Genomic DNA, 128,738 nt, shown 5'->3' on the forward strand with positions numbered 1-128,738 from the left:
TCATCCACGAGCTCTGTTGCCGGTAGCGGTTTGTCGGCGTGTGTCTTGGCGTCGCCAACAATGACTCACGTCGAACTGAAGTTTTTTGGTTCATCAGTTTGAGTTTTGACAGCGTTTTTGGAAACATAGCTACGGCAGTCTTTCGGCGACTTGATTACTGTGTGTCCCACTTCACGAGAGTCCTCGTTTGTGCCGGATCCCTGCATGATGCACATGGCGTAGTGATGGAGCTGTGCGGTGTGGCGCTCGCAATTCCAGCGCAGGTCTCTGGCATCAGGCGTCATCTTCTTGTGATGTTTGGTGGCATCGTGGACGCTTATAAGATACATGTACCTGGTTGAGTGTTGCTCGTAGTAGCGCTGCTGCTCACCGTACCAATAGTTTACTTGCTTGGGCTTGAAAGAAGATAGACCCACCAGGATCGGGCTTGAGGCACGTGTAGGACTAGAAGTAGGGCTTCGCTTGTTGTTCTCCATAAGGCACGTCCTGGGGGTACATGGTGCCACACGACGGATAGTACATGCGTTGGTCCTTTGGGTCTGGGAAGTAGCACTGCTTTCGCAAGCTGTGGTTCAGGCCGTGATTAAACGGGCCCTTGTAGTCACTGCGCTCGGTGAGTCCATGGTTTCCCTCGCCCATCGAGCTTTACACGGCATACCTTGCGGACGAGTCCGCCCACTGAAGCGTCGTGGATCGCGTGGAAAGCGGCGGGTTTTTCAGCGTGTGCTCGAAACTCGTTCTAGTTGTGGTTGACGCGTATAAGTAAGTCGTCGCTTGGTTCGACGCCGATGCGGGAGGAGTTCTGAGGTCCGTCAAAAGCGAAGTCGTGGCCTGTGGCGACGTTGAGGCAAAAGAAGTCGTAAGGCCGGTTGCAAGCGAAGTCGAGGCCTGCTGCGACGTCGTTACGAGAGGGGTCGAGAAGCCAGTCGAAAACGAAGTTCCGGCCTGGTGTGACGTCGGTACGAGAGGAGTCGTGAACCTGGTCGAAAGAGAAATCACGGGCCGAGAAGGAGTGGTGGTGGACCTGGGAGCCTTACGAGGCGACCATTCACATGCACCCCGATCTCACCGTCATCTAAAAGTTCAAGTACTTGAATACGTATACTTATCCAGCGCTGCGAAGCGGGCCATTGAAGGAATGTGCCTTACAGAAGCGAACTACAGCATCGCCGTCAAGGTGCTCACCGAAAGGTTTGGCCCAAAGGATGTCCTCATCTTGACAGCCTTCTAGCCATCGACCAATATAGAAATCATTTCAAGTATCAAGGCTGTGGAACTTGTACGAGCAGATACAGTTCCGGGCCAGCTGTTTGGAGAGCCTTGGTATGCCGCCTTCTGAATACGCGCTTAATTGTTCTGCAACTGGTTCTGATGCGCTTATTGTTAGAGGACCTGGCGATCCAGTACCGAATACGCATGAAAACCGAATCAGATGCCGCGAATTCTGTAGTCCAGTCGAGAGACAAGCAAGTGGAGGCAATCCTGAAACTCCTTCAAGTTGAAGTCGAAAGCAGAGAGGAGAGTCGCGCGCCATGCGAGAAACCCGCTTCAGCGAGCCCGTCACCGAACCGTAATAATACTACGAACACCATGACGCCACCTTATCTGCCGTCCGCATTAGCACTGACAGCACGGTCATCATCGGCAAGTTCAAATTCAAGGCCTGAACAGACGATATGTCTCCTCTGTGGCACCTAGGGACACATGACGCGTGATTGTCTGGTCACGCTATCAGCAGAGGAAAAGTGTCAACGTCTTTCCAGCAGCAGCTGCTTCAGATGCGGGAAGCAAGGACACATTGCTCGCAGTAGCCGAACCGCACCCTGGCTTAAGTGTGACCGATGCTCCAGACGCCATATTTCTGCTCTGTGCGAGATCTGGCGCCAACGATGGAGCTGACAGTCCACAGTTGACTGCAACTGAACCCCTAGAGGTGACCTCACAGCGAGAAAAGCGCGTAACAACGGCCCCTGCAAGCAGCACGCACTCGTCGTCTGTGTTGCTCCAAACAGCTACAGTTTGGGCATACGGAACTGGTGGGCGCGTACCAGTGTGACTGCTGCTTGACACCGGCAGCCAAGGAACGTTCATCCGTAAGGGCATATCACAGCAGCTTCGCCTATCTTACATTGGAACTGAAGAGGTGGACGTCTTTACGTCCGGTGAGTCAAATCATCCACGACATTACCAGTGCCGAAGGATAAACGTCACGCTCAGTGGACGTATGGGCCTATCGACGTCGATCTTGAAGCTCTGGAGGTGCCAGAGGTCTGCGCTGTAACTGGTCCCACGTTAAATCCGAGTGTTATCGCTATGATGCGTGACCGCAATCTGGCGTTTGCTGATGCACCTCAAGGAGACCAACCCCAAGACTCCATGATAAGCATTTTGATCGGCTCAGATCACTACTGGAGGGTAGTGACCGGGCGCGTCGTTATCGACTCTCTGTTCGCAGTTGAGACCATATTTAGCTTGGTCCTTCAGGGAGCGGCAGCTAACGTCAACTATCGCTTGTCGTCGCATAACATCAATGCCACTGCCTCGTTCCTAGCTTGTTCCGACAACTGGCGCACCAAAGTCCTACCTCGAGACCCATCAGCCATCTGGCGCTTAGACGCCATCAGCGTCACTCACGGACAAGACGACGTCAGCAAGCACCCAGTACTCATCCACTTTCATAGCACAGTACGCAAGAGAGCAGGACGCTACGAGGTACCACTGATGATCAAGACACCAGGTCTCATGTCGTGGACGAACCGAAGTGTGGCTGAAACCTGGCTCAAGCATCAGCTTCAGCGGTTCGAGCATCACCCAGAGGTCGCCGCACGTCGCGCGGGCCAGCCTTTGCCATAAGGTTCCAGTGCTATGACACTAAGTCCAGAAATTGACCTGGAAGTTTCCTGTATCTTGTCGCAGTTATAGTGGCGAATTTGGGAAGGACTGATAGTACTGGACCTTCAATGCTGCTCGTGCCAGAGAGTCGGCGATTTCATTTACTTCTAAGCCGCAATGACCAGGTACCCATACAAATTTCAGTAGCTGCAGCTGAGGAGGGACTAGCATAAGGAGTGTCTTTAAGGCATCAATTTTGTTGACGCAGTAATCAACGTACATACTGACAGGGAATCCGTGATTATGATCGTGTTATAGGCATTCAAAGGTAGCTTCCGCAGCGATAGAACTATTCCGATGCCTTAACATCATTCTTGTCTTGTCTTGTCGCCTAGGACATCATTCTCTTTATTCTCCGATCCCACGCGCTCATCCTCATCTTCTTTCCTATATACATCACTTCCATGCTCCGACGAGAAAGCAGCCACGTGTTTACTAGTTTAATACCATTGGCACTTATAATAACTTATTTGAGTACGGACCATATGTGAAGGAACATCATCGTTGTCTTGCGCTCACGTTACAGCGTTATTGGATATGTGAAAGAACTATCCTTTAACGTGGCCACGGTGAACGTGGTATTTGCCGCGTGCTCATTGAGAAATGTGGCGAAATTAGATCATGTTTAATAAAGACAAGAGCAGAGAAAACGAAATGGAGCAAGCACGAGATTTTGACATTACGGTGTCTAGCATCGATTCAATTTTTTCTGCGCAGTTGGAGAAATAAATCGCAAAACCGATTCGCACTGCTTTAGTTCTGAAATCACATAGGACCATATCAAACGAAAGCGCACTGTGAGCAGGTCAGAAAAAAAGATGCTACTGGCATAGCCTAGGAAGCTATGCTACTGGCAACAAGGGTTGATTGGATTCTTTTTTCTGCAAAACGACGCCAGACACCCAGTCAATCCAATCCAAATGAGTAATCTGCCGTCCTTACATTCTTTCCAAAGTGTTATCTCTATTAATTGGAACCGATTTGCCGTTCTGGAGCGATGGTCAACGGCGTGGTCTCTCTCATCGCTTAACAAGGTAACTGACAAAAAACCGTCTATTCAATTTCAAGCTGGACTTCGCTTTGAAAACACTGGCGTATCGCTAGATGGGCAACGTTTCGTTACTCGCGTTCCGAAACTGAGCTTTCGTGCTATGTACCGGCTCGCCCCGATGATCTTTACGCCCACATTTGCCGTTCCCACTGTGATATATCCTGCGATGCCTGACATAGGCTTAAAACGGCTCTTCGCACGCAGCTCCGCAAGGATATATCGATTGTGCGGTGAGTCAGCTTGCGTCAATGACACCCAAGTGAACGCGATCGAGATATTTGCTGCATAAATTGTCGAGCGTGTTTCCTCTGCCTTGCTTAAACTTCGGCGAGTAAGAACAGGTGCGCTCCAGCACGACGCATGTGTCTCTTAGCCGCAGCGGTTGCTAACGTTCTTTGCAACTACTGGAACCTACTTGTCTGAAGCGCCTGACAACTGCTGCTTCGACGGCCACATATGCATCGTATGCATGCGGTTTTCCTTTAGCTGTGTTTAGAAGTGTACGGGGTTTCGCTGGCGTACGCCGGTGTATGTTACTTTGGGTAGACGTATTTGTGCTCGTTTTGCGGGCTTACGTACTCGTGACAATCGCAGATCTTTTTTTTTTTTTTTTCTTGTTTTCCTGCTGGAAGAAACATCCCGATGCGGCACTCGCTGGGCGTGGTTCTGGGACGAGCCGCCTCGCACCGGTGAAGGTTGCATCGTTTTTGGCGTTTCAGTGTCGTGTGCCGTGGTTTGCGCGTGCTTCTATGCGTGCCGAGCGTACTACCCGCCGCGTTTGTGGGGCAAGAGCACCCCCGAAGCTGCCTTCCGAAACCGTGTCCTTGGCTCGCGCCACGTGAGGAGTTGGCGCGCGGGGGAAGCCCTTCGTCACGAGCTTAGACGACCGAGGAAATTGCGTGGCTTCCGCCTTCGCCGCATGAGCCGGCGGCTTGTCTCGGCCCACGCGCAGCTATCGGCGAGCGCGAGATAAGGCATACCACGCCGCACAGGGAGAACGAAAAGTAAGCTACCGCCGCGCGTGAGAGGTCTTCTCAGCATTTCCACGCAAAAGTTTTGACAGCGCCGCAGCTGGCCGGCAGGCGGTCTTGTTTACGTTTTCGCAGGGCTCGCCGTTTGTCTCTGCTGACCCGCGCGATATTAGTCACCGGTGGCATTCTTCGAGCGCGCTCGGAGTTTCTGGAGGTGTTTCATTGGAGACGGCGTTGCAAGAAAGCGCCTTCGTTCTTATCCAACGGCTGCGTGCGTGTGCCCTATCTGCGCCGGAGTCAATCTGCATTGCGACTTCCTTCCGGACCGAACTCGATCTCAAGGCTGCGAGTTCCTCGAAGTCCGCCGCGCATGCGACTTGACGGCCGGGGGAAGCCCTTTTGTCACGAGTCTGCTTTCGAGGATGTTGCGTGACTTTCCAACTTCCTCCTTTTCTGTGCTTCCTCTCTGTCGCGTTTGATTATATAATTGTAGAAGGAAGGAAAGTACAGAGAATCTGGCAGAGAGTCGGCACCTTCGAGGGATGCCGATCCGTCTCTCGGCTCGCCCTTTAAGAAGTCGGGGTTTTCTAGTTTTCAGCATCAGTAGTCGCACGTCCGCATGCCGATTAAGACGCCACACGTTGTGCATCTGTACACAAGACTCTGCATTTTTCGTAAGGCTTTGTTTTTTTTTTTTTATTGGACAGTTTGTCACATGTTGCCCGAATGTTTTAGGAGCGGTGGCTTTGCACTTAATGTCTTGAAGGGTGACATATATACGTGTGGACGACTACCCTTAAAGTCCATTTATGAAAAAGGTTCGACGTTAACCTTTGCACAACTGAGATGAAATACCGTAATGTTCATTAGCCTTGCAGGGAGCCAGATGCAGTGTTAAAAGCCCAGCAGTTCATTCGCATAGGGGTTATTGTTTCAGTTTTGGGGGTTTGTTATTGCACATTTTATGAGGGTATGTTTGTTCAACTGTCTGCATCATTTGAAATAACATAGCATCATATCCTGCTGTATGAAGCTTTGCTATTTCCTAGAGCCAGTGACTGACATGAACATCCTGATACAGAGCTTTTATCTTGTTTTCTTTAAACTAACAATTTGTTTTTATAAAGACTAACATACTGTGTGCTAAAGTTATGTGTACATGCAAGGCATCGATAAAATAGAGCATAACGTATTTGTGCCATTTGGATATTGTCACAGTTTTACGTTAATATGTGTGCACATTTTGCAAACAACATCGCTTATAGATGTCAGCTTCCGATGTCGAAGTAATCCCCATGGTGATAGTATTTCGTTGGCTTGTTATTACAAAAGAACGTATGAGCAACCTTTGCTGCGTTCTAGTAGATGACACCGTTCCAGATAAGTGAGCCAACCTATCGCTGAAATATCTTTTTCCTTTTATCATACCATTCATTGTCATTTTCATACCAGTACACATTTTGTTCTGCTTAACGAGCTTTTTTTGTCCCCAGTCATTAGCTCTCGGGATTAGCTGTATGGAGCTGGCATTCTACACAAAAAAATTACTAATGTTTCAGCTGTGCCACAGCTGAAACATTATCAGCAACACTGTCTATTTTGCAAGCATGAAAGAGAGAGAAGAGATGAGCATGTGGCAAGGTTCCCTTACCTTTCTCCTTCTATTTGCTTTGATATATGGTGTGGTATGTTTATGAATGAAAAAACGACAAGACGGCTTGCACTGTCTCTGTTGCACAAAGGTTAGGCTGCATCTGTCCCCCCTTGTGTCGGTCAGCATACTTCTTATCTTGCATGCCTTTCACCATGCGGAGATGCTAAGGGCCCGTAGTGGCGCACAGCCCGACTTTGTCTTGCGTACATGCAAGTTGTTATCAGTTTGGGGATCCTAGCTGTCGAAACATGCTGGCTGCGTAGCAGTTGTGCAGGTTTTTATACTTCCCTGGATTTGTTCAGTGTCAATTTTTTGGGGTGTGGGGGCACAGAACAATGCGTCAGTGAAGCATGAATCTACCCATCTGCTTTGTGCAGGACTGAGTGACACACAAATTCGGACTCGGTGGTGTGCTGAAGCGCAAACCCGGTGGCAGCGATGGCCGAGTCCAGGAAATTGGGCAGCTTGCTGCAAGAGATGAACCGTGACCTCAAATGTCGCAAAGGGTGCAGCTACTACGGGAACCCCGAATGGGACGGGTACTGCTCTCAGTGCTACAAAGAGCTCCGAGCGGCGCAGGCAGCAGCAGCAGCTCCAGCCAGCCCTCTAGGAACCCAACCGGCAAGACGGTAAGTGTGCATGCCTCATTGCAGTTGAAAGAACGGTTGTGTAATTTCCTAAATTGCCTCAGTGTGCCCTTGCAGCCATTGTTATGTGAAGTACCGCTGTCAGTTACGGCGTCATTTGATGACACATGCTCAGTGAATGCGTCAATAAAGAGGGAGAAGGGGGAATAGATAGTGCTGGACTAAGTCCTTCATATCTTGATCAATACGTGTGATTTAAGAACAGTAACAATATGGACGAAAAATTGTGGTTCCACACACTCTATGAAACCCGCAAGTTTTGATAAGTTTGCAGATTGCATACATTATGGAAGTCTAATTTAGCATGCAGAATTCACTGCATTACATGCATGAATGGCTTGAATGGTAAGGCCTTCAAGACAATTTATTCATGGAAGCTTATTCTGGAACGATCAATAGCGGACTGACAGATCACTTGCGTAGTCGCGGGACAGGTTGGAGCTCTTGAAACGACAACAGATTGCGTGCTACTGATTTCAGCATTATAAGCGGCTTGACCCTGTTCGGGCTTCACTTTTTGAAGCTCTTCCAACCCCTCCCCTGTTCTGGTGCACTCTAGCGTAACAGAATGCAATGTCATTTATAACTCAACACGTGACCCATAGGCACAGTGGGAACCAGGAAACACCCCAGCGTACAGTTCCTAGTTGGATGCATCATTCGCTTGGTAGGAAAAGGTATGCTTGACGTTGCTCACAAACACCTGTCATGACTGCTCACGCGGGTCCAGCGTAGTGACTGCATTCAATAAAAGAACGTCATGTTCAAGGTGTAATAAATCATCACAGGCGGAATGAGGAAACACTTGCATGGAACCTTGTGCTGCTCAAGTTGACAAAACAGCTGTCGAGTGCTGCATATGGGCCAGGACGGGCCAAATCTAAAAGTGGTGCACGGTCATATAGCAGTTGCTATGCAATGATGGAAAGACAAGGGGTGCACTTTTGCTTTTGTGAGTTAGCTGTTGCTATGCGGCACAACACGCACGTCAAGCATCTCGAAGCACCGGCTTTCGCAGGAGAACTGGTGTTGTCATCATGCTGTTGAGTCATGCTCGCATTTATTGAGCAGTGGGTACACCTCTGGGCTGCTGCACTGGGGGACGTGAAAATAAAATTCACTGTCAGTTACGTAACTCTAAGAATGACGCTTTCGGCTATGACCGAGGTTCTTCAACCATACGAGTTTCGAAACCCTCCGTGGGTTTCATGTGTGAAAATCTGGACACATCATTGTCCAATATTGTGGATGTCTACTGATGGTACTACCTTTCTTGCATGAGAAAACGAGCTGGTAAATAGCAATCATGTGCGTCGTGTTGCACAAGCCTGCAAGTGATGGCACATTAAAAGTAGCAAACAATGTTTGTGTTTGTGACTTATTTTTGTAGATGACATTGTGACTGTAGAACTCTTTGACATTACATGAAAGCAGTTCTAATTCTTGCTCCAGCAACTTGCACAGTTACAGCGATGACTGCAGCAATTGCGGCTATGCTGTTCACTTTCTAGTGCTGTTGCCAGGCGGTACGTCACTTAGCTATTCTCCACAAATTTGACCACATACTTCTCTGGATTTTTAAACAGGCTATTTCTTTCATTATTCTTCTTTGTGCAAAAAGTTTAGACCATGTGCCATTAGACCGTGCACCATGTGCTTTCCTTTAGGACAAACAAGCGATATGTCTCATCTGCATCTTCAGTGTCTGTTGTTTCATGATGGCGCTAAAATGCCTTGCATATCATCAAACAATTCCTTTGATGTAACTTGATAAAACCATTTTTTGTACTGAGAAAGGTGTGTTCAAACAATCATTCAAGGAGCTAACTTCGCTAGTCAAATTCACTGCAAATACATGTCTATAAGTACAATGTATATAAATTCCATAATTGTTCATTTGTAAAGAAAAAAAAGTAGGAGATCTTGCATACTGTGTGTTTGGTGGAAACTTCCTTTAAAATCCCAGTACGTGTTGAATGACATTGCTCTAAAAGCAACAAAAAAAGAAAAATGTATCTATCAGCCTTTTCTGCTGGCAGTTTTTGAACACCGCCAAGGTACCTTTGATTGTGCTGCATACAATTATACATTCTGTGAGATATTTATTTCATTGAATATATCAATTTTTTTAAGCACGTCACATTCATTTTGGGCCGTTTATAATGCGATATATTTTGAAAATTTGTAATAAAAAGGTTTATAGGCTTTACTGTGGCACCAGTATGTTACTACGGGGCAAGTTTTTACCTCCTTGGTTTTAGCAGTAATTAAATATCTTTGTGTCTTGCTTTTTTTGTTTTTACCTCGAGAGTAAGCCATGTAAGCTAAACTAGACCATTACTCTTTGCACTTTAAGTACTTTCGGAAGTTCAATTCAAGCTAAAAATCGGGATTTTTTTCTGCTGTTGCATGTTATAATGGTTTTAATGGTGCAACAAGGGTGTTAGACAAAAAATTTTTAACCCACTAAGCTGATCGTAAGTTGATATATTCAAGAAAGAAATAACTGAAGCATTCAGTGCTATTTTAGGTAAACCTTTCTGTCTAAGAATATTCGACTATTTTCCAGTGGTTGCATATCTATCACGAAATTAATTCACCTAAAGATCATGAAATATTGAATCATATGCTAAAATCAATAACAGGCTGATGTTATCACTAGCAAATGACTCTCAATGTTAGCAAATCAGCAGTCATGTGTCTAACTAGAAAACAAAAAGCCTCTCAATACTCATACACAGCCGACAGCAATTCGTCAAGAACTGTTAATCAATATACATATCTTTGTGGGGTAATATTTGCCAACCTCAGGAGGAACTCTGACGTTAATGTCATAACATTAAAAGTATTAAAAGAACTTTTATTCCTTCGAAGGCGACTACGACATACAACTCCAGAAATTAAATTGCTCACTTATACTATATTTGTGAGACTTGCTTTAGAATGTCATAATGTTGCTGGATATACATGTATCATTAAACTAGTAAAAAAGCACGAGAGAGTGCAGAGAAAGGCAATTCAGTTCATTTATAATGAATATAACCTAATTGCCTCACCATCTGAACTAATCAACAGAGCTGGACTACTAACCCCACAAAATTGTGCCAAACAAGCTCGTCTGAAAATAATTTACCAGCTGATATATAACTTGCTGTACATAGATAGCACTCGCTACCTGTCCAAATCTAAAACAAGACAGACCCGTTTTAAGCATACTCAAAGACTACAAAGTTGCAGCTTTAGTACTGAATGTGTCAGATTTTTTCTGCTTGAAACCTCAGAATGGAACAGCCTACCCTCTCAAATTATCTATTGTCCTACATTAGAAACTTTTCTACAGTCTGTTGAGTCTCACTTATTTGCCTCACAAGTATAACTCTCTGGCTTTACTTTACTATGTTGTAAATACCTTTATTCTTTAGTATTTGATGTTAGCAGTTTTTTTATATCATTTTCCTAGTTTACACCCCGCCACGGTTGTCTAGTGGCTAAAGTGCTCGGCTGCTGATCCGCAGGTTGTGGGATCAAATCCTGGCTGCGGCAGCTGCATTTCCGATGGAGGGGGAAATGCTGTAGGCCCGTGTGCTCAGATTTGGGTGCACATTAAAGAACCAAAGATGGTCAAAAATTTGCAAAGCTCTTCACTACAACGTCTGTCATTATCATATGATGGTTTTGGGACATTAAACCCCACATATCAATCGATCCTAGTTTGTGAAAAATGTATACATATATATATAAAAAACTGTAACCTACTATACATTTTTTCTACATCTTGTATCATGATTTTTAATTGTGTACCTTCGACAGTGTAGTGTTTGCCTGCTTTTCATAGTGTCACTTTTTCTTGCTGATTATATTATATATTGTATTTACTTACCCTCCCTGCTATTGTTCCGTTGTGCGATTGGCAGTATGAATAAGTAAAATAAATAAAAATAAATAAATCACAGAATATCCATGGAGTGCATGATGATGAGTGGGGCGATGCTTCCGTGCATACGTCCACGCGTTCAATCGCGTTCGAGAATATAGACAACGCGCGGGTAACACTGACAAGATGCGAGCCAAAGAAGCCGAGCGCAAGCGTCTTCAACGCGCCCGTCGCTCTGCTTCGTCCATGCCCCACCAATGATCCGCCACGTACAGCGACTATCCAAGAGACTGACAGAGGCACTCATTCTCTGTGTACCCAGGCACAGCCCGCGCAGTGGCCAATCAGAGAGTAGCGGTACAGCGCCATCTAGAATATCCTCAGTCAACTGCAATTTGTATGTACTTATATGAGACAGCGCCGTCTATTATACTGTTCAGGAGACAGTGCCTTATTTTCTTTCTCGTCTCTTCTTGTCTCGGTTACGCATGACGCAATACAAGGTTAGACTAATAGGAGCTTTGCCCCTAATAATGTATCGGGCTTTATCTTAAGAAATCCTAGATGCCATGAATTGTTATGCTGTTCATAAGAGTATTCATACAGCACCACATTTATTTAGCCTCCAGTACAATGAAGCATGCTTATCTGCAATTTCCCTGTATGAATGTTTCGCCACCGCCTGACAAAAAGTTCTGAAGCGTTTAATTGAAATCATCATCATAGGTGTGAGTAGTCAAATAATCATGTGCAGCTGCATACATATTTATATGTTGGACATTTTCAGCGAAAGAATATTTAGATGTAACACAGTATAGCGCAAATTTTCACAACTATCCTGTTTTAACTGAATTACGTGGTACTCTGAACAGAGAGCTTTTACTGCCACGAGTTTTCAGAGTACGGAGTTTATAGAAGGAATGAAGTGATCCTGCGGAGCCTGGTTGTACAGCATATCATCCATAGTCACAACCTGCACTATTACATTTCATCTTCACATCGTTGCATTCTCTGTAAGCCCACAGGGTTGCTTGCCATGCTGCTTATCCAAGATACTGGAAAGTTCAACTGCTCCACATTGCTTCTAAGCCTGATGCTATGTGCCTGCAATTAGTCGTTCTAGAAATTACCCATGCATCAGCGTTGTGATGACTCGGGATCACAACTATTTTGAATGACAATAAGTGTGCCTTCAAGGCGCGCATTGTAAGGGCTTGGCAATTGTCAGCGACCCTCTCTGGAATCCTTGACGTAGTTACGCATTATAGAGCTGACCTCGGAGCGTGTGCAGAGCTCGAACAGAAATGCATTCCCTGAAGTGTTGCATTACACTTGCCTTTGCTTTGGGAACCACGTGAGGGGATTGTGAGAGTGCGAGTGCTTTCACTAGAATGAAAACTGTTTGTCAGCCGCCATCCGGAATTTTCGTGCCTTTACTCGTACAACCGACCACACTTGTCATCAGCTTATTATTCATCTTCTTGAATCTATTAAAGATTAGTTTCAATTCTGATGCTCCAATGCTGCCCAGAAATGTGGATAGTTGGATAGGGATGGTATGCTAATGGGATGAAAAAAAGAAAAACTCATAAGACAAATGCGAAAGTCAAAAAACAAGACACCGTGCTAACTCTCAAATTAATGCTATTGAAGGGGGGGGGGGGGGGGGACACGCTCAGCATAGAAACTTTTTTTGCGCACCGCCTTGTGGGCAAAAAGCAGACTTGGGAGAGAATTTAAAGCTAAAGAAATCAAACCAAAGTGTAACACAAAATATTAGATGTCTTTTTTGTTTTTCTTTGCATGTAATTCGCAATGAGTTGTGCCTATAATAAGCGCACTTATATGACTAATAGAGCTTCTTCGATGGGGCCCTGGAAAAATGTGGACCCCATTTCAGTGACCAAAAATCTATTTAAAGGGCCACTCACCAGGCCTCACACCAAATTTTAGTAAGACAGTGGAAGTTGTACGGTGTCCGATGAGGGACATTTTGCCACAAACATTTTTTTAATCGGTTCATCACGAGCGGAGAAAATAGGTTTTTTGAAGCAGCGCGAAACAAGGATAATCGGGGGCAAGCTCGAAGCCCTTGCTGCTCCTCGGTGTAGCCTTCGCAAGCCAAATCTTTTCCGCACCTTCTCCGGCATCCGACCAAGAGGTTACGTGCGCATGACGTGCGCAAACGAGTCCAACCCCGAGCACGCGAGTGGTGTTGCTTTGTTGACCAGCGTTAATTTGTGGTCTTCTGCCTGTTTCTGTGGGATTGTTTGGAAACGCTATCTGAGACGCAGTAGAATAGATGAGCACAATAAGTGCGCGAACGCGTAGGAGTGTTCCACGACGGTCGTCTGCTTCATGCGCTGACCGCGTGGACACGAATGCACGCGAAAAGTCAACACATTAGCCCCGCATCTCGTTACGATTCGCGGGAGAAAAATGGAAAAAAGACGCTCGCATTCCCTTATTGCGTCTCTTTATCTAGAGCTTTATTGATCTCTTCAAGCAACGAACTACATAAGCTAGACATGGCGTGTTAAATCATTTTCGCCATGTCACGTGCCACTGTTTGCAACCTCAGAGCAAAGTCGTCTACGTAGAGGACCAACGTCACTGCATTGCCGTGTACGTAGGGCCATTCATACGCGCACGTCATGCCCTCATTCTCTGGGTGCGCGCTGGCAGAAGGGAGGGGGAGCAGCGTTTATATTGAAATTTGACCCATTTCCGGCGCGCGTAGCGTTGCAAATTTTGGCAGACGTGATCATGAACGCCTTGTCTGCGCAGTGCGCTTGTCAGCTCAAAACTGTCAAACCTGGTGAGTGGCCCTTTAAAACGAAATCTGCTGTTCAGAAAAATTGTGCATTGAAATTTTAAGGACCATGGCAGGCCAATGAAATTCAGAGTTATAAATTTCGTCTTGATTAACTTTTTACCATTCTTTGTTGATTGACAATTGCTTCTTGCATGGTCATAGCAAGAAGCAATTCATGTCTAGCGTCGCACTGAGAGAACTTAACATATTAGCTCATTGAACCTCATCAGCCACATTACAACTGCTCTCCCACAGTTTAAGTTGTTGATCTTCTGCTCCTTTTTGGGGCTACCTATTTCAATATTTTTCTGGAGATATGCTGTTGAGACCAGTATCTTCATTATGTATAATAAATTAATTGCGTAAAAAATCACGTGGGCACTACAGAAAGCAATGCAGTATTTGTCCATATCACTTCTTAGTTTCTTGTTACTACGCCAAGTTTGCAAGTCGGTATTTCTTTTCGTCTAATAGCTTGACCAGTATGAATCTGAAAACAAGTGGCTTTTAGTGAATTGACTTTCTTGCACAAGGTTGATCGACGCAGAAACTCGGTAAACCTTAAAAAATTTGTTATCTCAAGTGCCTGATAGTTGTAGGGGTAGGTTAAGAAGCTTTTCTTTTTGTCCTTTTTTTTTAATGAAAAGAAATTACGAAAAGACCTAATGATGGTTGAAGAGGGGGGGGTATTACCAATGCATGAAGTGTTTATTTCTCGGTCCTATTTTTTGCCTATACTGGAGCATAATTGTTTCCACTTTTGTTTGTGGAAATGCATAATTCATACAACTGTGATGTGCCCTCCAATCCTATATCTTGCACACAACACCATTGGAGACGTTGTAGGGCGTGACCCATTTCCATCCCTATTCAGCCGAAATCATGAAGAAATACACTGCTTGTGCCTTGAGAGTGCCTTGACCCTTTCGAAGTCCTATTTCTAATGGAGTTTTCATTCCCAGTGACATATTTGATTGATATGTGGGGTTTAACGTCCCAAGACTACCATATGATTATGAGAGGCACCCCAGTGACATCTTTAGTAGAGTTCTTTATTTAATGCTTTTGCACAGTCACTACAGTCCTTTGTACTGTAGATTTATTTGTGAGTCAATGTACATGTGGTCTGTCTCTTTGATTCCAGCCCATTTTCCTCACATAGGCAATGGTCCGTCTAAACAATGATGTGTCCGGCACTGCGTTAACATGTGCTGCGTGTAAAGTCAATCAAAAAACACTTTTGCATTGCCAAGAGGGAGTCAAAATTATTATTTCTTCATTTGTGGGCTGGTGTCATCAATACTGAACCATCACGATAGCTGTGCGGGAAACCTGATAGAGCCTAGTGGTTCTATAGTCATTTAAAGGAATTTCGCAGCACAAATGAAGAGGACAGTACTGTTACAAAGATGATGATTGCTAGCAGGAAGCTTTCATATGCAGAGCTACTGCGATCAAGAACGAAACACGGAAGTAAGCTGACAATAAGCGAGCACATACCGTCATGACTGCGAACTTGCCAGAGCCTCACAATCAGCAGCATACCCACATGCTGTTCTTGCTGTAAGAGGAGGGCCTGTTTAACCAATCTTCAGCTTCCCTTGGCTTGAGTCTCCTGCTCTATTATGTGTTTTCGGTACAAATTTTATAACAACATCGCAGTAGCTCAATCTTCACCCTCTTAGATTGCAAGGATCCTCCCTTGACAGTCATTTTATTACTCTTAAAGTACGGCTGGTTTGCGTGTGTGCTCCACCTGGTACATGACTAGCCCATCTTCAGTTCTCTTTTATGTCAGTTTGGGTGTAAACTAATTGCACAGCCACGTATGCCTGCACTCATCGGTAAAGATTGATGACACATAGTTTAAACTTCATGGGGTGCCAAAAACACTGTGCGAACACAGTTCTAACACAGTTCGAACGAGAAGATCGGGCCTTTTAATGTGAATGCAACACTTTGCGGTCAATGCACTGCTGTATGCGACAGTCTGTGTACATTTCAATTTTTGTCACTGTGGTCACTGTTGGAAGATGAAAGTGCCATTAATGAGTCTACCCGCTTCCATCCCCTTCAACACAAAAGCTATACACGTGTCGATAGCTATATGATCACATTCTGTCTTTTAACAATAGGTATTGTTCATTGGTTCTCTTGCGCAGCTTCCGCCCTTTTTGTTTAAGCTGTGAAGGTTGGAAAGAGAGCTACTTGAAGCGTGGCAATGTCTACAAACAAGCGAAATCCACAGAAGTTGTGCAAGATTTCCAGGCAAAGCTGGGTGTATGAAACTTTAATGACATCCTGTAAATGCACTTTTTTTTTCTATAAATTGGTGGCTTGGCCTCTGGCTTGGTTTGGGTGGAGTCATCTATAGCCAGATTAACTGGGCTTCTTTGCTCTTTTTGGGTGTCTCTGGCATTGTATTAAAATACTGCATTTTTTGCTGGACTGGGCCAACCTGGTGCATGTGTATCTACATCATAGTAAACGCTGTGGTCGTCTGATGAAGTTTCATTCCTAGCGCTCAAAATTCTGTTACATTATTATCATAGAGCACTGGCACTGTAGCAGTGCTCTCTAAAGGTTGATCACTCTCTCATTAATCAAGCACCGCTCTGTTCACATCCTGTTTTGCCGAGTCTACGTGCACGCAGTTCGGGTTAAGGTAAAAAGAAATTCAAGCTTTATAGATGAACACAGCTGCTACACTGGTGGGACATGTTCGAGAAGCATGTACATAAGCTGTGCGATCGAGGCTTGAAACCATACCTCGCTCTGAATAGAAGCCGATGACTTTAGATGCATACCTTTTTGAGCCGTCATTTCCTGTCCATTGACTCCAAGTGTGTGGCTGACAGAGTGTTGTGGCTGGCGTTCAATAACTTGCACATTCTGGAAGCATGCCAAGTAAAAACGTGTGGATTTGGTCAAAGCTGTTCTCATCCCCATTTCTTTCTTTTGCCAAGTTCTTCTATAAAAAGCGCATGCCGCAGCAACTATAACATCATCATCATAAGCCTAACTATGCCTACTATGAGGCAGAGGCTTCTCCCATTTGTTGGCGATCGCCCCTGTATGTACCACCTCAATTATTTAGTCTTCGTAAACTTTAAAACGGACGCTTGAAAATGGGGGCACTGTCCGAGTCTGACCGTTGGCAGCGTCACAAATCACTGTTTCGTTGATTATGATTAGCCGTCCTTCCAACGTCTGAATGGATGTGTAGCCTCAGAGACAATTAAGGGCAAAGTCTCGAGTCTGTGCCGTCACCCAAGTATACGTCCTTCCTCTTTTAATGGCTACTGCTTGCCGTTGAATGTGTCGCTGTAGCAGCTATCACTTCTTCAATGGAGTTGCAGTTGGTCACTGTCATTCTGTAGCTGCTTTCCATTTACGTTCGTTGGACAGAAAGGCAGTTCAAATTTACTGCCGTCTTTTTTCTACTGATATCTAACTTTATTAAGACTGATGTTTCTGTAATTGTTCCTGCAACATTTACCTTGAGGGCTCGAACAACCAACCTGTCTCAGCTAACGCTAACTTGTTTTTTGCAGTCATGGTTTACGGCACGCAAGTAATTTACTTGTGTGCAGCAGGTAAGATGGTAGGTTTAAAAACAGGAGCAGGATAGAGAGGTGCACTTGGGATTATTTTTGCACATTGAAACAAGTAGTCACACTAATGCCAACTTTAAGACAGGCTTGAGAAACGGGTGTCAATACTGATATGTAAACCTCATGCAGAGGCAGAAATTCCACGTTGTACAAGTTCAAAAGAGAGTTATTTTCTTGGCAAAGCATGTTAAGGCATGCTCATAGATGTATCGCTTACGCTTGCTATTCCTTGCCAATTCAGTAATATACCTAGAGGGTTCATCCGTGTTGCCTTGACATAATGAAGCATTCCCAAAACATTGGCTCACAACATTATATGCTTCACTGCAGAGGCAGCCAGCCACCTTGTTCACTGTTTACGTCGTTGCTGCGTACTTTAAATTTGTCTTTATTTATATTATTTATTTGAATTTGTCTTTAATTTGTCCAATTTGAAGAAAGCTTACAGGCTGCAGCAATTTCAAGGTTGAGTTTTTTTCTCCCTGCAATTAAATCTATGTAGAACCATTACGACTGCCACCAAAACGGGCATTGGCTGTGGCAAGCATCGCAGAGGACATTTAATTAAGTGCAGAAGTTGTGTTCTGTATCTGATGCCCCTTTCACACGGAATGTTGTACGTATGCCTGACAGGAGGCTGTCTAAAGTGCCTGATTAAGAGAATGCGCATCAACAATGTAAAGAAAGGGATTTGTGGCTGGCTTGAATTTGCATTTGCAGAACACGTTGTGTGCTATGAATGCAAAGTTTACTTGTCTTCTTTTGCCTACGTACTTTCCTAATTTGCCCTGTAAAAGTGGCTGCAATTTCGGAAATTCCTTGCTGTGTCATGACTGAGATGAGCCTGCTGGGCTGATTGTTAAAGTGGCTAAAGTAACTAGATAACATAGTACCTGGACCCATGCTTGCTGTGTCGAGGAAAGAATGGTCTTATTTGAACATGACAAGGTTGTTATTGGTTTCACGTGTGTGTGAGATGCATGCATTTCAGCTTGCCAACCTGGTTCATGATCAATGCATTTTTTTGAAGTTAGCGATTGCTTATGTCTACTTGATTTTTCTCGTTGTCAATGTACTGAAATATTCATGAATTTTTTCGACAAGGCCCGTCTAGTGAGATGTAAAATACAAGACACGAGCATTGTTGCGCGAGACTCTTAAATGAATGTTCAGTAATGTGCGTTTGTGCTTCCAAAAACATTGCGTGATAAAGGAGATGGTTCTTGCTCGTGAAATGCACCCTTGACATGCAGGGCTCCCAACTCGCAGTGCATACTTGAGTAACTGCCTCATACTGACCATGGTTGGATATGCATACGCAAACATTTTAGTGCCTGCAGTAGCTGTGGCTTTCCCACCTGCTCTCCTTGTAGAAGGTCACGCTCCAGGTCACTCGTCTTTTCATAATGACTGATGTGCTCTTTGTCCCAAATCATGTGACTTACTTGAAGTCCCCCCCCCCCCCTTTTTTTTTTTAAGGTCAGGTGGATAAGACGCATACTCAAGAGCTAGAGCTCCCTTAAGTCATTGTGCATTGTGCAACTTTTATTTTTTTTCCCTTTTGATATCTTCGTCTTATTTTTGTATCTTTTAATTCGTGAATGTTGATATCGAATGAAATGTCATTATTTGAATTGCTTGGAAGAGAGTGATATAAGAACGCAGTTGCTGCTAAACTTGGGGTAGACCCTTCATCACCTTCTGACATTTGGCACAAGTGTTATGCTCCAATCTGTGGGCTTGCAATCTGTGCAACCCCTTCGACATTTTCATGCCGTTCTGATCTTTGCCTTCACACGTTTTCGCCCAACATGCTGGTTCTCAGTCCGCGTGAAAGTGAGTGCTACCCAGATTGCCTGCTTGGCTTCATTCCTTCGCACGGAGCATGCGCTCTTAGAGCATTTTGAGGAGGCTCCGAACGAGAGGTGTGTAACAGCTGCCGTTTCAGTGACACAACAGCTGTGAGCAGGGTCGTCCTAGCAACAGCATGTTACAGCTGCTCCTCTCTTCCCTTTCTGTTTGCATTCTTTGTTTTCTCTCCCCCACTGTCTCATCTCTCTCCCCCACGTCACAGCTGTTGCTTTCCGTGCGTAAACGCTTTCGAGCCCAGTTGGGGGGGTTGGTCTCCTAGAATCGGCGGGCTCTGCCGCGACACGGGAGAATCGGTGCAGTTTTAGTGTAGAAAAGCCAGCGTCGCACCGCCTACGTTGTTGCAGCTTCCGGCATTGGTGTGGAGGATTTATACGGCCGCTGCAGAGAGGCATGCCGACAGGCTGATGAGAGACACGAGTGGGCGAGGCTGTGCTGTCGTCGTTCAAGTTGTTCGATGCGTGGCGCTTTGAGGAGTCTCGTCTCTCTTGTTGTGATTGACTGTGATGCCAAGCTGGCGTCGGTTGGGATAGTAGAAGAAAAGGCGGACGACCGGGGAGGCTACTCGCTGCCTTCTTGGTGAGTGCTTTCTGTGCTCGCACTTTGGAGACAAATGAAATTGCTTAGCTTCTATACATCCATGTCATCATAGACTACTGAAACAGTTGGTAAATTATTGCGCTTGTCCACGCTTCTCCAAGCAACACCAAAAGATTTGCTATGCGGTCTTTGTCTACAATATTGTTCATAGATGGTGGTGCAGCCAACTTTCTTTGCTTACCAATGGCTCTGCTGAACCAGTGATTCCTTGGCCTTTTATAGACCTTCAAAAATAATTTTTGCATTCATTCACCCAACAGCCACATGATGAAAATCCAAAGCCGCACAGGTGCCCCAAAAATAAAACGGAGCATGCGAGCTGTGGCCGAGCTAAGAATAGCAGCGTGCCTGGGAGCTCTATCAGAAAAGTGGTTCCTAATTTATATATGGAAATAATGGCACTATCTTCTGGCCCATCCTCGCTTTTCTGATAGTGTGCACTGGCATGCAGTTTTGCATAGTTTGGCCCCAGCTCATGTGCTCCGTTCTGCTTTTGGGGCATTTGTACACTGGACTTCTGAATGATGCTGTACTGTAAGCCTACAGATTAATTTAGCCTGCATTGATTTGTTTAGTGCATAAACCAGCCTGTCTAACTATAGTTTTTCATTTGCCATACTCTGTAAAATCCGCTTGATTCCAGCACTTCTCATGCATTTGATTATTCCACTGTTTTGTCTGCATTGTGAGTTCACAAACACTCAGCATATACATAGTACAGGGAAATATATATTTAACCATGAGTTGTTTTTGCAACTCTTTGTCTGTTCCAGTAATAGCTTTACGGGATACCTCGTCCAGTCTTTATGTTCTCGCCAGTTTGCAGATGCATTGGCTGAAAGCTAATATACCTGTGTGCACATTCGCAGCACTACAGATTCAGCACTTGTCATTTCAGACAATTAAAGTGTTGGTCTTTCGTTATTTTCATAGGTCTATTGTGCTGTCCCTTTGGAAAGGGAAGGAAAGCAGTTTATGCAGTCTTGTGATGTTATCGAATGCCTTATTTTTTTTAATGCAGTCTTGTGATGTTGTTGAATACCCTATTTTTTAACAGAAGGAGGTTTTTCTTTTCTTAATCTTTTCTGCAACGTAGGGGACACGCATTTTCGGACATTTGTGCCTGTTTTGTTTTGTAAATATATTTTAGAGCTCCTGACTCATTCCGACCAAGTTGCGGCTTTATGTATCTCATCGTTCTGCGTGTGAGTTTTGTTGAAAACAAACTGTCCTATGATTTTTCTCTCCTTGTGTGTATGTGCCTCTTCGCACGAATGAGCTGACCTCATTAATTCAGTTTGCATCATATATTTATGTTCTTTTGTGCTTGAGAATACATTCTTCAATTGCTACAATTACATTGATGCCTGTTGAGGTTATAATGCTCGAACCTCACATGCCAATGGAAGCCATCAGAAAAAATACTTGAAGTCAGCATTAGCATTACAGATACTAGACACGTGTAACACATTTTTAGAGCTCAGTATACCATGGAATGATTGACTGCAATTAAATAAACCTGAATGTGACACAGCTTGTGTGGGAAAAAATTCGGCTGTGTGACTGAAAAAAAAAATTCATTGGCTTATCTTTAAATCTGGTTATTTACATTCATGTGCTCTAAATATTGGGAGATAATGCATAGCCACCAACGCAGCGAAGATTGTGATGATGGATCTGTGGCTGAGTTCATGTGAAGGTGTTCTGGATTGCCAACAATAATCCTAGCACACATTATTTTCAGGAGGTTCATAGTTTATCTGGCATGCATTGTATGAATGTGCCTGTAAAAGGTGGTGGTATTGTAACTTTCATCCCAAATGGTAGTAGAGTTTTGATATGAATTTCTGTGCATACCTGTGCAGCACTTGTAATACAATTAAATTACTTCCCTTGCGGCAAGCTGCGTTTTCATTTGGCTTCCTCAACATCCATCAATTTCGTTTTGTTTTGTGATTGTTTATGCATATCTAAAGACTTCTGGCAGAAGCTTGTAATTTGCCAGCCAGATTGGAGAAACGGAAGTTAGGGGTGAAAGGAAGAAAAAAAAAAGGTTGAGGTACCATTCTTGCAATCCAAGTTTTCTTAAGAGCATGTACGCAAAACGAAGTACAGTGCACCGCGATGAAAATTCTTAGACTCGTGCTATGAACGACAGGGAAGCAAATTTGAGGCATGAAGATAAAAGCGGCAACTAGTATTTTGCTAAGCCAAACAAAGCTATAGTTTGAGTCAGTAATAAACAGACCTGTGCGGCACTTTTGTTCTCTCAGTAAAAATTTGTTCTCTTCATTTGTGCACCATTTCTTTTTTTTTTAAGTGTGCTGCTGATTTTCTGGTTAAATCAGGCATTTGTGCCTGCGCGTCCTGCGCAGCATGGGCTCATGGAGTGTAATGTGAAAACGGCTGCATGGTACGAGGTATTGTGGATGTATATATGTCATTTGGCACTTATGCTAATGATGAATCTCCTTCCTGTTGTTCGAGTTAGCGACATTTCTGTGATGCTGGTACCTTCCGCTCACTCATCACTTAAAGTTTGCTTAAGACACGACATCTGAATGCTCTTCAGAAAAGTGATCCATGTTAACTATATTTGCTTTATGTGTAGGAAAGGGGGTGACAAGCCGTTCATGCTGTGAGGAAGCCGCTTCGTTTGGTAGTGATTATCTCGCCATATAACTCCCAGTTATGGCTTTGTTCTCAGTTATTCATTAGATCTATTTGAGCACTTGTGTGCTGACAAACAGTGGTGTAGAACCTGTGGAGTCCGCCTTCCTGCTGTATACTTTGTGCCGGCCACCACTTGTGAGAAGTGACAAGTTTTGAACGCGCTTACAAAAGCATGGATGATTGCGCAGCCCGAAGATTCTCGCTATGGCCTTTGATGTATATTGCAAGTGCCTGCTGCACTTTTCACCACCCTTTTCAAAGATGTATATATTGTTACAAATTTTTATTGGTGTGGGGTATTACGTGCGCATTTAGTTATTGTGCTAGTGCACAACCTATTCTGAAATTCTTAACCTTATTGGAGAGCGCGAAGTAAAGTCTGGCATGTTTCGAAGGATCAAATAAAGTTTATCCATCCATCCATCGTGTATGTGTGGAGAATTCAGAAAACAATCGAGGCTGATGGCTCTGAAGTTGTCCCAAATCAGAATTTGGAGTGGGATGTAACAGCAGTGTTTCACACCCCAGTGATGAAGTCTAACACCTTCCAGAAAAAAAAGCTGCAGAGGCAGCATTGTTGGGCGTAAAAGACTTTAGGCAAAGTAAAAGCCTATATTGGCATCTTAGGTACATTAATGAAGGAAAAAGTGTTTTAATGGCTCGTTTCTTTGTTTGATATAACATTAACAGAAGCCAGAAGATAACGAAACCAAAGAAGGTATAGAGAATGTTAATTGTATCATTTTAAAGTGCGGTCCCTTCCAGCAGAAAATTGTCTTCTCATTCACTCTACTTTCTTCACATCTGTATCACAATTATTACAATACACTTAAAGTAGTAAAATTAATGTTCCTTACACCTTCCTTGGCTTCATTACCTGCTGGTTTTCATTAAAAGCAAAGTATGTGGATGTCATTCAGCAATGGTTTTGTAGGGTGTGTTGTAGCAGTGTCTCTGGTTGGTCTAGTGGCTAAGGTACCCGACTGCTAACCGGCAGGTCGCGGGATCGAATCCTGGCTGCCGCCGCTGCATTCTTGATGAAAGCGAAAATGCTGTAGGTCTGTGTGCTTAGATTTGGGTGCACACAATTAAGAACCCCAGGCGGTTGAAATTTCCGGAGCCCTCCACTACGGCGTCTCCCATAATCATATGGTGGTTTTGGGACATTAAACCCCACATATCAATCAATCAATCAAGTAGTGTCTCTGGTACTCATGGGACACTCATGAAATCGGTCTAGGGCAAGTACGAATCAGTGTACACATGAGTACGCCAGATTGAGAGTGAGGCCTTAATTCAAAGTGGTTTTCTTCTCCGTTTGGTTGCAGGCTGTCCCGCAGTGCCAGTGAGTCTCCAGAAGGCTACCCCAGTGCATCGCAGCCGGGCCTGATCGAACCATCGCCGTTCTCGCGATTTGCCGAGAAGAAGCGACAGCAAGCCGAGAAACGGACCAAGACGCTACGCAGCATCATCCGCAGGTCCAACACTGTTAAAGGTAGCTTGAGCCGATTGAATACTTTATTTCTTTCAAATGATGTTGGAGGTCATATGTGGGCACAACTAAAGAAGCTTAAATCACTGCTTGACACTGTGTTGCACTAACCCATTTGCGCTTTCTGCGGAGTCTGGTTGTATGTAGCCCAAAAAAAGGCAGACATGACGCTTTCCACGGCTTGCTTCTGTAGTTCTTCATGAACTTCTCTCTTTGATTGAGCAGCTTTTTCTTGTGTATATGGTCTCAAATAGACTACTGATCACTGGGCAGTTTCCCTTGCTGGCAGCAGCCAGCATAGCGAATATGACGTGACACCCCTGTGACACCTCTGTTTGCATTGTTGCACCTCTTTTATCACATTACCTCTTTATTGTGCCGGCATTCCTGTTGCTCTGTTTGCCTTGTTTCATTAAAATAAAGCCATTTATCATCCACCTCTGCATTCTATTGTGCCATCAGCTTTACATTACATCAAACTTTCATGCATCGCATCCTGTTTCTAGAAGCAGAGCGTCATATTCTGCATTACTTTCACTTTTACCAGCAAGAGTCTTGTGCAACATACCATTATCTTCACGGTACTAAAGAAACCAGCTCTGCACAAGGATGCAGTTTTGGGAAGTAGTGTCTGGAAAAAAGATAGCATTGACAACAACAAATCTGCAGCTTTACCCTTGAAAGAAGGCTCACATTGAAGTTGCATCTGTCGCACTTATACTGGAACGCATTGCAAGACCATGCTGCGGATCCTCCGTGTCCACAGTATGTCTGCTTTCAAATGGTACAGAGAATCGCAGCTTTAGTTTCCAGCCCACAAGGTTACCTTTGCTTCAAGCATTGCTTTTTTGTGGTTGATTGCTTTGCATGCCTGTATCAACGTGTGTTGCCTCACATTACGGAGTGTCTCTCCACGTGAGGTGTTGGCTTCTGCATTGCACTTGGTTATGAAAGTGTGACAGCATATCATAACACGGACAGCGGATATGGACACTCGCAGCACACATTGTAGTGTCAAAAAGTAAACGATACCGGAGAAATAGTTCGAGAGCAGGTAATGTACAGATGCTGTGACAAGCAAATCAGTGTGGCCTTTTGCCCTTGTCATGTAAGAGGTGCGAGTTCCTGTTGCAGAATACTTTCACACATTGGATTTTTTTTATCATTTTGTCTTGTTTCCCTCATTTGAAATGCACTTTGATAACCCCACTCAGAGAAAGGAAGCTTGGGTTGGTAGTTCTGTTTACTACTGTGAATGTTTGTTCCTGTTCTTGCTCCGATGCTTTGAAAAATCTTAGTAATGCAACACCAACTAAAGGTCACTTTTATTGCACCTGGTTTCTAAAATTTCTCTGATGTTAAGTAGCTCATTCAATGCCTTCACCTTTGTTGCATTTCGCCCTCTAGTAATTACGACCTTAAGCATAACATCTATGAATTGTGTAAGTGCAATTATTGTTTCATCAAAGAGCACTGGCATGTGCGACAGTGAAACGGGACAGGAACATAGAGTCGCCATCTGAAGAAATTGTCCAGATATTGTTTTATGCTATGTCACGTACTGGCAGTGTGCTTGAGGTCTCCCTCTTTTTTTTTCACAAGTACTGCGATGTTTTCATTGTAAAAAAGAAAAAAGAGCAGACTTTTTTTTAATTTTTAAGGCATTCTTATAGTTCGTAGGAACTGTATATGGCAGGCTACAAATGTAGGGTCATTTAGAGCTTCTTTTGTATATTCTTGCTCATTTTTGCTTTCAATATAATGTGTCATAATTGGTACAACAGAGATTAAACCAGCCGGCGCTTTTTGTCTCTAAAAAATGTAGTTAGCTATCATCAAAATTGGTGCTCCTGAGGTGAAAAAAGTGATTATACAACGATGTGGAAATTTTATTCAACGAGGTATCTGACCTCAATCGCAGCGTCTGTGTGAAATATCTGAAGAGGTGCACTTAATGTGCATATATAAAGCACACAACAAAGTTTCAGAGCTGTGTGTCTCATTAATGGTGAAACACATCATAATGTTGGAAGAGAGAATGGAGGCATTGGGATGCCTAGAGAAGTCAGCTAAGCTGTTTGTCTTGCCTCTTGTTTGTTGCAGAGTCTGTGAGCTCCAAGGACTTTCAGCTGAGCAGTTTGGAGAGCAATCCTGCCGCCAAGGAGCTCAAGGACTTCCTCCGCGACCTGAAGGAGTCGGCAGCTTGCGATCTCATCAAGCAGGCGAGTCCCGCTGCTCGCTTAGCTTGCGATAAAGCAAACTTGTGTCTGATTTCTAATGATATACACCTTTATATAGAGCGCCAGAAAGATGCCTGCATTACATGCATGAAACCCCATGCTTGGGTTTTCTGGTTACTTTCAACTTGTTTGCACGCTTCGTTGTGCTGTACTTGACCTCAGTTCAATTACTTGTTTTCAGGTCAGGGCAGCTGTGGATCGCATCCACAAAACGTCCCGGGACCAGTCAATCGATGATCTCTCAAACCAGGTGCAGGACTTCTATCAGAAGATGCACGAGCGCTTTGAGACACACGCCCACTATCAAGGTATGCCTTCTCTGTCACCTCACTTATTTTGTACTGCAATCAACAAGATGGTAGTTTAGGGATCGATACATATAGAGTGCTATGGAGTAAAAAAGAGACCAGGCTAGGTAATGCTATGAACTGTGTGTAGTGTAATACGTTGTAAGATGACAGAGAAGAGATTGCTGCTTCCTTGTAGAGTCTGCTCACTTAGAAATACTCTCATGTAGGTCTGGAGCCCGACCAGGTGGAGCGTCTCATGGACTTGATGGAGAACTACCTGATGAGTCTAACGTACAAGTCCATCTTCGAGTTCATCTCCACGGCCGACGAGGAGAAAGATTTGGCAATCCAACGCCGCATCCGGTCTTTGAGCTGGGTGGCGGCACGGCATCTTGAGCTTGAGTTGGACGATCGGCAGACGCCTGTGCGTGATGTGATTGACCGTGCCATTACACACATAATTGAGCTGGACTCGCGCCACAGCCCCCGTGAGAAGTTGGCCTGTGTTGTGCGTTGCAGTCAGCAGCTGTTCGAGGCATTGCAAATGGGACCCCAGGGCCCACAGCCGGCTTCGGCTGATGAGTTCCTGCCGGCAATGGTGTACGTTGTGTTGCGTGCCAACCCTCCCCTGCTTCACTCCAACATCAAGTATGTGACCCGGTTCAGTGCCCCCAGCCGGCTACTCAGTGGGGAGGCTGGCTACTACTTCACCAACCTGGTGAGTATCGTAGCAGTGCTTTGCGGTGTCTCTCCGCAGTTTGCTATGGATTGTCTGAGGTTGCTATATATATATTAAGGTGCATAATGCCTGTAATTACTGAGCCAACATATTTTAAGCTGTAGCGCCTTGATCTAAGTGCATGGGAGCTTTTTCTTGGCGCTGTCACCAGGTATTGAACCTACAGGCTCAAACAGCGCTCCACCTTCACCACTAAGCCATCATGGCTGGTTCCAGTATAGAATAACCAGTTAATATAATCATAGATATTGCAAAAGTTGTGAAAATGAATATGACATTAGCCAAGCATTTTAAGGACATTTATGCTCTCAAAGATGTTTACTCTGTGCTATGTGGTATTTACTAAATAGTAAAGACAGGGATTAAGATTGTTAGTCATACTTCCACTTATTCGTGTGGCATTTAACAGTAAAGGTTTTCAACTCGGATTCCCAGCAAGGCAAGCTAGGCTGCCTTTAAGGGCCACTCACCAGGCCACATACCGAATTTTAGTTAGACAGTGGAAGTTGTTGGGTGTCCGATGAGAAACGTTTTGCCACAAAAATTTTTCGAATCGGTTCACGACGAGTGAAGAAAACAGGTTTCTTGAAGCGGTACGAAAGGAGGGTGAGAGAAGGCGAGCTCGAAACCTTTGCCGCTTCTCCGCGCAGCCTTCGCAAGCCAAATCTCTTCCCTACCCTCTCCGGCATCCGACCAAGAGGTGACGTGCGCATGACGCGCCCTAACAAGCCCAGCTCCCGTGCACGCGAGCAGCGTTGCTTTGTTGACCAGGGTTATTTTGTGGTCTTCTGCCTTGTCTGCGGGATTGTTTGGAAACGCTATCTTAGACGCAGTAAAATAGATCAGCACAATAAGTGTGCAAATGCGTAGGAGCGTTCCACAGTGGTTGTCTGCTCAATGCGCTGACCGCGGGGACCCGAACGTAAGCGAAACACTGGCACATTAGCCCTGCATCTCGTAGCATTTCACGGGAAAAACGTGCACAATTTTTTATTGCGTCTCATTATTTATTTCAAGTTTTATTAATCTCTTAAAGCAACAAATACATAAACTACTCATGTTGTGTTAAATAATTTTAGCCATGTCACGTGGTATACTGTTGACAACGTCAGAGCAGAGTCGTCTACGTAGAGGACCAACGTCATTGCATTGCCATGTACGTAGGGCCATTCCTACGCCTACGTTATGCCCTCATTCTCTACGCGTGCGCCGGCAGAGGGGAGGGGAGCAGCTTTCATCTTGAAACTTGACCCATTTCCGCGGCGCGTAGCGTTGCAAATTTTGGCAGACGTGATCATGAACGCCTCATCTACGCATTGCGCTTGTCAGCTCAAAATTGTCAAACCAGGTGAATGGCCCTTTAAGAAGGAATTGGCTGCTAAAACATTTATAGTGCACAAGCCTTGCTGTAGTGTTTGCAGCATGTACGCAGAATGACTTATCCCAAGTTTGCTTTGATCCCACACATTGATACATTGCCATTGATCATCCCCCTGTTGTCTAACAAGCCACATCTGGGTAATTAAACACCAGTGCTGCAGTTTGTGCTTTGTTGTGCCCTATCTTCTTCGGCAAGAAATTTCAGCCAACGCTGAAAGGCGTGCTGTGTAAAACACCTTTGTGCTATCGCACAGCTAAGAGTATTGTCAGCCTGTCTGTGGTGTTCCATCGTTGAACTCTTTGTTGTGTTCATTCCTCGTTCTACCCTGGCCAGTGCTGTGCGGTGTCCTTCATCGAGAACCTGACGGCCGAATCCTTGAACCTGCCCGCAGAAGAGTTTGAGCGCTACGTGACCGGCGAGGCTGTTCCCCCGGGTGGCTACGACCAGGGGGCCAGCGAGGGCCTGCGCCTCATGTACTCCAATCTGGCGCTGCTCTCTGACATGCGGCAACGGCAGGAGCTTCTTGCCGAAGGCACCAAGTTGCTCCGCGGCCGCATAAACGAGTTTCGGGTGAGTGCTACTTGGTTGCCATTCAGAGGGGTCTACAATTGGACCCATCACTCTGGGGCCCGTTTGTGACACTGCTAGATGCCTACTGGCTGTATGGGCCTTATTAACCAAACGAGAAGAATTGAGGAGTCTAGTGGCAAGAATGTTGTGAAGGCATATTTTGATCCACTGTATATTTACTGTTGTACCATGCCTTGCACTCAGCTTTGCTTTTTCCTGTAATGTGTACCTGTAAAGTATCAGCTGACGTACCAGAAGGCAATGTGTAAAGACATTTTTATTGTGTTAAGTTGTCGAAGATGTGCACGTCCCCCCAGAACAGGTTAACTTGGGCAAGTGTTTCACGTGTGTGGTTATGCTGCACTCATATTTTGGTATAGTCAGCGAGTAATTTTCTGCGCAACAATGTACAAAGCGCTGCTACTTCGAAATGATATGAGCAGATTCACCAGCGTGCATGCTATTTATATTTGCGCTGCGCATATTAAAGTGTGTACCGCGACGGTACCGTGCAGGAGACAGTGTCTCGTGAGGTAGAACAGGCCCTCACGCAAGCACCCTTGGCTCCCTGCTCATACAAGGTGCCCGCCGACCTCGACGTGCGGTTTGTGCCTGCATTCCTTCGCGACGTCGTCCTCCGAGAGTTGGACGACGGCGACAGCCTGCTGCTACAGTTGGACACACCCCCTCCGGCACCGGTGGCTCCAGACGCATCAATCGACTCGTCATCCGCCGTTGCGCCCCTCAAGGTATGTGCTGGTCTTGTTTTCTGTTAAAGAAGTCTCAATAAGGGTTGTGCACAACATGAGCACTCGACCGTTCTAGTTGTGCTCACGGAACGTTTTTTTTTTCCCATGAGGCACCATGTTGCCTGTAGCCGTTACGTCTTTTCTGGTACAATTAGCTTCAAGGCAGCGAAGCCTTTAAACAACTGCCGACACCATCTGTGTTTCAGACTTTGCCTAAAGCATGCTGTGGGATAGTTAGGTTGATATGGAACAATTTATTTGCATCTTTGATGAACTTTGAAATGTCAGAAACTGACAAATCGTTTTCCTTTCAAACAACACTACATTAAGCCAGCGGCTACGACATTCTGCTCAATGACTGGGTCACAGCTGTAGCAGCTGCATTTCGACTCGAATATTTACTGGTTTTGAGCTGAAACTTTACTGATGTCTGGCTCCATGGTATTCGCTTTTAACATTCTCTTTGACATTGACTGTTCACGTTAAGACAGTTTATCAACCAACTCACCTCAGACTCACTCAAAATATATCTTGCGCTTAGGACTCAAGCTCACCAAAATACTTTCCACTCGGACTCACTCTGACTCACGGCTTGATCCGAGTGAGTCGACTCCTGAGCGAGTTTGCCGACCTATGCCCATAGGAGATAGGCTCACGTGTGACCATCGTTTTTCCCCCTCTTGTAAACAGGATGTTCAACGAGTCCTGCTGGCCTCTGGTGACCCCATGTCTCCCGACTCGATGGAGGCATGTCTGCCCCCACCCCTGCAACCAGTCATTGTCAGCTCAACAACAGAAACGCTGGTGCAGTCTTTGGAGTCAACCCTGCCATCAACGGGGGACATCTCCTGTACCATAACGGTCACAGAGGCAACGGAACAAGCATAAAACAGGTCCTGCCTGGTATGTGTGCTGGCAGTTGCAGTATATCTGTTCAAGTTAGTTTAAAAGAGGACTTGCACCGAGTTTAAATGAGCATTGACACAGTATTACCAACTAGGCATTATTTTTCATGAGAAAGGGCAATGACCTTGGAACCCTCTACAGTTATGTACGCAGATGACACAAGCTTGTTCTTCTCTGGGAGCTGTCTAAAAGGTCTAGAGAAGAAAGCGAATGAATGGCTAGTCTCTCTTACTGGCTAGATTCGAACCAAATGCAATTGAATGTTGGTAAGACTATATTTTTTTTACTTAAGAACAAAAACAAGTGTGAAGATGTATGCTACAAGATTTCTCTCTGGTTTAAAAATAATGAAATCCAACGAATCCCTTTTTAAAATTTTTAGGTGTACTTTTCGATGAGCACCTGAGTTGGACACCTCAAATAAATATAGTACACGCCAATATGTCTCGATCGATTTCTGTTTAAAGCAAACTTAGGTTCCTAGTTCCAAACTGGTTAAAGCTCCAGTTATATTATTCTTTAGTTCATTCCCATCTACATTACTGTCTTTTAATTTGGGGCACAACTTCAAAAACCAATCTAGACAGGCTGTTAGTTTCACAAAAAAGGTCTGCACGCTACATAGAAAATCTGCAACCTAGGGAACATATTCCTCCATTTTTGGGCAAGCTTCAGATACTTACTGTCTACCAATTATACAATCTTAAACTCAATTTATATGTCATTAATGAAATGGGAAACATCGTTGGCAGTTATATAGAGCATTGCTACTAAAGCGATACTCCGTATTATCTACGTTTTGATCATTTTTTATTCCTTATATTCAGAACAACTTACGGTAAGCAAACATTATCATATCAAATACCTTATCCACTCCACAAAAATTTCTATGAAGTTTTGGAAGAATGTAATACTAAAAACAGTGTGAAGAAAAAAAGTCAAGATTTACTTCTTTACTTGTAATGAGCCATAATTGTATTATCTATAGATATTTCTTATGTGTCTTTCGTACTTTCCTATATTTGATGAAAGTTGCTCATTTTCTTTTTTTAATGTATTTTTGTATAGTACTTAGTAATGCTGTCTAAAATCTCATGGTTTCATTTTTATATTCTTTATCTTGCTACCGCAAATTGGTGGTGAATGCAATGTGTTACTTTATAATGTATGTTTGGACATGTGTTATATTTCTTTAATTTGATTTTTATGTCCCCTCATTCAAAATAAGAATGAAATTTCTATATTTGTTCAACTTCAGCTGAACAAATGTATGCGTTGAGGGACCTTACTCAAGCAGAGGTAATCTGCCTTTAGTCCCTTCAACCTAGGCAAATCTTTGTTTTTGTCTAAATAAACAGTGGATGAATGAATGAAAATGAACCTTCCAGAAAAAAATTTGTAAGACGTCGAAGCACTCTAAATTAGTTGAGCCTTTTTGTGAGCAATTGGTATTTGGTTTGCCATGAGGTTGCCATCTTCAGGTGGCTGTTGCTGTTGTCATGTGGAAGCGAGTCGTTGTGACAATTCAACACTGACTTCAGTAAAAGGGTACATATTTGGGCTGTTTGGTTTATACCTGCTGGGGAAACTGCACGAAAGCATGACAAAGGAGAGAGGAGACAGACCACAAAGCTGATTAACAGCCAAGTCATTACTAACATAATGAGAGGGGGGGGGGGGGGGGGGCAAAAATAGAAACTGCACAATGTGCAAGAAATACCATGTAAAAGCATGCATAATCAAGCACATAGTTGTTAGTGCCGCAATTTACATTTTCTCTGCTTCGTCCCATCTCCCGTGCCATTCTCCTAATTGGCTCAAGCGTTGCAGCCTCTCGCTACGCCGATACTTTGACCTTGGTTGAAATAGCAGTGTAGCAGACAGAGGTGTGCCTGCTCATGCGCACAGAGTATTATCATTATGCTCCCACAGGACTGCCTTCTGAGTTGTGTCACTACAAAGCGGTTATCTTTGCGAAAACGAAACCAAAACTGGCCGTACACGAGCCTTAGAGTTTAAAGGTCTAGGACCTCCATTTAGCACAAGAAAATCGAGTCATAGATGCAAGAGTGCTGTTTTCCAAAAGTGTAATTTACTTATATACACCAATTAGATATATAGACGTCTTTTAAAAAGTTTCATTGTTGTTGAAAAAAAAATGAGCAGGCATCCCTTGACACCTACTTTCACCCTTGCCTTTCAGGTTCCACCTGGTTCAACAAGACAACCAGAGACCACTATTGATGCGGGAATGTGTTCGGATGTTGCGATGGAAAAATCTTCTTTGCTGTTTTGCGAAAGACTACTATAAGCGCTCCGGTGTCAGACGCACACATGCCACGACGTCACGCCGCTGGACTTGTTTGCGTGCTTGTGGTGAAATACTGCTATTTTTGCGAACAACCGCCTATGTCGAAGATGGAAGGGGGATGCTCGCTGACCCCGAAAATTGTAAAAAACTGTAGAGACAAATTTTTTCTTCAGTGTATATAATTACATATGTATATAATATATATATATATATATATATATATATATATGTCTACATAAATTTATTCCTCCACACTCATTCTGTCTTCGTTGCCTTGGTTGCGTATCTCCATACTCTAGTACCAGCCATCATGACTCTGCAACAAGGGATTGCGCCAGTACGCATGATGGCGAATTCCAGGTCACAACAGCCATGTTTCGACAGATGTCAAAATGCAAAAAAAAGCCGTTGTATGTGCATTACGGTGTACTTCAGAAGGTCAAAATTAATTGAACGGCCTCCACTATGGCGTACATTATAATCGTTTCAAGGTATTGCCACATAAAAGCTTAGAAATTTAGTTTTAAAATGTTGAGTTGTTGTCGGCACGGGTGGACAAACATAAAGGCGCATGCACCAGGACGGAACAATTTACAAGCTGGCAGCCCATGAGCTATTTTGAGTATTAGCAGTGCTGTTCCTGGCCCTGATGAACACACCATCAAGGATTACAAGCTTCCCGAGATGAAGTTAGTACAGTCGAGCACGATTATATCGAACCCGTTTATATCAAATTATCCCGTACATCGAAGAACAATTTCTAAACACGGTAAGCTTACATTGAGAATATATAGCAAGAGTTACTGTTTTATCAAATGAAAATAGCTACGACAACTGATATATCAAACTCTATGTGTCTCAAAAGTGCCCCAGCAAGTTGGCTTTCCCTCGCGGTGGCGGGGAAAACTGCCGGCACCACCCTAGAAAAAGTTTGTTAGACCCAGTTGTGTGCGGGAGAACACCCCCCTCCAAGAAATGATCCTGGCCCGCTCACAGCGCTTACAGCCAATGAGAGGCCGTCGTGCTTTCCCGGAGGCACAGAGGCCGTAGAAGTGAGCGCCATTTTTTCTTTTTTTATGCTTGTGTGCCTGCTGCTGCTGATTCAGCGTGGTCTGTGGTGTTGCCTGTTGGTGCTCTGTGAACTGTATTGGCGCGCTGTCATCATGGCTTGCGCAAAGACGCAAAATTTGCCGTTCGCTGCGAAACTCGAAATCATCAATTGGGTTGAGCGCGGTGAAAAAAAGTCCGACGTCGTCGCCGCGTACAAAATTCCAAGGAGCACCTTGAGTACTAACTGAAGAACAAAGCAGACATCAGGGCCAAGTCGGACAAAAGGACAGGTGCCCGTGGCGCCCGATGTGTGCGCGCTGCTGTGTACGAAGATGTTGAAGCGGCTGTTTACAAGCGGTTTGTGGACGTTCGGTCGCGAAACAACCCGGTGTCTAGCCCTATGATCGAGCAGAAAGCCAAGGACCTTGCTTTTCTGCTTGGCAGGTATGATTTCCAAGGTGGTTCAGGCTGACTTCAGCGGTTCAAAGAACGGCACGACATCATTGGAAAGGCTGTTACAGGTGAAAGCAGAGCGGCAGAACTGGACAGCGTAGAAAAATGGCTCGAGGAAAACTGGAGAGATATCGCAGCAAGATATAGAGCCCGAGATATTGTCGCAGTGCAACGCGAATAAAAGATGACAGCAGCTTACCGCAGCAAAAAGAGCGTGTTCAGGATCAGCTGTACAGCAAGACACTTGCTTCGTTGGAGTCCCGAAAACTGCCTGACCCACTAGCTGGAATCTACAAAACATTGCTATCATCGTTCTTTTTGATATAAACACGTGTCACTTGCCCCTCCTTATAGGAGTATCGCCCCGAAGCTGATTCAGACCCACTGTATTTTTTTTAACGTGCAGTCAGTGGCTCACATACGGCTTCATACGCACTACATGCACAAGTTCAGGCTGGTGTTGGCAACGCCTCAGGCATTGGGGACTGTCGGAGACGACCTCGTAAGTGACGTCACTTAGCTAGCGCGACACTCGGTATAGCCCGAAATATCGCCTTAGCAGCTTCTCGGACAGTCCACGTTTTCGTACGGGTGTCCAAACCCACACCGTCACCGATTTTGTACGTTACAGTTCTATGGCGAGCATTGTAGCGGCCTGCGTCGTAGTCTTGTTGCTGCCGGATCCGTAAGCGGGCGAGCTGCCTTGCTTCTTCCGCGCGTTCAGTGAACACGTCAGCGCCTGTGTTGGTAGCGTCCCATTCATGTGGCAACATCGCATCCAGCATAGTCCGTACCTCCCATCCGTGAACCAAGCTCAATGGACTCATGCGAGTTGTTTCTTGTTTAGCCGTATTGTATGCGAACGTGATATAGTGTAAAATTTCGTCCCAATTCCTATGTTGGACATCCACGTACATCGACAGCATGTCTTCATTCGTCTTGTTGAGGCGCTCCGTTAGTCCATTCGTTTGCGGGTGGTATGCAGTGGTCTTACGGTGAGTCGTTCCCCTAAGCATCAGGACGTCGTCTAAAAGAGCTGCCGTAAATGCTGTTCCGCGGTCTGTTATTACGATAGTCGGGGCACCGTGGCGTAGCACAATATTTTCTATGAAAAATCTCGCCACTTCTGCTGCGGTGCTCTTTTGGATAGCTTTTGTTTCGGCATACCTGGTTAGGTAGTCTGTTGCGACTATAACCCAGCGATTCCCTGCAGTAGAAGTAGGAAGGGGTCCCAAAATATCTATTCCTATCTGTTCAAACGGTTTACGTGGAACCTGAACTTGTTGCAGGTGACCGGCGGGTCTCTTTGGAGGTGACTTGTGTCGCTGGCGATCGAGGCAAGTGTTAATGTGGTGCTTGACGGCTGTTGTGAGTCGTGGCCAGTAGTATCCTTGCTGTACTCTTGCCAATATGCGAGTGTAGCCTAAATGGCCAGACGTCGGCTCGTTGTGACATGCTTGAAGCATTTCAGTTTGAAGGGGTGTAGGAATAACGAGCAAATAGGGAGCTCCGATGGATGAAAAGTTTCTTTTGTAGAGGACGCCATTGCGTAAACAAAATGACGATAATGCCCTTGCAAAGACTCTGGATGCCATCCAACAATGTCCGTCCACGTAATTAATCAAATCAAGCAATTCAGGGTCGCCTCGTTGTTGTTGGGCAATCGTGGACGCATCGAGAACACCAAGGAAGGCCATATCGTCGTCGTCAGAAAGAGAGGCTGACTGTACTGGTGATCGAGACAGGCAGTCGGCATCGGAAGCCCGGCTCGTAATCAGTTATAATCTCGTCATCATTGTTGCGGCGGCCGTCAAATGGGGGTTGAGGCGCCAGAGGTCCTTGAGAACTGACATCGCCATGGCGGGATACGAAGTCGTTTGCATGTCGACTGTCAAAACATGGCCTGAGAGGGTGAAACGGATCAGCGCGGTGCCAGCAATAGCGGGCTATGTGGCCTACACCTCCGCAGTTGAAACAAAGTGGACGCCTGTCGACAGCGCACCAAGTGTCTATTCGGCGAAGCTATGAATGCCGTGATGACTCCTCACGTAACAAAGGCCATCGCAGGCCAGAAGACAACCGGTCGTATGGGGGCTGGATGGGTGGGCGCCACGATGTCTCCCCCTGTGGTGGTGACCAAGGAACAGTTGCAGGTGGCAGGTAGTATGAAGGCGGAGTGTGTGGGGAACTTCTAAGGGCGGCGGCGTATGTCATGGGACGTTGCTCGGAGGCAGGATCAGCTGTCGAGAATGCTCGGCGAATTTCGTCGCGGACGACTTAAGCGACAGATGCCGTAGGTGTATCCACTACCAGAGTCCGCAACCTTTGCAGTTCTTCACGAACAATCTCTCTAATCATGTCACACAAGGAGCTATGACTGTCAAACGTCACAGCAGCGGCCTGAATTTGGGGGCTGCTGCGCAAGCGGTCATATTTTCGGCAGCATCGGTGACGTGCCCGCTCGATAGCCGACGCTTCTTTGATGAAGTTCTCTACCGTGCTTGGCGGGTTGCGCAGAACTCCGGCGAACAGCTGCTCTTTCACGCCACGCATGAGGTAGCGCAACTTCCTATCTTTGGTCATCTGCGGGTCAGCCCTCCGAAATAAACGTGTCATGTCTTCGGCAAACATGGCGACCGTTTCATTGGGTTTTTGGACCCTTAGGTCTAGTAGTTGGTGGGCGCGGTCACGTCTGTCGACATTGGCAAAAGTTTCAACCATCTGCTGGTGAAAGTTGGTCCATGTGGACAGGCTGCCTTCTCTGTTCTCGTACCAAGTACGAGCGCTGTCATCAAGATAGAAGTAGGCCTGGCCGAGCTTTTCCTGAGCAGACCACTGGTTGATCTTCGCAACACGATCATAGTGATCGAACCAGTCATCTACATCTTCGTGTGTGCCACCACCAAAGCGTTCAGGCTCCAGCGATTGAAAAAACGTTACCTGGGATGGAGCGGGAGGACTGGTGCCGAGAAGTACAGGCTGGGGGCTGGTGTTAGCCATTTCTAGATGTCTTGTAGAGGGCTTTTGCGAGGGGCTGAAGTTTGGAGGAAGACCTCGTAGCTGGCGACTGAATCGATGGACAGGGGTTGCAATAGGCACGTCCGGGCTGGATGAACGGCTTCCACTAGGGGTGTGAAGCATCGGGCAGCGTCGCGGCCCAGCTCCTCCTCCACCAGTGTTGCAGTGCAACGCAAACAAAAGATGACAGCAGCTTACGGCAGCGAAAAGAGCGTGTTCAGAATCAGCTGTACAGCAAGACACTTGCTTCGTTATGGTCCCAAAAACCGCCCACTAGCTGGAATCTACAAAACATTCCTATTATCGTTCTTTTTCATATAAACACGTGTCAATATCTTCAATGCGAATAAAACTGCTCTATTTTAGCAAATGTTGCCAAACAAGACACTTGCGTGTCGTGGCGACAAGACAAGCGGCGGCAAGGCAAGCAAAGCTCGTGTGTCCGTGCTGTTGGCAGCTAATTTAGACGGATCGAAAAAGCTTCGACCTCTGGTTATCGGGAAAAGCACGGCACCACGGTGTTTTCAAAATGCGGTCGCTTCCAGTTACCTACCGAGCAAACTCAAAAGCGTGGATGACCAGGGAGCTTTTCAGCAGATGGCTATCGTCGTGGAATGATTTGGTAGGCGAAAATCGCAAGGTGTGCCTGCTCGTGGACAATTGTTTATTGCACCACGGCAGTACGACCTTCAGCAACATCAAGCTGCGTTTTTTGCCCCCGAACACTACGTCTGTACTGCAACCACTGGATCAAGGCGTTGTACGCGCAATGAAAGCCGGCTATCGGAAGCGCCTGGTGGAGAGGCTACTGCAGAACCTTCGTGTCGGCAAGGAGCTTAAGATCGACTTGCTCGGAGCTATTTCTATGCTGAGTAGATTGTGGGCAGATGTCAAGAAGGAGACGATCCAGAACTGCTTTAGGCATGCCTGTTTCCGCTTGCCTGGTGATGACACCCCGAATTCTGACAGCACTGAAGACACCGCAGGTGTTTACGCCGAAGTTTGGAACGAGCTGGCAGAGTTTCCGGGTGCTCTCGACGAATCGACATTTGACGAGTTCGTCAGTGCGGACGATGATGTCCCCATCATGGGCCAATTACAGGATGAGGATTACATTACAGACGTCGTGCCGACCACAAACCAAAGCAACAGCAATATGGAAATCGACGACGCCCCATTGCCTACATCCTCCGAAGTGATTAGTGCACTTGCGTTGGTCCGGCGCTATTGCTTGAATGTGGAAAGTTGCGGTCTCAGCTGCTCCGACTCATTGGACAACGTGGAGGCGTGCGTGCTGTCGCAGGCGGCAAAGTCGTTGGCACAGAAAAAAATCCGGGACTAATTTGTTCCACAGTAGGGCATGCAAGTAGGCCACCAATTAATAAAGTACTTTTGTTCTAGTTTGTTATGTGCCTTTGTGTCAAAACCTATACCGGGCCTATATCAAATTATGCCATATATCGAACTAATAAACATTTTTTGGAAAGTTCGATATACCCGGGTTCGACTGTAACGTACTTTAACTTAGCTGGTGGATATGAATGTCATAACGAATTTCCACAACTTAAAGGATGGCAGCATGTAATAAGCTTCATGTGCATAGATTATCACATGTGGTCAGTTTTACATTAACATCTTTGAAACTGATCCTAACCCCTGCATGTTGAAGCTCTACAAAAAAGTGCGTTTGGCACTCCCTATGTGTGTTGAAGGGACCCTGAAATGATTATTATTGTGCATACACCAGGGACTGTTGCCTGATACGACACTGAAGTCTTTTGAATCATTGACAGACTAATGCAAGTGTTCAGGATGAAGTGCGTTTTATTACAATGTTATAACTACGCACATCTTGTGAATTGCAGCGCCACCACAATACTAGTTTTCAGCTGCCCCTGCATTTTATAGGTGGCAGTGTTTTGAAGTGTCAATTGCGCAATCAGTTTTATTAGCTTTATTTTATGGCATTTGCATCGGACGAGAAAATGCGACAATTTGGGTTCGCAGCGGCACCTGGTGGGCCAGAGATTGATTAAACAAATATTAAGCATAGTCTCTGCAATAGTTTGCATGCCAACTGATGATCGCAGAAGAATGGGGCTTAGTGGTAGAGGACTTTTTTTTTTCATAATTAAATGCTGGTTTGCACCTTTCTTCAAAACTTGGCAAGTAACTGTTTGTAGTGTTAGGTTCACAGATAATAAAATGCTCCGTGCTTATAGACGATATGTCTCAGAAACCTGTCACTCATAGTTCCTTCTTGAGAGACTGAAATTTCTGGGAAATCCTAAACTCACCACTTCTCTTGCATAACGTAGTTGGGTAACACGGCAAAAGAAATACGGGATCTTGCCCATTATCCAGGGCACTCTAGGGTTCCCTTTATTTGTACATGGTACAAAAACAATTTAACGCAAGCTTTTTCAATATTCTAAATGAATCTTACCGGTTCATTAACTATACATGAAACACCAAGTTCTTCAAACCTAGAGCAGTAATGAACTATTTCAATGATCAACTCATCAATAGCCTAAACAAAAAACTAAATGTGGAATGAATGAAATGCATGTGAATAATGCTTATCTAGATAGAAACACAGAATGCTTTGTAATGATATATGTCTTCACTTATTTCACACATGTAGCCACATTCAAAGTAATATGTTCACTGAGAAAAGGCTCACTGAAATACCTCCAGTATTGCATGGAAAGGTCACTAATTCCATGCATATGGAGGGTTCAAGATCAGAAACTAAAAAAAAAAAGTGACCATACACTTCCTGAGGTGTGAAATCTCCACTTGTTGAAATACACTCAAACCTCAATTTAATTAACAGAGATATAAAGAATGATTAGTTATAATGAAGTAAATGAATAATACTCTTGTCACAAATACAGTGTAGCAGATAAACATAACGAATTTTCAGATGTAACGAAGTTATTTTGGGAGCAGATGCGACTTTGTTACAATGAGATTTGAGTGAATACACTTGTTTGTTGAATTTGAATACTTCAAAGCTTTCAATAATTTGAATTCGTATCAAAGCAAGTTCGAACACTGGGATATTGGTACGAATATCAAAGTATTCGAAGCATTTGAATATACACACAAGCCTACTAACAAGCACCGCAAAAGGACGAAGTTTCGACTGTGTAGGCCACATGACAGCAGAACAACATGTACAATCGGCCAAATCTTTAGCTATCGTGCATGAGTGGCAGTTTTTTCTGTGTATCTTTGCCATACGACTACATTAGGTTTCAAAAAAAGGTGAGGACAAGTACGCCCACAGAGCACTTGTTAAAGTTTTGGCCGACTGTACATTCCTACACACAAAATATTTACAGTTCAGACCGGTATACAGCCAATGCTTACTGATGTCAATCCATGCAGATGACTTCCTTGTAGGATAGCCAACGGTCAAAAGGTACAAAGCATGAGCAGAGTTGCTTTCATCACGTGTAAGAGCGTGGTCATGAGTTCGCCTTGTCTCTCAAACTTTCACACTGTGGGGTCTCGCAATGGAACACCATGCTTTTGGAACACGGACACAATAGACGGGGTCGAAACAAACCAAACACCACACATTTATATAACTACTTTAAAAGAGCGATATCGCCAGCCAAAGTAATATACACAAATTGTGATCCACACGCTAAAGCAATCTTACACAATAATACACCACACTCAACAACATAACAAATACAGAACACTTGACTCACCACGAGGGCCCACGCCAGATGACTCGCGGTGCCGTGCACCGCGGACCCACCACAAGAGGCAATCGTTCACGCCAAAGAGAACCGCTCATCTCTCATGCGCCGCCCTCTCAGGCTTGCTGCTAGGCGTCACTGCCGGCGCCACCGCACTAACCATGACGATGGTAGTAAGAAACGCTCACAAGCACAATGCCACCTACCGCTCGTAGTTGTGAATTCAAAATGCGGCCTATGCGCGAAACACGTGCACCACGAGGCGCAAACAACTTTACAGAAGGTGCTAGCACCCTCGCAGCACACGAGTGAAGTTTATGCCATTTATGGCAGAGTTCATCAGAGTTCATCGCATTAATAAAAATGGCATGACAATTTCTTATAAAACATGCACAGGTTTATCTTGAAACATATTTTAAGGAACTAAAACACTAAAATTTAGCATCTCCAGTAGCAGCGAAAACTTCGTCAGCTATTGCACAAAAATGTTGAAGAGTAGACAAATCGTTTGACAGTGGCCACACTCGTTTGAAAGCAACCAAAAAAGTTTCAGCACTACAGTGTAAGTATATAAAATTCACTTGCGTGATACCATTTTGTCAACAAATGGCAATTACGTCGCTGTGGTGACTGGGACTAAAAATGAAGCTTGTTATCCTGATTGCAGAATGCTTCTTTTCAAGAAGCCCGTAATATCTTAATACATGGCAAGCTCAATGCACAGTTTTAAACCCTGCGAAACCATGTTGTGACAACAAATTAGAAGGCGAATACACGTCTGTGCGGACGTACACTCTGCACAACAAAGCTCAACCCCAGTCCCGCAATCGGATGCGGTTACTGCTGTGAGGGTGTCGTTCTACCAAGTTAGCATTGAGGAGCACTTGCACGTGTGGTGGCCAAAACTCCACGCCCAGTTCGATGTATCGCTCCTCCGGTCCATTGGCACTGGCCTCCAGTAGCCTGTCGAAAATCTCACTGAGTGTGAGATAGCTGCATGCACTCGAACGCGCAAGATGCTGTGGCAGAGGGTACAAAAGCTCGAGGTACTGCCCAATCTGTCTTTGCCGCGTGTTGGTCAGCCTGGACATTGTGACAGTAAGGGGGACAACAGTCAATCACAACATTCAACTCATCTGCCACCTTTATGCAAGATTTCGGGTTCCCTACAGGCAAACTACAAAGAACACAGTAAATTAGCTCTGAAACAAACTGAGCTACCTGCCGTAATTGTCTATTGGTTATGGTGTTCGGCCGAATCGCGGGACCAAATCCCGGCCGTGGCGGCTGCATTTCAATGGAGGCGAAATGCTAGAGCCGATGTGTTTAGGTTTAGGTGCATGTTAAAAAACCCCAGGTGGAAGAAATTTCCGGAGCCCTCCACTATCGCATCTCTCATAATCATATGACTGTTTTGGGATGTAAAACCCCAAGAGTCACTATTATTATTATTGTAGCGTCACAGTCAACGCAACAAAAGAAGAAGAGGGCCGCGTGGCTTGTGATGCGCGAGTCGCGTGGGGATTGGAACGTTCTGGCTCTTGGCCCCGCTGGACACATCAGCCGCAACCGCTTTGGTTTTCTCTCTTCGTCTGCGTACCAATAAAAGCTGCGACCCTGGCACGGCCTCATTACCGCCGTCTCATCTCTCGTTTTTCTACAAATGGTGAACTCGGATGCAAGAACCAGTGACCACCGCTACACTGCTGCTACCAAGTTCCATGGCCATGTACCAGCTAGCTGACAGTTGGAGGTCGCAATTCGACCCGCCATTACCACCGTTCCGCGCTGCCTGCATCGAAAGATGGTTCGTGGAATTCGAGGCGGCTCAGGAGCTCAACAGAATCTGGATTCAGAAATTTCTGTTTGAGGACAGTTTGGCTACTTCAGCTGGCGTACTCTTGCAGAGGTCGGCCACGCTGGTTACGCGGGGCCAGGCAACTCAAGGCGCTGTCCTCAGCGCACTGGATGACATTGCCTGCATGAGAAGTGGCACTTCCGATACTCAAGTGGTCATCCAGACGCTGGAAACGCGCCTGACAGTGGGGTTTTGCAATGTCTCCAACTGCCGTCTTCTCATGGCCTAGCCGGTACCGCTATACCCCCAGCTCTTCGTTCACAGTGAGACTCTAAGCCTCGACTACCCGAGGATTCCACTAGCCCGTTCAGCTGACCACGGACTATCTCTGGACCTTTCATCGGACATTATACAGATTGCCGCACACGTATATAGTATTTGTTCCTTTAGCTTCTCTTGCGTATCTACATTCTCTTTTATATTGCGAAATACGCTAGGAGGGGGCCCTATGTAGCGCCGCAGTAGACCCGACAAAAAAAGAAGAGAGCGGCGTGGCTCTTGATACGCAAGTCACGTGAGGATCGGAACGCTCTGGCTCTTGGCCTCGCTGGACGCATCAGCTGAAACCGCTTTGGTTTCCTCTCTTTGCCCGCGTACCAATAAAAGCTGCGACCATGGCACGGCCTCATCGCCGCCGTCTCGTCTCTTGTTCCTCTTACATTATTAACAAACACAGCTACACTTTTCACATTTGTTCTCTTTTTCCAAACAATGTTGTGTGATGCAGGGCCATCTTTGCAAAAGTTCCTTTGCATGTAACCTTCTATGTCCACAACGAGACTGGTAAACACAGATGGCAAACATGTTCTACATGAAATTCACAAACAGGTTGCTGAGCAGCTTTAAAGGTGGCTAGCTTGTTTACTAAGTTTGCACAAATGAAAGAAAGTCATGCTAAGTTTGCCCCAGGCAGCATGTCAGCCAATCAACAAGTGAAAATATTTGACATGGTGCTCAGAAGCTCAAATGTGTGTTCCTCCTCCAAATAAAAGCTACATGACTCATATTTTCCTCATTACTTCGACCTAAGTCTATGAAATACAATGATAATAATGTTTGCGTTTCACCTCCAGAAACCACAATATGATTATGAAAGACGCCGTAATAAAGGGCTCCAGAAATTTCGACCACGTAGGATACTAACGTGCTCTGACACCACTTAGCACACGGGCCTCTACCGTTTTGCCTCGCATCGAAATGTGACCGCCACGGCCCAGATCGAATCCGCAACATTCGGGTCAGCAGGCAACCACCCTAGCCACTGTTCCATCGAGGCGGAAAGGGCAGTAAAATATAAGGTTGTATACATGAGAGATATCACAAACCTGCAAATACCACATTATAACCAGACCATTATAGGTTATCTGCAATAGAAATGAGTTCAAGCATATAATCAAATGCGCATTGGGAGTCACTTTCATGTTACTAACAGTGGATAAATACAAGAAGCGCTTTCCCAAAACTGGCATTAAGGGGATAACTCGCTTCATCAAAAGACTATGTCAAAACCTATTGAGGCTTTCCTAGTTCAGGGATTCAGTGGTCTTCTTTGAATGCAAAGTGGAAAACTATCCTTCTTTTTTAACCATTCAGTCTGTCCCTACAGGGAAGCAGACATGCCAAGTGAAAATGGAAAGTTTATACTTATGCTGATGTGTTGTTGTCCTATTTACGTCTGGAAAGAGAGTATGACTATCAGAAACCAGCAAAGACATGTCTATAATGGACTACAAAAGGCAATGCAACACAGAGCTATTAGTTGACTAGCTTCGATCCATCTATCGTTTTTGTCATCATCATCATCAGCCTGACTACGCCCACTGCAGGGCAAAGGCCTCTCCCGTGATCCACCATTCAACCCGGTCGTGTGCTTTCCGTCGCCATGCTATACCTGCGAATTTTTTAATCTCATCGGCCCACCTAACTTTCCGTTTCCCCTTCATGTGTTTGCCTTCTCTGGAAATTCAGTCAGTTACCCTTAATGACCAGCGGTCATTATCCCTGCATGCTATGTGCCCTGCCTATGTCCATTTCTTCTTCTTGTCCATTTCTTCTTGATTTCAACTATGATATCCTTAACCCCCGTCTGTTCCCTGACCCACTCTGCTCTCTTCTTGTCTCTTAAGGTTACACCTACCATTTTCCTTTCCATCGCTCGCAGTGTCGTCCATGAATCGTTCTTGTAACGGGCAGCAACATTTCATACCGCATACACAACGTAAGTAATACTGTAATTTGGTAGGGTTCGGGCACCATACGATTCCTACAATATTTACTAGAGGCTCTGGTGCTGCAATTGTTCAGTCACCACATGAAATTATGAGCAGCACACGAATTTGCCAAAGTTTCGTGTTTGCAACTTGAAATGCAATTGTGACTTTGTTCATTGTTGTGTTTTGGCCTTTGTTTTGGATAAAAGAACGTACAGCAACTTTATGGGCCTAGTTGAATTGGTAAGCCTACACGGGTCATGGTTGTGAAGTGGAACTGCTGAACTTTGTCTTGCGACAAAGCGGCTGCAGACCGAAAGAACGAGGCTAGGAGAAATTCGTGTATTAGCGATAATTTTCATGCTGGCTGAAGCGCCATGCGTTGCAGCTACCGTAGAAACTAGCGCAATATTTTCCTCTAACGTATTATAACGAAACTCTATGTGGACCGGAACAACCAATATGACCAGAACGAAACCATGCATGATCACGGCATGTTTTGTCCCTTTCCCGCTAGGCGAAGGGCGCATGCGCCGTGACATCGTGAAAAAGAAAAAGGCGGATTCAACAAGAGGGGGGCTTACTTTTTCAAGGCATCGTAGTCGTTCGGCACTGGCGGCACCTCGTCCTTCGCGGCGGCGATAGCGTTGTTGCGGTCCTCCAAGACGGCGATCTCCGCCTCGGCCGCTTTCAGCTGGTCGGTGTAGTGAGCCAGCACGCGTTCCAGTCCTTCCCGTTCGTTTGTCAGAGTCTGCAAGAGCACGTCTCTCAGCGCCTGTTTCGGGATGGCGGTGGGAACCCTTCCAGCGGTCAGTTCGCGGTGCGCTTTCATAAAGCATCGGTCGTAATCGGCGTCCAGCGGTGCCGCCGTGGGAGCTTGTTGCAGTTCCCGCAGCTCGTCCTCCAGGGCGACTACTCTCGCCTCAAGAACGGAGTCTGCTTCGCTACTTTCCTCGGACATTGCGGCGTCGGAAGCCATTTAAGGCTGCCGCCACAGAAGCAACGAACTCCGCCACAACACAACACCACAGAACACCTACGCAACACCAAAAACACAACCAAGTCGCCGACTAACAATACGCCTCAAATACAAACAAGACAAAAACTTGATGGTTTTGGCCATTGAGTTTACCACCGCAACTCAAACTAGTTCACTCTTTAATATCTTCACTATATAAAAAAAAAACTCTGGTATTGTCATCTGACAGTTATTATATTTATATTTTTATCAGGTCATCGGCACCCAGCTGAACAATAATGTTTTCTTAAATTTATTAAACTTAATCAAAAAACTTCGTCAATTATAGCGTATGTTTAAATATTACAAATGCTCTATGCAGTAAAAATTTTAGGTTTGATAAATTCTGACAAATTATAAAGATAACAAGTATAAAGTTGCTAATCTTAGAGGATACGCTTTTGCGCTCCGCAGGCGCAGCCAAAAACACGTCACGGCCGGCATGTTTCAGCACGTTTCTTGTTTGTGCGTTTTTCCGCGTTGCCATGACAACAGCGGGTTATTTGGTTTGGAAACCGCTGGCCTGTCGTGGAACTCGGGTGGAAGTAGGGCAGGGCCAGTCAATCGGAGAATGCAGCTGCTGAAATACGTGGAAGTTTGACGCAGTTCTATCTGTTCTCGCGAAGAAGCGTTGCACGCGCATCCAGCGCGCAGCAACGCTGAACTTCTGAGGCGAAACACCTGCTACTCCCCGCGGAAACAGACAAGTCATCGCGGTAAGTTCACCTCGATGCGGCCTTGAATGTAAACAAATATCGATTAAAGCGCGTAAACGAAGAATACGCCGTTCCCATGCCCGTAATGTAGTGACATTAAGCTTTGGCGGCCTGCTGCTGCGAAATCAACCCTTTGATACGGCTAGACCTGTTGCGCTGTTTGGTGCAATTCGCACCCGTTGCTGATCTACTGGTAGTATTTCCGATCAACTTACTTTGATACGTTTACGACGATCAATCGCGAACAATGTGAGGTGCTTAGCGTCTACCGTAGGTGATTGCGAAAAGTATTTAAACTCGGGATGTGCGCTTGGGTGCAGTAGAGCGTACTTCCTACGCGCTCAGACGACGTAGAGCGCGGTCAAGTGTGCGTGAGTCAAATCAGTGTTGTTGGTTTTGAAGCAGAGGGTGGCAATGTGGGCGTGTAAATGTGCTTAAGTATGCATGACCTGACTGTGACCTCTCTCCGCTGATAGCAGACTTGGTTTCGGTTGTGCGTGTAGCGGCAGAGCAAAGCTCGGCTCCGGAGGCCATACCGTTCGCTGTTAGCGCTGCCCGGTCTGAAAGGTCATCAACGTACCACCGCTTAATTCTCATTGTTCTTCAAAGAAAATGGATTCTGGTCATGCATAGGTGAGATATTAATTCACCTTTTGCGCGCATGAAAAGGTTCTACTGAAAAGGTCTCAAACATTGAAGTTTTTACTTTTTTTGTGGCGTACAGTGAGCTGCTTAATTAATCTTTTAAAGGGTATACTGTGTCTGTAGACAGAAATTGCTAATCCAAACAATTCAACGGAATTTGCAGGAATGCATTGATCGTTTCATCAAAAGGGCAAAGGAGAGCTATTGATCAGTATTTTTTGTACCACTAGTTGGGTCGAGAATCAAGTCACTTACCGTATTCTCCAACACATTACAGCCAACGAACACATAAACTATCCACGTCAAAATTACCTTGGGTCAGATGAACAAGTGGAAATCATTGTTAATTAGCACACTTATGTGTACCAGGAGCAATGCTGTTTGCAATGATAAATTATAACATAATAAATAGACATATACTTTATACAGATGCTGTATAGAAAATGAAGGTGTACTTTTTTATCAGTGTAGAGAATGTGCTCATGTTCTACACGTTTTTTTTAGATGTCTCATACATTTCACCCTATTTTAACCTTTTAGTGTATGTGCCAGTTAGCTCAGACTTGTAGAACGCAGAAGGTGTTGCTGTATGGCACCCATTGTTGCAGGAAGTTGCAGGCAATGTACCAGCTGAGCCGCAAAAGAGCTGTTGTTAAAAGCTCAAATTATCCATGCTCTGGTATGCACAATGCCCACATATGGCTGTTGTCATGCTATGCTACGAAAGTGACATGTGCTACTGTGTTTGCTGTTGTCCCAACTAACTCCGCCCTGATGTCCCTTGGCAACCCTGCTACTTCCTTGTCACACTAGATTCCGTACCTCTTACTCGAGTATTGCTTTCAGTGGTAGCAAGTGTCCACATTTCTTAATATGCAGCGCAACCTTCATTTTTTTTTAGAGCACGCATAGATTATGTATTATGGGGAAGTGTGGGCATTCAGATAATTAGTGGAGCTAGCAAAGATGTTTATCATGTACCGTGATGAAGATAAAGAAATATTTTTGATATGATGCATAGTGCTAGTATTTTGAAAAGTTTCAATGACCCAAAAGGAATAGACAAACTTTATTGTTTAAGGAGCACCTTGAAGTAATGTTCCTCTAGTACTTTCCCCGCCATTTTTTTTTATAATTGTTTTTTCTTTCTGTCCTTGAGCATAGAAATTAGACACATAAAGTGAGTTCAAAATTTTTATCTTAATAAGTACCTCATTGCCACTGTGACATTTAGCTCTTTAGAAGACCAAGTAAGCAGCACATATATTGATTATCCTAGAAAGTTCCAATAGTTGTCTCACTGGCAGGCAATTAGCCACCACGGTACACATTCAGTGGGTGTTTGACCAATGATTTTCGGAACAAAACTCCGTCATGATAATTCTTAAAGAAGCACGCATGTTGCTTTGTAGAGGTGGCACCGGGATGCAGTGCACACCTTTTGTTTTTAAAACAGCATAAATACTTAAACTCACAAAATGTCTCAATGCCGTGAACTCTAGCTTATTTAGTACCCTTGATGGCACCAGGCTATCAAAGCAGGCATTGCCATTTTGTGGACATGGAGTTCATTCGAGAAAAACATTTTTTCAGTGCACTCAAAGTTGCCATCTTTCATGCATGCTATGCATATGTGGAATGAAGTTTTACTGCTCAAGAATTGTATTGTCAATAAAATGTGCCTTATTTGAATATACGTTGTGTGCTAAGTAAGTATGAATTAATGCTGTTCTGTGTATGTGTCTTTTTTTGTTTCAGCTTCAGTGGAATCTCTATAATGCATGCTAAGCAAAACAAATAGGTGAGTACTAGTTTGCAACAGCTTACTTGTGCTGGCCAACTTTCAATACTGCAATGCTGTGTTTATTAAGATTGTCAACATCATAGGTTCTTCCATATTTTAGAGCTATACTACTGGGATTGGTCACTCTGATAAATATTGGGCGTTATCTTTTCGTGTCATAGCTATTGGCGATAGCTATTGGAGAACATGTAGAACATTTAAATATACACCCATGTCCCATTATAACAAAGCTGCATCTTACACACAAAAAGTTTGTTATATCCAAAAATTCATTATAAATGTGTAATCGTAGCACTGCATCTATTGCAAGGGTGTTCTGCATTTACTTTGTTATAACCAATTTTTGTTATATCCAGGTATGTTATATCGAGGTTTGAGTGTATTCGAACCATGTGATGACCGAAATTCACAACTAGTACAAACCCTCTAGAAGAAAATTGATGACCAAAATGCACAACTAGTACAAACCCTCTAGAAGAAAAATAAACTTATACAGCAGCTTTTTGTAAGCTAACCCCTGAGACATGATCTCCACTATGCACCTTCCTGCCCTTAACTGACCGATTCCGCTACTATAATAATACCCGCGCATGAATGCATATGCACCACACTGAGGCCCGCACACAAGCGACATGAACAAAATATAACGGGTATAGGGAAAACTCATTAGAATAAAAAACTTCGGGTATTCCTGGTATGGTTCCCTCACCAGACTAATGAGCTACAACACCAATAAGCCACTTCTTTTTTGCATACTCGGCATACTCTTCAGTTTTTATCCTTGCTCTCACTAACAAACTTGCTGAAACTTGCTGGGGACACTGAAGTGTTACGCTAAGTTCAGTCTAGACTCTGGTAACTTGAATGGTTGTTTCCACTGGGAGTGAAATTATTATGACATGCCAAGCCAGAGCTGATTCACCTAAGAACTTTCTTCTCGAGAACAGTGAAAGAACAGAACACTTAACAGAATGCACCAAACACGAACACTGAATAATGTGCTGGAGATATAATTTAGGTGTCCTTTTTTCTTTTACCTACCTTGCTGGGCCATAAATAGGTTCTGTAGTGCGAAATACTAAAGATATTTTCATACTGTACATATCAGCATTTGTTTCATTGCAACTCTTATGGTTGTAAATCTTTGTATACATAGCCAGCTATAAAATCTGTGTCAGACGCTGATGCCTTCCAGAGTGGAAAACATTCATTATACATAATTGTGTTTTCTGGTTGTAGGCCTTACTTAACAACTTGAATATTTTGTGCATTTGCTTTAAAAAGAAACTTTAGCTCTGGGACTTCTGTCTAAACACATTGGGCTTGTGAAGTGAAACCCCAACAGTAATTATTAAGCACATTAGGCACTTATTATCAGAGCAGCTGTGGCATCCCTGGAAGAACTTGCTGTAGGTTCGGCTCTATCTAATTTTTGGAAGGATCAAGTTAGAATTTTAGGATGGTGGCTGCTCCCACTTGATGCCCACCTTGGACAGGAAATTATAATGGACACAAAATAATTACAAGCTAAGAAAGATAATGCAACATCAAAACCTGCTTAGTTATGCTCAGTCGCAGTTGTAACCTGAATAGTGTAGAGCGAAACTTATCAACATTACCGACTTGTAGCATTTTGCTGCAGATTCTTGGTGTGTTATCGAACAGTGAATGTTTAGCAGCATGGTCATTTTAGCCCCTTTAGGTGAGAGTGCACAGTGTAAACTATTTACACTCTTGCTGCAGCTGTCAGCATGGTGCGTGTGGCTGTCATCGGCTGTGGTGGCCTGGGAGTAAATGTGGCGGGCGAACTGGCAGCTCAGGGGCACGAGGTGCGTGTACACGACGCCCTGCCCGAAGCCCTGGACCGAGTGGCGCCCCGACTGGCCGAGGATCGCAAGGCACTGAGGGAGTGCGGTCTGCTGCGGCAGCCGGGCTTCCTGGGCAGCGTGTTCTGTCTCAGCCGCCTCGAGGAGGCACTCAAGGTCAGTGCACTCGTGCAATTTGATTAGGTATCACGGTGCAGATTCACTACGAAAGGTAGCACAGGTGTGCATATGGGGACAGAGTGAGGCTCGCCCCCCCTTAATCACCTAAATGAGGTGCCACACCATTGCTCAGTCAATTTTTTCACAACATTTTTTAATGCACAGGGTTATGTGTTTAACGATAATGCTATTTAATAGCTGTTCACTTCTAACGTTTACTGCTAGGCAGGTTTTGTAAGCACGTAATCGCCTCATTTTCATTTTTGCATCGATTGCATAGCTTGATTTTAGTAGAACTCAACCAACTGAGGCGGGGTTAGGGGTGGGGCTGTGGTGAAGCTCGGCCCCTGGTAATGGAGAACTTTGCGCACGCCTAAGAGGCAGGGAAAAAAAGTCACAGTTTCAGCAAAAGGCTAAAGCAATGAATGCTATAGCAACCCATCGGACTGCTATACGAAGTAGGGCTAAGAGATTTGCTGAAGAACCATGCAAAAGTGTAGTGAACACAGCCTTATGAGTGCTGGGCTGCAGCGTTTCTCGCACACGCAGCAGCACGTTCTTCTCGAGTCTAGGCACGTATGCAAGCCCGCCTTGCTTCAGCGCAACAAGCATTCCGTTGGAGCTGTTCAGGTGTTTGTACGACACGGTGTGGCATCACAATGGCCGAACTACATGCAGCGCTTTTGCGAGCGTTTCCTTCCTTGGCGTCAGTCAACATCGATGATACCAGTGACGGTAGCAAAAATCACAATTCCAATGCACTTCACCAAAACATCAACCTCAGATTGTCCCAAACATTGCAGTGTGGGCATTGACGCCGGAAGCAGCTTGATGATGGGAGAAGCTTGCTTGCTAGCTTGTTCCTAAATATATGGCTCCCTCCCACCCACCACGGGGGATTGGCTAGTTCCACCTTTCGGTGGAACTACCTGTCTCATTTTTCGTACTGCATAACTACAAGCGAGACATACAAGCTTTGTTCAAGAATGTTTCCTTTAAGTTTATTGACAGTAAGCCAATGGTAAATGGTGTCTATATATAGAGCTCGCTGTTAGTGATATAGATAACATGAGTGGCATGGCTTAGTTAACGCAGTGTGCTGAGAAGCAAGGCGTCACTGGTTCGAATACCCAGTGGGTGCTTTTGATCTTTTTCCTTTTGGTTTATTTTTTCTTGCGCCTTTTGTGTATACATACATGTGAGGCTACGATGAATGGGAGACGTGGCCTGGCTCATACGCCATGTTTATTCGAAAGCACTTCTTCATCATCTACTTCTCCTAACCATTGCTTCATACGTTGCACGATTCCCCCTCCCCCCGAAAGAAGGCATGGATTATGAACATGAAAAATTAAACAAGTAGAGGTTAAAAAGTGACAAATGTCAAAAATTCACAATTGGTTCTATGCTCCAGGGGAGTTCCGTAAACTTTCAAAGACTTCAGGGGAAAGTGCAGCAGTCCGGTTAACGCAGGAGTTCTGGTGGGCGAGGCTGGTGGTTGCGTCCTGGATAACACAGAAATGCTTTGGCCGTGGAAACAGATGGAAATACAGCCAGTATTTTTGCAAAGAACGAACGAGGTTGGAACGCTTTGCAGGATTAAATGTTTCGTAGGCGTCGCATTTTTTTTCGTGACTGATACAAACGCCGTGCATGCAGTTTGCGTGCCCATAGATCGTGGCTGATTGGGCACTGCTTGTGTTCTTGCAGAGTACAAGCGGTTGTTTTGTGGCATTTAGGGAGTTTTCTATGGCGATGGCGCAGGTGTTCAGACCGAAGGCGCAATCTTGAACGCTGGTGCAGAAAAGTTCCTTGGCTTTTCTTTCTGCGAAAATGGCTCAAATGCGGATTCAGTCTTTTCTTTAGTGTATGTTGATCATAACACTCTTTAGGCCGCAAGTATCCTTGCGATGTAGTTTTAGTTGTTCTTGCTGATGTTGGTGTGGGTGTTTTAGCTGTTGGTGTTCCTCTTGTTGCTTTTGTTGGCATTGCTGATGTTGCACTGTCTGACGAGGTGGACTTCCTTTGGATCCATGAGCCCGCTTTTCTTTGTAGGTTGACGTGACCAGCAAATAGTTGATACTTGTTAGGGTGTTTCGATTTGTGTCAGGCAATGAAGATAGTGCAATGAAGATTGGCAGAAAAATCTGCTGAGGCTCTTGCAACGCCATTCTTGATGGATGTTTCTGGCACAGGGCAGTGCTTGAGAGTTGATTCTTCCGAGCCTCCTGTGTGGGTTGGGCTCTCAGGTGGCTGGGAATTCGATGGCGACACTGCGAAAGGATCGCTTTGGTCATATATTAATTGGAAATGACTGTCTTTTTGTGGAACGAATGATGCGAGCTGTTCTGGCGCATGAAACTGAACTGTAGGTGACGGGCTTGACTGAGTATGCTCGTAGCTTCTCCGCTCTATTCCGACCATAGTGAACGTGTGAGACGCGAGGTGGGGGTTGTGAGCGACCGAAGATCCACGCGATGAAAAAGCAGGAGGTTGATCAATGCGTGAAGGCTGCTTTTGACTGTGACGACCGAGTGCGATTGTCTGTGGATGGTGGGTTACAAGCAAGTCTTCGTTGTAGTCGTCATTGCCTTCTTTAAACCAAACGATCATCTCTTGTTTTATCTTTTCCCATGACTCGTCGTTTTGAAATATGTGGGTGAGGTAGAATTTGAAGGCCTCACCGGAGACGAAGTCGGTAAAGTTGGCGACCATCTCCCGTTCCGACCATGATGCAGCGGTTGCGTGGAGCTCGAACAGGTCGAACCAGTGCTGTACAGGTCCATCGTCCGCTGCTCCGGTGTACTTGGGGATGGGAAGGTCAGTCGATGATTCTGTCATGGTGCTGGTCGCTGTGTGCAGCCAGGAGACGATTCCGTAGTCGATGTATGGTGAGGGCGTCTTGCGGAGAACGGCGTCGATAATGAGACACTGATGAAGTGGCCGGGAGGTCTTCATCCTGTCGACTCGTGTGACGCTATGATGAATGAGAGACGTGGCCTGGCTCATACACCATGTTTATTCAAAAGCAGTTCATCATCTACTTCTCCTAACCATCGCTTCATACGTCACATATATATACATATCCCGGACATGACAGAAACAAAAAAAAATCGGCCGAGAGTGTCCATCTAATTGCTATCGCAATAAAAGGACAAGACCTTGCCTTTCTTTCTGACCATCTATGCATTTCTGCACTGCAGTTTACATTAATGCTTGACCGAATTGTCTAAAGATTAACACTTATAAGCAAGCTTTGCTCTATATCCAAACACAGGGTACACATTTCATAAACAGTGGCAAACACCTGTGTATCACTGGAGGAAACTACTATAGCTACTGCTTTTGTTGTCAGCATCCAGTTCTGAGTATCAGTCAGTGATATTGTTACTTGTCAGTGTTAACGGTAGGACCTCCCTCCAACCTAGGAACGAAGGCTAAGGAACTCTGCTGTTGCTGCAAGAGGTCACAGGCTTAGTTCTTATCTGTAGTGTCGCCATTGCTGTGTGAATGGGATGCTTAAGCTTTTGGTCTGCTCATGTTTACCGAGAGGTGTGTGTAAACTATTCAGGAGACTCTCATTCGATTCAGACGTTCACATTGACTGAGTTGTCTTCAATAGTATGACAAAAAGCTTTACAATGGTCCACTGTAACTTTATTTATGACATTTTATAAGTTATCTTTTTATTTATTTCCTTTTTCTAACAATGTATCCTTGACGCCTCAAGCAGCTTCCAGGCGAGTGAAATTTTTCTGTTTATTGGCAAACCTTGCTTTGTTGCTAATATTCAAAGAAAAATTTCTCAACGTTGGCACCTATTACTACCAAGGACCTCTTGCCTTATTGAAACTTAGTATACTGTATATTTCCTCAAAGATGCACTCACACCTCGATATAACAAACCCGGGTATAACAATATATCGGATACAACGAAGTAAATAAAAAACAGTCTTGCAATATATGTACTGTATTTGAAATAAATTTTTATAACGAATTTTCAGATGTAACGAGCCTACTTTCGTGTAAGATGCAATTTTGTTATACTGAGGTTTGAGTGTATGTGGCTATTTTCTTTATTCTCATAGGTGCACAAAGGGGAAAAAATATAAAAGAAAGCACAGCAGTGACCATTTGCGATAAAGTGAAAACGGAAATTATGAGGCTTGTGATGTCCATCATAATGTGAGCACAAGAGAGAGAAAGGTGAACCTCATTTTAGAAGCACACAAATAACATTTTATAACATGAATTAAGTATTGCTACAAAAGGGGATAATATGTATGGTTGGTGTCATTGGTACCAGGGCAGTAATAACCTTTGTAGAAGACTTTAAGGAACCTTAGATTTGCAAGAATAAAAATAATGTGAAGTAATGAACGTATCGACGCCTATTACAGACAATGAGATGCAAAGTGCGTCATACAATGAGGAACATTATTGCTGTCATGCCATCAAACTGGCTGGCTTATGAACCAACTGAACTGCCATGTGTGCTTTGTGTTAATACTCGTTGTTAATATTTCTTGTGTACTTATTGTTAATACTGATTTACTGTAGACTATTAATAAACGGAAGCTGGACAAACCAAGAAAATATGTTTCACTTAACTGAAGTTGCATTTACTGAAAGATGAAGCGGGTCACAGAATTCAAGCACAAAACCAGTCGTAATAGAAGCAGTTCTTCCATTTTAAAGATTTCGATTTACTAAGGCTCTACTGTTATTGACAGTCGTTGCAATGTCATTAAAGCTACTAGGCAATATTTTCTCATAATACTGCAGGAATATCCAAAGAAAGTAATGTTTTTTTATGACTTTTAACTAAAAAATACCTTCTCTGCGCAAGTTTGTTGATGCTCTAGTTGTCACTGCTCACTTTCGTAACACCACGACTGCATACGGTTGCAGGAGGCCGAGCTTGTGCTGGAATGCATCACCGAGGATCTGGCGGCCAAGGTGTCCCTCATAGAGGTTGCATCTCAGAGTTGTCGGCCCACGGCCATTTTGGCCAGCAGCAGCATGCGTCTCTCCATCGACGCCGTCTTTGAACGGGCCTCGGGCAAGGACCGCTGCCTCGGAATACGCTTCCTCTTCCCAGTCTATGCCATACCAGAGGTGCGAGCCTTTTACCTGTGCTAGTCTATATCCCTTGGCACTTTCTAAACCTTCTAAGGGGACACTGAAGTGTAACATGAAATTCAGTGTAGACTGGCATTTTCTTCTTAGAAAATACTATAGCTATTAATTTCGCCATCATACAGTAATACTTTCAGAGGTAAAGAATACAGTACTTCAGTTAGCTAGGCTAGTAGGAGCACGGATGTTTGACGCATTTCCAGTGCATTCCAGAAAATGGAAAGAATACGGACACACACAATGGCAAAAGGTCAGCGTTCCTACTGTATTTCTGGCTTCGGTGTCTGGGCATTTGTTTTAGGGGCGAAGCTTCTTAAGGTGTGGGCTGTGCGTCTCCTGTATGTAGCCACCTCTCGTTTAGTTCTTGCAGTGTTCATAAGATGGCGGTACTTGTAGCTGATGATGAAAAGATGCAAGATGTTATAAACTAGACGGCGGTACTTGTAGTTGATGATGAAAGATGCGAGATGTTATAAAATAGGAATGATGTCACCTATGCAGCGTGTCATTGGTGGAAGGCAATTGTTCGATTTAATGCGGCGACGTATGCTAGGGGGAGCGTTGTAATAAAATCGAGGGGGTAAAATGTATGGAGGATTCATGGTTTACCAGGTTCACCTTCAAAGCTGCACCTACTCATCATCATTCACTCCGTGGATATGGTGGCACTTTTTCTTTTTACCTTTTTCTCATATGCACTAGATATTCTTTTTCTTTCTTAATTCCACTCGACTCAAGAAGGCATTTGGCAGAGAAGAAAAGATGCAGAAGTGGGATAGATGATGCTGTCTTGAATTTCCTGTGTGGTCACTCAGTGACATCAATGATTTTAATATTTCAAAAAGGTGGCCAAAAGCGTGTAGCCGTTGGGATGACCTGCTGCAGATCCTAAGATCGCGGGCTCGATCCCCGCTGCATTTCAGTGGAGGCGAAATGCTAGAGGCCTGTTTACTGTGCAATGTCAGTGCACACTAAGAAAACACCAAATGGACAAAATTTCCAGAGCTCTCCACTATGACGTACTAGTTGAAATACGAATGTAGTGCAGTAGACTCTCATTACCTTTAAGGGACCGGGAAAATATGTTCCACTTAACAGGAGTTCCATTTACTGAGAGGTGAACATGGGTGCAGAATACAAGCCCGAAACCAAGCATTGTAGAGGCAATAGTTCCATTTAAGCAGCAGTTCTGTTTAACAGATTTCTGTTTACTGAGAGTCTGCTGTACTTGAAATAATATAACATACAAGTTGAAATGCGTACGTGCGACTTGCGGAACCATGGCGGCCATGCCTGTTGACACGCCTTTAGATCATACCTGCGAGTGCAATTTGTATTATGCACGGGAACCCATTCAGAAGTTCTGGAATCCGAGAGCCGCTACTTGACCCTCTTGCATGTAGTGACAACTGGGAGTTCTGCTACCGCACTTTTTAGGGTACAAAAATGTGCAGCACAGACCAATAGTAGTGCCATTATAGGTATAATGACATAGCTGTTCAAGTGCCCCTTCTAATTATTGATCACTGTCAATTAGAATGCATGCGTGTGCTCTGTATTTGTCCGAGTTCGAGCACTCATTGTTGTCCACATATCGGAACATTAAATTAAAGGAGCATGCTTTGAATGGCATTACCAGTACTTTTCACACTGTTCCGGAAGGCCAGCATCTTTGGCAGCTGCGTTATAGTGAGAAAGTGTTATTAGCTGGCAGCATCTTAGGATGAAAGATGAGTGACGCTCTGAAATAAGTTCCAGTAATATTAAACTGAGTATTTCCTGTAGTTTTCGAATTAATATTTTTTTAATAAACTTCTCTTCACTTTAGTGTAGGTTAGCAAATGGGATTAATATCAACAGAGAATTACTCCGCTGTTCAACTGTTTTTCATTTAAAAGGAGTGCTCTCTCTAAACTTAGAACCCCTGGAGGGCCTTATGAACATTGGCATTTCCTGTTTTGTTCTTAAACTGGGTACCTTGCCAGCAACACCACACACAGGCACACAGGCTATATTTAGCAATTGCTGTTAAACTGTTTTTGTTTTGTTTTTTATTCATGCTTTATTTTGCATTGCTTGCGACAGGATTTCACACTCTGCCTCATTCACAAATTTGGCAGCATGAAATAGCGTACCTCGAGGGCTGACGACTTTTCGCTGCCATAGTGCTACAGTGGCTTAAGTACGTGGCTGCTGATCCGAAAGACACAGGCTTGATACTGGCCACAACAGTCACATTTGAACAAAAATGAAATGTTGTAGAACCGTGTAGTACTTAGATTCAGGTGCGGGTTTATGAACCCCAGATAGTCGAAGTTTCCGGAGCAGTCCACTGCAGCAGGCCTCATGTCATAGTTTTGGCACGTAACGCCCCAGAAATAATTAAGGCTCACCATTTCTGTACTCTAGGTGGAAATCCAGCTATGCAAAGGCACGTCCATGGCGACCCTTGCATGGGTGCGTGGTTTCCTCGAGCGCATGGGCAAGACCGCCTTCCTCCGTGCTGGGCCTGAGCCCTTGGTGCTCTCAGAGCGAGAACGCGAGGCACGGCGTTCGGCGCTTGCTCTGCTGGGTCGCACAGCCATGGCTCGGCAGCCACCACCCTTTTCACCACCCGATTTGGCCAGTCCAGTGAGTGGCTTTGCCTACTTTTTATAACATCCTGAGGACTCTTCAAAGAAATACAGAAAGAAGTTTACCCTAGCCATGTGAAAACAGCGAAGCTGGTTGATTTTGGGGGCTTTAACGTGGCCGCCTTGGTCGATGCCGTGTCTTTCCTTGGTGTAGACAAAGCGGAGTCTATGCAGGAATGTTCACTCTCTAGCGCCTAAACTAATGTGCAAAGTGCAAAGCCGGCTGAGGCACCCCCAGCAGAAGCGTGGGCTTTTCGTCGATCATGCTCAGGTTACGCAGCAGGGGTACTCGGCATGACAGCTGCGCATACTACCTACGTCTTATGGGCTCAGCTCATAAGCGATGATGTGGAGGGTTTTTTGGGGACACCTGATGTTTAATATCGAGCTTTAAGAGCTTTATTTTTCAAAAAATTTAGCCAAGAACTAAAATTGAGAAATTTAAATTACAATCAATGTAGTATTACGAGTCAATTATAGCGACTTTCATACTCAAGGAAAATAGCACACAGTACACGGTAGTGCAGGCGAGAAAAAGGGCATTTAGTTGCACCTTTTACGCACTAGTAAGCCTGATAGCTGAATTGTACAACCATATGTCGGTGTAACACAACCAATGCAGTCTGATCCAGCGCTGACAATTTTAAGCTTACCATACCACGATAATAGGCAAGTAAAGTTCGGCCACACTAGAAACCCAAGGCTGCGTCATTTGTGGGTCTTGTGTTGCAAACGAAGGCACACGGGATCAATCCTGCCGAACTCATCACACAAGTGTCGACAGAGGATGACCAGCTCCATGGATCAAGAGAAAAAGGTCCATTTCTCGTGGCCCCTGTATCGTAAACGTCAGATGGTGTCACTGCTGCAGCACTGCTGCCCTCTTGGCTTGGCCCGTGTCTCATAGGGAACATTGCTTATGCGGCACGCAAGCATTGTACAGTGAAATGAACATATCAGAGGATGATAGTGTCCTCGATAAATTGTATCAGCTATTGAGAGCCCTAACATGGCATGTGTCTTTCACATTAAGGGTGGCACACAAGATGAATTGGATGGCAAATGTACTGCTACGCTGGGAGTCACAGCAGCCGCACCTTTTTGGGGGCAAAATGCAAGAAAAATTAGATTTAGGTCCACTTTACAGAACCCAACTAGTCAAAATTAATTCAGAGTGTTCCATGACAGCATAGATTGTCATATCGTGGATTTGGTGCGTAAAACCCCTAAATATATGTAATTGTAACTGCGACTGTGGTTAATTGATATGTGGGGTTTAACGTCCAAAACCACCACATGATTATGATAGACGTCGTAGTGCAGGGCTCCGGAAATTTCAACCACTTTAACATGCACCCAAATCTGAGCTCATAGGCCTACAACATTTCCGCCTCCATCAGAAGTGCAGCCGCCGCAGCCGAGATGCAAACCCACGACCTGCGGGTCAGCAGCCGAGTACTTTAGCCACTAGACCACCGCGGCGAGGTGCGACTGCGGTTATCCTTCTTGTGTATGGAGATGGGGCAGCAGCAGTAATGACAAGTAGCTAGGTTTGTTTTAATTGTGTATTTTAGGTTTGAAGCAAACTTGAAGCAAATAGTGATTTTGGTAGAATAATTTCAAATCGAATTTGAATACAATCGAGCCCACTTATAACGAACCTGAGCGTGACGCGGCATCCGTTCGCTGCATTCCAAAGTTCGTAGTAAATGAAACACAGCTTTTAAAAAAAGTTGCGAGTGAAAACACAAACTTTTTTTGCCCCAAAAAGTCCGCGATCTACGTGTTTCGAAGAGCAAAAGCGATAAGGGCGGTCTCGAGTTCATTTAAAACGGCAGGGTGCTTGTTCGCCGAGGCCCGCGGCATAAGTTGCATGAGGCACTGGCTCCAAAATTTCATCGTTCTCGCATTCCGATTCCTCCAAATCGCTCTCGCCAGGTACTTAATTCTCAATGCCCTAATCCGTGCACGGTTTTGCAGTGTCGGCATCATCATCGGCCGTAATTAAACCACCGCAACAGATGTCCCACCCGCTCTCCCAGGTCTGAGTCTACGACGCGTGGCCACAAATCACTGCCGCAGTTCAGAAGCTTCAGGCTCGGTATTGGGCCCGACGTCGACAAAGTCGGCCTCGCGAAAACAGTTTCGCGCGCATGTCGTCGTTACCGCCGCCCACGAAATATTCGCCATCTCCACAGCTGAATACAGGGATTCCCGAAGCGGCAAGTTGTCTGCCAGGTAGTCAACAGCTATGAGCAAGCGCTCCGCAACGCGGCACCTAACGCGCTGATTACGCTCAAGCCAAGCAGTCACAGTTTTGACGTTTTGTTGAGCGGCACGAAAAACCGTGCTAGTCCTCCCATGGGCCATCATGGCCACACACGCACACCAAGAGCGAGCGTGACGCGCACACACAACACACATGCCAGAACGCGTGGAACAGCTCTCGGTCTGTTTTCAGTCAGAAAACGAAACTAATTTGAGCCAGCGTGGCGGGCGTCGTGGAGCTGTAGAGATGGGCGAAGGGGTTGTGATCAAGAGAGGAGAGCAGGCTTGCGAGAGAAGGGCAAGGAATTGTGATAAAGAGAGGGGAGGATGAGGCGGGAGGGCGACCTTGAAAACCAAGACACACGGGAAGGAGGCAGGCCGGGCAGCTTGCTTGAAAGGTCCGCGAAACTCGCACTTAGAAAAACTTGGAAAGAGTGCATGGCAGCCTGAATCGGTGTGCGCGGCAGTGTTTGAAGAATCGGCGGCCGTTGTCAAAAAATCGTTTCGTTGCGCCGGCGGGTTTGCAATGTATGTTTTGATGGTCACACGGATATTGTTTGTTTTAAGTGAAAGTTCGTTTTAAGTGGGGCCGTTATATGTGGCCTTGACTGTAGTATACGTATATATATTGCATATTATAATGAAAAATGTGCCTATTTTTCATGACTTGACGAACCTGCACAGTATTTTTACTAAATTGAGACAAGGCCTGTGCAAATACTATTTTTTTCTCATCAAAGGATGTGGAAATAACTCTGAATCTCTATCTCAATAGTAGCAGGATTTAACCTTCCGTAGGATGCAACTGATAGCCTTTAAGATATGTTAAGTTTTAGATTTTGCTATACTTAAAGCACATAAGTCAATAAAACAAGCTTTTAAACATAAAAATTAATCGATGTGAGGGTAATATCTTCATTTAAAGCACAATGGGGGCTTTGCGGCAGTGTGGATTTTTCCGGATATGTGTTTTCACGGCTTAGCACTCTTTCACTGCAATGAAGTTACTTTTACAGGGTGTAACATGCAGACTAAGATACACCTATTTGTTCATCTCGAATAATTCGAAATTTTCAATAAATTAAATTCAATTCGAAGCGAATTCGAATATTGGGATATTTGTTAGAATATTCGAAGCATTCGTATAAATGCACAAGCCTACAAATAGACCATTGTGCGGTGTGCATGCATGAATAAAGTCCTCGCGAAAAGAACTGTGCTCACTTAGTGTGTGGTCCTGAAGCAATACAGGGAATTACGGTGAATATCGTTGTTAGTCAGAAAATTGCACTCAATTTCGTGGTTCCACGTGAGGGCCATACCTGGTCAAGACCGTAAAAATAAAAGTGCAGCCTGTCCACGAGTCTCTACTGTACCGCTGCAGTTTTTGCGAAGTATTTTATGTCAGTGTATCCTGTGCTCAATGTAGAAATCTTGTCAGTGACTGGAAGCTGAGAAAAAACACAATCTTTTAACGTTGTTGGTTTTTGTTCAGACATGCTGGAATTTTGATTTCACAGTGAACTTGAACACGTCGGACCTGCCAGACTTTCCCACTCAGAGCACAATCCTTGAGTACACGTTGTGGATTTGAAATTTGCTGAATAGGAAAAAAATAAGGGTTGACGGTGTAGCAGGACAACCGTCCCTAAGCCTACATGCACATTAGCACGCACTCTCTGAAAAACGTTGTTGCTAGGGTTTCTGAAAGCATTGCATTGTTGCAAATTAACTGTGAAACAGGTGAACTTGTATTTGTAAGCAAATATTGTTCACAGTTAAGCACAAATATGTATGATTTCTGGTAGTCGTAAGATGATAGTCAAATATTAATATGTGTAGTTTTATGTGCCATTGAGACATGCTGCAGTGGAAGGCTCCAGCAATTTCCACGATATGGTGTTCCATATGCTCAAACATCACAGAACACATGGAGGTCTAGCACTTCACTTGTGTTAAAATGAAACTGCCACAGCTGGGATCGAACCTGTCATCTCTGGGAGTAGTTATAGGAACGTAGGAAACGAGTGTGCGAGGTATTGCAAATATACAAAACGGAGTTTATTGTGCCTTTTATAGAGCTTTGCCAGATTGTAGCTGGTGCACTGTGATATCGGAGAAATTTGAACCGCTATGCAACAATACCGAGTTAGTACGAGCGCAATGTTCACTTGTGCCAGACACCATAATCTGCATAACGGCCATTTCTCTCTGGTGTTTGCAGGACACACTCTGCAGCGCCCTGACGGCCGAGGTTCTGGAGGCCGGAGGCACGGGCGGTCGCGACAAGGACTGTGTGGTGTGCATGGACGAGGAGCGCAACTGCGTGCTGCACCCGTGCCACCACCTGTGCACGTGCGCCGCCTGCGGTCGCATGCTGCTCAAACGACAGGACGCCTGCCCCATCTGCCGGCGTCACATCACCTCCATCTTTCGCGTGTTCCATTCCTAGGCGGCACTTGTGCGGGCTCCCTGCTTGTTGGAGCATCGCCATCAGCTTTTTGCAGGGAACGATGCCACTTGCCATTGTAAAAGGTGCGCGTCTCGATTTTACATCTCACAGCTGGGCTGTGAGGAATGCCATAAAGCTCGGGGTCGATTTCCACCGAATGTGTTTCCACTGCTTGCCATGAAGTCTTGTTGTGCACTGTCACTACAAAAAGAATTATAATATCTAGGGTGTTACGTCCCGAAGCCACACACTATAGTATGATTATGAGAGATGCCATAATGGCAGGCTCCGGAAATTTTGACCATCTCGTGTTCTTTAACTTACACCGACATCACAGAGCACATGAACCTCTAGCATTCCGCCTCCATTTAAATGTGACCGCTGCAGCCAGGATTGAACTTGCGACCTTCAAGTCAACACCCTAACCGCTGCACCACTGTGGTGGGCACTGTCGCTGCATGTTGCCGTTTTATTCCGCTGTTATTATTGGTGTGCCTCTTTCACGGCTTCTGTATTTGCCTGGTGACAGAGAACACCAGTGTATTGTTTGCAAGGAATCATGGCTGTAGCGAGGAGTTTATTTCGAATGGGATAACTATTCTCTATAGCGTACATATGCATGTTTGTATTTGTGCAGCAGAATGCAATGTTGGGCTAGTAATTTGTCTGTGCTTGTTATGTGGTACTGGCACAAAAGACTACACGAAAAAAATGAAGGGCAGGAAGGGTAGATGTGCGTGCATGTAGATACGCACATAAACACTGAAATTTTCAGAAGGTTTAGAAACCCCCCGCTTAACTCTGTGTACATCTATATCTCGCAACACCCACAGATATTATTAAGAGACACTTCAGTTGACCAACTCAACTCGCAAAGCTAAAGGTTACCCTGCATCTTGATTGCACTCTTTTTTTTTGCATCACATGATACCTTGAGCAATCGAAAGCACTGCTTTAACACAGTTGGCCACTTGCATTGCCGCAGTGTGCTTGCAAGCATGATACTCCAAAAGCTTGTTAACAAAGTCTGCGAATGTGAGTGTTTGTGTTAATCAAATTGTCTTGGCAGTGTGTGTACAAGGAAACAGACGAAGGTCTTCAAATCGTTCCTATTGTAGGGCCTGATGGTTTTCTCTACAAGATCTCATCATGATAAATAGCCTGTTTTTGTCTGCACTTATTTATAGTTAAGCCTAGTTGATCACTCATCAAAAGTGTTTGCTCATTTGCTAAGTATGATGCATTGTGTGATGATTTTGTCAACATCTGCTTAATTGTGTCATGTGAAGTAGTTATGAGAGAGTGAACAGAGAGGCTCAATTTCTTTTGATTGGTTATATCCACCTGAAATTCACTTGCACTGAAAGCCAGGAAAGCATGAAGAAATCAGCTGCTTCCCTTGGTGAAATTTGGGAATGATGGAATTGTATGCAAAACAAATATTAAAGATTGTTTACTGTTAATATGAGAGACAGAGCCGAAGTGTGAGACGCTCTATCAAATTAGCTGCAGCAACAGCTGCATAGTGCAGTCCCCCTTCTCTTGTACACTCAAACCCCCACATAACAGAATCGGATATAATTAAATATCAGTTACAACAAAGTACAGTAAAATCTAGTTAATTCAAAGTCACTGGAACCATGAAAAATCTTCGAATTAAGCAGATTTTCATATTAACAGAACATATGAAAACTGTGAGGCAAGGAACTTGAAATTATTCAAAATAATCAGGGCTGGTCGTTTGCTGTTCCGGCTAGTTTGCGGCTCCAAGGGTTATTGTTTCCAGCAATACGAGGTGACAATTTCACTGCAAACAAGAGCGAACGCGGGGCCTCACGGCTGCCATGGAGAAAAAACAGAAAAAGAATCCCCGTGATGAACTAAAATACGTGCCTGCGAAAAACGAGATATCTTCACTGAAATACAGTGGTGACATGCGAGCGGCATGTTTTAGCAATACGAGGTGACAATTTCGCTGCAAACAAGGGTGAACACGGGGCCTCACGGCTGCCACGTAGAAAAAACAGAAAAAGAAACCCCGTGATAAACTAAAATACGCGCCTGCGAAAAACGAGATATCTTCACTGAAATACAGTGGTGACACGCGAGCGGCATATTTTAGCAATACGAGGTGACAATTTCGCTGCAAACAAGGGTTAACACGGGGCCTCACGGCTGCCACGGAGAAAAAACAGAAAAAGGAACCCCGTGATAAACTAAAATACGCGCCTGCGAAAAACAAGATATCTTCACTGAAATACAGTGGTGACACGCGAGCGGCATGTTGCCTGCACCTCATTGCGTCAGCACAGCACGTCATGATGCGACCATTCGCTCCTTCTTTCTAGTAAGAAAACAAATTTAATAATGGACAGTTTGACAAAATTTGCAATGTGTTGTGGCTGTAAGTTTCGAAGTAGGCGTTGCAGGCAAGAACTCCACCAGCAGTGCAAAAGCGCAAATTGCTGGAGCAACTGGCACTTGAAGGTTTGCATACATAGTGAATTCCGCCAGACTGTTTTTTTATTAATTTCTTTATATTCCCAAAAAGAATGGGTAAATCACGACGCGCTGGCGTTGCGAGAAGAATGCGACATGCTGCCCGCGAGTCACTGCTGTGCTTCAGTGAAGTACGTCTTCATTTTCCAAAGGCGCAATTTTTATCTGATTACGAGACCATTTTTTTCGTGCAAGAAGTATAGAGGCTGGGGTGCTTCACCTGCCACTCATAAGTATCGCTACAGTGCATCGCCTAGTGGCTCTTAAGAGCTGTCATTCCCGTATTTTTGCAGCGAAATTGGGATCGGGAATTGACACACTGCACCCAAAGTATTCAAGTTAACCAGATTTAGTGCAGACCATCGCTTCAAATTATCTGCTCAAACTTGTATTGCAAAATACGGAACCGTGTAAATACTACGAATTAAGTGGGCTTTCGAAATAATTGATTTCGAATTAATGAAGTTTTACCGTAAAAGAAAAATAGCCTTGCAATAGGTGTAGTGTTAGCACCTTCATAACCAATTTTCAGATATAACGAACTTATTTTCGTGTAAGATGCAACTTTGTTATAATGAGGTTTGAGTGTATTTGTGTATGTGTGCTACATTTAGTCTGGAAGGTGCTGGCCAGCGCCAATCAAAACCATGGCATCAAATATGAACACAACCTTTCTGTAAGTGTCGCAACGTATTAGTGTTACGGACTAATAACTAAACTGTGTATGGGGCAAACTGCTTCATTATTATAAAACTCTTTGCCCTCAGTAAGCCCAAAATGCGAATACATACTTTATTATTCTCCTCTAACAGCCAACCAACCACAAAAATGCTTCACGGCAGTGCCGAGACATGCGAGATAAAGACTCTACGGATCGGCAACACAGAGAAAGAGACTGCTGCCTCGCGGCAGTGGACTGTGTGCTTGCGAGCAGTTGGGAGAGTAGATGAGGTGACTGCTGGCCAGCCGGGACGAAAGACAGATGGCAATATGGCTTCTGTTCTCGCTTCAGACGAGTCTCACAGTCCTCCTCGTCCCTGCGTGTCTCCGAGGACGACGCGGTAGTAGAACTTGTTCATCTGCTCCAGGAATATGAATGTGAGCACCGTGTGGGGCCCCAGCCGAGCGTAGTACGGAGTGAAGCCCTTCCACAGGCTGAAGAAGCCCTCGTTGCGGACCACCTTCGTCAGCACATCCTGGTGACAGAGGAGGAAAACGCATCATCATCAGCCAGACTACACCCGCCATAGAGCAAAGGTCCCTCCCATGTTTCCCTAGTCGATGCGGTTCTCTAGATTGTGCTTGCGGTGGCCTCGTTATTCCCACACATTTCTTGATCTCATCAGGCCACCGAAATTTCTGCCTCCATTTCTCTGCTCACTGCATTGTTGCTAGCCTTTAAGTTAAAAGACAGCAAGTGGCAACTCAGCACCAGAGAAGGCAAGTTCCGTGCTAAGCACTGTGAGCACTGCACCAGATTGTAGTGGGTATCTGTCTACACCAGAATGCTGTCTTGCTTACCTAAAGCAGGCCTTGCAGAACCCTCTACTGCATCAACCATTTTTTTGTGGGCTCTGGAAAAGGCTAGCTGACCGAATTTCCAAAGATTTCGCATATGATACACTGTATGGACCATCGGTAAACACTGACCAATGGCAGCGAAGGGCATCCAAAATACTAATGCTAATGAGCAAGCAAAAAAATAATAACCCTGGTGCAAGTTATACGCAGATTTATTTGTGAAGTGTGGATTTCCCATGAATAGGCGGTTTCACGACTTAGCGGCCCAAAGCTGAAGTGAAACCATCCCTTCAGGCTCGTTTTATCGGGCAAAGTTCCATGTCTATTCATTTGTTTTCGAAACTTTAGAAATCTTAATTTCGTGTCAAAACACATTACAATGGTGCAATATTCACACAGATGGCAATCTCCCATTAGCAAGATATTGCCACAAGTGACCGGTGACCGAAGCGTCAAAACTAACAATCTTGTTTGTAAATTCTCGCATAGCGGTGGGGCTCTCGCAGTTCCCAGTTTCGTGGCCTTGGTCACTGGTAATTTGTGCAAACATATTTTTTTGTAGTCCATGTACAACAACTACAGTAAATATACTAGTCTTCTTGGGTTTTGTCAATGCTGGTAAAGGTAGACTGCTTTGCATCTGTGGCTTCATCTACTGTAATCACTGTAAGTGCATAGCATATGACCAAAAACACCTGGCTAGCTGAACAGTTTCCATACTTGTGAACATGTTTTATTCCATCATTTTCACAACTTTGCCACTGGTGGCTGTTTGTCATTGTAAGAGTACAATAAACTAAAAGGCACAAAAATGTGCATGACTGGAACGTTTGCAACACGTGGTGCACAAGTACTTAACACAGAAGCACTCCTCTCACTCGATGTGATAAACACTGCGATAATTTACACAAGTGCAACCGGTGATAATACCACTACTGCATCCCAATGTGACAAAGGGTGATAGCTGATTTCATTTCTCAGTGTATTTTTTCCTTTCATGTTTAGTTGCCAAGCTTTCTTTTTATTTTCTTACCCCACGAGATTTTTACTGTCCATTAACATTCTATGAAGAGGCAAGCACTAGAACACTTTTCTTTGAAGTTTTTACCAGATATATTTCAAAGCCATGTGTACACCACCATTTCTCGCGCTCAGTAATTTTAATGTCCCTCTGTCTTACACTGTGGTGGTTTGTCGTAGGGATTAACATTTTTTGAAAGCTTGAAATGGCATTCACCTAGTCGGAACACACCACAATAAGGTGGCATTAGCCAAAAAAAAAAAAAAATTAACATTTTATGCTTTGCTGCTGGTGATTCAGCCAAGAAAGTTGTTTGTGTAAAGATTTTAGTAAAGCTCACTGTCTGAAGCTGTGTGGCTTTCCCCAGCATGCCATTAGTAAAAAAGAATCAGGTTACCAACAATGTTGAAATTAAGCCTGTCTAAACATTTTTCATACATATCTACAGTGGCTGCTGCTTATGTCTTTCACTAACACTTTAGCCGAGAACCTCAACTGTTGAAGTAGTGTTGTTGTTGCTCAGCGTCACGTCCACTTGCAATAGAACTTGTTAAACAGAATGATAATGGATGTTGTTTGATTACTTGTTAAAGCATATGTGCAAAGATGCAGCCTTGCCTTCAGGGTTGCATCACAGAAACAGAACGTGGTTGTGCGACAATGCTGACCCGTGTATTTGCTTGCATATAGCCTGCGCCTGTATGTGCTGTAGCCTGCCCCCCTAACCACAATCTGCGGTCAACCTTAAAAAGAAATTTCCGGACATTGGTACAAAACATTGACATAAAGTCAACTAGAAGACCGAATTTCGTGCATAACTCGCAGCCGAACTTCAGTTTCGTATGTTCAGCCATTTCCGTGCGGGTATACAGTAGCAAATGCAATACGTATTTCATGTTGTCTGCTTCACTTAGAACGTAAGGGATGCTTTTTTCTATTTCATGTACTCATATCCTTCTTAACAGATTGAGATTAAGCTGATCATTGCTGTAACGTTAAGTTCAAAAACTTCAGTTTTTCTGTTTTGTGTATTTTCATGTTCATAGCAAGCTTGAAGCAGATTTAAGCACACTGTAGTTTTTTTTAATAACATGGTCTTTTAGTTTTGTGGTTGTGAGCAGTGCTACACTGCAGTTTCCTCGCTATTCTTGCCAAAAAAGACTATTGTTGCAGTTGCAGTGTTTGCAGTGTTGCTGTGCATGTCTAAGCATTACTGTGACCAAAGATGGTGCTTTTTTTGAAGACCACTTTACTTATTGACGTGTTCTTTGGTGTCCCGTGTCAGTGTCAGGGTAGTGTCTATCGTACGGGTCTTTACAATTATAATATCGTTCTTATGCCCAGCAGTGCCTGCAATCTGAATGATAACTGTGATACCAAAGGATGCTGATTTGTCTCTTGCCCATGGGCGAGTTGCGTATACAAACACAACGATATTTGCAACCGTAAATTTTCATGTCCGATTTTCAAACGTTCTCCTCTATGTGAGAGCTCTCAGGAATGTGTTGAGGTACGTCCCCCTGTAGTGGCTTTCTCGCACACGTGCACTTGGTCATTATAAAGCTGTTTTACCAAAAGCTGCCGCAGTCAATGAAACAACGGCACACATTCTGAAATGTCAGTTCTTTGGATGAATTCACTCGGAACTGCATATCTGACATGACATGCGCAGACCCTGGTAATGTCGCGGCGTGTCAATGTCTCGGGAACTGTGTGAAGCTCTTTTTTTTTAAAGTCACGAGGCCCCAGCAAACACTCATAAATATAGCTGGCTTTAAGACATCGATGTGGCTTTTTGTTGCATCAACTGTGACGAACTAGTGGAGGAAAGTTAACTGTCCTTGCTTTGAGACACGGGGTTTTCAATACATTCAATTCAGCCTATGCCGATGAAAGTCCTGAAACTGCTGTCCATACCAAAGCACATTATTAAAACGTTTTCAGACCAATGTTTACTTCTGACTTTGCAGGGCGAATTCACCTTCGTTGCGCACGGTAGCATGTGCATTACTACATTATTGTAAAGTGTCATTTTCTTGTTTTGCATTCAATAAACGGTTGTTGACAGTTACCCAGTGTTTTAACGTTCATTGCTAGCCCAGCATTCGTCGGTATGCCTAATTATAAGAGTGTCAAAGGAAGCCACTCTTGAGTAATGTGTCACAATTCGAAAACCTCATGTTAGACAGTGAACACTGCATAACAAGATGGTAAGGCTAGGCTGACAGTTCATGGAAATTAGGAAAGTTACAAGCTGATCTGATGGTAAATGTGTTTTGTTGCAGAGTGCTACAGATAGAGAAACTCTCGACGTCCTCAAAAAGCTACTTTTCTATAGCATTTGAAGGACATAATACTAAAGAAGTACTTTAATCTTCATGCAACCCATGACCACTGCCACATGAACTCATAAACACCCTGCCGTACGGGCTAGCCTAAAGGGTAGCAGCGAAGGACTATTGAACTGCACGGAAATATTTCCCTACACAAAAACATGTTCAGTGACTGCCTTTCATTAATTCACTCCTTGTGAAAAGCCAGCTCTGATTAAAGTTCTTCTCTCTTTTTTTTATTTTTTTTTTCTACTAAACTGCGGTTACTATTGCCAAAAGCTGGCATAAAAATTAAACAAGTGACATCTGAAGAATCTCACTGCATGCATGTGTGCCCAGGAGCCTATTACTGGATAATTTGTAACAGTGACTCTACATATTACAATGCAATGGGTCTATATTTTATTATATGCAAGCGATAATGTCAGTCAATTCATTCTGCTCTCCAATTTTCAACACTAAACGATTAACTAAAGTAAATACTGTAGTATGTTAGTAAATAAATAATAAAGGCATCAGTAAATAAAATGGTGAATGACAACCAGTGTATTGAGTGAACAGATATACTTTTCAGTTGCGGAATAGTACTCACAATGGCACCTCTGTACTCTGGTTTGCCATCGATTGTCTTCATGTTCTGAATTCTGAAATGAAAATTGGTACACGGATTTAAAACGGAATGAAGTCAATCTCTATGCTTTTAAACGCAGAATATTACATTCTGGGAGCAACGGTAGCAAGGACAGAGTTTAGTGTCAGTACAATCAAAGCTGATAACATTTTCAGGTTATCATAGCCTGAAAACTCAATTAGGTCTTCAAACCAAGATAATCTGGACAAAGTATCACCTCACAAAATGTGTATATGAACCATTTTAGCTAAACCATGTGAACAACACATGCACCAATTTGTTTCCCTAAATGTCAGAACCATATGTTGCGCCTTGCCGCAAAAACAGAGTGAAACATATAATCGCCTTACAAAGAGCAAATACGCTGGTGCTTTTTTATCCACCACCTTATCTTTCATTTGTAGTTTGAGCAAACTTCAGTCCACACATATTATTTTAGGGCTCTTATAAATAAATGGCTTTAGTGGCTGCATTACTTGATTAAGCCTGCTGTGTTTGCGTTACTTGCACTGCGAGTTGCAGAAGTAACACCTAATAAAAGACCTTGCGAGTCTAGATGCGCAGCTGGTCTTTTGCCGCATCTGCGCACCTAATTTTCTCAACCTTGATTGCTGAAAAGTTTATTGGTGAAGTCTTCCTGTCAACACTACGCTGCAATCAGTTTAAAAATAAAAGTTTGATATTTCGGTTTATAGCACTGTGCACGATTGCACCGCACACTTAAAGTAACACTAAGTCAGTTTAGACTCCTTAGAAAAAGTGAGAGAGCGATTCATTTTATAACTCTACTTACATTCCCGAAGCCACAAAAGATCGGAAAAACTAAGTGACAAAAAAGATTTCACTGAAGTCAACACACCTGGTCTTTGCAATGTCCACCGGCATGGAGGCTGCTGTTGTGATGAGACCACTGATCATGCTGGCAGCAAAGTGACACATAATGTTGTCACGGAAGTAACCTGCAACGAAACCGCAACACGGTCAAGTCTGCACAACCATTTTGTAGTTCACCCACTTAGCAGCAGCCAGCAAAATCGTGTCAATAACTGGAATCATAATCAACACTTTAGAGAAATACTATTGCCAAAGTGTTTTTTGCTGTCATTAACCACCTCGCTACATAGCCTATGTTCGAAGATAGACAAGAATGTAGATGTGTGTTTCTTCTACTAAAAAAAAAGGTCATCATCATCAGCAGCAGCCTGACTACGTCCACTGCAGGACAAAGGCCTCTCCCATGTTCCGCCAGTTAACTCGGTCCTTTGCTTGCTGCTGCCAATTTATACCCGCAAACTTCTTAATCTCATCTACCCACCTAACCTTCTGTCTCCCCCTAACTCGCTTGCCTTCTGTGGGAATCCAGTTAGTTACCCTTAATGACCAGCGATTATCCTGTCTGCGCGCTACATGCCCGGCCCATGTCCATTTTCTCTTCTTGATTTCAACTATGATATCCTTAACCCCCGTTTGTTCCTTAATCCACTCTGCTCTCTTCTTGTCTCTTAAGGTTACACCTACCATTTTTCTTTCTATTGCTCGCTGCGTCGTCCTCAATTTAAGCTGAACCCTCTTTGTAAGCCGGTTTCTGCTCCATAAATAAGTACTGGCAAGATGAAGCTGTTATATACCTTCCTCTTGAGGGTTAGTGGCAGATTACCATTCATGATTTGAAAATACTTGCCGAATACGATGCACCTCATCTTTATTCTACTTATTTTACTCTCATGATGGTTGGGTCCACGGTTACTAGCTGTCTTAAGTAGACATATTTCTTCACAACTTCCAGCCTCTCTTCTCCTCTCACAATTAGCTGTTTTCTGCCGAGACTGTTGCACATTACTTTAGTTTTGAGAATATTGATTTTCAGACCTACTCTTCTGCTTCCATTTCAGTAATCATGAGCTGTAATTCGTCCCCTGAGTTACTCATCAAGGCAATGTCATCAGCGAGTCGCAGGTTACTAAGATACTCTTCATTAACTCTTATCCCTAACTCTTCCCAATCTAGGGCCCTGAAAACCGCCTGTATAAACACGCGGTGAATAGCATTGGAGAGATCTTGTCTCCCTGCCTTACACCCGATGGAATCCTTTACTGGGATTCTGTCGCTTTCGTTATGGATAACTGGTGGCTGTGGATCCACTGTAGATTTCTCCCAGTATGCTTATGTAGAGTTTGTCGATTCCTTGATTCCGTAGCACCCCCCAAAAAAACTGCTTTGCCTAAATTTAAACACACTGTACTGTCAACAGTAAGCTCAGTACTAAGACCCTGGTTAATTTAACCATTGGTTTCTGGGTTATCAAATTGAGAATTGACTTCAAGACTTGTTTTCATTCATTCAAAGTCTCAGTCATTGTCACATATTCTTGTTTGTCTTCTCGAAACAGAAAAGGAAAAAGTAAGTGGTAGGCTGATAGGTCAGAGCTGTACATTGGCAATCCAGAGTGTACAGACCAACAGCCTTATTGCATGATATTTGCATAACCATAGAACGAAATCCGTGCTGTCAGTGTGGAGAAGCACTACTATGTCCCATGAGATAGCATGTTCCTAAATACTACCTGGTAAACTGGGTAAACAACAAAAACGTTAATTATATTGCATTTAACTCCACAGCTGACTTAAATAATTTAATGTATAATATTTAATACGCCAAGTTTCGTGCCTGAAATTTTCTCGAGTCAAGCATGAAAACCAGTGGCTGTGTTTTCGGCTAGCTAAAATTTCAATAGTGGATAGTTTATTAGCCAAATTGATAATTAATTATTACTACTGATTATGATTAATGATTACTTACTGATACGAATTAATGATTACTACTGCACTTTGATTGATTTATTTGTGGGGTTTAACGTCCCAAAACCACTATATGATTATGAGAGACGCCATAGTGGAGGGCTCCGGAAATTTCGACCACCTGGGGTTCTTTAACGTGCACCCAAATCTGAGCACACGGGCCTACAACATTTCCGCCTCCATCGGAAATGCAGCCGCCGCAGCCGGGATTCGATCCCGCGACCTGTAGGTCAGCAGCCGAGTACCTTAGCCACTAGACCACCGTGGCGGGGCTACTACTACTGCACATTGTAACTCGAAAACATTTCATTATTTTTTTGCAATGTGATATAAATATTTGGTGTGGCAGCTTTTACTGCACCTTTATTACAAAAGTTAAAAGCCGCAATATCTTCGCACTGCTCTGCAGACTCACTTTGTTAGATATGACGCCCTCTGTTTATGCATTGTGCCCACTGTGTGAGCTTTCATACATTAAACAAAAACTCAGATCTAGACAAATTTTCAACATGACAAAGGTTCAAGTCACAAGTGTGATTTAAGTCATACACATACGTATATTGCCATATAGGCTGTGTCAGCATTTGACTCAATGCATTCTTGTGAAGCCTTCCCGACAAACAATATGCATGGTAAATCTTTCTGTTCGCCAGAATGCGCAATGAAAAACGAACCAGCTAGCAGTGTTTTCCTACCACTTTACCTGAGTTAAGTAGTAGCTGCTTGGCTTGGGAGTACGAGGCCAGTTGCGCAGCATTCACGACCATGGCACGGCCGATTGTTGGTACGCATCCCTACATGAGAGCACATGCATTGAATCAGCATGCTTTCACTAGAAGCTTCATGCTCAAGAGTTGATTTATTAATTGATATGTGGTGTCTAAGGTCCCAAAACTAACGTATGATTATGAGAGACGCCGTAATGGGAGATTCCGGAAATTTCGACCAACTAGAGTTCTTTAACGTGCACTCAAATCTGAGCACGCGGGCTAACAGCATTTTTGCCTTCATCCAATGCAGCCAGCGCAGTCGAGATTCGATTCCGCGACCTACGGGTCAGCAGACGAGCACCTTAGCCACTAGGCCACCACGACGGCGCCACAAGCCTGTCAAAGATATGTCGTTACACATATTCATTAACCGTGAGGTACTACACACATTTTTAGTTATTGTGCTATAGTGCACGACCTTTTCTCAAATTCTTAACCTTAGAGTGAGTGACCATGTCCATGAGTGACCATGTCTAGGACCATGTCAAAGAGTGACCATGTTTAATAGCATAGCCATAATTTTTGGGGGGAAGAAGGGGGGGCATAGCTATACTTCATGTATGTTTATCAGTGCACTTCTATGTGTGTGAGTATATATGCATGCAAAACATAAAATTTCAGGGGGGGGGGGGGGGGGGAGGAAGTTTGAATTCTTCAACTCCCTGTCAACCCTGCCTACCCCAGAGACCATGTCTAGATAATAGTTCTTGTCAGCTCATCAAACGCGGTGCAACCTGCAATGCATATGAATACACTTTAGGCTGCAGGATTCATATTTAGTAGGCTTGTGCAATTGAGAACACAGAATATTCCAATGAATATTACAGTATTCCAAGTAGCTTTGATTCAAATTTAAATTATTGGAAATCTCAAAGTATTTGAAATGAATGAATTGGTATGCATTAATCTGCATGCGGCATCCCAGTAAAGGTGATTTCACTGCAGTGGATGAATAGAATACAAAAAGTGTTACAAAAAGTGTTAAGTGCTCAAAAAGTGTTACAGGGCCTCTGTAAGGGAACAGAGTAAGGCCTATATCCGCCATGTATGTTAGGCGAAGTTTATGTACCTTTTTTACCATAAGAGCGACAGTATTTGGCTATCATTGTGATCATGAGCCATTCCTCTTTTTACCGAAGCATATTTAGCCCTAAAAATTTTAATGCTAACTTTGTAAATATTTTACTTCAGGTACCTAATTACCAATTGATAACAGTTATTAGATATTGTGTTGAAGAAGAGCACTTCCTCACAAAACAATAATTCTGCTTCAGCATATTTCCTATTACATTATCTAAATACTGGACAAAATCTATGATTCTAGATACGTGGTTGGTGAGAAAAAGGAACATAGGTATAAAACAAAAAGCATGTCACAACATAATAACATTTAAAGTTGAAAATCTGAGTTATTTCAAAAGTACAACAAAATAACAGCAAAGTAGTGGAACCATTCATTAGACACCAACCAGATCATCACTAATATCATTTTTTAACACGCAAGTGTTTAGTGCCGAGGTCTACCACAGCTCCGCTGACGTACCGCCATCGCCATCATGGAAGTGACATTAAAAAATATATACTAAGAGATTGAAATGAAAAAACCAGAAGGCAAGCATCTGTCACATGGAATCAAACCAGCAACCTCTCGATTCTCAGCGCGTGGTGCTAACCACTATGCCACATCGTCTGGCATGTTAACAGCAAGCCATTTATATTCACCATTAACAGTTTTCCAGCCCTCAGAGCTTCAAAACTTTAGCAAGTTTTCGTTATCAGTGGCGAGATGGCGCGACAGCTTGGCATTGGGTGCCATCTGAAGATCCTCGTTTCCACGAAGCGCCGCCTCCAAGGAGCGTGGTCTCTTCTACGCTCTTGCTTATAAGACTCGTAATTCGAAAGAGGATGAAGGTCACTTCGCAGCTGCTGCACCGTGCCCTACCAGGCTGCAGAATTTAGGCGCCCTCTTGTTCTTCTAACCATCACCACTTAGCACGCTGCCATGGCCCTGTCTACGAGAGGAGCATGCTGCTGACACACGATGCCGTACCAATAGTGACAGTTGTTGGTCCGCGCTCGTCCTGTGTGTGCTAATTTCGTGCATGCTTTCTGCTTGAGGTGTGTGCTCCAAGTTTCAAGCTGTTTTTCAGCCCTAACCTGACTTAGCAATTTGTTGTTGTTGCTGAAACAATGCGCAATAAACGCTTAACTACCTCTGTAAAGACATGTTTCCTTTTCGAGTTATACTGATTACATAGGGTAATCAGTCACGTTTTTTTTTTTCCCCGCGTTCAAGCGTCTTGTGTGGCGAGCCTTATTTGATGCCTGCTATGCAGCTGTGTCAGCACAGTACTGTCGACGTAGTTCAAGGGTGCATGGGCCCTGCACTGCGCAGCGCCTGGTGAAATTCTAAAATAGTTCAGCACATTCACACGTGCTATATTTCCATCATTAAAAGTGAACACAGCATCAAAAGTGTATATTTACAGTGTTTAATGCCCGGGGAAAACGTTTTCTTGGAGTGCGCTCGCTCATGACAGTCCAACAACGCGGTATGGTTTTGAGTTTTCGCATGAAGGCGTTTAACAAGTAATTCTAGATAAGCTAGTTCCAGATAATTTGGCTTAACAGCCAGATGCTGGAAGGTGTCCTTTATGAAAGAATGGTTCACCATTCAACTGGGCTTTGTTGAATTCACTCTAAGTTTTGGTGTCCTTCGAGTAAAAGCCACGAGATCGATTGGTATTCTTTGATGTTATGTGAAAATATGTGGACCGTACAGCTTTTCGCATGTCCTCCAAGCTGGCTCTATTTCTTTTAATGGCCCAATGATAACAGTTTTGGTGCTTGGCGATGATGACACCACTAAGACATCCCCGACCAGATATAGATTTCCAGACAGTAAGCTTGATGCCTCTGCTTTATTTCATTTTTGCAGTTCTGGGCCCATTCTTCTCTGAATGGGCCAAATCACTCCAGCTTGCAAACTGTAACTTCTCGATTCAGCTATGATGCTTGAACTGCGAGGAATCCCTTGCTAAGTAAGATTGGGGGAATGGCAGGCCTCCCTCCACACAAGTGTTAAAATATGTTGTTTTTAGAGAAATAAAGAATCATGCTTAAACAATCAAACACCTGAATCTGGTTCAGAAAATGCTGCAGATTTCAAATAATGCTAGAGAAAAAAAATATTTTTTTAAATATTTTTGCTTACCCTCTCCCCTTAAGATCTCTGAGGCATAAATACATATCTGAAAAGTTTTTGAGATGCTTTTTGAACAAATGTTACACTGTTATGCCATACAGCTGCCCCAGATAACCAGAGAATATATTTTTCCTCTTATTTGTCTTCACTGGCTAAGACTGTAGAAGCATCCGTTCAGACCATCTTACCCTCCACAATGTCAACACTCCTTCCTCCTTCGTAATCCGAATAAGCGCATCGAACACGTTCTTGTAGTTTCTACGCTCGGCTGGTGGTAACCTGCAGAGGAAGATAGAACGTAACAACATACATTCTTAAATTTAGTGGTTCAGGAAGACTCGTGAATACTGAGGGGGGCCTCATGGGGGAAGGTAACTTATAAAAAAATTAGAAGCAACGATAGGCGCAGGCCCACTTACTGACTGGATCGACAATTATCTGAGTAACCGAACACAGTATGTGCAAGTCAATCGCGAAAATTCTACCATACCCAACGTTACGTCAGGTGTACCGCAGGGCAGTGTTTTGGCCCCCCTTTTATTTTTGATCTTTATTAATGATTTACCTGCTGGCATTAGTGTTAATGTGAGGCTTTTCGCCGATGATTGTATACTTTACCAGGAAATTAACGCCCCAGAAGATCATGTAAAACTGAACAATGCCTTGCAGTTCATATCTAAGTGGTGTGCTCTTTGGCAAATGACCCTGAATGTTAAGAAATCTGCTCTCTTGAGGATAACAAGAAAAAGGAAGTATCTGAATTCGTTTACGTTATAAATAACTCTCCACTTCCGGTAGTGACTGAACACAAATATCTAGGTTTAACTTTAACGCAAGATTTTAGATGGGATATTCACGTTAGTCAAGTCACATCAGCTGCATTAAAACGGCTGTTTTTCCTTCGTAGAAGTCTCGCTTCCGCGCCACCTGAAACGAAACTTCTAGCCTACAAAGCATTCGTCAGACCTGTCTTAGAATATGCAAACGTCGCGTGGTTTCCCTTTACAAACAATCTCATAAATGCTCTAGAACGAATACAACGAAAAGCGATAAGATTTGTCTATAACAAGTACAGAATAACTGACTCACCCACAGAACTTTTAAAAAAAGCAGGTCTCTTAACAATAAAAAACCGCGCTAAACTGGCACGTCAGAAATTCCTATATCACTTAGTTCACCAACAGCTAAACATAGACAGTTCAAAGTACATGTTAAAGAAACAAGGCCAACACGACAAAAGCATTCTCAGACACTGATTGAATATCAGTGCCGGACGGACTGTCTGAAATATTCTTTTTTTCCACTAGCAATTCGCGAGTGGAATAACTTGCCAATCAGTATAACAAACAGTCAATCATTGGAAACTTTTTCATCCCTGCTCGAATGTCATTTATTGTCTTCAGAACTGACAAACTCTGTTTTTTTCTTGTCCACTGTTTGATATGCTCACTATTCTTTTTTTCAGTACTAGTTGGAATTGATGTCCTATGCTACTGAATGTATTTTAGTGGTACTGATGTAGTCATCAAATGTATTTCTGTCGGCTTTGTCTCACTCGTTATTATAATAATTCAGTGAGTACCCTCTGTATAAATCTTGCCCTTTCACAATGTATGTGCCCTTCCTGCAATAATCCCTAATTGGGATTGGCAGTATATGTAAATAAAATAAAATAAATAAATACTCGCGTTTTTTAAGCCACGACTTTCTGAATGGCCTGTGAATCACTTCATTCAAGTATTCGCACCATATCGTTTGGAATCAGAAAGTATTTCTGCTGCGCACAAGCAGTGTGTTTGTTTTGTTTTTTTTTTTCTTCAGGGAAGAAGTTCAATTTAGCTCAATGATTCAACACAGGCTTATGGCAAAAAATCTTTGAACGTTTTTGAATGGGCACACTCTTTGGTGGATCACATACTCTAGCTCAGCCGTTACAGCAGTACTGACATGAAATTCAAATATTTTCTGATTGTCACTCTAAATCTAAACACTGGTGCTGAGAAATCTAAGAAGAGTATTGTGGAGCATGGGAATGCATTCAATATATTTTTAATACACTCAAACCTCATTATGACAAAGTTACATCTTGCATGAAAATAAGTTTGTTATATCTGGAAATTCGCTCTAAAGGTATATTCCTAACACTATGTTAATTGCAAGACTATTTTTCATGGCTTGAGTGTACGCTTACCTTAAAAAATTTTTAGGTGTGAGTATTGAGAAGATGGCTTGCCAGTGGCACGTCGTCAGTGTGACGACACAGGAAGAGAGCAACTCACAATCTACTAGCGGCAGATACGTCATTTGTTCGTGATGCACGCAAACGACGAGCGAGTCATCATCCAGTGACTTGGACAGTGACTTCTGTGATTTAGGCTGCATGCAGTATACAGAGTTCGCGACCTCAGTGGAGCTCGTCGAGATAATGCCCACTGGGATGAGGCCGGCTTGCCGACACTCAGCAACAAAAACCTTAAAATGAATGTACAACCTTCTATGTGTTGTTCAAGTCAGATGTGTGGAGATTGTTGACACCAGAAAGTGAATAAATGAAAAGCCTGCTTTTTGCGATGTCTCGAAATCGCGTCAGTACTCTTTTAAAGGGATACTGACACAAAATTTCATGGCCGAGATAGGCTGCGGGATCGATCCCTGTGAACGTGCGTACATCATCCGCAAGATATTAACAGCGAATATAGCTTGGAAGGTATTGTAAATAATTTTGAAGTTTGCATGAGCAATTGACTCCATCGCGCTATTGGCACCCTCAAAGGGGATCCTCGGGGACCCATTACTTATATCCCCATAACCAGGTTGCAGCAAGTTATGATGTCATAGCCGCCATTTTTCTTTGGTTGCATTTCCTCCAGTAGACTATTACTCGGCAGCTGCTCGGGAGTCTGTGGCCTGATGCATGACTCTACAGTTTTGTGTTTGATGACATTGCTGTCCCGTTTCCTGTTCGAAAAAGCTTGATGTATGAACAGCACAACCTACAAGTAGTTACAGGGTAACTACAGAAGCGAAAAAACAAGGATAGCGACGAGCGCTCTTTTCTATCCTCGTTTTTTCGCTTCCGTAGTTACTTTGTACCTACTTCAAGGTTGCGCTGTTGGTAGATTCAGTTATGTCCTACCAACTTGCCCAAGTTTTCACGCATTGAAAAATCTTCTTGATGTGAACCGCGCAGAAGTGCGTCACAGTTCTGTGTGCCGACATGGTCGAGCGTTGCACTCGTTAGGTGGTGATAGTTGCACCCTGTGGCTTGTCGTTTTTGAAATCGAAACCAACACTGGTAGATAATGATGAGCCTGTAATTAATTATCTGTCGCATGCTGCAGAAAATGATGTGTCGTGTTATGACTAACAGGCCCCCAGGAACACATTGCAGCAAAAAAACGCGAGGCCAAAACGTTTGTGTCAGTACCCCTCTAAGCTGATTTTTTTTTTTACTACACGGTTTAACATGTGGAATACTGCCGCTCAAGGCGTACGGTTATTAATATATTCCCCTGGTAAACTTTAATATCCAAAATCCTGGTTCATTCCAAGCAATCACTCAAATTCATGTACTACATGTACTTTACAATGACTGGTGAAATTTACTAACTTACAATGGCTGGCTGACAGTCGTATGAGAGAAAAACATTTCACAGTAAAATGATTACGCACACTCACCTTCCATCCGCGGTCATTCGGATGAGAGATATCTCGGCAGGTGTGCCGAAGAAGGCTCCCACGGCGCCTGCCACCATTCCAATCGACGCCTTGACCAGGAAGCCTGGAGGCTTGCCTTCCTTACTGCAAGTACAGCATGAAGAAATCAAAATCGCTGAACACAGTCCATCAGACAGACCATTTTGCACATCTTCAAATTACAATAGATCCTCCAAGCATTAGTTATCCAATGGTTTCCCGAAAATCTTTCTGAGCTCTCTCTATTTTTTTTCTGGTTCAATGCGATATCTTTCCCAAGATCACCTTTAATCGAATTCAGGAATGAAGGGCTCACAATAAGAGCTCACCGTAATCTAGTTTTAAGGAAATTAGAAAAACTACTCGAGTCTGAGGATTGCACTGTGATGTTATATAGCGTAATGAGATATGAAGGAAAGTAGGCACGATGAGGAAAGTTTATTATTTCTGCTATATACACCGTAATACACATTATATCAACCAGCACGGATTCAGAAAGGGCATGTCATGCGAAACACAGTTACTAGAATTCACTACAGACATTCATTACAACATAAATAATGGCCTACAGACTGATTGCATATTTCTTGATTTCGCCAAAGCATTCGATCGTGTCGCCCATTGTCGCCTTATTTCAAAATTATCTGCCCTCCGATTAGACTCCCTCACTTTATCTTGGCTACGCAATTTTCTGTCACTTCGCAAGCAGTTCACAATCGTTAATAATTCTTCCTCTCCCTCTTCATATGTCTCTTCTGGCGTCCCACAGGGGAGCGTTCTTGGCCCATTACTTTTTCTTATCTACATCAACGACCTCCCAACTAACATATCATCGCATATCAGAATCTTCGCTGATGACTGCATGCTCTACAGACCTATAAACTGTCTTAACGATCACTCCATCCTTCAAGATGATCTGAACACTATTTCTAACTGGTGCAGCACTTGGCTTATGAGGTTGAATACTAATAAGTGTAAAGTTGTTTCTTTTGGACGTAAACAGGTCATATCTAACTTCACTTACCATATGCAATGTGACAGGCTCTCCACGGCGACTTCTTACAAGTATCTTGGCATCCACCTTACACCAGGGCTTTCCTGGTTTGATCACATCACTAACGTTTGTGCAAAAGCCTCCAAAACATTGGGGTATTTACGCCGAAACCTTCGTCGTTGTCCCACTAACATTCGCAAAATGTCTTACCTAACTTTCGTCCGCCCGCAACTTGAATATGCCTCATCTGTTTGGTCCCCTTCCGCTCAGTATCAAATTAACATGCTGGAAACAATCCAGAACAGAGCCACCCGTTACATTTCTAGAAACTATGACATCAATTCCAGTGTGACTCAGCTTAAACTCCATCATTCCCTCCAAGCATTAAATGTTCGTCGTCACGTGTCCTTGTTATGCCTATTTCATAAGTACGTCTACAGTAACAAAACATCGTCGTTGCACCTTCAACGCCCGCTCTACACGTCACGCAGATTACATAACCATCTCAGCTTCACTCGCATTTTTGGAAACACGAACGCGTTCAACACATCCGCACTACCACAAGCCATCCGCATGTGGAATGATCTTCCCGACGATATCGCCTCTGATAGCAACCCCAACACGTTTCGGCAAAAAGTTCAGACGCATTTCCTTAATATTTCATCTTGACGTTCTTTTACTTCTTTTCCGAGGGTTTTTATGTTACGGAGTGTTCTTATATACTTCATCGCCATGTTTACGTATTGCTGACTTATTGCTTTGTTAATTTTTTTTTGTTATTACTAACCGACATTGTACCGTTTTTATTTTGAAATTTACATGCGATTTTTCACTGTAACCCCCCTTACTCAATGCCTTCTGGCCTGTAAGGTATTTTCAATAAATAAATAAAAAATATAATCATGCCACAATCATGCAACATGATTTTGGCATGAGTAAAAATGGTCATATTCACTGTCAAAGATGTGAACATGTGCTTAACCTGCTCGACACTTGGCATACTATGCCACAATTAAGTATTTTGTTTCACAAACGAAGTCACAAACAGAGGATCTTCATACAGTCTATGTGCAGTCTCCTTCATGAGAGCAAAATAAAGCCAAAAATAGTCAAATGCTTACGTTCTCAACAGAAGTAGCTAAAAAAAAATGCTGGTCAAATTTTCAATTTCTCTTACAGAACACTACAACAAAACAGTCGACTCTGTGAGAAACGCAAGCCAGCCACTATTCATTCTCTTAGCCACAGCGTCTTTAGACAATGCCGCAGGGTTCAAGTGCCAAAGTTTATACGTTGTCACTAGCAGATAGATGCCAGTATACTTTCATTGCAAATATTTGTACATCGTACAGTGAGAAAAGTGTGAACAACATTCGTTTAGTCGGGTCAGGGCAAGATTTAAAACCAGAGCTTCATCTCGTGTAGAACTGTTCTGCTCACTAACTTTTTTTTGACGCTACCAATTTGACACCTTCACTATGAAAGCAAAGCCGGTGAAACCTTGACATATCAGCTAAGGACCAATCGATCAGGCACCTAGTATTAAACAATAATTACAGAAAGGAAAGAACTTTCCGAGTTATAACTTACGATACATAATAAAGCTACAACTACCCTGGTGAATGACACATCTCACTTTCACTGACAGTGCTATCGGAAATGACACACAGTTTGGAAATTGCAGCTGCACATGATCACCTGTGCTAGCAGCATAATTGCAGATTCTACCATGTATTACCGCTTTGGTGAGTTTTCTTTTTCTTCACATAGAGGCATATATTAACTTACCATTAAAATCAAAAAGAGAGTGTACATACTTATGCAAACTTCAAGACGTAATAATAGGAATGTAATACTGATATGGTAAATACGTTTTATGCTGCTTATATTTGTTGAACCGCTGTATGAGCAGGAAGCTAAGTGTGATGAGTATTATTGTAAAAGAAAGTTACAGTTACATATGGTCAGCAGAACGGCCAATACCTGAACGTCTCAAAGAGTGACGTGTACACTCCCATGCGAACAGTGGTGTAGGATGCCTGGCGCAGCAAACCAGCCGACAACCTGCAAAGAAGATTTTACCATATTATGTTCAAAGTTTTTCTTTTTGCACATGTGTCTGCCAGTCTTGCCTGGATAGAGCCAACAAAGAAGGTGGCCACAACAGAACTTCCCAAGCACTTGTGCGAATATTCAAGCACTTCGAATATTTGAACAAACATTACAGTATTCGAAATCATATCGATCTGAATTTAAACTACTGAAAACTTTGAAGTATTCGGAATGAACAAACAACTGTATACTTGTCCGCACATCAACTGCCTGCAAATGTGGTTTCACTGCAGCAAAGCATTGTTATACTGTGAATATATCTATCCAAGATAAATACGCACTGCCCCGAAGCGCCACTTCAAAGTTAAATGAATTTATTACATTCGCATTGATTCATCACTTTCTAAGTTTAAAAGCTTGTTATACCGGCTGACATGCTCTCCCTGTAGTAAATTTTAAGACGCGACATATTTTACAGGTTATCACTTGCATTATATTGAAAGTCAAATCCTCCAACCATTCAAGGTTGCTTCTACTTCAATCAAAAAGGATGACATTGCACATGCTTTGGTTCAACTACAAAAATTTTATTGTGCACGTTAGTTTGGTCATGGCAAATATGCTCATTTTTCTCATTAGTACGTAATACATAATATTCAAAATCAATTTAGAATTATTCGAACTAAAACGCTATTCACTTCGAAACTAAACTTACTATTCACACACATTTACTTAACAATGCGCACATCATCAACAGGGGCAAATCAGTACAAGTTAGGGAGGAAAAGGCTTGATTATTCTTTATGCCTCTGTGAGGGAGACAAAAAGCTAGTGCAGGCGAGTGTCAATAGTACCGCCTTCCAATATCCTGTGGCCTCATATCTGTCAAAGAAGACGGTTGCCACTGTAACATTAGGTTGAAGCACTGTATGCACAACATGCTCACTCCTCAACCTGTGGTAAATTATTTTTACACTTACTTTCATTTCTAATTTACCTCTTTAAATCCCATTTTTATCAAACATAACAATTCCTTTACATTATTTCTTTTAGGCTTAATTATCTGTTATCTGCAATTTAGCAACCTATGAATGCTAAATTTAACAGCCAGTTTTTTTTTAATATACTATGCAGTAAAAACACACACAGATACACATAATAAGAACACTTTTAACATTTTCGCATAATTGAATGTCACAAGATGATTGATTCAATGCTGAGTGCTTGGGAAAATATCAGTTACAAACTGACACGATCTACTGCGAGAGCAGTACGATAGTGCTGTTTCTTTGATCAAATCAACCATCAGACAATTGAAAAAACAATGCATATGATTCAAGCACGACTAAGGCCATACAGTGCCAGTGCTCGTGTTACTGCCCTGGCTTCACTACTAATGTAGCCTGGATGGACTTAATTTTGAAAAAGGAAGCACCAATGAACGAATAACCATTCTTGCCTATGAGCCACAGCCACCTACTTATCATACATACATTTATCAGCATGCCCAGTTATCATGCGAACCGCACGAGCGTGTCTCTATCTCTCTATCATCTTCTTCTTGCCAACTTTTTTGTCTGTGTTTGCTCGATTACGCAACAGCGTGTCTGGACAAACGGCCTGAGGCTAACACGTGTATCTTTTCAAGCGGTTGTAAGAGCAGTAGATAAGATGTCTCTGACAGGAGGTACGCAAAAATAAAATAGATGCGCTAAGTCATTGCCTGTGATGTAACTTGATTACCAGCATGAATGGGAGAAAAAAACATGAAGGATGTGTCTGTTGGTCTTAGCAGGGTTTTTGTGTTTCGTAAAAAAAAATAAACAGCATTTCGGTCACGTATGCTGTGCACATCAGCAGCTGCAAACGACAGTCTTTATTGGCGTTCTTGACGAGATAAATACGCACCTCGCTGCCTGCTCTCGCAAGGAGGAAAAATATACCAACAGACCAGTCGGAGAATAGGCAGAAAGCCAATGCATCATACGCTCAGTTACATTTGTGCCACAAAATTACGTTTTTGATAGTGCATATTACGGATTCAATTCTCAGCGAGTAAATAAAACAATGTGGGTTAAATGTTACTGCGGATTAAAGGTTAAAAGGCATAGAGAACGAATCTGCAGGTTCCCCGAAGGAAGGGCAACACAGTTTCAAGATGGCGCAACACAGAAAATAAATAGTATTGTATTTCGCCCATAGTATTGTATTCTGATATTGTATATTGTGCATTCCCGCCCCTGTCACGACCCCCAAAGGCTTACAGTATTGTAAATAAATAAGTAAATAAAATTATAAGCCCTTAAAGAGTGTGTATAGTTAGTGCGCATTTGACAAAACCTATATTTTTTGCTTAGGTATTGGCTGACACTCCTAGTTATTTCTGTACACGCTTACAAATTTATAACCAGACTATGGCACAAACACAGCCTTCAAAACAGAAATGAGCTAAACGAATGGCTGCACAAGCTGGAGTTTAAAAGAGCACCCCTACACAGATGGCAATCCGTTATCGCTTCTTGCGCAACGTTTTACGACGTAAGTAATGGCTTATTATTATTCCTTTTTTTTTTTTTTTTGCAGCCACATTAGCATACCAGATAGAGCAGAGTAAAGGTAGAAAGAGCCAGGAGATTAATAAGCTTGCAGTCTTCTGCCCTGCACCATTGACAAAAAAGAAAGGATAAAAGAAAAGCTAGATAGATTGAGATACCGTCAGCAGATCCACGACACACATGTGAAATCGGAAAACACGCTCAACTTTGTGATGTCAAGTCAAGCTCAATACTACCAACCATGAGCTTCAAAAGTCCATTCCCAAAAAAATCAATAAATATTATCATCAAATGTGCTACGACTACACTAAATTTTGCATAGAAAATAACAGGATTATCTATTCTTGTTCATAGAAGCTACAAACAACACTGGGTGAATGAAAGAAGTGTGCATTTAGGGCTCATTTTTCTGTTAGACACAATATTAATGAGAACTAACACACAATAATACTAAGGAAAGTAGGGGGAAATAATTGTAATGTAAATGTGAAGAGAGACAAGTAGACGAAAATATCTCTTGCCTTGGGCAGAGAACGAACGTATGACCTTCGAATAACGCGTCCTAGGCTCTTCACATTTACATATAATAACATCCCCTGTGCTTTCCTTGGTATCATTGTCTGTTAGTTTTCATTAATATTGTGTCTAACAACATTGGGACAAAACAAGCAATCTATGTGCACAGGCTATCACCCAAACTTTTTTGTGCCCCTTTTTTACTGAAATGCAATTCAATTTCTGAGCACCAAAGTGGTTCTCATGCAATGCATTGTGTCCCAACAGAAATTCATGCAGGTTGTCTCCAATGTGTTAATTTAGGTGGGCTTTAGTGCAGAAAGTTGCACCAAGGGCCAGCGATGAGTACAAGGTGGTTTTGACAGCAACTTCTTAGTAATTCCAGATATTCACCGTTTATTTTCCGGCTAGAACAAGTGCATCACTGCCAGCAGTGTTCTTGCTTCGATAAAGGACGTGCTTATTACTTCACTCAAACCTTTGCAAATGGTGTCTTGTAAAATACATAAAGATGGCTTCTTTCTAGCACTTATGCGTGAACCCGAAATTTACTGAAGTGCCTCCATTAGTGCTAGATGGCACGGCATTGTGAAGTGACACTATGCACTGCATAGATGAATAGAGATAAATGACGCGCGGAACGCGAAACAGGCGAGGACCTTGCACAAGGTGCTTGTCCGCACAAGGTAAGTTCGTAATGCCAAATGTACTTTAGCACATACTAATATATTAACCCTGTAATTCCCAGCAATAGTTATGCCTTCAGTAAAATTGCGAGAAAACGCTGACTGTTTTCACTCTTCTTCTACAGTTCATTTGAAGAAAAATATGAATGAAATTTAATTTGATCTATAACTTAATTAGTATTACAGTAGACTCCTATTGAACAAAACTCTCTTAAATGAAATTGCTACTTAAATGGTCACATTATCAGCTGCTACTTATAGCAGCTGGCGAGACGAAACAAGAACAAGTCCATGGGACATAGCTCTGACATAGTTTTAAATGAACCCTGACACTCTTTTTTTTCCATTTGTTTACGTATTCATGTTTCCTGTGGTTACTTAAATATCTTGCTGCTTTGCTTGTATGAATTGTACTTTTCTTCTTTTGTTGTTAATATCGCCGTAATGCTTCATATGTGTTTATTGTACCCTTTTTTCGTATTCACTTGTACCCACTCCTGCCTAAGGTCTGAAGATCAGACCAACAATATTTTAATAAATAAATAAATCAAATATGAGTATATTAAAATATTTTCACTTGCAGAATCAAGGCATTTAGTAGTTTGTGCGTGCACACATCTCTGAGCTCGTCCTTGTTGAAAGAGAGGAAGAGATAAAAATAAGCAGCGCTGCACCTGTGTACTTCTTTGCTGTCCAAGTTGTACTTTTAGCTGCAAAATACAATTCAAGTTGAATGAAAACCTACTAGCCCGACTCTCATTTAAGCCTACATAGTGCTAAAAACCATAGTATTTCACCTTCCCCTTGGTCTGGTGGGTCACGTTAAGAGGCAAGCTTAAAAGGTGAGCTTCCTGCTGTGCTCGAGTCCATCACCTTATCCGTCGCCACTTTGTAAGCTGTCACCATCGCTCCAAATTACCATAAGCAAGGCTGATCAGGTTTATCAGAGACTAAAACGAGAACCCTTTTTTCACGCTTCCAGGTAACACTAGAACATTAAAGAAGATTCGTAACATTCGTCAGCTCACTGCAGCTTCGATAAAGCAGCAGTGATAATATTCATTTTCGATTAAAGAAAACAATTTTCCTGAAGCAGCAGATCATTTGACCAGTCTATAAAAAGCTTGCTCGTTTGCATCCTTAACTGCATAAGCCACAGCAGAACAAAAGCGTGGAGAAGTTATGCATTGTTATTAGGCACCTGTTCAGCACTGGCCTGCTCTACAATGCTACGGCAAAAGCGGCACATAGGCGGTTTGCACCGCAAGAGCCTAATCGTCACCGCAAAAATGTTGGAGAACTTTCACTATATTGCAATATTCTCTCGTAACAACATAAGTGAGTGATTACGGTGGTGAAAGAAAACTAAGGCTTAGTTGTTGCTTTCCCCAGCATGCAGCCAACAGTGACCACTGTCGAAAGTGGGGGGGCTCAGCCCCCTTAACTTGTCTCATTGGGAGGCTCGTGCCCCCCTTGCCCCCCCCCTCAACTGGCACACCCATGTTACAATTGAAACTCATTTTCAATTCTAGGTCGATACCCCAACTTCAGATTTCAAATTACAACAAAATGGGTCGACCTACAACCATGTAAATATGGTAAACAGCGCTGTCAGCATAAGGCTGCACACACAAGAAATAATTCAGCTAGAGGTACAGATGTAAAGTAAGGAATAACCGAGCAACTGTCCCAGATACTTACACTGTCCGCAACCTTTCTTAGTTTTCACCCTGTAAGAATGTACAAGCACATTCCTACTACAGACACAGCACTTCAGGACTGTCACTTTTGGCAACAGTGTCACTTAATTTGTGTCGAATGACTTAATCGTGTGTCCAATGACTGACAGCTCTGCATGGCACAAAGTCTTGCATGTCCAATGACTGAGGCGACTACTCGTCCTCCTCCCCTTGACAAGTCGATCTGCAAGCACTGAAAAGCCGTCTCGAAATGTGGCCCCAGCAAGCAATATTGTAGGCCATTGCGGGCATGTAAAAGAGGCAAGGAGTGACGGTAATTGGTCTCTCACCCTGCATACATCCCTCGGATGCCCTCTTTCTGGATGACACTGCGGATGGCATGCAGACTTGTCTTGTGCTCTTTGGACTTGCCACCCTCGCCTGCACAGCACAGCAATGAAAAGAAAAAAAAATAAGGGGTGACAAAATGTCATAAAATGAACTGCATACAGCTAGCAAGAGTGTCACATTTTGCATTTCACGAACAAAAAACATGGCAAGACAGATTAATTAGCAAATGTCAGACTCCATTAAAGGTTCTTTTTCTTATCTATAAGAGCCAAAACACACAAAAATAAAAAAATGAATTTTTTGTGCACATGTGTATTTAACTGTTCTTATACACATACGGGTGATTCAATAAAATATTTGGTTGCGAGTATAAAACTTTATTGCTAAACTTTTAATGTGCATATCAGCCATAGCACTTCGAAAAAAAGAAAATCCTCCATGATGAACCTTAAGCAGTATTACAGGAAAGCAGAAACTACAAGCTCTACATGGAGGCCAGGTAGCAGAATAAGACCCTATATTTTGCCTCAAGTAAAATAGTGTCTCGTTCTGTCACATGGCCTGTATGTAGAGCTTGCAGTTTTTGCTTTTCAGTAGCACTGCTGAGAGTTCAATATATTGTCACATTATAGTCTCAATATAGTACAAGCCCTACATACAGGTCAGGTGACAGAAAGAGACACTATATTTTACTTGAGACAAAATAAGAAAACTTCTTCGAAAAGTATCTCGTATCTGAAATGACTACCGCCACTGATGAAGTCAAAAGGACAGCCGAGGTTATTGAATGACAGCAGGATGACAATGTTTCGTGCGTCCCTACAGATAGTCTTGGCAGTTCATTGTGTGCTTTCAAATAGCATACCACCCATGTAAGCGCAATTAGACACTTATATAGTACACTCTCATTAAATGGAACCTGAGGAGACGAGAAAGATATGTTCAATGTAACAGGAGTTCCGCTTACTAAGAGATGAACAAAGGTGCAGAACACAAGTACGAAACTAATCCTGTAAAAATCACTTGTTTTGTATAAGCAGCAGTTTCGTTTAAGATTCCGTTTACCGAATGCCCGCTGTAGTTATAATGCCCAACAGTGAGTTGGATGCAAGTTCATGGGTGTGTGAGGTGGGAACAAGTTTCAAAGTCACTGCTCTATGACTTGATGCATGCAAAGCTGCCGGCGTATACTTGCCACTCAACTGCATGCGGTTCTTGATCAAGTCCAGCGGTTGCACAAACAGTGTGGCTGCCATCCTGCAAGAGCACACGGCAAGCTACACTCAAACCTCAGTGTAATGAACCCAGATATAACGAAATATCAAATATAATGAAGTAAATGAAGAACAGTGTTGCAATAGACAGTGTTAAGAATATACTCCTATAATGAATCTTTGGATATAATGAACTTATTTTCATGTAAGATGAAACTTTGTTACAATGAGATTTCAGTGTAATTTACATTGTATAAATTGCTGTTCCAGAACTTTGCATTACTTCATACAGTCGTTATTACAGCGAGCTCAGCACATCCAGCCCACTTCAGATTGTCACACTGACTGTCAATCACATCACATGACAGCCAAATGTGACCATGTGAAATAGAATGGAAGTGCTAAGCATGTAATAATCATTGTGGATTCTAGCAGCACACTGTGGATTCGATCAAAGTGTTTCTGTTCGTCTATTGGAGAAGCTGCGCAGTATTGTATCTTAATAACCTACATGTCACACCTCCATTGTGGTCTTTAAAAGATTCAGCCAAGTTATCAAGGCTCTGGGTGGTAGCAAAGAGAACGGTGTAACTGCTAAATATTCACTAGGATGAACACTCCTTTTTGGCGCACAATGCTTGTCTGCAATGGAGAGCAAGATTTTTTAAAATTATGGGCAACTTCTTTTTGCCCTGTGAACAACTGTTCTAGGCATATGTGAAGGAGAACCAAAGCTTTGAACCTTGTAGATTCATTCCTGAGCAAGCACACCAAAAGATATATTTTCTGTTTTGGCGGCATCTAACCTGGTCTTGATTGAAGGTAATTTTCATTTTTTTTAATTTATTAAGGCCACTGTCCGGAGAGCTAACGAAGTTACGCAAAGTACCTGAACGGCTGTTCAAGTGGATACGTTAAATTTTAATACGCTGCTGCATCTCCAGCGCTTTCTTTTTACTGCCTTAACTTGACAGCCTCTTCCCTGCTCCACATGGCGAGAAATCAACCCAAAATAACCGACAGTACACTTCAGCGAAGTGATACGATATCGGTTTCGCTCATGTAGGGGGAATACGTACGGCAGCTCTAGAAAGCCGGCAGCAAAATAAGCTTTTCGGCCACGATCCGACGCGCGCGCGCGTTTTCAGAGCACGCGTAGAGTGCAGAAAATTCCTCCACACCAAATTATATGAAAGTATATTAACGCAAACGAAACGAGTTTGACACGAGCGGAATGTGCGATCATCCGCCGGTAGGCTTTAGTGGGTATGCAAAGCCGTCGAGTTCATTGATCGCACCTGCTTCTTGGCGTCCTTTCATATTCTAGAGAAAGATAAGCGACGTTATCTCGTTTACATATCCACACGACCGGCGCTGCGGTGAAGGCGCCGTGTCGGTTTACAAGTTACAGAAGTGACCGGCCAGCGGTGCAGGTTTGCGAGACACGAATCGCTCGAGCACCGAGGTTTTCACGGGGCTTACCCGGCAGAGCCACCGAACAGAAACCTCACGGGTTTCGGTATCGTCTTCGCAGGGGCTGTCTGTGATGACATGATGCCGCCGGTGTAGCGCAGGCAAGAGCCGAATGATCGTGCGCCCCTGACCGCTGAAGGTCGCCGATTGCGGACGACGGCCGCAAACCGAAAACAACAACAAGAAAGGAGCGTGCCGACGACGATGATGATAGCGCAGACGGCGTCATGTAATTAATAAAGTTATTTAATCGTGTCAGTTGTAAATTCACCTTCCAAAACAAAAACACGCTATCCACAAGCTTTTTAAAATTTTGCAAATGGTTGCGTTTTCTATATTTCAAAAAATAATTGTAACTATAACATATTATGTTGTATAAAACAATAGATAGTTTATTTTTTAATTAGCAGATGCCGCAACTATTGGTAAATTGTAAAATTTTGTCTAATTTAGAGTCAACATTTTGATATATTATTTACGGGGGAGTTTTTTTCACTTTTGTATTTGTAAAACCATGAATAAATACGTAATATTAAATTGCTAAAAAATTCAGGCCTGTAAATTTACGCATTACCGTTATAAGTGTCACAACTTATGCAATTTTTACGTGCAAATTTATTAGTAAAAGCTTGTTGCTCGCCCGAGGGTCTGAGTTTGAGATTTACGCCCACGAACAAAACTGCTCGAGCTCCGCGCGTTCATTCAGTTGACCTTGTGGGCGGCTGAGGTGAGCGTGTGATCGGCGCTGTTTCCGCGTCGTGATTTTTGAATTGGCTCAATTGTCACGTACCGTCTCCTCGTTGACGCGATATCGTCGTATGGTTGCCCAATTAATGCGACGGCATCTGTGCGTAGAGACTGCTAATTTACACTCGCACCCCGTACGAATGACGGGCGTGGCAGTCGCAAACGTAACTGCTACCGGCGGTCGCTGCTGATGCCGGTATTTCTAATTCCCGATCGCTGTTGCGCCTGTTTGCAGCGTTCGTTCGTTTGTGAAGCGTTGCGTAAGCGTGGCTTCGCATTTTGAAATGTGTACTTTACGTGCAGGGATTTGTTGAGTAGAAGAGAATCAAGGCTCGCGCCTGCTTCTCGGGCCGCAACGATTGAAGGCCGAGCGCGTGGCCGGCGCAGCGATCGTTCGTGCTTAGCGAGGTACCCGCCGCGCAAGATCTTGTGCCTCGCCGGAAACGGTCGGTACGCGTGTTCGATCCCAAATTCATTGTGCGAGCCGCCGGCTTCGGGTCGGCTACCTGCCGGCCGACGCTCCCAGCTCGGCTGCTAGGTGCATACGTGCGCATAGGCGAGCTCTAACTCCCCTCGACCATGGGCTTCGGCGAGTAACGTCGTTTTTTGGGCAGTTTAGCGCTTCCTGTCCCGTTGCGCTCGCGGGCGTGCTAGCGTTTGCCTTGATTACCCCTTTAGCAACCGTCTGACCCGCGGTTTTACGTGGCGCTTCACCTTTCCTGTCGAATTGAGGCCAAACAGGCTGGACTGCCTCGTCAATTGTACGGTATTAGCGCTCGAGTACCGTTCCATTTTCGGCCGTTCTCGGTAGCCCCTCGAACCCTAGCTAATTGTTCAGCGATCGGCTTGCGCGTGCCCGATTTCGGGCAGCCCGGTTTTAGAGGCGATGTGTGCTTACGCTGTTTGTTTGTTTTTTCTCTTTCAGGTTATTTGTCTCCGAGTTCCGCGACTCGAGCACCGGCATCAACATGAGCATAAAGATTGGCATCAACGGGTACGTTACTCTGCCACAATCGCCGCGATCTTTTCCTTCGCATTTCTCCTGTTGTGCTTTTGGGTTTCGCGTGGGCGTTTCCTCGACTCGGTTTCAGTTCGCACTGGCCGTCCGCACGCGCTGCCGCGTGTGCCGGCTCTCTTCTGCACCGGCTTCTCATTGACGTGACCTCTACGCCAGCTGTCATGGCTGCTCCAGCCCCAAACAGTAGCGGCGTCCGAGCTGCCCACTCGAATCGCGGTGTCCTTAACCGCGCACTCTTGTTGTGCGCCTAGCCGATAACTTGTGACGCGCTGGATCGCCACCTCGACTTATCCGCGATCTCGTATTTCTTTGTCCGCCAGCGCTACCCGTTGCCCAGCTCTCCGCCAAGCCCCCACCCTCCCCACATCCCGTTTGGATGTTGAGTGGCAGCCCCCTCGCCTCATCTGTCTGGATCGATGATAATAGCGTTGCGTCATCGTTGCGCCGTCGGGCGTAGTGAAACGCGCCGACTTGACGTTTGTGTTCGCCTCTCACTGACCTCCCCCCCCCCCCCCCTTCCTACCGCTACTACAGCTGGTACAAACTAAGGGAATTTCAAGAGATCGTTTGATACAGCTTTAATGAAAACCAACTGATAATTAAACCAGGGAATTATAGGGGACGTTAATTGTACTGCTTTAATCAAGTGTACTGCGGCAATTGATATAGATGTGAAAAAAAAAAGTAGTGAACAAAAACAACTTGCCCCCCCACCCCACTATAGGGATGGAATCTGCAGCCTTTGGATGTAGGTTTGGTCCCAGGCGGCATGTTGCTACATCGCAATTCATACAGTACACTTAATTAAGGCAGTACGTGTAACGTATCCTATACCTTCCTTGACTTCATATCTGTTGATTGTGGTTGTGTCTAACAACTGTTATAGTAGCTGTATTTTTATAAATCCTTCGACGCGTCGTTGGCAATTACCAGATTCGCTGCAGAGACATGTGGTCGTCCCAACTTGAGTAGTTGTACTGTCAGCTGTCAATACTTGATGTTTGCTCAATGTTCTAGCTTTTCTGTTTTCTTCTGTTCATCCTCGATTCTGCTAATGACGATAGAGGAATGTCTTGTGCAACATTAATCGAAGATTGCCCCATCCGACTAGCTTAATGAATTTAGTGCACCTGGCTACACGATAAGCATTCTTTAAAGAGACACTAAAGTCTAATAACAATTTATGTCAAGAGTGAAAGCTTAATATATGACAACACCTAAAATGACAATATTATCAACAACAGTGCCCGACTTACGAGAAATTAAGGTAGATGCACAAGAACACAAGCGCCACAGTAGGACATTTTCAAAATGATCCCGATGACATCAGACGGACCGCCTACAATTAATCACTAATATTGATCTAACTGCACTAAACCTTCCATGCATCAAGAGACTCAATAAAATGCTGCTTGTTCGTTTGTTTGGTTCATGGAAAAAAGAACCACCGAACGTTACTATGGGGAATTGCGAGTGGTTCAAAAATTTAATTTTCGCGTAGTTACACTGGATAGGTGGTGTCATCTAGCGGGGTGCAGTTGAAACAAACGCGTCTGCAATCTCTGAGCCAATGTAGGGAAATTGGTCAATGGCCGTTGTTGCTGTGACTCTTGCTGCTTTCGGTCTGTTCCTAGTAGCACAGTAAAGCCGGGCAACGTTGTGCACGGCAACAGTGATAGTCGGTCCGATCAGTCCACTTCTTAAGGCGAGTAATTTGAAGTGCGCTAACCTGGTGCGGATTATTAAAATCTGATCTTATTTCAAAATAGGCCCTTCTTTGGCACAAAAGTAGCACTGGGGTTTCTGGACTGCAATAATCGTCGACTTAATAGTTACTATGGGGTCTTTTTAAATGTTCTATTTCTACATACTGTGCGGTTTTAACAGTAGTGTGTGGACTGGACTGGTCTTTTTTCTATTTCAACAGCTTCGGCCGCATTGGCCGCCTTGTGCTGCGTGCCGCCCTTGCCAAGGGCGTTGATGTCGTGGCTATCAACGATCCTTTCTGTGATGTCAAGTACATGGTAAGTTTAGCGAAATTCAGCACGTAATTGCGACTGTAGCAGTTTTGCATACATGTTAGTTAGAATTTAATTGCCACCTTTACTAGTCACTTTACTTTAAAAAAAAAATTTGCACTTGGCAGTCTCCAGTAGGTGCTGGTGCTGTTGTGAAATGCAGGTCTATATGTTCAAGTACGATTCGACTCATGGACGCTACCACGGAGATGTTCACGAGGAGGGAGGCATGCTGGTTGTGAACGGCCACAAAATCCATGTTTTCCAAGAGTGAGTCTCGGTCTTTGTTTCGCCCCGATTCAAAGTGCCGACGTGTCAACTTAGCTAGGCTCTTACTTTATTGGCATCTCTAGTTTTTCGGAATTGAGAATGGGTAGTTTTAATCTAGGAGACTACGACTTGTTTGTTTTTTCTTAATTCGATGTAGAGTTAAAATGTGTAGCTACTGCCTGTGTGCAACAGCATTGCTAATCAAGCTAAGTAGAATGTTCATGTGAGCGGAAATTCTCACCCTGGTGGTTTGACATGGACTGTATAGATCTCGTTTTTCATTTATGAGACTGGCTGCTGTTAACTATAAAGCTGTTTCGTCATGCGTACGTGCTTCCCCTGATTAATATGTTAGTCATCTTGTATCTCCCATAGGTAACTTTAGTTGCCTTCCAAAGTTTTACTTTACTTTATTTGTTCATAGTTCAGCTAGCGTTAGCTATTTTATCGCTAATCTGTAGTTAGTTACTGCATAAATAGTGAGAATTTCTACGAGAGCAAACTGTGCTCGAAGGGGGCACACTTCTGCAGTGGTGAGCATTATGAAAGCAGACCCTGATGCTGCCTTCAAAAAAGCTGTAGGCACTAAATGCAGAAACATGCCGCCCCTTGCTTACCAATAAAGCAGATTCGTATTGCACATCGCAAGTAATCATTGCCTTATAGAAACTTTTGTGCTACCTTTCGTATTGCTCATGACTGTACATACTTTACACGCTTGGGCTGAAACCACATGATAAAGCTGCATTTCAACTGGTTTTCAAGTTTTAGCACTGCTGGAAGCAATTCTCTTCCAAGGCTTAGTTCATTGTAAGCGTCCAATTTCGGAGTGTGGGGCTTGACAGAATAAAGCTGTTCGTGCTCTCAAGGAATTGGCCACAGTCCACATTAGGAGTACGTGACCGTGGGGCCGAATTGGAGTCCTTCCACGCTGGTAGTGTTGTTGTTTCCACAATCGGCAAGCAGTCGCTGCCAGGCTTCCCCTTCCAAGGCCATTTGATGGAACATGCGTCCCCCTCTTAGGCCGTTCTATATTTAACGCCTTGGGGTCGTGAATGGTGCACGACTCTGCTTGATAGCTTGGGTGATTTACTCGCTTTGCGGTTTGTTATGTTGTGTATACTGTTTTACTACTCTTTCGTTAGCTGTCGGCATTGCGGTCTAGCCAACTGGCATGCGGCAAAAAGCACTTCACCACGTGTTTTGTATACGAGGTCAGTGCCTCCCTGAAGAGCTTGGTTGTCTCAAGGCAGTCTGCAGAGTATGGGGTCATTTCTGTACGTCATTTATGCTTCCTTTAGTGACAAATTCCATCTAGTGTTTCATCTAGAGGCATCATAATTTAAACTGCCTAACTCTACCTTTCTCAATTATTAGCCACTGCTTTGTGACACAGTGCGACATTGCGCAGTGAGGGTAAACCTATTGCCGAGTGTTTGCCAGCTAGCACTGTACAATTCACATTGGTGGCCATGACTTCAATGTCTGCAAACGCATTTAAAAAGAATTATTTCTGGTAGCTTGTGGACTGCCTAAATGAGTTTTCTACAAATGGTTATTTGATTTCAACACATTAGTGCTAAGCTTGGAGTTGTATGTAGTCTCAAAACCGAATGTTGTTGTGGCACATCTCTGGTAGCCCAGTCTATTCTTTTAAGAGGTCTCCGTTGCCGCAGGATCTGGTAAATTGTTGGTTTTCTCGCCTTTTTCAAAAACTGGGTCGGGGCTGATCGTGTCTCTGTGTTGCGTGTGCAGGATGAAGCCCTCCAGCATTCCTTGGGGCAAGGTCGGCGCCGAGTTTGTGGTAGAGTCCACCGGCGTCTTCCTCACTGTGGAGAAAGCTACTGCGCACATTGAAGGTGGAGCCCACCATGTGAGTCTATTGCCTGTGGCTGGTCACGGAGCTTCCCTATAAGGCACTAAACGCCAACCAATGCAGAGTAATTGGCGTGCAATGCCAATTGCACTTGGTGAGGGATAATTTGTTCATAATTGATGTGTTGTATGTATCAGCGTTATTGTAGAGCAATAATAAAGAAGGAAAACGGAAGAAACTGCAGGACAAGGCCACAGCAATTCTTGCAGTCATGGTTACGCTTGTCCCGTTTTAATCCTTAGTTTGAGTTTGTCTTCCCTGTTCAGTGCTAGTCCTAATACTCTCCTCTTTGTATCTGAAAGCACTGCACGGCTAAGATCAATACGAATTAAACGGGGCTCTGAAGATAAATGTTGTGTGTGAAGGTGGATTTCTACGAGTCTTAGTCACTGGGCCAAGGGGTGCGGCAATTCGCTACTGAGCTTGAGGCGATTTTGGAGGGCATGAAATGGGATAAAGGCCTGTGGACATTGATTTTGTAGGACTCTGGGTAGTTGCAGTGACCAAGACATTAAAAGTTCTTGCAAAACTTGGCTCGAAGGTACCTCTTGCTTACCAATACATTTTTATTGCACATCACAAGTAGTCATTACCTTAGCGAAAACTTTCTATTCCTTTTCATATTGCTCACAACTGTACTTGCTCCACACTCGCACCCACACTGCGGCTCGAAAGGTACAGCTTCGGAAGGACAAATGTTCCCAGGCAATGCTGCGATGGAAATACGGTTAAACCCTTTTATAAGAGACTGATACAAGAGACGAAAGAGTATAAAAACACCAGTGTGCCTAAAGTAAAATACAAGGTATAATAGGGAAATGCATTCAAAGTCCCCTGCTTATTGGAGACATCTTGTATAAAAGAAATGTTGCCCGGAGCATGCCTCTTATAAAGGGGTTCAACTGTACGTGGGCTAGTAGCCGGGGAACTTCTGACCAGCCCTGTGCATCTTGCATACCAATATGGCACATTTTTAATGCACATCACAAGTAGTCGTTACCTTAGCAAAAGCTTTGTTCCTTTTCATATTGCTCGCAACTGTACTTGCTTCACACTCGCGCCCACACTTTGGCTCGAATGCTCCTCTGTGGCCTAAAGAAAGGTCCGACATGGGCTTGTTCCAAGGTGTCCTCCCTTTGTCACAGGTGGTCATCTCTGCTCCCTCTCCGGATGCCCACATGCTTGTGATGGGTGTGAATCACACCACCTACAACCCGAGCATGAAGATTGTGAGCAACGCTTCGTGCACCACCAACTGCCTGGCCCCGCTGGCCAAGGTCATCCACGACAACTTCGGCATAGTTGAAGGCCTCATGTCCACCGTCCATGCAACCACGGCCACCCAGAAGACTGTGGATGGACCGAGCCACAAGGCGAGTACTTGTTGACCCACGCGGGCACTTTTATTTCGAGAAGCGCCTAAAAATACCTTCAAGGCTAAAATTGCGAAAATTACAATAGACTCGATGTATTTGTGTGTTTAACGGAATTGATAGAACAACCATCCATGATAAGATTGGTTTAGTAAACGCTTCTTTATATCCGAAAATTCGTTATAAAGGTATATTCCTAGCAGTGTTTTTATAAAACTATTCATTTAGTTAGTTATAACCGATATTTTGTTATAACTGATATTTCATTATATCTGGGTTTTTTATATCGAAGTATGAGTGTACTTTTATTCTGCATCTCTGTTCATCTCTCTGTAAACGAAACTTTCCATTAAACGAACCTTTCCATTAAACGAACCTGTCTTTTCAGGTTCGTTTAATGAGTCTACTGTACTCGTGAATAAAGCACGTTATTGTATAGCACTGCAAGATGATGTAAAAGCTCACTAACTAAAAAAAAAAACCGATACAAACAGTGGTATCAAGCTTTTGTTAATTTCGTCATATTTGTCTGCAGAACACTTGATTTTGGATGATCCTCAGCATGCCAAACGTAGTGCTGCCGCATATGTGTCAAAAAATGTTCATAAAAAAAAAATTGAAGACAGCCAAAATGGACATAATGGTCATTTATACAGGGTATTTACATTGTGAAGTTCAAATGACTAAAATTGTAGTTTTTGCAGTGCTCCTCTGCAAAATAATTGCTGTATTTTCACATTCCTTGTGAAAGTGTATTGAAGTAATATTTATTGCGACTTGTAACTTTCAATTAATTGTCACTTAAATAGCGACAAATATGACAAGTTTTTCCAGACGTGTGCAATCAGTGTTGAAGAATAATAAGAGACCTCGCGTAAAGGCAGGGAGTGGTACAGCTAGTATTGGCAATGTTTTCTGTGCATGGCACTAGGAGCTTTTCACACACGCACTTGAATGGCTTCGAGCAGGACTGTGCAGTTCTAAATTTTCAACTGAGGATGCACGCAGGCGTGGCGTGATGGCCGTGGAGCCGCCCAGAACATCATCCCGGCCTCGACTGGAGCGGCCAAGGCCGTGGGCAAGGTGATTCCCGAACTGAACGGCAAGCTGACTGGCATGGCCTTCCGTGTGCCAACTCCCGACGTGTCCGTCGTTGACCTGACCTGCCGTCTTGCCAAGGAGGCCACTTACGACGAGATCAAGGCTGTCATGAAGGCTGCCTCACAGAGCGACCACTGGAAGGGAATCCTCGCTTACACCGAAGACGAAGTATGCACTCTCTCGTCTCTCTTGAATGTCATTGTTTTGAGTCTTGTCTATAGTTCTCTGTGTTAGCTTTTAATGTGCAAAGGACCAGTGGTTTATCGTAGATCCAAGATCTTTAAATACAGTCGACTCTCGTTTGAATTATCAGATGACTTAAGGTGAGGTTACTTCATACTTTATGTATGATTAGGCATTAATTTATTATATTTAAAGAAATTCATAGTTTATAAACCCTAACTGCATGCAATGAACAGAAAGCAGAGGTGTAAAAGCCAGAAGTTCATCGGCCATTTACTGCTCATCAGACCTTTCTCTGTTGCCAACTTTTTTGCTATATGTGCCTTCGGCACAAAGCTCTCTATACCAGTTGTGAAGCATCATGGTTTACCATGCGTGCGTTTCGTCTCAAACATTTGTTTACTAGCAAAGCCTTTTTCCTTGAAGGCCTAAGGCACTTATTTTTCATGTTTAGATTATTGAGAATATATAAGCACGCAAGTTTTTATATAGTAAGAAAGCAGCATGTTTTTGCTGGTATGAAACTGCAAAAAGTACGACTTGACCGAATGATGGAGTGACTGTTTGCATTAGCACGAGTCTACTGTATATATTAGGTTTATTCACATATTTGAGCTACAGTATTCGAATTATTGAAGATGAAGTCATTGAAAATGTAAGTATTCGAAATGAACAAAATGATCAGCATGTAATCTTCTGTAAAGGTGGTTTCACTGCAGTGGAGGGGTGGTGAGCCATGAAAACTCCTATCCAGAAAAAATATGCACTGCCTCAAAGCGCTATTTCAAGATTAAATGAACATATTACCCTCACATTGATTCATTATTTTTACAATTAAAAGCTTGTTATACAGGATTATATGCTCAAGTATAGTAAACTGTAGGTTATTTCTTGCATTCTACTAAAAGTCTAATTCTGGTATTTGAAATTTTCACTTTTTTTTAACCAAAAAGAATCGCATTTCCTTGCTTCAATTTTTAAAATATTGTGCAGGTTAGTTCGATGATGACAAACGTTCTCATTTTTCTTTGTGAAATATACTACAGTCGAGCCCGACTATATCGAACCCGTTGATGTCAAATTATCCCGTATATCGAACAATTCCTAAACATGGTAAGTTTACATTGAAGATATATAGCAAAATTTACTGTTTTATCGAATGAAAATAGCAACGACAACTGATATATCAAACACCATGTGCCTCAAAAGTGCCCCGGCAAGTTGGCTTTCCCTCGCGGTGGCGGGGAAAACTGCCGGCGCCACTCCAGAAAAGGTTAGTTAGACCCGGTTGTGTGCGGCGAACACCCCCCTCCAAGAAATAATGCTGGCCCGCTCGCAGTGCTTACAGCCAATCAGAGGCAGTCATGCTTTCTCCGAGGCGCGGATGCGGTAGAAGTGAGCGTTATTTTTTCTTTCTTTATGCTTGTGTGCCTGCTGCTGCCGATTCAGCGTGGTCTGTGGTGTTGCCTGTTGGTGCTCTGTGAACTGTATTGGCGCGCTGTCATCATGGCTTGCACAAAGAGGCAAAATTTGCCGTTCGCCGCGTAACTCGAAATCGTCAATCGGGTTGAGCGCGGTGAAAATAAGTCTGACGTCGCCGCCGCGTACAACATTCCAAGGAGCACCTTGAGTACTATCCTGAAGAACAAGGCAGACATCAGGGCCAAGTCGGACAAAAGGCCAGGTGCCCGTGGCGCCCGACGTGTACGAAGATGCTACGTGTACGAAGATGGCGCTGCTGTGTGCGAAGATGTTGAAGCAGCATTTTACAAGTGGTTTGTGGACGTTCGGTCGCGAAACATCCCGGTGTCCGGCCCTATGATCGAGCAGAAAGCCAAGGACCTTGCTTTTCTGCTTGGCAGAAATGATTTCCAAGGCGGTTCAGGCTGGCTTCAGCGGTTCAAAGAACGGCACGACATTGTTGGCAAAGCTGTTACAGGTGAAAGCAGAGTGGCGGACCTGGACAGCGTAGAAAAATGGCTCGAGGAAAACTGGCGAAATATCGCAGCAAGATAGAGCCCAAAATATCTTCAATGCGGATGAAACCGCTCTATTTTGGCAAATGTTGCCAAACAAGACGCTTGCGTGTCGTGGCGACAAGCGGTGGCAAGGCAAACAAAGCTCGTGTGTCCGTGCTGTTGGCAGCTAATTTAGACGGATCGAAAAAGCTTCGACCTCTGGTTATCGGGAAAAGCACGGCACCGCGGTGTTTTCGAAATGCGCCGTCGCTTTAGTTACCTACCGAGCAAACTCAAAAGCGTGGATGACCGGGGAGCTTTTCAGCAGATGGCTATCGTCGTGGAATGATGATTTGGTTGGCGAAAATCGCAAGGTGTGCCTGCTCGTGGACAATTGTTCATTGCACCACTGCAGTACGACTTTCAGCAACATCGAGCTGAGTTTTTTTTTTGCCCCCAAACACTACGTCTTTACTGCAACCACTGGATCAAGGTGTTATACGTGCAATGAAAGCCGGCTATCGGAAGCGCCTGGTGGAGAGGCTGCTGCAGAACATTCGTGTTGGCAGGGAGCTTAAAATAGACTTGCTCGGAGCTATTTCTATGTTGAGTAGATTGTGGGCAGATGTCAAGGAGACAATCCAGAACTGCTTTAGGCATGCCGGCTTCCGCATGCCTGGTGATGACACCCCAAATTCTGACAGCACTGAAGACACCGCAGGTGTTTCCGCCGAAGTTTGGAACGAGCTGGCATAGTTCCCGAGTGCTATCGACATTCGACGAGTTCGTCAGTGCGATTATGTCCCCATCATGGGCCAATTACGGGAAGAGGGTTACATTGCAGACGTCGTGCCGACCACCAGCCATAGCGACAGCAATATGGAAATCGACGACGGCCCATTGCCTCCGAAGTGATTAGTGCACTACGTTGGTCCAGCGCTATTGCTTGAATGTGGAAGGTTGCGGCCTCAGCTGCTCCGCCTCGTTGCACAACGTGGAGGCGTGCGTGCTGTCACAGGCGGCGAATTCGTTGACAGAAAAAAATACGGGACTATTTTGTTCCACAGTAGGGCATGCAAGTAAGCGTTCCACAGTAGGGCATGCAAGTAAGCGTGCCCTACTGTGGAACACGATATTAATAAAGTACTTTTCTTCTAGTTATGTGCCTTTGTATCAATCTCTACCAGGCCTATATCGAATTATGCCATATATCGAACTAATAAACATTTTTTGGCGAGTTCGATATACTCAAGTTTGACTGTACAGTTGCTGACCGATTTTTCGGACCTGGCAGGGACCAAAAAAAAGTCCTAAAAGTTGAACAGTCCGAAAAATTCGTTTTTGTCGGAAATGTAAACTTTATTGCGTCACGCAGGCTTAAAAAAAAATCCATGATTCTGCCTTGCTTCATACTACCCTTGGAAGCAATTTTGTTCGCCCATATTTGCGCGAAGGTGACATCGTCGCCGTAAATGCTCGACAAAAACGTCACCGTGGTGGCGATCTCCGCTGCCGACAGCTGCGGGCGATCGTCGTCGTCATTCGAACTGCTCTCCGGTTGCGGCATAACCTGGAGAAGAATTTCTTTGTCTGTGGGCTCCGCGCACGAAATTGTCATCGTCCGCACGAGCGAAGTCTTTAAATAGCGAGTTTTAGAATAGCATTTGCAGGCATTGCGGGTATAGCGAACGCATTAAGAGTTCTAGATTAGTGTTTTCTCCTCCTAGAGAAAGGTCTAGGGACGTTCGTTCCGATCGCAAACTCAAATGCACGGAAGCTACACACACTTCGCGAGCCGCGAACGGCTACTCGCGTTACGACGCATGGGCAGTGGCAGCGATCGCAGCGCAAGGGCTCGCGGTGCGCTATTCTGAAACTCCCTCATGTCATTGTGGCAGGCACATTCACTTCACTACTGCACAGCTCCGCCTCCTCCCTGTATGGTGCGATGACGACAGTGATGACCACTACGGCTGACCGAAGACGAAAAAATTGTCCCGTGCCGCGTTTTCTAAAGCAGACATGGCCTCCGAAACCTGAAATATGACGTTTGCTTTCCAATCTTGGTGGCACGAAAGCAATTTAAAATTAGGCCCCTAAGCTTGGTCAAGCCAGTAGAAAATCCAACATGGTAGCGCCCATACAGGTTTGTGGCGCAACTCAAAACAAGCGATTTAGGTAGTCCGAAAAATCCAACTTTCGAGGGCGAATTCATCCGAAAAATTGGTCGAAAATTTGCATTAGCCGTATGGGAACCCTGACGGTGCAATTTTGAAGTTCGAAATATCCAACAAGTCTGAAAAATCGGTCGGCGACTGTATTCTGATTCTGCTCCAAATTCGAATTGACTTCTGCTCCAATTGGAATTGGATTCTGCTCCAATTCACTTTGACTTCGCTTCGAATCTAAAATTCACTATTTGCACAAGCCCAATATGAATCCATAGCGCATACAGCCGACAGCCATGTTGAATCTGAAGCAACTGATCAGATGTAGACGGTAGCTAGTTCGCATAAAGGTGCACTGTGTGCTTAGGCCTCGATCCTACCGCCGCTGTAGGACTATCGAACAGACCGGAGCACTATCATGGAGGAATCTATAGGTTGTGAGGAATACGAGTACTGCTAGTGATTGCTGAAAAAGAGCAGTACTGCTAAAGGTATACTAAGCAAGTCTTGGCAGGTTTATACTAGTGCCGCAGGTGCCCTTTCAAAAGGCCATTCAGTCGATGGCCATCTGTCAAGCGTATATGCTGAGGCCTGGTTCGCTCGTCGGGCGTTGCGAAATGAACCATGGAGGCTGATGGTACGAAATGAAAACTATCACTTCATTACCATGACAATCACAAAAACGAAACAACACAAATACGCACACGTTGAAAAACACAAAAAAGAGACGTCTTAATGACGCGCGCGTTTCAACGTCCAATTCTGTTGGCGTTCTCCAAGTCTCGCGCTTACAGTTGTGGCGTGGCCTCTGGTCCGCTGGGAGTCCCTCTCAGGCGTGATGACACGCCATATCGATGCTCAGCGGTGGCGACAATGTTGAAGACCCACTACAGCGCTAGCTCCAGTGGTTTCTCGCCGAGGCAGGTGCTCGGGCGGGATACACTGCAGACCAGGGTCGGCGGTGGTTCCGGGGCTGTTCGCCGAGGTCGGTGCTCGGGCGGGAAACTGCAGCCTAGGATCCGCGGTTGCTCTGTGAGCTGCTCGCCGAGTCAGGTGCTCGGGCGGGAAACTGCCGTCCAGGATCAGCGGTTGCTCCGTGCGCTGCTCGCAGAGTCAGGTGCTCGGGCAAGAACCATTGCCGTCCCGGGGCAGCGGTACTTCCTTGCGCTGCTCGCCGAGTCAGGTGCTCGGGCGGGAGCCTGGAGCGAGACCCAGTCCGAACTTCCGCAGCCCTTGGCCCCTCGAACGCCACGTCCCAGCTCTTTTTTTCTCTTCTTCTTCCTCGTTCCAGCATGTTAAATTACCTATTCAATACAACTTCTTTCTCTTCCTCTTTTCTTCATCTTGTCATTCTTGACACCATCAAAACACCACAGCTCTATCGACTCCTCCCCATGGAGTTGTTGTGCTGCTAGAGAGCAGTTCTGAACAGTCGTTCAGTAGTTAGGCATTTATCCCAAAAAATGTGTGGTACTGCGGATCCTTATTTTTGTATTAAATATGAATTGTGGGGTGAATTAAGAGAACTATGTGGCAATTACGTGGCACATAGTACAAAACACATAAATTTCAAATTGTATTGCAGCTCGAGTCTCCAGCTGAGCTTTGCATTTAACTTGGACTTTGCATGTGTTGACTAAAGAACTAAGAGCGAGAATCTTCAAGTTTACCTTTACAGTGTCTTGACCTTATAAGCTATCGCGTCTTGATTATAACTATCATACTGTGGTCATCTCTGCAATGTGGAATCTTTCATTGCAGGTTGTGTCGACTGACTTCCTCGGAGACACCCACAGCTGCACCTTTGATGCCAAGGCGGGCATCGCCCTCTCCAAGACCTTTGTCAAGCTCGTTGCATGGTTAGTCGCCCTCCTCTTTGGGAAGGGGGTGGTGCGGGGAGCACGGCATTGGCGAAATACAAACTGGCACCTATTGATCTGCCAACTATCAATTTTTTTCATAGCATGATCTAGGTCATTTATGAATATTTAATTCTTACAAAAATGCTATAGGCCTACCGTGCTAATAACCATAGCCATCAGTTTTGCAGTTTTAACGTTTAGTTTTACCAGCTCAGGTTTTGATCGTGGAATGAGTGCAGTAGCTTATCTACGAGAGATACTGCATTTTGTCATGTATAAGTCACTAAAGAATGTAGCCATTCTGAGTGTTTGGTAATGCAAGGAAGGCAGCTTCGTGTTGCTAGGCGTGAATCTTAGTGCAAGTCTTGGCTAATGGCAAGAGCCATTGATCTTGTGTTTTCCAGGTATGACAACGAGTACGGCTACAGCAACCGTGTGGTTGATCTGATCAAGTACATGAAGTCCAGGGCCTAAAAAAGCCACAAGCAGAGGATGGCAAGCCAGCGGACTTTCTGCCAAGAATGTTCCACTGCTAGGCTGCTGCCAGCCGTCGTACTGCCAGCCAGCATCGCTGCTGCTTTACCCTCCCCTCCCGATTTGGCCTTTAACAGTCCTGTGTCTTCAACAGCTACTTTAAAAGTTCTCCCTCTCGTCGCTACCGCCCCGTAGTGTGCCCTCCTCTGTGTTGTCTCGGAAAAGTCTCTGAAATAAAAGCCCTAGTGAAACCCCACTGCTGCTCCATTGTTTTGCTGTGCTGCAGAAAAAATCTGCTTAGCAAAGGTGCTCTATTTCCTCTTAAAAATCGAGGAGTTTTGCTAGTTCAGTTCAAGTTTTGCGCAAGTTAGTAGGTTGGCACAGCAAGGAGTATGCTAGTCGTGCTTAAATTGGTAATGCTTGCAGACTGCCGTTAAAAGCAAGGAACAGCAGCATTGAGAGAACCATTTCTAGGTGTTGAATCTGTTTGCTGGGGATGCATTCGAGGCACTGTGCTTTCAAAAGTCCGATGGAAGACCTATAGCTTATTTATGCAAAACTAAGATCTCTTGATGGTTGGATGATGCTTGTCTGTGAAGTATAGCCCAAAGTGATCACTTGAGAATACCACTTCATGCCAAAGCCTATGTTTTTCTTTAGTGAAAGCTATCAAGAGATCACAACTAGGGCTGATTTTGGCGCTGGTTGTCTGTCGCCACTGGTGTCTGCAAACTACTTCGTTTAAAAGAAAAAAAAAGAAATCTGGACACATTTGGAATCTGAACCGGCCCTTCTGCATGGCGTAGTGAGTTCCACGCTTTTCTGAAAAGTGATGATTAATGGCGTTGTGGGTGCTCCCCAGTACATGAAAATTGATTTATGGCATAGTGGGTGCCATGCAAGTGTGCTTATAGTAGTTGTCCCAAGAATGTTTAAAAAAAGGCTCTCCAAAGGCTGCTCTTCCAGCTTTCACTGTGACTGTACTGCGCGATCCGCGCAGGCCTAGCGTTTTTTTAACTATTTGCTTCGGAAAGTCTGTTGGAAGTTGTAGCGATAGCATAGGGTTCTGAAAAATAATCTGAATAAATCAAACATGCTGGGCAATAGTGAAGTGACCATCTTTTATTAGAAGGGGATGTTTGTCCTAAATAAAGCATGAACGTTTTATCTAAGACCTGACTACAATTAGTAACTTTAAATCAAGCATGGGCTTGGAAAGAGCAATGTGGTATAGCCAACCGAAAGTGTGACGGGCTCCATTGGCAATGTCCAAGAATTTATGGTTTTAGCTGCTGAAACAAGTGCAAATTGCGAGCAATTCTTCGTAAAATATAATGATTCTCTTGTGCAGAGAGCCCTACTGGAACCTCGTAAAACCAACTGAACTTTTGCAGGCCCAGCAAAAAAAAAACCTTCAGTGCACACTGATCAGAGATGCTTATTAATTCGTGAACTCGGCACAAAGGTAAGAGAGGAGCCGCAGCCTTGGACAATACTAATTGGGCATATTTTTACTTCAATAATTCACAAGGCTAGCGTGAAAACTGCTTTAATTAACCAGTTGCCAGAAATGTCTATGTTTGAAGACCATAGAATTGGAATGCCATACGGACTGATGTGAAAGAGGGTGAATTATTTTTCTATGGCCATAAAGCTATTGATGTACAGTTTTTAAGTGTATAATAGGTTATTTCGTCTGCTCTTATTTCCTGTTGAATTGAATTATGTGTTTTTTAAACATTTGTATCTAACTTGTTGTCCTTTGTCACTGTTGCAATCACTTGCGCAATTATGTAGGCATGTCATGATTGGTCTCGCTACTACCAGTTGGGCTATAGGACCAAACGACTGTTTGCGAAGTTTTATATCATGTGGATTTCAAAGTCACAATTAAGAAAAAGCTAGCACAGTAGCTCTACACTGTGCCAATCATGCCACTGCAGTGGGCCACGCACATTATTCATTGCAGGCATCAACGCATGGAAGGCTCGTCTCAAGTATTGCCAAAAGTGATTGCGCCTGAGAATACCACCCCGAAAGGAACCACATACATTTGGGTACAAAGACTAAGGTGTAGTTTCGGCATAAACGCACTTGCACAGTGGATATGCAAGCACATAAAAATATTGCATTAGAATTCAGCTGGTCTCCCAGACTAGCATTTCAGGCACAGCAGCCACATGCCTGGTCTATTTCATTGAACAACGAATCGCTGGTACATATGCATTACATTATTTTGTTCAAATATTATAAAATTGAAATATGCTTCAAAATTAATTAAAATTATACAAAATTTCTAAGTCTAACTTAACAAACAGGTTGATTAGTTTGCATGTAATGCTCTGTAAAGGTTGGTTCACTGCAGCAGATAGGTGCTGTATTACAAATGCACCTTGTCAAAGAAAATCTGCACTGCCGCAAGTCCCATTCCAAGGTTAAATGAACTCGGCATTGCCATCCCATCGATTCATCATTTTTTAAATTTTAAAGCCTTGATTTACTGGCTTATACAAAGTATGGTAAATTTTGAAACGCAGCATATTTTACTAATTATCACTAGCATTATAGCAAAAGTCAAGTCCTGCTACTGCTCAAAGTTGCTTCCACTTCCTTTGAACAAAAACAATGAATTGGACATGCCTTGTTTCAATTAAAAAATACTGTGCAGGTTAATTAGGTCATGGCAAAAATGCTCATTTCACTTTTAATATTTTACGTTTATTATTCGAGCTCGATTTGAAATTATTCGATGAAATCACTATTTACCTAGAATTCTCCTCGAACCTGAAATTTGCTATTGACACAAGCCTAGTTTTACTTCAGCACTTTGCAGGTCAGGTTGCCCATTAGTAGATGAGTATCTGGCGCCTGTTACTGAACACAAAATATCTTTATTCAATGCTGAACAAATATATAACATGGACGTATGTGTTGGTCTGAAAATTCCAAAGACGTGCAGTGCATATGGTGTACAAAAACGGCAGCTCCACAGTTTAAGCCATGGCTTTCAACACCATGGTGAAAGGCAATCCTGCATGCATCACATCCATTGGTATGCCGGAAGGTAATTTACTTGTACAGAGTCTGTAAAAAGATAAACAAATGATTTGTAGATGCCACACCGATGCAGGTGTTACTTTGTACACTCGTTTCACAGTGGAGATATCAACTGCGCGTTCTTTGTTGGAAAGGTTATGAATGTTTAGATTCGATGTTCATTTTGATACCGTCTTCATAGCAGTGCTAATATACAAACGTATGGTCTATTCAGGTCTCAGAGTTTCCCTACATTGGGAGCACTAGTTCATGATGCCACTGCTCCAGAGTCCTTTATTCTACAACACTTTTTCATCATGGACGGGAAATGGTGCCAATCAGCAGTGGAGACCTTTGATAATGTGCAGGTCAAACTTTATAGCGCAGCACGTGGCCGGCATTTATAACTAGTTCTCAAAGTCCACCACAAATCGCTCCCTCTTTTTGCTACACATGGTGCCCTGTACTGAAATACACCAAAATTCGCAACCATTTGCAGACTTGAGCATCAGGGGCTGCATAGCTTGCTGCAGGAAGCCGCCACTTGCCCAGACGCATGCTCCTCATCTCGCCTAAGGTTAGTCGCACGTTAAAGACAAACAAAAAAGGAACTGTGCTCAGGTTCATGACGCGTATATGACGTGAATTCTTTCACCCATGCCATTCCTCCCTGCTTAGCTTCAAGAGCACTCGTCCCGACGAGAGAAAAGAGTACTTACAGCGTGCGACAAATGTCGGTAAATGCGCTTGTGCTTGACAGATCATAAAAATTTTCGTGGTGGTCGATTCGTACTCCTCTAGCGAAGCCATTCAATGGTCACTCTGAAAAGTGTTGCAAGGCCTCTACCATTTCTTGGTGCGAAAAAGCTGCAGTGGCATGGGAAACCTCAACGAGTGACGTATCGCATGGCACCATGTGGGCAACGCTTATGGTTGTGACACTCGCCACCTTCCGGTGGACATGCAGATTCACCCTAACCTCTTCAGCAATCTTTCAACAAGGATGAAAAATCGCTCCAAACACTAAAAATTTACTACCGGCCCCACTTTGCATCTTACAGCTCCCACAAGATTTGCTCGATTAGCACTAGCCATGACCCAGCAGTGCGACACAGCTTAGAGAACATATTTTGAAAGTATCACAAGAACACCACAATGTACTTGTAGCAGGAGATCACCGAGCCATTCTGATTGATCATGATTCATTGATTGATTGATATGTGGGGTTTAACGTCCCAAAACCACCATATGATTATGAGAGACACCGTAGTGGAGGGCCCTGGAAATTTCGACCACCTGGGGTTCTTTAACGTGCACCCAAATCTGAGCACACGGGCCTACAACATTTCCGCCTCCATCGGAAATGCAGCCGGGATTCGATCCCACGACCTGTGGGTCAGCAGCCGAGCACCTTAGCCACTAGACCACCGCGGCGTGGCCTGAGCCATTCTGTCAAAAATTCCAACACTCTTATTACAAAATGCACGCAGCATGCTGCAATGGCAGAGCTCTTTGCCACCAATACCGCGAACAACTTGATGACCAAATATCGCATTCATAATGTCCATGACGCACTGTCTCATGCACATCTGTGCTTGCAAACTTGTGGCAAGCAAACTTTACAAAAAAAAAAAAACGAAATTGATACAACAGCGGGAACAATAACGTTTTGCTGGCAACTACTTTTTCTGTTAGCATAGAATATGTAATTAGCTGCAACTAATTACCAAGCTTGCTAGTTGCCCAAGCTCGTACATTTACTAAGCCGCTGCATTTGAAAACATTATGTCCAGTTGTTTCCAATTAGCTACATCCTTCCTTCATGCTTATTTCTTTTGTTTCAATCTTGCTGCTTTTGAAGCCACGACATACTCAAGGAGATCGCCCATTCAACAGATATACACAGCATTTAATACATACTGGAACATTTACTGTATCCATTGTGCAAATGCTGAATGCTAACGGCCAGAAAACTGGGCGATCTGCAAGGCAGCTTGCTCCACTGCAAACTCCTTGCGTACTATGAGACCCGCAGCGCACTGTACTTACTCGATTGTAGGGCAAATTATTTTCCAGATTTTTGCTACCTTAAGTCTAACCCCTGCATGAAAATCGAATACCGGAATTCATGTTTTCTAAAATTGCAACGATGCACAGAATTATTTTGTTTGTTTTTTTCCCCCTCAATGTCATCCCTAGCATTTGTTTAGCACATCACTACGCCTTAAAGAGAAGCATGTGTCTGGTTGGGGCATAAAAAAGAAGACGTCAACGAGGGAGACTCATGTACTGTTCGCCTATGAGGAATACAAGTAATTGTTTAAGTAAACTATTTTATATCTTCCTATAAAGTCTCGTGTCTTCAATGACGCTCGAAGAAAACATGTTACAACTGCAGTTGCATTACAACCAAGTAAATACAGTACAATGGCCCCAATGTGCTAGGTGCTCCACATTGAACAACAGGCGGCGACATTCCAAGTAGCACTTGTTGTGTGGAAAATGAGTCGCAACCACTGGAACTATGTGCCATGCCTACTTGTTTGCAGTGTCCAAAACTGGTGAGGGAAGCAGAGTGTGGCAACCTGCACCAACCTGTTTGACAAATCGGGGCAGGGCCAGAGCTGCCTGGTGCACCTCGGGAGAGTAGTACCGGACCTTCATGTTCCGAAGCTGCTCCTCGGTGAACTTGTGCACCGGATTGTGGAAGTCCGTGTCCTGCACAGGAGTGAATCAATTTCACACCTCATCACAGAGCAACAGTTGTTTTTTTTTTTAGGACAGCAGCAACCTCATGCTACAACCCAGACGACAAGACTCGCACGAAACTTATAGAAAACTGTATCACCATTGATACAAACAAAATAAAACATGACGATTCCTCTCTCGCACAATCACTTTAGAAATTGCAACGTGGCATCGTTCAGCCCCTAGTTTCAATGAATATCACAGTCTAGCTCTAAAACTGAAACTTTGAAAATTCTGACATTAATTACACCAATGTCAAAAGTGCAGGAGTGGAACATACAACACGGTTTGCTTCGACTGGTTTCAATATTTATTTGTACTGGGGGCATACAAAAAGCAAAATTTACAAGGCCTGCAATTTACGTCCACATGCCCCGTAGTTTTTCAAAGCCTTGTTCTTACACTAGAATGTCATTCCAAGTGCCAAGCAAACAAGTAAGCACCCGAACTTGGTTTAGCAGCCAGTGTTAGTACAGACCGCTCGTCCCAAATCTTCGCAAAAGAGGGGGCCACAGAACTCACGGGTGATGTGGAGCAGAGCAGGAAGCCAATCTGTCCGCTGGGGTAGGTGGGCGTGTAGATGGATGCATAGTTGACCACGGGGAACAGGGTCCGACACATGTCCATCATCTCTTCAATGAGCTTCAGGTCAAACCACATGGACTCACCTGTTTCGAGAAAGAAGAGGCAGAACAAGAATAAAGCAGAATGAAAGAGCACATAAAGTTCCCATGCTGATTAATGCTAATGAAACGTAGCGAGAAACTCCGGCTCTGCTCATTGCCGCTGCTCCGGTCATCCGTACGTTCATGCATCCAATCGTCCTTAGGGCCATCCATGGTATGAAATCATGGTGACCTTAAAACTTTTTACAATAATGTCTGCAGAGAGCGCATACCACGCATTTAAAATCTGCGATGACGCTGCCATTTGCTGGCAAGTTTTTTTTTTTTTCTTTGTTGTTGTTGTTTTTTTTTCTCATAGTTTGGACTGCCAAGTTGGGGAGAGTGGCCCTTACTCAAGCGCAGCCTTTAGTCGAGTGTATACAGTACTAGGCACGCCTAAGTGGGTGGGCCCGGATCAGTTCTCACTACGGCGGATATTTTGCAACACCTAAATCTATTGCATTTACTCTACTGTAATGCGACAACGATTGTAACACGGGGGCGACTTTTCGTTCTGTCCAGAAAGAAAAAAATAAAAGGCTGTTTGCATCATTCAGCTTTTCCAGACAACCTGAATTTTGGTAGTTAATTGTAACGCGAAGGTTGCCTTCAAGTAGCAAAAATATGAAAAATGACTATCATTACATTTGAGTAAGCACAGTCGGTACACACTGGCATATTTTCATTTCACAGCTATAGTTAGGAACTGGAAACCGCTCTCTCACAGCCACGATTGGTTTTGCCACCTGTCACACCTCTCTCGACAATGTACGTATATTAGGCTTGTGCGAATATTCGAATGCTTCAGATAATCGAATGAATATTACAGTATTTGAATTTGCCTCGATTCTAATTTAAATTACTGAAAATTTCTAAGTATCGCAAATGAACAAATCAGTCTATAATAGCCCTTCTGTACAAGTTGTTTCTCTGCCATGTTCAAATGCTAAGCTGTGAAAGCACCTATTTGAATGTAGTATATTCTTGTAAAGGTGGTCTCACTGCGTTGAAGAAGTACTAAGGGGTGAAAACACCTATACAAAAAAAAATTCACACTGGCGCGAAGCCCCAGTCTAAGGTTAAATGAACAGCCCCGCCGTGGTAGTCTTGTGGCGAAGGTACTCAACTGCTGACCCGCAGGTACGGGGATCGAATTTAGGCTACGGTGGCTGCATTTTCAATGGAGGCGAAAATGCTGTAAGCCCGTATGCTTAGATTTAGGTGCACGTTAAAGAACCTCAGGAGGTCAAAATTTCAAGAGCCCTCCACTAAAGCATCTCTCATAATCATACAGTGGTTTTCGGACATCAAACCTCACATATCAATCAAGGTTAAATGAACATATTACCCTCACATCCATTCGTCATTTTTCAAGTTTGAAACCGCGTTATCTGGCTCATATGCTAGTGTAGTGAATTTTAAAATGCAACATATTTTACAGGTTATCATCTGAATTCTACCGAAAGTGAAATCCTGCTACTATTCTAAGTTGTTTCCACCTCCTCTCAACCAAAAAAGAATCGCATTTACACAGGCCTTGTTTAAATTTTCAAAAATATTGTGCAGGTAAGTTGGGTCATCGGCAAGTATGCCCATTTTATTTTATGTTACATATACTATTCAAATGCTATTCAAAATTATTCCACCAGAATCGATATTTGCTTCAAACCTAAAACTCACTATTTGCACAAGCCTGATGAATATGCATTTAATTTTGCTCGATCATAATGAGAGCAATGGCGCAGATTCACCTTAGGGTATCCTTGTGCAATGAGGGTACTTATATCCCAGCACACTCTCAGAGCCAACAGTGGGGTACAGAGTACCTTTGTAGTTCATAAATTTAGCTTGTCACCAGTTCCTTGCATTTTACATAGCAATAACTTTGTTCTCACCACATTCATGCACATAGGCACATTTAGGAGATTGGGAATTGCAGATACAGCCTTGTGAGGAGCCTTGCGATGCCAAGAACACACTGAACTCAAATTACCGTGACCCACATGTGGGTTCTTACAAGGGACAGGCTAGAACATAACCACATGCCAAAACACAGAAATTCCACTAGTAACATGAGCAAATGCCACACTACTACAATAAGTAGCCCTGACTTTTGCAAAAAATTCATTTCTGAACCCTAAGAGATCAGTGTTAAACTTCATGACCAACACAAACAATTGTGTACTAGCATGGGCTGGAGCATGCAAGCTGTGGCTGGGGTGTTTTCCCAGTAGACAAAAAAGAGAGACCATTACTTGCCTTAGCTGTTTGCAAAAGATTGTAAAAAAAAAATACCTAACCTTCATCCTGCCAGACAACAAGAACCTCACCATATTCTCAATTTCTGTTTTTTTTCCTAGAACTAAGCTGTTCAGACATTTCCTTAAGACTACGGTATTTGAGAATCTGTCTTGTTAGTAGACGCACACTGTAAGAATACCTGTAAATTTGTTGAGAGTTAAGTAATATTTTCTTTGAGGAGATCGTTGATGATGAAATCTCATTTTGTACTGAATTTCACACCAAGAAAAATGGCTTGACAATGTGTCACAAGGTTAGATGCAGTGAAAAAAGAGAATTTTGAGGGCTCATTTTTTTTGTTTCACGCAACTTTAGTGAAAGCAACCAGATAATGAAGACAGGAAAGGCATAGGGAATATTAACTTCCTATTTTCATCAGTTGAAGTAATGCTCAATTTTAAGTTTCTGAATTTCGAGAACACAGAATCACGGGACAGTGACAGGCCTTTCTCACGATTCACAAGTCTCTGCACTGCACACTGTCCCGACTAGTCGCAGCACCTGTCATGCTTCAAGTGAAAGTAAAGTTCGAGCTTCAAATGCCGCAACACAGAAAAGCTAGCCTTACAGTTACGGAAAACGTCTAGTATGTAGTGTAGAGAACAAACTGATAAGCCAATTTAACCGTAGTGATGAACTTATTACACCTGTCAGCACAGACACGTTTCGGCAGTCACAGAGCCAGTCAGACACATGAATATAAGATAATACTAATTGCTAGGGTTACACGTCCTAAAATCCAGACACAAGAAGGCATTTACCTTGAGAACAAAGAATTCCACCTGGCTTAAGGACTCTCTTGAGTCCCTCGTAATATGGCTTCTGGAACAAGGCTTCTGCTGGGCCTGGGGAACATGAACACGAAAAATGATGAGAAGTCTGTCATCTGGAACTGTGTCACTGCGGTCATGTGATGTTCTCAAACTAACCGCGCTTGCACTACTCCACTGAAAAGGCTTGCTGTCAGGCAACGCACAATTGATAATTATATCTGGGGTTTCACAACCCGACACTATGATACGATCGTAAGAGACATGGTAGTGGAGGGCTCCGGTGCTCTTTAACAAGCACCGACATTGCACGGTACACCGGCCTCGGCCATTACATTTTGCCTTTACTGAGATACGACCGCTACAGCCTGGATCGAACTTGAGACCTTCAGGTTAGCAGCAGAGAGGTAATGCAGAATTAAACAAGGCAATATAGCATATGATGAAGAACACTAAGTGGTATTTTGCAATGATTAGTCATTTTACGCCGCCCAATAGTTGAAGTTTGAGTTTGCTGGTACAATGAAAGCCTGGAAGAAGAACCAAAAAAGAAAAACAGGACGAAAAAGACATGTATTCGTATGGTCTTTCTGGTTTCATTGTTTAGAGCTCCTTCAAAGGTGTTAACAGATTCCTGCCATGTCTTCATCCTACACCAATTGGTTCCTTAATTGATTGATTGAAAGATCTAAAAAAAAAGTCAAAGGTGACAAATAATTCCATAATGAAAGCCTGTATGCTGATAACCCGAGATTATTTAAGATGAACCCACAGCTCATTACATAAGCACTTTCATATTGTAAAGCAGAGTTCAGTTCCACCTTGAAGACTTACTATCCAAGCAACAATATGACTGAGAATTTTCGCACTTCTTCAAGTCTCCAATAGCACCACCAACAAGGAGTACTCTGGCACATAAATTTGAAGCACACAAGTTTTTCTTAAGTTCCACTGTATTAGGTAAGTTTTATATAGCACATCGCACTGCTTTGAGGATGCAAAAGTGAGAAGTCTCCAAAATGAACATTATTTTAAGGTGAGCATTCTGTTATCATTGTTTGTATGCTCCCATAGTTCTAGCAGAATATGCTAAAACGTTTAATTATGTCGCACCAACATGACAATGACTAGCCTACATTGCTAAAACATTTGAATTGCATGGAATTGAAGTGAAGAATTTGACACGAATGACAGTATGTGAACTACGTGCTTGGACAAGGCAGTCAGATCTCACCAACAGGGTCGGAGGAGTCTGTGATCACGACATCGAACTTTCGTGTCGTCTCTTTGATGAACTGGACACCATCTCCAATCTTGAGCTCTAATTTCGGGCTGTTGAAGCCCTCGGCCATAAAGGGAAGGTACTTCTTGGAGACTTCCACAACTTTCTGCACACATGCGCCGCATCCGTGATGCAAAAGTAAAAAACATGAGAAAGAAAAAAAAAGAACTGACCACATAAATAATTACATAAGGCACTTGAAGCAGGACATCAGTGTCAAGGATAACAGTTGTATTTTTTTAATGAACTAATGAAATGTCTCGGTTCTCACAGCCTGTTACTATCACTTTATGACCACGGTAATCACACATGCACTTCAAAGCAAGGCATAGAAACAGCCCCTGCCCTTAGTAGCATTCAGGTTCTGCTTCAGGGAGAATCTTTTTTTTTTATATATATATTTGGCTTCATACAATCTAAGTATGTAGTACACTTTTGTCCCTTTCTACTTTGCTGAAGCAAACTCATTATGGCACGAAGAACTTTACTGAAAGCACCCTGAGAAGCAAAGTGATTATTTTTTAAAAATTAATGCACATAGTTGGGCTCATTAACATTATCATTCGGTATCAGAGTTAATTAATGTCTCAGCAATACCCATCGTTTCCGTTTCGGTCACATTTTCAATATGGTATTATACATATAATGAATGACATGCAACCAAGCTTTGTCACAAATAGTTGTGCATTGAAGACTGGACAAGTTGGGACTGCATCTTCAAACTTGTCGCAGCACATAAACAAGTCGAAAAAAATGATCAAGAAAAGGATATATATATTATATAAGTGGTTATATCAGAAGAAAAGAAAAGGAAGGTGCCGACCCGTAACTGTCTCTCCTTACGAGGACACCTCAACAGGTCAGCAGAGGAATGGGATATGGGGAATAAAAGATATAGGGAGAAGGAAGGAGGGATAAAAAGAATAGAAGGAAAATAGACGGAGAAGAAGCCGCCAGCCAACGAGAGGAAAAAAGAAGGAGATAGGAAAGTGGGGATCCGGTCGAAGCAGTCCAAGGGCGGGGTGCCACAATGCGAGAGCTGCACGGCATCAGGAGACCGCGGAGGGCGAACCAGTCGGCGGGAGCTACGCTGAAGTCGGAGATCGCGAGGGCACAACCGTCCAGCTTGAAATCCTCCGAGCAAAGCGAAGAAAAGGATGGGAAGGGGTACCCTATTGCTCGTTAAGTGAAGATTATTAGCTTTTGAACTTTGTTTGGACTTCATAAAACATTACTAGCACATACTAGTCCATGAAACAATTACCTTAACACAACCCTGTCTCAAACACACTTAAAAATGCTACTAAAATGCTCCTGCCCATCCCACTACCGCACAATCCTTGCTAAAAAAAAACGACACTGTATTTACACGAGTAATGTATGGTATTAAGGGGATCCAGAAAATAAGTGCGCAGAATCAGTTTTCTCAGTAAGAAGCCCTTGGGTGGCAGGGTGAGTGCTCCACGAGAAACCCTGTCACTGCCTTTTAATGCATACAAATGCATGCAGGGACTCGCACATACTTCCAGCAAAAGGCAAAAGCACTGCACTCATAAGATTGTGCAGGGTTCCCCTTCAGAGGGGGAGGGAGGCAAAGGTTTGTCCCAGCACCCCCCCCCCTTTCTATTCAGTCAATGCATGAGGCAGACTTTGAAACGCACCTTTTACTGGCAGACATGCAACTCACCTCGTCAATCTCGCACTGTGTGACTGAGACTACGCTGGGGTGCTTGACGACTTCTCGTGCAACACCGCCATCGCCACCACCGATGATCAGCACCTGAATGATACAATCCCATCGCTACACTAAGACCAGCAGTGGTGAACACTTTTCACCCACTGGAAGAGCACATTTGAGTGTGGCACCAGCACTACCCCCTAACTTTTTGCAATGACAACCATCACTGTTCGTTTTGCAAGGTCAACTTTATGCCAGAAGTTAATGGGCCACTTCGTCGCACGAGAATGTGCACCTAGGGAAGACAATCAGGTTTTACAGTCTGTGATTTTGACGATGCAGACAAATGTGGATGCCAAACTATAGCACAAAGTTCACTGCTGTTTACTAAGGCACAGTGTCGTACAATGGTGAACCTTGTTACAATTCAGAGAGTGTGTTTGTGGTCTATCTTTGTCTAGGCAGGAGCATTGTTGGAATGATAGCACACGACCAGCTAGCCCACACCTTTAGCAAGGTTTTGTACACATCCAGTGGTTAAGGGTCATCAGAAGCCACTACGAATCACAGCACTGTAGGAGAGACTACTAATCCAAGCAGGGTGTAGTCACACTTAAATATCACTATATAATCATTGCAGATTACAGCTTTTTCTTTTTTTTTCAGCTTCAGACATGCAGAAATAAGACAGCTGAAGCAGAGCTCCATCACAGGGTATATATTTCACTTTGCAAACAGCTGTGCACATTTGGGTAAGGAAAATACAACCTGGCTCTGCGAGGCAATTCATATAAAAAAAAAGTGGTCAAAAAACAACAGCTCTCTAATTTATTCCTTTGAGACTTTATAGCTAGCAAATTTTCTGCTTGCAAGAAAATAAACTAGAAAATTTTGTAGGAATCTGAGAAGTGGAAGTTTACTTGTAGAATTTAATTTTCTGAAGTTGTGCAGTGGGTTGTGAAGGAAACAGTAACAGAAGCCATCAAATTGGAACACTTCATCCTTTTATAACATTCTCAGAGTACAGCATGCAAGAAATAATGAGGCTTTAAGGGTGCCAAGGTCCTTGCATAGAGCTTAGGCAGGTGCCCAATGCCGGCTTGCCCGGTAGTCAACAATAATGATGAGAGAAGGTTCACGAAAAAAGGAAAAAAAAAAGCTACGTCCATCCCTTCTTTACACGAAGACACAAAGGAAGCTTGTATAGTGGATTTTTTTTTTTTTTTGCCCTGAAGGAAAAGCTACAGAGGCAGAGATTCTGCGCATGAAGTCAGGTTTAGTGCACATTTTGCACCAATGCAAAAAGCAATTACTGCACAGCATAAGTGCTGCATACCATTTATTTTGCTTATTTAGATGGGCATTTGTGAATAAATTTCATATCAAGTTTCTGAAGAGCCAGTAGGAGACAGACTCACTTAAAGAAGCAGATGCCACATCCCGCTTGAGATTCATGAAAAATGCACAACTTCTAATGTGTATAGTGACAACATATAAAGTAAAACAAATAAAGATATCTCACTGGTGTGTTCCACATCCCTACTTAAAGAGCTTCCGGTAGAGAATAAAGTTCGTTCATATTTCCCATTGAGAAAACATGGACACAATATTGGGACCGCACACATTAGTGGTACATTAGCAAACTTTCACTTCATTGCATTCAGATCACTGCCAAGCAAAGCTGTTAGTGAGCATAGTTCAGATTTTGCCAAAAGCTCTGCAGTTGGTGAAAAACTTTCGTTGTAGCTTGGTGCTACAAACAGGCAGAGATAATTTTTTTTTTTTTCGTAAGATACAGTGACACAGCAGATACATTTTACAGCATAAACACCACCTGCCTACACAAAAGTATCAAAATATTATGTAATAATACTCAGATGAGAAAAAAAAAAAGAGAAAGAATGTGCAGAGGCTCACATCTTTGGGGTCCGGATGGGAGTTGAGGGGCAGGAACGTGATCATCTCCTGATAGGAGAACTCGTCTCGTTCTGTGCACTGGATAGCATTGTCCAGGGCCAACACAGTCCCAAATGACTTGCTAAAATGACAGGCATATATAGTTGTCACGACACTTTGCTGCCTTTGAAGTATTCCTTCAGATACGCATTTTACTTGCGAGAAGCACACGCTAGATTGTACTCTATCTCAGTACAAGCATACGCTTCGCAAATACAGTTCACTGCTCCAATACCAAAAGGTGTTCAATCATATTGGGCACTTAATGTATGTTAAACAAGTAAGGTACAGGGAGATTTCCACAGTCTGACTTCTGTTTTCATCATGTGGTCAAGATGCCCAAGGAATTGCACGCACAATCTAATGCTTAATGGCACAATTCCAGTGATCAAGGCCTGGGTAGTACCCTTCATGTGTTGCTGGTATCCCTGGGCTAGAAAAAATATTCAGCACCAGCAAACAAATATGCGAGAGAAATGGCATTAATATGTGCTACTGTGGTGTCGTATTTCTTACGTTTTTTTGTTTGCCCGCACTGCATATGTTTTCGAGTTTCGTTGCACAACTTGCCCAAAACATGGCACCCCTGCAGTCCAAGGACTGCACTGTGTAAACCCGATTTCTTTGTCAGTTAGAAAAATAAGCCAGTAATGCCAAATGTGGGTGTCCTTAACTGAGTGGCAGGGATGGCACAAGGAGGTCAGCTGCTTGCGCAAAACTTTAGCCTCCCTTTATTGCTCCTTGAAAGAATTTATTATTGTCGCTGCCTCCGTGCCCTAGAAGAAATATCTTTCAAATTTAATGCACAAAGAAGAACAGGGTCTGACCATTCGTTTGGTTAGAGATATGTCTAAATAAAGCCTTTAATTATGTATGTATGTTGTCTAACATGCAATTTACTGTATGTGTTAAATCTGAGACCTACTTCTAAACAGCCCGTGCAACAGCACTGGCTAAAGACGACAACAAGCATGCACCTTAACTCCAGTCTGGTTATGTGCACAGTGACAAAACCTGTGCAGCAGTCATGGCATGTATGTCGCACACTATTGTCTCAATCTACAGCACAACTGAAATAAAACAGTATGCTTACCTCTTAAAGACAAGGATGTCCTGGAAGTTTGAACGTTCTTGGTGAAGGACTTTTTCGACGTCCACCGAAAGAACGGGATTGTTGTTGGTGTTCACAATCTCGGTGAACCACCCTTCCTTCAAAACATTCATACCTGGGTGCATGACATGTACAGAAAATTAAACAAGTCGGTATTAAATTTTTAAACTCGCACATTAACAAAGTTTTAAACGTGCTTTTTTTTCTATTCACGTTTGAATAATAGACGTTCTTTGAGCGGCGACATAAGCTAAGCAAGCACAGCAACATAAACTAAGAAAGCACAGCTTGTGCACTTGGATGCAGTGGCCATGAAATCCGCGCGATATAATCAACGCATGCCGGACCTGAGGAGTCAATGCCTCTAAATCAGCGAGATAAACTTTATGACGCCTGAACTTGAGCTCGTTGTAAGGGCTTCGTCGTGGAAAATAGCGCTTATGACGTATGTCTCTATTTTGCTGCTTTTATTCGCTATGCTTCCCGTAACAAAACGAGAGATATTTTCGAGCGCGCCGGCCACGCCTTCTCCATCGTCGTCGTTACGTCAGCAAATTCGCGCTTTCCTCCATCATCATTTCTTGCACACATATGCCGCACCGTTGACGCGGCTGGTTATAAAAGGTGTTGCATAAAGTAATTTCGCACCGGCGCAGCTGTGTCGACCGGCGTGCATTGCCAAGATAAATGCGACTCCCAAACAAGCAAATGTCGACCAAGAATAGAAGACGGATGACATACTAACGTGTACGAACTACGTACAATTGACCGAAGGACGTCCTCAAGAAGGTTAATTAGTACGTCGAAAAGCAGAAAAATTTGCAACCCCTTGGCGAAAGCACCGGCACTCAGCCGCAACGTAAATTGGCCTCGTTCCAGAGTCCACTCACCGTCTTAAAGTCGGGGGCGGCGCGAGGATGCGATGACCGGTTGCGAAGAAACCGTTTGTATCGGTGTAAATCGACGAACGTTCTGCACGACGGTGTCACCGGTGCAACGGCGAAACCAGACAGACCGCGACCGGCGACGAACGGAAACACGTGCATGCCCGCGACGCCAACGCCGCGGGCGGACGCATCCGCTTTTCTGCATGCACGCGCGTGCGCACAGAACACCATGCGTGCAGCCGCAGATGCCAGCGCCTGGCCGTTATGGCCAGGCCGTGCGGCAAAACCAGAGAACACCTCTGGCGAAACTCGTGGCCCCACACGCGTCCATAAGTCACGCGTAGTAGCCGCGTGCACATAAGCACGTGGACAATGTGGTCTCGATGTCTAGCCCACCGCGACCGCACTTCGACGGGGCGAAATGCAAGAATGGCCGTGGTATGTTCGGTCCGCAACCCCTGTCGGTACGGAGTTTTCCGCTACAGCGACTTCCGAATTTAATTAAAATGTACCTCTCCATTCGTGGCACGGAAGACAGTTTTTGCAAGTGGCTCGTAAATGCGTTAAATACAGGTAGCGTGGGCTCGAACGATCGCGGTTTTAAATGCGTGAAAAACGGTCGATTATCGAGAGGGAATTTCTAGGACCACGCCGTGCTTCAATACAGGTGGTGATCGGCCGTAATCTCGCGTTTTCTGGGAACTAAAGAGCGTCTATGGCTTCTATATGTAACGAAAGACGCAAAACAAGAGAGACTGCACGCGTATACTCACGGGCCATGGCTGGGCTGAGGTGAACGAGCTGCTCCGGCGTGCGCCCTACTCCACTGACACAGAACAACTCGAGAGAGTGCGCTACAGTGAGAGTGTCCAGAGTGTTGCGTTGCCGATTAGATACCGGATGCTTAGAACAGCATGAAGCAGCTGGGTTATACCGGATGCCTCTCAGTCATGGCCATATCCACTCCGCTGATACGAACTTTCTCTCCGTGCAGATCGAGGGGATCCTTATCAGATAAGGCCCCCGCGCCGCCTTTGTCGCCAAGGAGGGAAGCGTGACCAAAAGAACCGTATTGCTATGGAGTGGCCAGCTATCAAAAAACTAATTCCATATCGCTTTGTCACATAGCAATCTCACCATGCAGATGACTCCATAACACGAAGGTCATATATACACTTGAAGATCTACTGATGACAGTTTTAGTTTAGGAGCTGCAGATCTCGCGCTATCGTCACTTGAGTGCTCCAGTTAAGAAGTCAAATGTGTATGTATAATGATACGATTTTTCCCATCATGGATATCCAGTGTTCTCAGGAAAAAACTGTTGACATGAGAAGTGTTCTCTGTAAGTATACCAATATATTGCTTATAATCTTAAAATTTGACTCGTGTGTTATTGTAGGAATACAATGTATTGACAACATTTACTGTGCTTTGTGTGTTGAAATGAATGATTCTTAACTTGAAATGCATATATTCCCCTGCTGTAATACCCGCTAATGGAGCTGCAGGTATCTAATTATTAAATACAATAGCTATTCTATCTGATTGCTGATATAACAAGTGAAAATGGGAAAAACAGCGCGAAAGGACACATACCACAAGTGAAGGCTCACACAAGACGGGCACCGTGTTCCTTCACTCATTCTACATCTCCTTTGGCACTTTCTTATGTGCACGAATGAACAAGTAGTCAAACAAGCCACACTTCAGGAACAAGTGAAAGTTTCATTGACTGAGTCCAGTACCGAGTTAAGTGCACTTAAAAGTTCCGTGCACGGTACTTCATTTTGATCTTGTAATACATGGCCCTAATCAGTAGCTGTAACATTCAGGCAACCACACTACATACAGTGGACGGTCATAATGTAGTATACTAAGGTCATTCTCCATCTGGAGGTACTTCCCTCTTTGACATTTTGCCCCACATAGCGAGGCATTATGCACACTCGCTAGTTTAGCAGATCAGCATACTACAGCGCCATGTGTGTATGTACTTGCACATGTAATGTTCATGCATAAAAAGGGGTAAAAGAAAACTATGTAAATGATATGCAGATATTGTTGCAATGTGTAAGCACACCTCGTTTGTACCATGAACCAAGCTTTTGCAAGAAACCGACATGAATGCCATTCACAGTGGTGCCAGCTCCCATAATGTAAAACGTCATTCGTGTTCATTACTAACTTAATATTTATAGTTGGATATATGTAATGCTAATAAATGAAGTGGATTCAAACTACATACCTTTCAACATGTAGAAATAATGAATTTTGGCCAATTCTGCTGCACGTACTTTTTCACACCAATCTCTTGACTAGGGACCACCCCCACCTGTACCAGCCTCGCTGAATTGAGTATTGTTGGAACTTTCGTTCTACACTAGGCAAATAAAACTGAACATTATATAGAATTCTATATGATGTCTTTTGGTTTTCATCACATTCAAGCTTCCACGTACCCATTTCAGCACCCCATTTTCAGATTTTGAATGACTACAAAAAGATTTTCATGACACTGTCTACAGGTAAGGTTCAAGGCTAAAAATCGGCTAAGACAGACTCTATCACATTGAATCAGATGGGAGGTTATATGCAAAATATTGTTTCACATAGACAAAATGCACGCTATAAATTTGTTCAAATATTTTCTTTGAAAAATGATATTACCTGAAACATTCTGCTGTTACTGTTTCACACTCGAAAGACAACTGCAAGTTTTTAAGAATAGTGCTTAGTCATGGAAAAGACAACATGCCTGACAACTTGTGCTTGTACAAACGCTGGTGCACCCATACACTTGACAGTTTTCTAGGCGACTCCAAGTTCCATTCTCGGACTAGCTGTGGAATATGCAGGCAGTGTTTAATTTATCAAATGCTATACCCTTAGTTTCCAACAACAGAACATTTAGAATTTTCCCCTCACGTCTTGGCTACATAGGGGAATGTTCTTCAAGACA

At 43.8% G+C, this 128,738-nt stretch overlaps 6 protein-coding genes across 15 annotated transcripts; 3 read left to right on the plus strand and 3 right to left on the minus strand.

Annotated features, from left to right (window-relative positions):
- The first annotated feature begins 3,769 nt into the window (after positions 1 to 3,769).
- Positions 3,770 to 33,558, plus strand: Rabex-5 (Rabaptin-5-associated exchange factor for Rab5). Of its 3 annotated transcripts, none has more exons than XM_037422722.2 (10): positions 3,770 to 3,926; positions 6,946 to 7,197; positions 23,989 to 24,155; positions 26,256 to 26,374; positions 26,574 to 26,700; positions 26,910 to 27,400; positions 29,136 to 29,372; positions 29,888 to 30,121; positions 30,812 to 31,024; positions 33,231 to 33,558. In XM_037422722.2, exons 2-9 carry the CDS (start codon positions 7,007 to 7,009, stop codon positions 31,007 to 31,009), a joined length of 1,764 nt encoding a protein of 587 aa, XP_037278619.2. In that variant the 5' UTR covers positions 3,770 to 3,926; positions 6,946 to 7,006; the 3' UTR covers positions 31,010 to 31,024; positions 33,231 to 33,558. The 3 variants fall into 3 exon arrangements, with proteins under 3 accessions (XP_037278619.2, XP_037278626.2, XP_037278642.2); XM_037422729.2 differs by lacking the exon at positions 3,770 to 3,926 and adding an exon at positions 4,585 to 5,588; XM_037422745.2 differs by lacking the exons at positions 3,770 to 3,926; positions 6,946 to 7,197 and adding an exon at positions 19,623 to 19,966.
- A 6,641-nt stretch (positions 33,559 to 40,199) lies between these two features.
- On the minus strand, positions 40,200 to 46,800 carry LOC119171885 (centromere protein K-like). The gene is made up of 2 exons (XM_075890103.1): positions 46,225 to 46,800; positions 40,200 to 42,655 (listed from the first exon to the last, which is right to left on the minus strand). The coding sequence occupies exons 1-2, from the start codon at positions 46,617 to 46,619 to the stop codon at positions 42,382 to 42,384; spliced, it is 669 nt and encodes a 222-aa protein (XP_075746218.1). The 5' UTR covers positions 46,620 to 46,800; the 3' UTR covers positions 40,200 to 42,381.
- A 424-nt stretch (positions 46,801 to 47,224) lies between these two features.
- Positions 47,225 to 67,748, plus strand: LOC119171898 (putative 3-hydroxybutyryl-CoA dehydrogenase). 2 transcript variants are annotated; one of them, XM_037422786.2, is made up of 7 exons: positions 47,225 to 47,374; positions 49,778 to 49,820; positions 51,567 to 51,805; positions 56,720 to 56,926; positions 59,357 to 59,578; positions 64,073 to 64,383; positions 67,612 to 67,748. In XM_037422786.2, the coding sequence occupies exons 3-6, from the start codon at positions 51,575 to 51,577 to the stop codon at positions 64,298 to 64,300; spliced, it is 888 nt and encodes a 295-aa protein (XP_037278683.2). In that variant the 5' UTR covers positions 47,225 to 47,374; positions 49,778 to 49,820; positions 51,567 to 51,574; the 3' UTR covers positions 64,301 to 64,383; positions 67,612 to 67,748. The 2 variants fall into 2 exon arrangements, with proteins under 2 accessions (XP_037278683.2, XP_037278673.2); XM_037422776.2 differs by lacking the exon at positions 47,225 to 47,374 and adding an exon at positions 47,903 to 48,007.
- Positions 67,578 to 94,471, minus strand: LOC119171890 (mitochondrial 2-oxoglutarate/malate carrier protein). Its single transcript, XM_037422765.2, has 10 exons — positions 94,304 to 94,471; positions 92,803 to 92,864; positions 91,607 to 91,697; positions 85,752 to 85,832; positions 82,757 to 82,879; positions 79,267 to 79,357; positions 75,807 to 75,897; positions 73,165 to 73,264; positions 72,267 to 72,318; positions 67,578 to 67,995 (listed from the first exon to the last, which is right to left on the minus strand). Exons 1-10 carry the CDS (start codon positions 94,372 to 94,374, stop codon positions 67,819 to 67,821), a joined length of 939 nt encoding a protein of 312 aa, XP_037278662.1. The 5' UTR covers positions 94,375 to 94,471; the 3' UTR covers positions 67,578 to 67,818.
- A 484-nt stretch (positions 94,472 to 94,955) lies between these two features.
- LOC119171911 (glyceraldehyde-3-phosphate dehydrogenase) lies at positions 94,956 to 109,598 on the plus strand. Of its 6 annotated transcripts, none has more exons than XM_037422806.2 (9): positions 94,956 to 95,021; positions 95,967 to 96,035; positions 97,987 to 98,083; positions 98,241 to 98,347; positions 100,103 to 100,220; positions 101,369 to 101,596; positions 102,605 to 102,865; positions 108,768 to 108,865; positions 109,273 to 109,598. In XM_037422806.2, exons 2-9 carry the CDS (start codon positions 96,010 to 96,012, stop codon positions 109,340 to 109,342), a joined length of 1,005 nt encoding a protein of 334 aa, XP_037278703.1. In that variant the 5' UTR covers positions 94,956 to 95,021; positions 95,967 to 96,009; the 3' UTR covers positions 109,343 to 109,598. The 6 variants fall into 6 exon arrangements, with proteins under 6 accessions (XP_037278703.1, XP_037278694.1, XP_075746220.1 ...); XM_037422797.2 differs by having other exon boundaries at positions 95,016 to 95,141; XM_075890105.1 differs by lacking the exon at positions 94,956 to 95,021 and adding an exon at positions 95,227 to 95,301.
- A 2,615-nt stretch (positions 109,599 to 112,213) lies between these two features.
- SpdS (Spermidine Synthase) lies at positions 112,214 to 126,692 on the minus strand. 2 transcript variants are annotated; one of them, XM_037422817.2, is made up of 9 exons: positions 126,550 to 126,692; positions 124,872 to 125,004; positions 123,740 to 123,860; positions 121,832 to 121,924; positions 120,097 to 120,250; positions 118,854 to 118,937; positions 115,649 to 115,794; positions 114,974 to 115,096; positions 112,214 to 112,426 (listed from the first exon to the last, which is right to left on the minus strand). In XM_037422817.2, the coding sequence occupies exons 1-9, from the start codon at positions 126,554 to 126,556 to the stop codon at positions 112,412 to 112,414; spliced, it is 876 nt and encodes a 291-aa protein (XP_037278714.2). In that variant the 5' UTR covers positions 126,557 to 126,692; the 3' UTR covers positions 112,214 to 112,411. The 2 variants fall into 2 exon arrangements, with proteins under 2 accessions (XP_037278714.2, XP_037278725.2); XM_037422828.2 differs by lacking the exon at positions 126,550 to 126,692 and adding an exon at positions 125,780 to 125,916.
- Positions 126,693 to 128,738: the final 2,046 nt, after the last annotated feature.

The sequence above is a fragment of the Rhipicephalus microplus genome, chromosome 3 (genome assembly GCF_043290135.1).
Source record: "Rhipicephalus microplus isolate Deutch F79 chromosome 3, USDA_Rmic, whole genome shotgun sequence".
Taxonomy (NCBI): Eukaryota; Metazoa; Arthropoda; class Arachnida; order Ixodida; family Ixodidae; genus Rhipicephalus; species Rhipicephalus microplus.

Excerpts from the sequence above, each read along its gene's own strand:
- LOC119171885 (XM_075890103.1), bottom strand. The coding sequence starts at position 46,619 with ATGGCTTCCGACGCCGCAATGTCCGAGGAAAGTAGCGAAGCAGACTCC. Across the intron at positions 42,656-46,224 it reads GACTACGATGCCTTGAAAAA|GCTGACCAACACGCGGCAAA; the intron begins GTAAGCCCCCCT and ends CACAATGTCCAG.
- Rabex-5 (XM_037422722.2), top strand. The coding sequence starts at position 7,007 with ATGGCCGAGTCCAGGAAATTGGGCAGCTTGCTGCAAGAGATGAACCGT. Across the intron at positions 7,198-23,988 it reads GGAACCCAACCGGCAAGACG|GCTGTCCCGCAGTGCCAGTG; the intron begins GTAAGTGTGCAT and ends GTTTGGTTGCAG. Across the intron at positions 24,156-26,255 it reads CAGGTCCAACACTGTTAAAG|AGTCTGTGAGCTCCAAGGAC; the intron begins GTAGCTTGAGCC and ends TGTTTGTTGCAG.
- LOC119171890 (XM_037422765.2), bottom strand. The coding sequence starts at position 94,374 with ATGTCATCACAGACAGCCCCTGCGAAGACGATACCGAAACCCGTGAGG. Across the intron at positions 75,898-79,266 it reads GAGTGTTGACATTGTGGAGG|GGATGCGTACCAACAATCGG; the intron begins GTAAGATGGTCT and ends GCTCTCATGTAG. Across the intron at positions 67,996-72,266 it reads CAGAGTACAGAGGTGCCATT|GATGTGCTGACGAAGGTGGT; the intron begins GTGAGTACTATT and ends CTCTGTCACCAG.
- SpdS (XM_037422817.2), bottom strand. Across the intron at positions 115,795-118,853 it reads TGGAATTCTTTGTTCTCAAG|GTGAGTCCATGTGGTTTGAC; the intron begins GTAAATGCCTTC and ends TTCTCGAAACAG. Across the intron at positions 115,097-115,648 it reads TGCTCTGCTCCACATCACCC|GACACGGACTTCCACAATCC; the intron begins GTGAGTTCTGTG and ends ACTCCTGTGCAG.
- LOC119171911 (XM_037422797.2), top strand. The coding sequence starts at position 95,113 with ATGGTTGCCCAATTAATGCGACGGCATCT. Across the intron at positions 95,142-95,966 it reads CAATTAATGCGACGGCATCT|GTTATTTGTCTCCGAGTTCC; the intron begins GTGCGTAGAGAC and ends TTTCTCTTTCAG. Across the intron at positions 108,866-109,272 it reads TTTGTCAAGCTCGTTGCATG|GTATGACAACGAGTACGGCT; the intron begins GTTAGTCGCCCT and ends TGTGTTTTCCAG.
- LOC119171898 (XM_037422786.2), top strand. The coding sequence starts at position 51,575 with ATGGTGCGTGTGGCTGTCATCGGCTGTGGTGGCCTGGGAGTAAATGTG. Across the intron at positions 51,806-56,719 it reads GCCTCGAGGAGGCACTCAAG|GAGGCCGAGCTTGTGCTGGA; the intron begins GTCAGTGCACTC and ends ATACGGTTGCAG. Across the intron at positions 59,579-64,072 it reads CACCCGATTTGGCCAGTCCA|GACACACTCTGCAGCGCCCT; the intron begins GTGAGTGGCTTT and ends TGGTGTTTGCAG.